Consider the following 144,179-nt stretch of genomic DNA (forward strand, 5'->3'; position numbering starts at 1 on the left):
CTTCACTACATTAGAAAATATCATACAAATACGCCTATACTATCAGTTCCATTTCGTTTCACCTAAGTGGGTGAATCACTGGATATTTTACCATATCGTTCTTACTAATTTGTGTCCCAAAGGATATACAGCTTTAGCAACCTGTCCTTCGTGTCCAAGCCTATATCAGTGTTTCATGGAAATGCTGAATATCGATCCATTAAAAATCTTATTAACCTGCCAATATTAAAGGAAGATTTTATGTCACATTATTAATTACAAGAAATATTTTGCAAGTCCATTTTGAGATAGCATGCACGTTTTCAAGCGTTCATGAGTTCTGTCCCTTGAAAAGATCAGTGGCTTTTTCCTTTGAACACCAATTTCATACAGCATCATCAAAAGTATTTTGATGCATCATTAGCTTGGATGATATGTTCAGAGTGATGACAGAAGGTGCACTATTCAGCTCTCCTAGCTACAAAAAAAGCATAGGTGCCATACCAGATAAAGGTTTGACTTCTTTAATAGGTGACTGGTATTGTAAGTTAGTACAGAGAAAAGCATTGACATCTCTGCAATTTTTTAAATAGTCTCACAAATGCTGAGAGAAAATACTTGTAACAATAATAATCATGATACTTGCATGTTTCTATGCTATATTAAATCTGTTTTGAAAATGGAAACCTATATTTATGATAAGTATGTCCAAGATAACTTATGAAATAGTAGGAAAATAACTTTGGTTAATTTTTTTCAACCTAGCCAGTAGATTTTTTCATTAATTTTTACTCTATGTTGTGTATCTCATAAAAACTCAAAAATAGGAGAGGAGATTCTAGTTATCACTATATTTCTAGAGCATGAACTCTTAAAGATGCCCAAATATGATAGCTTTATATATTTAATATTAAGATAGTTTTTGTGCTTGCTACATAATACATTGTTGTTATTCCTGTCCCCAGGGGGAAAAAACCACCTGTGTTACGAGGGAAAAATGCTCAGCTTAAAAATTAGGCATATAGAGTGACTGCTTTAAATTAATGTTTAATGTCCCTTTTTGTTATTTACTTTCCTTTTATTCTTTCTTATTCTTTTATTCTATGTTTTGATATTTTCCTTTTTTGGACTTCAGGACATTAAGTCAAAGGCATTATTGCTTGGTTTTCATTTTCACAAGTAAATGACCTTGTTTTATGGGTTTAATTTCTTCCCTCCATTGATTCCTTAGCCAAGTCTGTAAGGCTAGATTAAAAAAAGGGCCCTTCAGAGTTTTCATTGTGATTGGAATTTAAGTCACATTCAAAAATTGGCAACAATGCTGCGGAACTGCCTGAGCACCTGAGAGTCTATAAGCATAGAGTTTTTGACTGTAAAGTGACTTTAGCATTGGAAGTGCTGTCAGTTTTTGAAGTAATTTTGTCAGAGTAAAGCACCTTTAGATCTATATTTCATCTAAAGCCAAATAAGATTCATTGGTTTAAATAAAAATGAGGTCATGTCATGCCAAATGCCTGCTACAAAATATATACCTCTTTGCTTCTAGAACGTGAATAGAAAGGATAGAAACGATCTCACTATGCTGAATCAATAACTATTTACTCAACATCTTGAACTTTTAAGATTCTTTTTGATGTGAAATTAAATCAGTACACATCTCCTAAAAATGCAGTTAATCACAAATAGCCAAGACTGAAGAAAAAAGCATTCTTTATCATTCTTGTTGAAGTTGTTCCACTGTACATGTAAAAAATGGTAAGATTTCTGTGACGGCTGGAAACCTTAGTGTCCGTAGCTGGCTTTGAGAATTTGCCATGCCAGGCAGAGAATTAATCATTATGAGACTGATCATCTCTATGCCTGAGAGTCTTTGTGAACCTCATCTCATAGGCTTTCACAAAATCACCTATCTTTATGTATTCAAGCCTGTCTTTTTGAAGGAAAAAAAAAAAAAAGAAAGATTGTGCACGGCATAAATATAAGTTTGGAATAAAAAGCGCAGAACTTCTTGGGAAAGTGTTTTGTACTGAGTCAGCTCCAAATACTGTAGTAAAAACATCAGACAATTACTTGATTGAACACATGCTAGAATGGAATGTTCTTTATTTTGGGAAGATTGGATTTTTAAAGTTTTAATTTACAGTCTGTGTGGGCATTGATTAAAATTACATTTTGTTGGGCTTTGTATTTCAGTCTTGTTGACTCCTCTCTTAAATAATGCCATGCTTGAACTTTTGTCTGTTTATAGAGACTACAGATACTGTAAGGAAACTGATTCCAAAAGTCCTTGGTAAGCGCACACTGCATATAGCTTATTCAGCTTTGTGCTGTGATAGTCACAATATTTTATAGGAGGAAGCTCACCAGTCATTTCAGATACATCCATAGAGACCTTTGTAGAACAGTCCTCTGAAACTATCCTTGGGGAGAAAGAAAATATATTTCCACAGTGTCATTATCTTTACAGTTTGATTATAATGACTACAGCTATAGTTCTATTGCTACTGACACTACTATTACAAGTGTAATATACCACAGCAGAGTGTGACATTTCCTAGGCTATTGTAAAGCCTCTAGAAGCCATCAAGGATTTGCTTAGTGTACTACAGAACATGTCTGAGCAATTAATTTTATGAGACAAGGCACCACTGTGAATAAAACCATCTCCAGCTCTCAAAGAAAGAGCTTTGTACCCAGTGTGATAAAGCAAAATTTTGGCTTAAGCCAAACGAATATCTGGAACACTTTTACTTCCCACATTTTATCACAATAGACAAGTACAAACCAAATAAACTGATAATAAAAATTACCGGTGTGTATTATGGCTATGCCAAGATTTTATGTCTGGAGAGAAGATTTGAGATAGGAAATGAAACTCTGTTATGACATCCAGTTTTGTGTATGCATCTGCTGAAATCACATTAGGATTTTATTAGTACTTGGTTCAAATTTCTTATAGAAGAATGAAAAAATATATATTGTTTTAGAAGAATTTCTGGAAAAAATATGTATTAAATGAGCTGAGAAAATATTAATTGAAAAATTACCAAAAAATAGAGAAGCAGAAAAAAATGTTCATAACAGAAAAAATTAAAGCAAGGACAGAGAAACAGTGATGTAATCCACCTTATTCAAATCTAGTCACAATTGCACTTCTCTATGGTTTCTGGGTGTTGTCTTTATGCTTGCATGTTTAAATTAAGATTGGAATAACATTACAAAATTTTAGCCTTATGTCTCTTTATTCTCTTGCTTTTTGTGGGTTTTGTTTGTTTGTTTGTTTGTTTTGTAGTTTTGTTTTTTTCTTTTCTCTGAGTTTATGGATTTTATAACATAAAAAATACGTTATGACATTTTGGTCTGATTTCCTGTGTTATGTGGGGTAAGAAATTTCACCTAAAAACATACTTCGCATTGCTTTAAGAAATATCACTTTATTTCAGAAAGGATTAAGATTTAGAAAAAAAACAAGCAATAAAGTTCTTTAAAAATAATTGATATCCATCCCTTTTTTCCCCATTAAACTTTGCAATGAATGGGATATTTGAAAGCCTGTTTCCATTCCATGCAAGGTAAACTGGAATATAGTTACTTACATAATTAGAATTTTGTTCTGATTTTCTTGTGAAAAAGTAACCTTTATCCCTTAATGAAAAGTATATGAATTCCTTTAGCTATAGAAATTGTGAAGAGTGAGAATAAGGTCTCTTTTCATCCTTGGAAAGGAGATTCACAATCAAAGAGTACAGTAATTTCATGATTACAAGCCGCAACTGATTATAAGACGCACGTCCAGGTGTCGGCAACGTTTAGGTCTTCGTCCATATATAAACCGCACCCGATTATAAGCTGCATTTTCGTTCTCAGCGAGGATGCTCGCACAACTTTCACAAAGTTGCCATTTAGTAACAGAATTGCGGGGTCGCGGAGTTTACTGGCTTGGTTCAGGTCTGTACAGACTTGGATCGGCCCCACTTTTCCCCCACCGGGGCCATGCGGGCTCAGATTGGTTCCGCTTTTCTCCCGTGGGGGCCATGAGGGCTCGGATCAGCCCCCCTTTTCCCCCGCCAGGGCCCTGCAGGCTTGGATCGGGGCCAGGTGAGCTTGGATTGGCCCTGCTTTTCCCCTGCTGGGACCGTGTGGGCTCAGATTGGCCCTGCCGCCCCCCCGCCAGGGCCGTGTGGGCTTGCGTCGGCTCGGGGCTGTGTGGGCTCGCACTTCCGGGTTGGCAAATTTCAGAACCTCATCAATATATTGGTCGCACGTGATTATAAACCGCACTTCCGGGTTTGGACCAAAATTTTAGTCAAAATGGTGTGGCTTATAATCGTGAAATTACTGTACTTTTTTTTTTCCCCTGTGCAAAATTCACAAATCCTCTGAATGATTAGTTGTCCATAGCATGCTCCCACCAAAATGCAATGCAATTCTATAATTTTGCAAAAATATTACTGTAGTTAGACATTGCTGAGTTTCAGGGGGGCTTTTTTGGGGGGGGGCGGGGTTGTTTGTTTCTGTTGGTTTGGTTTGTTTATTCATTTGGTTTCTCTCTTGCTTATTTCCACATCTGTGTAAAGGAAGAACCAGTCTGGACTACTCACAGGCTATGCTTTCTCTCTGGGCTCTTCAAATGAAAGTACTGGGCTGTAGCTCAGTAAGCAGAGAGAAAACTTTCATGCAACAATGGAAGGTCTAAATATGGTAAACCACTTAAACTGCTGTTATTGTAAAGGGTTAAGAGTCAAACATAAAATGTGTCTGAGTATATATCCAAATTTGGGGTATATAGAGAGAAAATTTCCCTTTAATAGGAGGTATCCTTGAATAGTATGTCTTGTAAAGACACGTCGTTGAAGACCAGTTTTCAACATCTTAATGTGGAACTGCACTCTTTTGTACAAATTCCTTTAAAATTTCTTGACATGATTTTTGTGTCGAAAATCCCTGCATGTTATATGTTTTCTGAAGTAGTTCTTTTTCTTTTTAATGCTGTCAATAAATAAATATGTAGTAAACAAAATATCTTTGAAGTGGTTCAGGTGAAACGAGTGTTTACTGTTCTTAGCTGCTTTTGAAAATAAAGCGTGTTTTCCACATCTTTATTTCTGAGACATCTCATATTCTGAATCAATTTATCCCAGAGACTGTTTATCCAGGGAATGTGTCTAAAATCCAGCAAAGGGCACAGATAGATGATTGGAAGTTCAGATCAAGAATAGCCTCTAACTAGGGCACCAAGACCTCTTTATTATGAAATACTGACTAAGGAGCACATTACCTTCTTGTCTGCACCAGGTGGCAGTTGAATTTCCCTTCTTTTTCAAAGTTAGAAAAGAGGTCTTTGCTTCCATTTATGTTTCTCATTCACCAGAAAAGCACACGATCTCTCATAATTTGTAGGCATTTCAAAATGTACAGATGATAATCAGGCACAGAACCAACTGTCTTCCTTCTTCAATTAAGCCTATTTATTTCCTAACTTTCTTGGTATTACTGTGGATGACACTCTAATCCTGAAAGCAGTGTCTGCATTAAGCAAGGCAAGTGTTTCTTCTTGATCTTTGGTACCTGCTCTTAAGAAAGTGGTTTCATAACTCTTGTGAGGTGAAGCCAAAAGCTCTAGAGAGCAGAATTTGGAAGTCTAGCTTATTACTGCTTTTGTGCACTGGTTTTCAGCTTAAACAAAAATGTAACTGCAGAAGTGGTTCTAATAAAAAAAAATACATATTAATTCTTAGTAGCATATCCAGAAAAAAAATAATGTAATTATAGCGCATTCCAAAGAATATGAGAGAAGAGGCTAAATAAATATGTATCTTTTATTGATAAATAATACTTATTAAAAGCAAGTGTTTAAAATGCATTAACATTTGATTTTTGTTGCAGTCGTGCCCATGTAAGATAAATGAACAATATTCTGTAAAAATACACAACAATCATTAACAGCAGCAAATGCATTAATCTAGTCCTCATTAATATTAATTTTTATTTCTGTGATTTATATCTAAGCTATAAAAATCTGTGACTGTTTTTGCTCATACTCTCCTAACAGACCAATTGTTTAAAACCTTTTCTGCAATAACTGCAAGAACTTTGTGCAAAATATTGGAACCATACTATCTCTATTTCATAAGTACTTGGTTGCTGTCCTACTTTATTATAACTATCACTATTTACTGAAAAGTTATTTGGCTAGCATTAATGCGTAGATAAAATATTTTAATAAGCTAAACCATAAAATAGTATTTTGCAATCCTTGTAGAGATTGATAGTTAAAACCTATAGTCTGTAATATGCAACCGTTTGAAATATATCAGCATATGAATCTGTTCTTCTCTGTTAAACTTCAGATTAATTACTCTGAAACAATATTTGACATAAGGATTGAAAATGCCAAAGGGAGCAGATTGTTGGGCACAGTGCTGATCTTAGAAATAAAAAGATAGTTTGGTTTAACTGTCAAAGTTAAGATCTGTGTTGCTGTGGTATCTTGAAGGCAGGAAAATTGATCAGATTTCAGTATGATGCCAAAAAATAAATGCAAAGTCAAAAGAGTCAGGAACCAACATAAAATTTTATGGCTGGAAATGCATCTAGAAAAGATAGTATACACTAAATGGTAAGAAAAATAGAAGACACCAGTAGAACCCCAAGGTTTACTAACCAGTTTGATTTTCAGTGTGGGTACTTATGGAAAAACAAGTTAGTGATATAAATATACATTTGACTATAAAGTAATGAACATGAAAGTAAGTGGAGAAATAATGACATGGGACTGCAAAAAGCAAAAAAAAGCAAAATAAATATTTGTGAATAAGAGACTACAAATTAAACTATATGGAAATTTTTTTTTGGAAAGTTTTTCATAACTGTAAATTCATAGTACTTTCATGGTCTACATGTTAAAATTACATAACAAGCAACATGACTAAGCGACTCATCCCACAAATTAACAAGGTTATTATCAGTTCTTACTTGGTGGCTACACAAAGATAAAAATAATCCCTTTGTGATCAACACTCAAGCTTAATCAAGTTTATAACTTCTCAAGTAGTTAATTCTCCACCTGCAAGGTCAGAAGCTACCTTAATTTTCTTTTCTTGCACATTATTGGTTAGTTTACAAAATTAGTTTATAAAGAATCAATACTGGCACCTGTAAGTCATCAACAATTTCAGTAAAACTAAGACTTCTTACTAAATTCTTTGATGTTCATGAAGACAAACTCTGAAACACCTTATACTAATGTTTTGCCTTCTAATCTGTTGCTAAATACTATTATGTACTCTTAAAACAGCTTCTGGGAAAACAAACAAACAACAACAACAACAACAAAAAAAGCCACAACAAAAAAACCTCCACCTGTTAGGATTTTGGACTAAAAAAAAAAAATCAAAGAACTGTGCTTATCAGGTCTATTCCTACAAGTTGAATTTTAAGAAAGAAAAACTGCTGAAATTTTTGGAGTGCATGTTTGTTTAAGAAAATAAAAAAGCAAATTATTAAGTCTCATCCTGACAAAATTATATTCCTCAACATCCTATGAATATGATTTTATTTGTAGAATGGTACTAGCTTAAGGTGAGTATTGCTGAGAAAAGAATTTGTTACCATAATTTTGTCATGTGCTTTTAACTAATTTGACTTTGAGAATTCTTTCATGCTTTGTTTTTATGGTGTGTTTAAACATACTGCTTTCACTGACCTTTAATACTTTAACTTTTTTTACCATCTATTAGACATACTTTTTAACTGAAACAGTCAAATCATCAAACAATAGTGATAAATTATGTAAGATATCTAAGAACCATTTTATCCTTTTCAGACTTTTACCCCTTCTCACTGCAAGGGAATTATGGTTTGCTCAGACTACTAAGAAATAGTAAAAGCTAAGAAATGAAATACTAAAAAATATTTAATCTCCTTTTTCAAAAAAATGCTAACAGAATGTTATTTTGTAATATAGAATTATAAAGAAAAAGGACTTTCTTCAATGCAAAAAAAACCAAAACAAAACAAAACAAACAAACCAAACCAAACAAAAAAAAAAAACCACAACAATTAAAAAAAAAAAACCAAAACCAATGTAGAATATGAAAATGAAATAAAATAAGAAGCTTTTCCTGAATTTCCAGAAAATAACTTCTTATATAATTATTTTTTTGGGTGAATCCCTATATTTAATTTTTAGAATAGACCAAAGTGTTTCTAAAATGAAATATATAGTATATAAAAGTGCTCTTTTCATACACTTCCAATTCTGAATTTCTATTTTTATGTTTAGATAGCTTAACATATACTGAACTATCACACAATATCAGGTCTCAGATCAGAAAACTTATACTACTCTTTTAGATATATTTATTCAATATACCATATAGCATAATTGAATTATGGTCTTCCAGAGAAACCCACTAATAATGTTTCTGCTAGTTACAGTTTAAAATATTTCTGTCTCATGTATAGCTCTGCTATGCTTTATTCTCCACAAATGGACAGAAGAGTTGTGAAAGAAAATGAAGGAAGTCAATAATCTGTAATCTGGAGAGATGTTTACTTTGTGTCCCCTGTGAGGTCCTCTGTCAGGTTCAAAGATTTTGATTACAGTAAAGATTAATAACTCTATGAAGAACACTGATTTTTATAATAAGGTATCATGTTAAATTGAAACAATGAGGAAATTGCACCTAACTGGAAAAGCAATCCCTTTATGTAATTTCCAGAAACAAAGCATGTATTATACTGGCAATTAGTTTGGAAAAAGCAAGACAGACAGACATTATTTAGGGGTTTTTCTTGTTTAATTGTTTTTTCTCTTTGAAATTATTCCACGTTTGCACCATAAATGGATAACATAAATACCTTGTAAAAACTCTGAACTTCTTCCTATCCAGCTTTGCTACAAGTAGGAAAAACAAAAACAAGCTAAAAAACCCCAGCCTTTCCAGTGCTCTGGCATATAGTAAATGAGATATTGTGGTTGCATTGAAATGTTAAATGCATTATAGTAATAAATGAAATGGTTTCATCATAGAGCAATCTTTTTAGCATTCAATTATACTGATTCAGATGGAAGTGTAACTCAGTGCATCTGAATGGTTTCAATTAAGTAAGAGATTCGGGTAATTCACTGAGGGACACGGGAAGAAAGCAAATTCACTTTAAAAGGCATGAATTCATCCATTTGTGTAAGTTGAAAAAAAATTCTCTTTGTGGTTTTTTGTTGGGTGGTAGGAGGGCTTCTTTTTGTATTTGAGAATGTTACTGAAATTTTTGGATTACAAAAATTTTAAAAAAAACAGTGAAAACTGGGTTAGAAACTGGAAGTTAATATAACTGCAGTATATAAAATATTACAGATTGTATTAAAGAGTATTAATAATTTTAGTACATTTCCCTTATGTTACAATATGAGGGAAATTGCAATAACATCTTAACTTCAAAAGAACCAGAGAAACTGACTGTCAATGGGTTTATTAAAGTTGGAGATTTTGTGAGGGCTTTTTAAATTCCTTTTCCCAAAAAAATATATGATATGGATGCCAGGAAAAAAACAATTATTCCTTACTAATGCAGGAGAAAAATATTAATCCCTTACTTAAACAATATAAAACATATGCAGAGCTATCAAAAATAATGTTCTGCAATGTAGGAAAATACTCTATGGCAAAACTCTTGGAGAGAAAATTCAGCGCAGTCTCTGAAGTAAGCTGGAGAGGAGGACATGAGAGGATATTATGGAAGTGTAGTATGGCATTTCAATTAGAGATTTAGCTAGAAAAGAAGCAGAATATAATCTCTGAACTCAGTGCTATCCCATTAATATTTATTTAAAATACTAATGCTCATACTATATATATATATATATATATATATATATATATATATAATGTTTCGATAAATTATATATATTAAGAAGAAAATAGCACTTCTCCAAAACTGCATATTTATCTGCAGAAAATAAATTTTTCAGTATATATTTTAGTCTTGTTTCAGAGAACATGATCATCCTACAAGTGTCTGCATTCATTGTCACATGAGCAATACTCAGAGCAGAGAACTGATCAGACTACTCCATACCAGGAGCAAATGACAAAAGGGGTGTTAGATGTGTTTGAAATGAAGTTAAGCCTGGGCAAGCAGGTCAAGAAAATGTATTGTTTTAAATTTGGAGTTGTCTTAGTGTCAAAATCTATCTGAATTTTCCTTAAATTCCTCAAGTTTTGTGTTGTGTCTGTAACAGTAAATAGTAAACCATCTCCTTGTCTTTGAGAGGAACTGATGTACATTAATCAATGGCAGAGGGAAGATGATGAAGGTATTAAAAATCGGAAGTGTCAAGAAAATACGTATTTGTGGTGTGAGAGTGCATATAGAGAATTGTAGATAAAGGCTGAAAGCATTTACCTTCTTCCATTTGGAGAAGAAAAGTCTCCTGGAGTCTTATAGAGGCCTTTCCATAAGTGATGGGGGATTGAAGGAAGATGTAGAGAGATGTTTTAGTAGGGCCTGTGGTGACAGGTCAACGGTTTTAAACTGAAAGAGGGTAGATTTAGATTGGATATGATGAAAATTTTTACAATGAGGGTAGCATGACACTGCAACAGGCTGTCCAGAGAAGTTTTGTGTGCCCTATCCCTGGAAGTGTTTGAGGACAGGTTAGATGGGTCTTTGAGAAGCCCAGTCTAGTGAAAAGTGTCTATTCCCACAGCAGGGAGGTTGGAACTAGATGATGTTTAGGTCCTTTCCAACCCAAATAATTCTAGGATTCTATGAGTTACTTATAAAAAGATGAGTCATGTTTGCCAAGCAATAGAGAGGGAAAATACAAGAGTGTGTATGTATGTATATATAAATACAAATGTACTTTCATATTCATATATATATATATATATATACATGTGCTTTATTAGTCTGTGCTTTCACAGGCAAATATTTCAGGTTTAAAATATTTCAAACAAATGCACCCTTACTGCAACTTCTAACAGTTAACTTGAAGTAAACTTATTTTCTCAGAATGTTTGAAATAGACTGACTCAAGTGACTATGCAAAATTAATAAAACCCCATGGAAAGCAATTTACTGGTACAGATGGTATTTCTTTGTAAGCCTGAAAGATGCAAAATGTTTTCTTTATTAATAATTTCAGCAATTTATTCTGAAAACTTCTTTCTGTAAAATCAACAAAACTCCATTGACCTGTTTTAGAGCAGAGAAGAGTTCAATATTTTTAGTTCTGTGCTCAAATTTTTCAGATGTGAAATGTCCTCAAGCATCCGCATATATCCATTAGACAGACTAGCTCTGGAGGTTTTTACACAGTAAAATTAAACCTCAGAAAACTACTAGAAGAGTGAGAGTCAGCTGTCTCAAAGGTTCATTGGAAATGTTGGGTTTGAAGGCAAATGCAGACATCAAGCATGAGAAAGGGGATTTGCTTTTTCACTCACCTTAAAAGTTTTGTCTTTGTACGTTTTCCATTAAAAAGACTGTAAATGTGGAAGTGTTTCCTGACATTTTACCATCTGTGATATGTACTTTCTGAACTATCAGAAATAAGAAAAAAATCAGATTTGGGAGCAGCCAATATCGGAAAGAAGAAGCAAAAAACTGATGGGACATAAAAACAATAACACTGTTGTTATTGTAAATCGTAACAAGTAGTCTCTCAAAGACATATTGCAACAGCAAAACACACTAAAAAAACCCAAAGGCATTGAGAACTGTCTGCTTTGAACATGGATATACTGCATTTTCAGCCAAGAGAAAAAGAGCAACTACTTTTTATATAGTCTCTTTTAAATTGTATTTCTTTCCAACCCTAAATTGACAATATAATATAACTGTTACTAGAAAATTAACAGAATATTGATTAAAGTTTGGTTATGTTGCCTCATGCAATGGTGCATATATTGTCATTGAACTGAATACTGTATGATTTTTTGGAAATTCCCATATCATTTATGACTTACAGTAAAAGGAATCAGAATTAATAATAGCTTTGACACACATTGATCTACCTACTTTATCACTGTTTTTTTTGTCATCTAATACTTTGCCAAAGTAGGAAATGTATCAAAAATAACAACAGGAATCAAAACATATATGGTTCATTGAAGGATTGTTATGGCTTAGAGATAAATGAATGCTTTTTGGAATTATCTTTTACTTTCACTGTGCAGTGAATATGGTGTCAAAAAAAATTTGTTCATGCATTCATTGAACAGTACTAAAGTACAAAACAGTGGAAAAGATATACAAGTTACCCTTATATAAGAGAATAAAATACTATTAATTAGAAATTGTGAATATTGAAGAAACATGAGAAATAAGTGCACAAAGACTGGAAAGGTGTCACATAACTTATTGACAGTGAACATATACTCACACTTGGGAGAAAACTTATCAATTGTATACCCTTTCTATTGACCATGTGGCTAAGCATTCACTGTTAGAGTAATTTCATCAGAGGCTACAAAAGGATGCCTAGAGACTCTCCAGCAAAGATACAATTAGATTGAAGTTTCATTATTCTTAAACATGTTATGTTTCCCATTAGACAGTGATCAAAGAAAAAAATACTAAAGGAGATCTGTAGGATGCAAGATTGATTACAGACTGATTCAGCAGTGCAATCACTGTTTGGTGCAATCTCAGCATGAATGGGGTCCCCAGAGAGCATGTTGCTATCTGATAGCACTACAGTAAGGGAAAAATCAAACTACTTTTAGAAAGTAAATTGGTTGGGGTTGCATTACACAGGAAAGCATTACAGCTCAGATAGTCATTCTTCTTGGAATCCAAAAGCAGGTGCTCTAAAACCATTTCAGTTTTCTGCTGCACGTAAAACCCAAACCCAGAACTGTTCAGTTGCTCTTGTGGAGCTAGCAGAAGCAAAATACTTCTTATGAGTTATTGCAATGGATGCAGTTAATAGTTCTTTTATTATGAAGTTTACTGTCTCTATATGATTTTTTTTTTAATCTGTCATAAATTTCCTTTATGTAGTTGTTTCTTTTTTTCGTCTTAATTCTCCATTACCCAATCGAGTTTCACGTCTGGAAAACTCTGCACAGAATTGACTGATGTTATAAGACACTAATATCAATTATCTGGTGTTATGAATTAGCAAATATCCACTGAACAAAATTTTACTGCATTTGTTGTCTGTCTCAAACACTCTTAATGTTACAGAAGGGTTTTGCCATGAGATAAGAACAGAAGGGAGAGACAGAATGGAGGCAACACCAGGCCTGTCAGAAGCAAGATCTGGTTTGCACATCCAGACAAAATTTCCCATTGTGTCAAACTGTGTGAAGAAGCAACTACTCCTATACCTTTCACTGGTCTAAGAAAGATCACCCCAAGTTATGAGACAGATGACATCTGTGGCCACAAATGACCACCAAAGCCCCATTGAATCCACCTCAGTGGATTCCTGGAACATGGACTGTAAGTTAAGCCCCTGCAGCAGGAGTTTGAGATAAGATAGAGGGTGGTACTATTTTCTGGGTGTCAGCTGTGCTGAATCAGCTCCTACTAGGCAAGAGGTCCATCTCCCATCAATCTCCCATCAAGGGGAGATCATAACCACCGACTCATGGCCCACCAACACAGCAAACATACTGTCTCAAAAGAAGAGAAAGATGAGTGTGCAGGCTAATCAGTATTCAAATGTAGGGAATCATTTAACCGAAAGAATGAGAGATCTTGGTAGCCAATGAGCAGTAATTCCTTTGCAAGGAGGTATAAATAGTGAAAATCTTTGAACTACTTCAGAACCACTACCACTGAGAAGCCAGGGTGAAGAAGGACCAACAGGATCCTTTGAGATTCACAGGTGGTGACTATCTGCTGCTCTGTCTCTGTGTCTCTGTGTCTCCCTGTTTCTCTCTCAAATTCATTGTTAAATAAAATCCATAGTAACTCACTTCAAAATATGGCCTTGTTTAACCTTAAATTGGCAGAGGCATCTCTCACTAATCTCTTAACATCTGTTGACATCAGCCAGGTACTTTTTCTTTAAAGCCATGCAAATTTCCTCCAGGAATGTGACTCCTCAGTAATAGCTCCTATATGTATACTCTGAGGAATAGAAATCCAAATCTTCAAATTTCAGAGGAGCCTTAAAGCCTTTGCCAGTAGTGTACTGGAAATTATTCTGGTAACAATGATTTTGAGAAAATGTGTTTCCTTCTGAAAGCTCTAGACATCTGGAAAAGAGAGAAGGAAAAGTTTACTTAGATGTTTACACTTTTTATGTACCAAAGGTTTGTGTTTCAACGCTGTTCTATTCTTTTCAGTAGATTACGGCACAATTCAGTATTTAGGTCTTTATATAAAATTTTTAGGTCTTTATATAAAATTTTTTAAGTGTTTTACAGAATTAATTTTATTCAGTTCTGTACATTTTGCTTGTTTTGAATACAGCTATATTAAAACCTGTGTTATACCTCTATGCATTATTTTTCTGTATTATTCTTCACACTCACTCTGTTATACTAGTTTTGAGAGGAATGAAGGGGAATGAATGAGAAATGACAGCTGCCACCAGAACTTCTGCCAGTGGAGAGTTCTCAACATCTACACTGTTCATAGAAGGTCACAGGAAACCTATGTTCTAAGAGAGTAAGAGAGAAAATTAATGGCAAATGGTAAATATAACACATAAGAAATATGCAGCTACCACTCCGTAGCAGAAATGCATAAATGCATGAATTTGAAGAGTAATGTCATTAGCAGGATTGAAGAATGAATCTAAAATTTCATTGAATGAGAGTAGAATTTTATTTCCAAAGTAAACACCCCTTAATTTTTAAAATTAGCTTTTATTTAATAAGCAGATTGGCTTTTAGTTGAGTACACTTACTTTAAAATATTTTGTGGCATCAGGAATACTATGTTAACTTGAGGTTTATGACCATTTTGAATAAATAATCCTTCCCATATCTTGTGTGTATAGCTTATAATCACTGTTCCATCCTATTTTAAATTAATAATTATATAATCAATGTATAGACTATTTTCTCTATTATTGATATTATTTTAATGTATTGCTTGACTTATTTTTTATATCTTATATCTATATTGATGGAAAAAATAGAATTTTTTAAAAATTGTTTTTGTACTTTATGTATTCATACAAATATATTTTAGGCATGTTCAACCTCCAGAAAAGACAACTAAGAGGAGACCTCAACAAGGTATCCAAAGGGAGTGTGTTAAAGATGATGGAGCCAGCCTCTGCTCAAAGGTGCCAAGCAACAGGACAAGAGGCAATGAATGGGCAGAAACTGATGCAAAGGAAATTTCACCTGAACATGAGGAAGAACTTCTTTTCTGTGCAGTGATCAAACCTTCCCAAAGAGGAAGTGGGGTCTCCCTCACTGGAGATAATCAAGAATCTTTTGGATACATTCAAGAATCATCTGAACACAATCCAGTGCAATGGGATCTAGGATGCCCCTGCTTGAGCAGGAAGGTTGTATGACATATCCTATTGTCATTCCACTTCTAACCTTACCCACTCTATATATAGTTTTGTGATTCTTTAGTAATATATACTATAGATATTAGACAGAAAAAAAATATAACTCGCATCTACTTTATAGAAAATTTTACATGCCTTTTTTTGGTTTTTTTCATCACTCAGGAAGGAAACATGGCAGTGTTACAGAATTTCTGGTGAACGGAACAATGTTTTTAATGCCAACCTGCTCCACATTTCCCCACCTAGATAGCTGGAGGAGTTAGACAAAAGACTCAACCAGAGGTACAACTTTCCGCCTTGAGAGAGAACAGACACTTAAGGGGACAGATGAAGAACAAAGACCTTTCGTATTGAATAAGATAACTGGGTGGAGTAGCAAGGAGGTCAGACTACTCAGGATCCTGAATAGCAGCGCAACTTAAGGAACTCTTTGGACTGCTCAGGAAAGCTATCTGGGCAGGTGGTAACTTGAGAAGTTAGCCAGGTTCACACCAGCCAAGGAGGGACAGCTGGACATGAGGCAAGATGAGAAGCCAAGCATTCTGCCTGTTTCTAGCCAACCCACCATCCTGGGGTCCAATTGGCAAGATAGTGGCTGAGCATAGTGGCAGAAAATCAGATTAACTAGCAGCTGGCTGCTTGGTCAGGCTATCAGCATTTCTGATTTTCATTGGTGTTTCTGATAAAATCTACATGTTCCCAAACAACCATTCAATTCCATTCAGAAAGGTATTTTCCTTGATTAAAACCTATTGAAAAATAATCTCACCAGCTATAGTTGAATATAGCTATATAGTATATAAAACAAATATATGGTGAACAATATTGTTATATCTCAGTGCAATCACATATGAGTATTTTATTGAAAACCTCAGGAATTCTTTCTTTATGAGATTTCCAGATACCAAAAATAGGTAAATTGCTTATCTGCCAGAAAATGTCTGGTTTAGACTTATTCTTCTGCAGTATTTATATTTTCAAAGGTAGTTGTTATAGTCGCTCTGCTTTTGGTCATCCTGACTCCCTTAATGCCCACAGTTTTTCTCTATTATAGATTAAAAATCCTCCTTTACCCTCTTTTTCCTCAGTGAAAATATTCTTGAGAGATGGATCTACCGTATATTCATTCTTCCAGTATCTCAATATAAGCTCCTATCACCTTTCTTTTTTTCATATATTACTACTTCTTAAGTCAAATTACCAAGATACTTCACTTAGTCATTTAACAATTCATATTTATACCAATGAGAATTTCATTTTTAAAATCATTTTAGGATAAAATTGACATAATGCTTGTTGCTCTATTCTTATTAAGCTGCCGATTTTAGACACTGACTACATTCAATCTTAGGTCTTCTAGCCAAATATAAAGAAAAATTTTGCTGTTATGCAAAAAAGTGGATATTAGCCAGACTTAAAGTTGGTTGGGAAGTCTTTAAACCTTTAAAAGGTATTTTCTTTTTTCTGGATTTTCGTAGTTTCTCATATGTTGGCAGGTAATTATTTGGTTAGTGGTGGATCATATTATAGGTAACTTAATAGTCACTTAGAATACACAACGCAGAAACTAAACTGTATATACCTATATATCCCATATATTTGGATTCAGGATTGTGGCCAAATATTATCACCACTGTAATTCATTGAGAAGGGTACCACTGATATAATATTAATCCTGTGCATTCAAGGAGTAAAAAAGGTTACTATGCCAATCAGACACTTTCTCTGATAAAAGTAATTGAAAAATTTTGGATCATACCTGGAGCTATTGCTTCCAATTAAAAAATGTAAGATAATCAGAGGTCTGGAGGACCTCTCCTGTGAAGACAGACTGGGACAGCTGGGGTTGTTTAGCCAGGAGAAGAGAAGGCTCCAGGGAATCCTTATAGGGACCATCCAGTGCTTACAAGAAAGGGTGCTTATGAAAATGAGGGAGAGATTTTTTTACGTGGACAGATATTGATAGACAAGGGGTAATGGTTTTAAACTAGTAGAGGAGAGATTTAGATTAGATCCAGAAAGATGTTCTTTACTGTGAGCGTAGTGGGGCACTAGATCAAGTTGCTCAGAGAAGTTGTGCATGCCCCATCCCTGGGACTATTTGAAGACAGGCTGCGTGGGGCCCTGACCAACATGATCTAGTGGGTGGCATCCCTGCCCCAGGGAAGAGAAACTAGATGATCTTTAAGGTCCCTGCCAACCCAGGCCTTCCTATGACTCTGTGAAACCTCCATGTGGTTAAAACTAATCTTGACTAAGACTAAACTTGCCTACCAAGATAAAGTCAAAACATTTAAGTATGTATATGTGAATATGTCTTCATTATCTGAATCACTTTGTTTAAAGCTTTATAAACTTTAAAACTTGATTTCATGAATGAGATTATCAGTTTTCTTGGAATGTTGTTTTTTGCTGTTTGTTTTTTTTTCCCCACCAGCAACATATATACTTACCGTAATAGAACCAAAATATATATATTTTTTAAAAGCTTAAGAAATGCATGTAAAGCAGAATGTGCTAAGCTGTTAAGCCTGTAGACAATAAGACAAGGTGAAACAGGCAACTATCATATAGCCTCCTAAAATTCAGTACTTTTCTCTTTGTATTTTGCTATACTATATATCCAGAAGAATTTCTGCTACCTGTGCATCTGATAGTATACTTTTATTACTTTTAATCTGAAAATAAATAACACAGCTAAATTCTGTGTGTAGGAAATGGCACAATTTTATTTTCTTAAACCAGAACAAATTCTGGAACCCTATTAAAACAGCTAGTGGGGACCCATGTCTGCATAAAAGGAAAAACCTTTATTTAATTTTAAAGAAACAACATTTTATAAGGCCATTAAAAACATAAAGGAGAAGTGAGAGAAGATAAACAGGTGTCCATCATGTATGTAATGTAAGATGAAAAAGTACTATGTTAATCAGTCTTGAAATTTCAGAAACCCTGCATTTTAGAACTAGAACAATTTTTTTCAGTTCCACTCACATTTAAAAATAACTATAACAAAATAAAAATTCCACATTCAATGTTTTAGTCTTGGACTTAAAAAAAATTATAAAATTTTTGATTTATGTGAATACATTATTTCTTTTTTGTTGTCCTCCTCAGGCGGTCTTTGATATATGGGCACATGAATAGAATAGAATAGAATAGAATAGAATAGAATAGAATAGAATAGAATAGAATAGAATAGAATAGAATAGAATAGAATGGAATAGGAGAACTGAATATTTCAGTTGGGAGGGACATGCACTAATCCAGTCCAAGTGCCAGACCACTACAGATCCACATCAGAAGTGTTTGCTTTAACTGTGCTCTAATTATATAACTGATTTTAAAAGGTCTCATTATTTTGCCTGACCAGGCATGTTGCTACTGTCCAGCTCTTCATAAGAGACAAACCTTCACTTTTTAAATGTTGTTTTCATTTCAGATATTCTTATGCCAAGGTGAAACCTTACACATAAATAGACTAACTTTGCCTATAATGAACAACAACCAAACCGTCAAAGCAGCTCTGGGGGAAAACTTAGTGAAGCTTTTTTAACTCTTGGAGCTCCTTCTGATTCTGATTTGTGACAACATGGAAAAATAACCAGAGGCTGTATCACCCCCTATGACTCTATGAAAGGAAATCCTGCTAGAAATGTTGAAATGGAACGAAAAAGAGGGTAACAGTAAATCACATGTTTCTACATTCCTTGGGAATCACTGTGAGCTTGTCTAACAGAGTTTCACCAGGTCATTCCTCTATTGGATTAAGAGGCAGATGGAGGAAGAAAGGTAAAAGTAAGAAACAGATGCTCTGTACAGCTTGATCCCCTGCTGATCTCACAGATAGAACAGCAGGTGCTTGTGCTACTGCAAGCAGTTATAAAGAACACACAGATCATCTCAGGCTACCTCCTGTACCATTCTATTGAAATGTTAAAACTGATTTTTTTTTTAACCTACAAAACTTATTAAAATATTGCACAACACATTTAAAATTTAATAAGATCTCTCTGGTTTTAATGGACAATTATTTAAATGTAGAAAATCTCCAGATCTCTGCTTTGGCATGACTCAGATGAATGTTTGATCCATTGTACTATTCACCTTTCTTATATAAGATTGTATCACAGGATATTAATTTCTGTACCTTAGATGATTTTCCTGGTGAAAATTTTATCAGCATTGCCTTGAAAAACTAATTTTTTTTGCTAAATCTTTTTTTGACCAAAAAAGCATAAATTTGAAAATTTTTAGTCATCTCTGGTAGTGACACAAAAGAATTTGTACAGCCTCTTGAATATATAGTTATTGAATATAATTAACATTTGACTATGCTAGAGACTTGTTTTTTGATAAATCACTTATTTTTGTATTATTTAATTCCATATTGCCAAACAGAAGCAACAACTGATTCTTCTTTTGTTCAACTCCATGATAAAAAACATAATTTTCTTCATGAAGCTTCAGAGGTTGTCATTCCTCCAACTGTTAATAATTTACTTTTTTTTCATTGAATAGAAATTACTCTTCCTTCAGAATTGCTAGCTTATTTTTCTTTTGAGTGAAAACTTCTGAGATTTAGTAAAAAAAGAGTTACATGAGATGAAATAGTTTAGTGGTTGCTGTCTTGTGGAAGCATTTGACTTTAATAAGTTGAATAATCCATGTAGCTGACCTTGCAAATTAGAAAGGCAGTGTAGGTATGCAGTTTAACTCAGCCTGAGAATGTATTATGGATTCCTTCTCTGATACATTCACTGCACAATAGTTTTACAGCAGTGCTTAAAACTGTTCATATGTCAATGTGGGTCCACAAGAGAACCTTGATATTTTATGAGTAAAAGCTAGGGCATTTGATAAGGGAAAATATTTTCTTGAAATTATGATATTTGAGATGATCTTTGAATGATTTCTATTATCTATGTGAATAGATAAATATACGTTGTTATTTCTAGAGTTACAGAGTAGGCAAGAAAACTGCTGAATGTTCTCTTGCTCAAAGTCTTCTGTAAGATCTTGGCCCCGCTGAAAACTGTGGAGCCAGAATTTCTGTTTCTGATACTGTTGTCTTGTACTTCCTGAGCTTTTCTCATGAGAATTAAGACTAATAAAAATAATGACAAAAAAATACTATCTGGACGCAGATTTTAGCCTGAAAAGATGCAATGGGAAGATGTTTCCAGGAATATTTAATTCAGATGGATTTAAAGATGGCATTTTAACATGTTCCTGTAAAGAAATGGTGTGTATCATCTCATTGTTAACAGATTATGAATTTGCCACAGAGAAATCTGGCAGTTCAGAAGTTTTAAGAGCAGGATGACAATAATTAGCTGTATGAAGTCTAAAATTTAGTTATTAAAGTGGGATGTGTACAGCATGGGGATATCAAGTTTTTATTTATGGTGTCTATTCAACATCACAGAGGTATTGCACAGAACACATATAAATCAGGACATCTGCTGTAGTTGTGACCAGCACCAGCACTTCAGGCAAAAAAGGTGCTAATGCTGAGATTACCCACATCCATACATCTCAGTTCCGTTTTAGAAGGCAACAAACAACACCAACCTTTCACAGACAAGTTGATTTCTCCTTATTTAAGCTGTTCAGTGGTCCTTACCTGGAGCAATACCACCTGCTGGATCCTTCTTCAAATAAATAAAAATAAAATTGTTAATAGGTCATTTGTGCTTCTTTTTCAAATGCATCTAAACTATTAGAGGGAGCAGATGTAGTTTAGAGCTTTCAGACGAGCCTCTCATACAATCATTATCTTTTCTCAGTTTGCTCTGGCAACCCATAACTGAATCATCTAATGAACCGCAGCTGTGCAGATGTTCTAAAAGTCTCAATTTGTTTCAGAAATATTCTTGATTAGGCTTTACCTCCAAAGTGTTTGAGTTCTTATTTGGTCAAAATAAGAGTTCAGACTAGTTTCTTCCTCCTTGGCCCCTCACTTCAGCAATATTTTGAACAGATATAGAGGATGAGATGAAGCCTGTGAGTGTCACAACACAGAGTGTCTCAGACTATAAAAAAAGAGGATTAAAAGTGTTATAGGACTTTTTAAAAATGTTACCAGCATGTTGTCAACTTATAATGAAAGGATCAATGAAAACAAATAAAAACCCCCCAAAATAATGCACACCACAATTTATTATTATATATTTATCTATGAACAAAAGAGCACAGAAAGAGCAGAACTCCTTTCCTTGAAACAATAGGGAATTCTGTGTTAGTTTGAATTCTCTGTTACTTTCAGATTGAGAAATGATACTTTATTCACCTGTCAGAGCCAGCAAAGTCAACATATACTTCTATTCTATTCTAGAATATACAAAATACATATTTCTAGGACTACAGCAACAAAGAATGAATTGTTTTGCTTTGTGATCTACAACTTTGCACGCATACTTTTAATACTTCTATCTAGAAGCTTTTGTTTTGTAGCAATATGGGTAATGGAAAATTCCTTTGGACCAGGAAGCTTTATTAACATCTATGTATCAAACCATTCTTTAGAGAATGCACTGCAACTGACTGCTATCAAAAATTAATAATCATTGCATGAGGTCTGAAGCAAAGGATAATAATATATTAAGTGATACAAAAAGGTTGCCTATCAAGGAGTAATCAAAGGACTTTGACATAAACAGGACTGAGAGAATTTTTGTGTTCAAATGTAATCCTATAAACTAGAAAAAAAATCATTTATTTTGATGAAATATATTAATGTTTTAGTAGTTCTGTATAGGAACTTAACATATTGATTGAAACATTGCAAGGATTGTCGTTGCTGAACTCTTCTGGTATTTTTGTATCAGTAAGAGTGTTGAAACTAGATGATCTGTAAGTTCCTTTCAAAACAAACCATTCTATGATTGTGTGATACCAGTTTTAGCAGCAACTTAAACAACTTTCCTATTGAAAATGTAATACTGTGGGAAATAAAATATAATTTACACTATTTGTCATTAGTAACATAAAGCCGTAACACTCATATTCTTTCATACATGGCATCTCTATGCATCAATCTTGAAACAAGTATCTTCTTTTCTTTACCATCAATTCTGACACTATCATAGTACTTCCAAAGTTCGGTACAGCAGTAAAAAGCAGAAGCAGAAAAAACATGAATAAAAATATATTACTGTACTTCACAAGATAATTGTGTGTGTTTTTTTAGCATTGGATTCTTTATCCCTCTAGCTACTTATTGCTGTGACAGTTACTGACACATGTCCTGACAGAAATGGAATTTTCTAGACAGCATGACAGAGCAGTTGAGCACTCAGCAGTTACTGAACTGAATGTTTCCTCTCTGAAATAAAGCCATGGGGAAAATAGTCATCATTCCTGTCAAGATCCAGCCCAAAAAGTTTACACAAACAGCATATTATTGGCACATAAATCTGCAGTCTCAGATATTAGTTTCAGTAAAAACATTATGTTAACCTTTGATAATTAATTGTCCCTTATCACAACTTCGTGTCACATTTTGTATGGTAATATTCATTTAAGTCTCGTTATAGCACTTTATAAACGCTTAAAAAATTTCCACAGTAATTAGCTCTTCAGTTCTGCTGAAATAAGGTGGTGAATTTTGGGAAATGGTACAGAGAACCAAAAATTCATTTATTCCTGCAGTTTTGGTATCCTGTTAATCAATCAGCATTGGAAAATTAATCAGTATTGAACTTGGTATATTCCATATCAGGAATACCTGTCAGGACTATTCAGTGTACTCTCTATAAACTGTGAAACCAACTAAAACTTTGCAACTTAATTGTGTTTAGTTGTGTGACCAGCCAAATCCTAAACAATGAAAAAAGACTCAGAATCACAGAATCATTTAGGTCAGAAAAGATCTCAAAGATCTTTGGCCAACTTTTGACCTATCCCCATCTTGTCAAATAGACCCATGGCATTAAGTGCAACTTCGAGTTGCACTTCCTTGAGCACCTCTAGGTATGGCAGGTATGGCAGCTACGCCACCTCCCTGGAGAGCCCATTCCAATGCTTTACAACCCTTTCTGTGAAGAATTTTTTCCTAATATTTCATCTAAACTTCCTGACATAACTTAAGGTTATTTTCTCTAGTCCTTTTACTAGCTGCCTGGTACAAAAGGTTGACCCCTACCTTGCAACAACCACCTTTCAGGTAATTGTAGCGTAATAAGGTCCCCTCTGAGCCTCCTTTTCTCCAGGCTGAACAATGTGAGTTCTCTCAGCTGCTCCCCATATGATTTCTACCTTGGAGCACCTCAGCACAAATGATGTACTTATGAAGCTCAAGGGAGAATGCAGGGACTGACCACAACTGTTGTAAAGGAAGTCAAAGATCGCAACATAAAGGGGACCAGGAGACTGGGGATAGGATTTGATTTAGATATTTAGCTGTATGAGTTGAGTGAATCAACTGGCTTAATCGCATGAGTGGAGTACTTGAAAAAAAAAGGGTCGCATGAGTGGAGTACTTGGAAAAAAAAGGGTTGAATGTCACTCTGGACCAAGCCCAACCAGCATGGGGCAAATGTATACACCAGAGCCCAACAAAGAGCATAAAAACTGAGCAAATAACAAAATTAACTTTGAAGAGAGCAATGGGCTTAATCTCTATTCAATCTATGTATTCCTTCCCACTGGGGGCAACCAGTATCATAATGGTGAGCATATTTTAGACTGTTGATGAGAATCAGGTTTGTATTGTATTGTGATCCAACTACATGGGATTGTTTTATGATTTGTTATGCTTCTATTTGACTCCGATAATATATTTTGTAAGTCAAATAAATTTAAATAAGTAAATTTAGTATTAAGACACAAAACCTTCCAAGTGTGGAATATCTAAAGAACTTGCTTGGACACTAACAGGGTGTTGAGAGATTGTTGCTCTGAAAATTGCTAAACTAGATACTGCTGCATGTGTTATGGTGGGGTGTCATGATTTTGACAGACCAATAAAAATAATTGATAAAAATAATTAGGGTAGTAGAATGGAGACTTAGGTTAATGGCATTGCAAAGTCTAGCTAACAAGTTTTCTTCTAAAGTTTACAGAAAAAAAAATTTAAAACTAGTCAATGATAGCTATTACACAAACCTCACAACAGAAAAAAAAAAAAATAATCCAACCCCAAAACCTTTGGTAGCATCAAAGATCTAGTTCAATTAGAAGACTTATGAAAGTTCTAAAAAGACAATCTGAATGTCCTGATACCCTAAAGGAGTCAAATACCCCAAAACTTTGAAGAAAATGGAAACTATGAAGACACATATATCACATGTAATCTGTGCATTATATCCAAAATGAAAGGTTAGAAATATTTTGATGTTTTCAAAAAGAGATTTAAAATTTAGACCTCTGCATCCAAGAAGACACTTGACAACAGTGCTCTGTTGTTTCACTGATAGAGTAGTATTGGCTCAGTTATCCTCTGAGCCCACATCTAGTTTGTAAGGGGTGGAAAATCATAGAATCATTTAGGTTGTAAAAGGCCTTTAAGGCCATTGAGACCAACTGCAAACCTAACACTACTAAGCCCATCACTAAACCATGTCTGCAACTGCCACATCTTTTAAATATTTCTGGGAATGGTGACTCAACCACTTCCTTGGGCAGCCTGTTCCAATGTTTGACACTCCTTTCAACAAAGAATTGTTTCCTAATGTCTGATCTAAAACTCTCTTGGTACAACTTGACACCACCTCCTCTCATCCTATTACCTGTAACTTGGAAGAAGAGACTAACTCCCACTTTATTATAACCTTCTTTCAGGTAGAGAATAAGGTCTCCCCTGAGCCTTCTTTTCTTCAGGCTAAGGCAGCCCCAGATCGCTCAGCTGCTCCTCATGGGACTCACTCTCTAGACCCTTCAGTAGCTCTGTTGCCCTTCTCTGGACTCATTCCAGCATCTCAATGTCTTTCTTGAAGTGAGGGACCCAGAACTGGACACAACACTCCAGATACAGTGGGATCATCACTTCCCTAGTCCTGCTGGCCACATTATTTCTGATACAGGCCAGGATTCTGCTGGCCTTCTTGGCTACCTGGACACACACTGGCTCGCTTTCAGCTGCTGTTGACCAGCACCCCCAGGTCCTTTTCCATCAGGCTTTCCAGTCACTCTTCCCAAAGTCTGTAGTGCTTCATGGGAATGTTGTGACAAGCAATTGGCCTTGTTGAACCTCATAAAACTGACCTTTGTCTATCAATCCAGCCTGCCCAGATCCCTCTGCAGATGTATCAATGTTTTTTTCCTACCCACATTCTGCATTTAGTAGCTAGATACCAAAGAGTATTGTGCTAAAGACATTCCTTCTGCTGGATTGAATCAACAATCTGATAGGAATGTAAGAGATGCAGAACCATAATGAAGCAAGGATGAGGGAATATATGTCAGTAAACTAATTCAGCTCTTATCAACTATGCTGAAAGCCCTCCGTAGTGAGGCACTGTGAATGTCAAAGGAAGCATGAAATATCTTCAGTGCCAACTCGTATGAGTCACATAAGGGTGATTAATTGATTGAAATCCATATGCATTCTTAACCTTTCTTGTCTCTCTGTTCAACTAATTGCTCTTTAACATTTCCTTCTTCACATACCCCTGGTGAATCTATTACATAGAAAACTTCATCCAATTTTCCTTTCTTCTTCTCCAACTGATTCTACTTTGTTTTCTGCCTATGATGTAGTGACTACTGAGTACACCTACTTTACTTGTATGCAATATTCTGTAGTTTAATTCTAATGGGCTGAGCTTCATCTCAGCTATCATTAGCAGTGTAAAAGCTTGTCACATAGGTCCAATCAGTCATCCTGGCTTCCTGCTTTCACTGGCAAATGACACTGAGAAGGTGATACATTCCATCTATTAAAGACATCAGTCTTGCAGTGGGTTGACATGACTCCTGAAATACTTTGTCTCCCCCTCTCTTTCTTTCTCTCTCTCTGCTATCTAGAGATGGGTTGTTTTTTTAAGCTGTACTCATAATTTGGCATCCAAGCATCTAATTGTAGGGGAACTGCATTGTCTGCCTTGGTTCTTAGACACCATGAATGTAGTTGAAGATACTTCGTGTTTATAAGAATCAAAACTGTTTTTTGAAGCAAGTACAGTAATTTCACGATTACAAGCCACACGGATTATAAGCCGCATTTCCGGGGTGTCAGCAACGTTTAGGTCTTTGTCCATACATAAACCGCAATGGATTATTAGCCGCACTTTCGTTCGTAGCGAGGATCCATGTGCAACTTTCACAAATTTGCCAATTAGTAACAGAATCGCAGCATAGTGAGGTTTACTGGCTCGGGGTGGGGCCAGGCAGGCTCGACCCGCTCATGGTTGCCGACGGGCTCCCCCACGCTGCTGGCCCCGGTTCTTCCGGGCTCCCCCGCACTGCTGGTTCGGGCTCTGCCGCCCGCTCCCTGCCCTGCTGGCCCCACCTCTGCCAGGCTTTCCCACCTCTCCCGGGCCCGGCCGGGCTTCAGCTTGGCTTGGGACTGCTGCGGGCTCTCACTTCAGTGTTGGCAACTTTTAGAATAGTGTTCATATGTTAGCCGCTCCGGACTACAGGCCACACTTCCGGGTACAGACCAAAACTGTAGTCAAAATGGTGTGGCTTGTAATCGTGAAATTACTGTATATAAATGTCAAAACCCTAATTTCTCTAATCAACATGTATGAATTAATTGACTGTTTGATTTTTACCCCATGATGCGTTATTAATATTTATATATTCCTGCAAATGAGCACTATACAGAAAACAATGTACTTGATATTTTTTCCTGTAGTTGCAACACATACTGATCATACAATAGCTTTCTGCTTTTGTTTTGGCTTTTTGTTTATGGGCTGGTTTTTGTGTTTTTTTTGGTTTTGGGTTTTTTTTCATTAAATCTAATGAATATTTTTTCATTTAATCTTCATTCAGTTTAACACTGAATTGTTAGGTGGAATGATCTGAATATCTTCAGTGCAGCACCCCATAGTACAAAAAGCACAGACTAGTGGTTCTTAGAGCTCTACTCATGTATAATTCGTTCCATTTAATATGGAAAGTTCCACTTCACCTCCCCACCTCTCCTCTCAGTGCAGAAGCATTGATAGAAGTAACATGCCAGCTTTCTTCCTGTGCAGAGGTTACAGATAATTCTGAACTTCACAGTCTCTGTTTTCTGTTTCCACCCCACTTCTCTTCATGCTAACCAGGGTCTACCACCTATAAGGATGGCATCCTACAAGAATGGTGAGGTCAGCAAGTTGTTTTTTTTAATGGGGATATGAAGAAAATTTTTCTATAAAACAGGAGCAATGAATGCTATCACAGACCTCTTTTCTGTGTTACTATATTTTTCATTGCCCTTTTATAAATGAACAACAGTAGCAAGAACAATAACTATGATGCGCTATTACATTTTTCCCAAAAAGTCATTAATAAAAATTAAGCATCTTAACACTCTGAGACCATACTAATTTTTATAGTATATATTTATGATGAGCTAGACGCAGATGATGTAATGCTCAGACATTATTACTTGCAAAGGAAAACAGTAGCACAGGCAGTCTGGTTCCCTTTATGCTTCATCTGCTCTTTTTCTGTCTAATGAGAGAAAAAGTAGATTAAATATTTTTATATATTAGAAAAGTATTATCAATGTTTATCTTGATATGATGCGTGTGCTGGGGTTTTTTTAATAGTAATCATAGCAATACTAAAAATCACAGAAATGCAGAACGATAAAATAAGACCAAATAAAGCATGGTAACATTTAATCTGAAGTAAATGCTATTTTGTTTGTGATCATTGTATGACATATTCTGTGATATAGCAGTGTCTACTGTTATGACATTAATATGCAGTACCTTTTTTATTGAAGACTTACAAATCATTTTTATTTTCTCTCATTGAAATATATTTCTAGGAAAAAAAAAACCCATTAAATTATTTCAGAAAATTTTGAAATTCAAAACCTTTCAAAATTTCATAAATATTTTGATCATACTTAGATTTTAAAATAATATCATAATCTTATTATATCACTATATTCATTTAAATATTATTACTATTATTGCATTAATAATATTATTAGTAATAATAATGAAAATAAACAAAACAAGCCACAAGTGATGTTATAGGATGACACAAGAGGACCTCTCTACTTTTACGTCTTAAATCTGTTTTTCTAGACATAGTCTCATTTGTAGTTGTCAACAATAATTAGGAATTTTCTATGGAAATGCGCAAACAGATTCCTTACAATACTATATTCAGTTGTTTTAAATTCTAAGTGACTCTAAGCATATGCATGAAGCAAAAGAGTGGATATTTAAATTAGATTTTTAGGATCATTTTTGCCAAAGATAATTCAGGATATCAAACTTGTAGTGAAATGTGCAAAAGAATGTCTTTTTATGCACTATAATCTTCTATATTGTCTCCATGCTCATTAGATAGAGAATTTTTTAAAAAAATGTAGTGAGTGTATCATTACCATCTTCTGTGATGCATCTTTTCACCACTATGGAGATGTATCCACTAATTGCTTAATAGCTATTCTAATACAACGATAAAAACAGCTAATTAAAATTTTCAGTTGCAGTCCTTAACATTAAATATTCTTGTCAGAATAAACTGTGAAATGCAGATTTTTCTTTAAGTATGGAAGCTTTGTGACCCACTTCTGTAAATATAACTGCTTTCCATTCACTGGTTGCTCAGAAGAGTGAGTGCCTTGGATGGGACACTCTCCTGAAGTCTAATGCAAGCTGCTGTGTGTTTGACTGTATAGCAAAAATAGAAAGATTTTTAAAAATCAATCAAAAATTAAAAACTGGTGCAGAAATCTGTTTCAGATTTTTAAGTAGTTTTTATTACAGTACCTATCTACAGTAGGTATTTAAGCATAACACTAAATTGCTAACTAAATGTTGAAATTGTTTTTATACAGCATTAATGATTATTTTTAATTATTTCCTGGCAAAAATGTAAAACAGAACATACGATATAGACAGTACACAGATCACTTGCACATTTTAAAAAGTCATTGCTAACACAATTTTTCCTAGAACTTGACTGAGTGTATCACAGTGTTTCAAACAGCCTACTGTACCTGATTTTTCAGCTCTTTCCAGACAAGTGATTTTGAATTATTTAGAAAGATGGTATTTTTTAAAAGCTTTAGTAAGCATATCCTGCTCATTTTGTCTGTGTATTCCACCTTTATGAAAATTATTCAATCACCTCTTGTACTAATTTTATCTGTCAATATCAGGCAAAAGCTTACACTTGCATTGCAGTTCCTACTAAATTCATATTGGCGTAATGAATGAGGGCCATCAAAATGTTTCCAGCACCTAGGATTTTGGTGGAGACAAAATGCCCCTCTAGATTGTGAGAAAATAAAATTAAATATTAATTTGATTTCTAAGTAGGGTTTTAGCATTTATAATGTTGAAGGTACAGTGGAAAAATAGGGACAGAGTGCCACTAATCTGCTCATCAAAACCAAATTTTATAACATCAATGGTAATATTGTTATCATTAACTTCCAGGTCTACTAGACTCTAGTGCTGTACTACACTCTTTCCCAGCTGACTTCCCCAAACCAACCTATTCATTATTTCATGTCACCTACAAAAGGTTTCATTGGTTTCTTCCCATGAGGAAACATTGACTTGCTGAATGATTTTCAAGCATTTCTAATTACTTATTTTGTAAGTATACATGTTATCTTGAAACTTTTGCACTTAAAATCTTGATATGGGCAAAGGAAATAGACCATATATGGAGTGAAGAACTTGTTCATCAATATCTATCCTTTTAAAAATCATTCTAATAGATAAAATTATTGAATTCAGATGGAAAGCTTCATTTACAGGAAAATGAAATAGTAATGCAACCTCCTCTCCTCCCTGGTATGCCTTCTAGTGCAATGCTTACTCTTGAAGAGCTCGTCTGAGTCTCAGGGCTTACACTTCTGTATGTCTTAAGCGGACTGTTAAGGGGAAATGACAACAGCAACCTGTTATTGAATACCTAATATCCTTACTTAATGCTAAGTATGGTTCTGGAAATTATATTCTAAACTTCTCTAAGTAGGTATTTAAAATGAGGATATATCTACAAATTGGAGGTAAAAACACATTTAAAAAGTGTGGTAGAAATTAAATCCTTCATATTAAAATATAAAATTTGTGTAATTTAAATAAAATTTATTTAAAACTAGTAATACTAGTTTTTAAATACACAGTTATGTCTGTCCACATATATGTAGTCAGACAGCAACAGGACTGCATAGAGGAGTGCAGTCTTTAGGTTGCTTTTTTTTTTTTTAATGTTTTTCATGGTTGTTTCATATTCTATTCCTTAATTGTTTCCTTTAAATATTGGCTTCTCATTGTTAAGGCAAAAATGTTGCCTTTTTAGAAACTAATGCTGCATTTAATGACTCATTTTTAGAATGTGGTTTATATCTACAGTTTTTTTCCAGCTTTCCATGTGCACTGATTATATATTGTGTACTCCAGGGTTCCTGATTCACTCATGAAATTTTCACTATCCACATGTATACTAATGGCAATATGCTCTATTTTTCTTTAGATGCTTCCATCCCTGAAGTTCCCTTGGCATTGCCTGGCTGCTTTTAAATCACCTATGTCTGGATGTCATTCGATATTCTGCAAACAATCAGTAAACAGGGAAAAAAGGGTTTGTTTGTTTGTGTGTTTGTTTGTTTCGAATAGATGTTGTGGATATGCTATCTCTGCTTAAAATCTATTCTTTATTTAGAACAGTATATGTGGTATTTCTGCATGGCTTTGTAAAATGTTGAAAGTTCACTTTTCAAGGTCAATTTCATTGCACTGGAGATCTTGAACTCTGCAACATTTTCTGTTATTCTTTTCTGTCCCATTAAATGAGAACTCTTCCTTATAATTTTGAGTTCAGGGTATTTAATATCCAATCCTAACTCTTATTTTCATTATTGCAAGTCAGCTGTGATCTGACCATTCTTTGAAGAGCTAAATATTAAATACATTATTACTAAACTGTTTTCAAATTCATGTTTTTCTTCATAATATATTTTAAAAAATTGTTGGAAGGGTACTGCAACAAGTTTGATCATCACAATGTTTTACTGTGAATTAATCCCTTACAAGGACAATCAAAGCATAGAATTTTCATATGCTAAATATATTTTCTTTTTCTGTCTTTATGCATCTTACTGTTCCATCCATAAGAGTGGCATCAGACTTTTTTAAGAGTAAGGAAATTGTTAGCAATTAACCTGAGAAATCTTTCAGTGTTAAGATGAAAGCTTAGTCTTTCATTCTAATAACATGAAGACTTTCCTGATTGTGAAAGGGCAATCAGAAGGTCATGAGAGCACTAGATGGATCATTTTCTTTCTGTCAAGGCTGCACACAGCAAAAAGAGAACTGGGTATCCAATAAATTCTTTTTCACAGAATTTGTTCAATGCTTTCCTGTTTCTTCTGATAGTGACAGTGAGATAACTTTGGAACTGAAGTTCTGGAACCTGAGTGGACTGGTGTGTGGAAACTTCAAAGAATCAGTTTTGGATAGGGAGTTAGACTATCAAATACTGATCTCTTTAGGGAATGGAATGATTCAGTCTTCCCACAAGAATCTGAATGATGTGTAAATTGTTCTGGGGAAGATTTCGGTTGAAAGTTATTCCAACCAAGGAATAAAAAAGTGAAGATACTGTGAATTTGGGGATGGCAGTCAGAAGTGCTCTTTCACAGTTTTCTCTCAGGTAACTGAAACCTACCCTTTGGCAATTTGCTTTTGCTATGGTTTGTGGGGTTTGTTTGGTTTGATTTGTGGTTTTTTGTTTTGGTTGTTGTTGTTCTTGCTGGATTTTTAAATAAAGGTAGTTTCTCTTTTGCTTATATTAATACTAACAAACCTGGGTCACACATTTCTAATTTCACGAATGCAAGCCGCACCATTTTGACTAAAATTTTGCTCCCACACTGGAAATGCAGCTAACACTCAGGAGCGGCTAATATGTGAATAATTTTCTGACATTTCCAAGCCCAGAAGTGGAAACAGAGGTGCCGAGTCGAGCAACTTGCCAGTAAAAGCCGGCATTTCGGGATTGTTACAAATTGTTACTCTGTTGCGCCGCGGGTGGAGCCTGGCTCCCTGCAGGCAGCACAGGGGCGGGGAGAGAGGCAGGAGAGCTCCCTCCTTCCCTCCTCTCCCGCAGCCCTGGGGAGAGACGGGGGGGCCCGGTGCTGCCATCCCCACGGCCCGTGGGATAAGCGGGGGGCTCCTGCCCCCGCTTGCCGCGGCAAGAGCAGACAGGCTCCGTCCCCGCCCGCCGCCGCCACCGCGGGAGCGGGGGTACTCCGTCCCTGCCTGCCACCACGAGGCAGAGCCGGGCCGGGATGACCAAACCCAATGGCAGTGGCGGCTGGTCCCAAGCGGCCCCGCCGAGCAACAGCGCTGAACTGGACCACCTGGCCCCATCGGCAGCCCCAAGCGGGCTGAGCCTGCACAGCCTTAACCGAGCCAGTAACCCCTGCCATGCCACGATTCTGTTGCTATTTGGCAACTTTGTTGCACACAGGTCCTCGCTGCGAACGACAGAGCAGTTTATAATTGGGTGCGGTTTGTGTATGAACAAAGAACGAAATGTTTGCCAGCACCCAGAGATGCGGTTTATAGTCAGTGCGGCTTGTATTTGTGAAATTACTGTACTATGTAAATAATAGTGGATGTTGAAGGAAGACAGGTAACTGTAAATTAAATTCAAAAAGCATAAAACTATCATAATCAACTTTTTAATATAAACTTTCTTATGAAATAATAAAATAAAAATAATCTGTAAAAATTCACTATGTGAATGACCAGACTTCAATCTAAGTAGACTAATAGTGAAGATTCATAAGAACATTTTTTTATACCATGAGACATCTCTGACAGAGCTATCATTATTAATGCCATTCAGAAGCTCATAAGGGTGTTGTGTGTTATTTGGTTTTCCATTTTTAATGAAAAAATTGCAAAAAAGGGCATTGATTAAGGGTGCCATTTGCTGTGAGAGGCCAAAACAGACTATAAACATATTATATCACGCAGGGAAAATAAAACTATTTGAGAGACATGTACGTCATTACAAAAAAATTACTAAGGGAATAATCTGAAAATTGTGGTAAAGCACATTTTGATCATTCTATACTTCATTTTTACACCTTGATAGACAAACAGGAGGATCATACTTTGTCATGCAAACCAGAGAGCAATTATTGCTTTCAGAATTATCAGTATTTATTTTTCCATCCCACCCTTCCATAAAATTTTTATCTGCTAGTTTCTCTGCCCCATTTCTGATTATTAGCATGTATTGTAGACTGCAATCTGAAGGCTAACAAAGATGTATTAATAACATATTGCATTTCACAAAAGGCAAATTACAGGTGGAAATACTAGTGAAAGGTTGTAGGCACTGCATTGATCAATATTTTAAATATAAGCTCAGAAAAAGTGACTTAGGATGAAACCTGAAAATTTAGGATGATGCTGGTTATATTGGTATAATTACATGACATAATATTATTTCAATGCCATTTTTTAGAAGAGGATTACACTAACTGAGCCAAAAGACATATCAGAGCCCTATATTAATTTCCAAAAAATATATTTTTCTTTAAATAATGCATCATTCAAAAAGATTCCCTTCCTTCTTCTGTTGGAGACAATGATCTAGAGTTCAGTCCTCCTGACTGGCTGTCAGTGCCATTAAAAGTTGTGACGTAGGTACTAATACATCTGAGAGGTTCTGAGGGAGCCATGGCTATGTCTGAATCCAACTTTTTAATACAGTGTTTTATTTGCAAATAAGGGACATTAAGACTTATATATAACACTTTTGTATAATAAATTAGAGAAGTTACTGTACCACTGCTGTGAGGTTTTAATGGAACTCTCGAAATCAAGGTGTATGATAGGCAGAAACTGACAATATTGCATTATCTTAGGGGAAAGGAAAATGAAATTCCTGGTACCCAGCCAAAACTCACATAACAAGGAAAAGCAGTTAAAGATTAAATTCCCCACAGGACCGAAAACTTCAGGTTCATGGTTGTTTGCACAGCCAACACATCCTGTTATACAAATGGTAAATATTTGCCTTTTTTTCTGATCATACCTGCAGAGCTACTGGTGTTGCTTATTAGTAAGTGTGTTGGAAATAATGGATAAAGAAGTGTGTAATGTACCAAAAAAAAAAAAAAACAAACCAAAAAAACCCCCAAGAAACAACACTACATAAGTACATCTGCAAACTTTATACATCATCAGTAAATTTTGCTCTGTGATAAAACACTGAAAATTTTTCAACAAAAAAAAAAAATTCAGATTAAAATTAACAGTAAGATATAGGGATCATTTATAACACCCAATGCAGGCATCTGATGCAGGGAATTTTTTCCTGAATATTTAAATATTCTACTTGAATATGGAGAAGAAATTTTACTTCTGAAATTCAAAGCTAGACAAGGATTAAGGAGAAAGACAGTATACAAGCAAACACACCAAGAGCAGCAACTCATCCTGTGGTGGGGGACAGGCACTGAGTTGATAGTTCCTTTTCCTTTCAGTTTTGTGTTTATTTATTCATAGTATGCCAAAATAAAATATCAGTAACCTTTTTCTGCTGCAATGTTATTGCTGCTTCTTGCTTTACTAAAATCCAGGCCGTGGTACACAACAATACCTGATTCTGCCATCATCTGCCGTCTGCTGCCTTGAGCAACTGACAACATTGCTTTGCTTAAAACTCTTCAGTTCCTGCCTATTGTGGCAGAAATCTCTCTGCTGCATAGATCTTTAAGAAAGCTTGTTCTGACTTCCTGACTTTTAATAAAAAAGGAGAGTAGATTTCTGTCTTTGTATCACAGAAAATCTGATAAACCATCTTTAACTTTCAAATAAAATAGTTGTTTCCCATATTGCTCATGCTGCTAGAGTATAATAAATTCCAGCATAGGCATGCCAAAAACCTGTTCCAACTTAAACTGCTCCAGCAGTTCACAATCAAACAATGCTAAGAGGAAATATTCCTTTCCCCTATGCTTAGTGACAGTTTGGAAGAAATTATGAAAATAGGATTAAAACCTGAAAAATTGTTAGCTTTGTTCTATAAATGATTTCACTTTCATTCCTTAAGTATTTTCTCCATAGTAAATTCTCTTGTAAACAACATACAAAAGTGGTGTTGTGGGTCTGGCCAGCACGGTGTTAAGTTTTGCAGTAGCTAGGAGGGACCACAGACAGGACTCAAAGGTTATTTTATACCACCTCACATCATTGTTGGGTCAGGTGGAAGGGAGTCTCTTGTGGAGAGAAGGGGAAGAAGAATCCAGTCGAGTAAGCATGGCACCAGTTCTGAACCAGTGGAGTGGGTGGGTGGTTCTGTTCCAAGCCAGAGGGAGAAGCTGGACCTGCCAGTCTGGAGGAACTGGACTGGATGGTGTGGCTGCACTTGTGTCAAGTTCTGTGGTGAACACTTTTGCATGTGAATCGCTCTCTTTTTTGTACACTTTTCTTACTACTATTGTTGCTTTTACTGTTCATTTTCTTATCTCACTGATGTCTCCAGTAAATTGTATCTGTCTCAACCCATGATCTTTGCCTTTTGTGCCTCCACTTCTCCCCTCCAGCCCACCACAGTGGGAGGGGACAAGGGGGAGCAAGCAGGGGCACATGGTTTGGAGAGTCTCAGAAGGAGCACTTAACTGGGGAGTACCATTCCTAAACCATGATAAGTGGGTTTTAGTTAAGATTTTCTTTAATGTTTTATTAGTTTTTTGGGGGGGAATTGTGATGGGGGGAGGCGTGTGGGGGTTTTTTTCATATATTCTACATTCTTAAAGGATATATAAGGATATATATTATCCTTGATGCTTTAAGTAGGAAAAAAGATCCATTAAATACACTATCTTCCCTGCTACTTAGCCACAGGGGTCACTCTATGCCCCTCCTCATGTTCATAACTTCCTGGTGTTGTCAGATATATCTTGCTTCACCAGTTATTCAAATTACTTACAGATAGTTTGTTACATCTCTAGCATCATAAGAACATCTGTCACATTATGCTGCACAGAAGTCAACACTGACTTTGCTTCTAAACCTTGAAATTCTCTGGCAAATTTTATAGCAGTTACAGGATGCTTATACCTCAGTAAAATCTAAGTTTTTATTTAAATCTGTTAAAGAATTATCATAAGAGGATGTATTTAGAGGCAAAACAATGTGATGCACTGATGATTCTAATGAAATATATATTTTTAAAATTCTGGTTTTTATATCTGGAAAATTTGTGAAGGAACATTGCATCTGAAAATCTATCACTCCAATACAGTTTGGTATAGATTATTTCAGTTATCATTTTCTGTCATCTGAAGGTGCCAGATAACCTCTTAATAGAAGAGATAAACATTTAATGCACTAGGCATGTATATTGCACCAGTGTTATGTTTGGGAAACAGTGGAGGGTAGAGGGTTGCAGAAATCACAAGCATATTTCCATTCATTTATAATATACTGTCTAACATACAGAAGCTGCAGTGTGCTTTCAGAGTCTGTAGAGTTTGTTAGCACGACAGTAAGCATATGCCAGTCCTCTCAACCTTTAAGGAGAATTGAGAAGCATATGCCAGTCCTCTCAGCCTTTAAGGAGAAATTAGTTTTGTTTACAGTAAAAAAAGAAACCCTCCACTCAGTGGTTATCACTATCTTCTCTCTAATTTTTATACTTTAAGTTTCATACTCTATTCTATGACAGAGGGAAGAAAGTTCAGATAATTTTAGACTCATGTTAATTGATGGAGAAATAATTAAAAATCTTTCACAATGCATATAAGAGTCAGAAAACTGTCATGCTGATGTGTAAGATCTACTCATATTTGTAGTCAGTCCACTGTCTGTGTATATTTCTTAAATATTAAACCAATTCATCAGTCACTAGAGGGCATCAAATCTGTGCCCTAAGAAATGATGAAAGAAAAGCTGCAGATGTTTTAATAGAATAGAGATAATTTACATCTCTGTATTCCAAGTGCTGTTCTGCAGATTGTAAATCAATTCATATGTATTTTTATATTTTTAAATTCACTTTATGGTAGTTGTTACCTACCTCATAAAACTGTGCAATAGGAAATCTTTAAAAAAAAAAATCTTCTTCCATGCCCCCAAATAATATCAAAGATCTGACTTTCAGCCTCTAGAGGAAGACTTATGAAGAGCTAGAAGGTAGAAACATAGAGTATCTTTCATTGCTGTTTACCATCGAGTCAAGGTAATTATGAAAAAGAAAAAAAGAACAAACAAGAAATGGGAAGAGAAGAGAAACACGTACTTTGCACATCTCCTTTGTTTGGTGTCTTCTAAATATAGATGTCTTTTCAAAGCCGCTAAATCTACTTTTACAGTACCTTCTAATTGTGTATGCTTGCCTGTCTCACACATACTTTTGTGTCCATTCTTTATTCACTGTCAGATGTCTTCAGCATTCTAGGATGTACTTCTCTTCTGGAACTGGACATCCTTTCATGTTAATACTTTTATGTATTTTCAGAGGTCTTAGCACCTAGGAAAGAAAATTTACAGATGAGGTCATGACATTTTATTGCATATAAGAATACAGAAAACTGAAACATGTAATAGCTGTTGGGTTCTATGTAATGAGGTTTTGCAAGGTAGCATAATATTTAACCCCAGCTGGTAAGTAGCCCCACACAACTTCTTTGTCCCTTTGCCCCCGTGGGATAGGAAAGAGTAAAAATGAGAAAACACATCAAGTAAGATCAAGACAGTTTAATATATAAAGCAAAAATGCGCACACAAACAAAGCAAAACAAGCAATTCATCCATGGGCGGGCAGGTTTTCAGCCACCCCCGAGAAAGCAGGGCTCCGTGACATGTAAGGCTAACTTGGGAAGATAAACATCGTAATTCCATATGTCCTCCCTTTCCTTTTTCTTCTTCCCCTGCTTTGTATGCTGAACATGCCATGTGGTATGGAATGTCTCTTTGGGCAGTTGGAGTCAAATATTCCAGCTGTGTCCCTTCCCAGCTTCTTGTGCAACCCAGGCTCCTCACTGGTGGGGAGGTTTAAGAAGCAGAAAAAATGTTGACTCTGTGCAAGCACTGCTCAGCAGTAATGAAAAACTCCATGTTTTATTAACAGTTGGCAGCACAAACCCAAAACAGAACTCCATATTTCCTACTATGAAGAAAATTACCTATCATAGAAAACCAGCACAGATAAATATAAATCAAAGATATTAATACCACCGGAAAATTTGGTTTGCTATGGTTTCCATAGATTTAATATTTGACAGATTTTAATAAACAAGTCTTAGCTACTTAACAAATAAAATTAAGTATTTCCTGTACCCTTAAAATGTTTTTAGTAAAATTAAGGTAAAATCAATCATATTGATTTGATATTGCTTGTTGGTGCAGTAGATTCAAGAGTTAGCTAGACAGCTTCTCTTTTATAAATTGAAAATATTTGTGTGTTCTGTTAGTTGTTTACCAGCCATATTGAATTTTAATCTTGTAGGGGTTCTCCACAAATGAGTATTTTGATTTGAAGTTCCAATACATAAAAGTATCCATAGATTTTGTGCATCCAGAACAGTTCAGGATTCTTAAAACCTACCAGGAAATCATTAACATCAAACAGAACAAAAGAAAAAAAATCTCGCAGGCAATATAAAATTCTTGAATAGAAGGAAATGTAGCAAAGCAGGTTATATAACTGTTTACTTTTCTGAAATCTTTGGGAGAAGGCAATACATACATGAGATATGGGATATAATTATAGACAGCTCCTAGTTAGTAAAAGGTGACTTTGATACTCATGAAGCACCCACCTCTCAACATTTCATTCTTGTACCACATTTCTACCTGTAAGTGGAACACAGGTACGTATTTCAAAAAACCTTAAGGGAGGTTGTTATTCCTAGAAGTTTTAAAAAATTATTACCCAGAAGAGATTAGATAAGTGAAAGTTGTTTCTGCTACATTATTGCAATTGCTATGTTTCTTTCTCACTTACTAAGGCACCTACAAGAGCACTAACCTTTGAAATAAACTTTCCTTCACAGTATTTTGCCTTGTTCTTTAAAGTGTGGAAGTCAATATGTTAAACCAAGCAATTCCATTTTTTTTTTCTTACTGCTGTTCTAAGTGTAGATATGAGATTATATAGAAATTCCATCTTTTGTATTATTTTTATAGCTGTTACTGCATTCTTTACCTGTCAGTGTCATCCACACCAAATGGATCCCAGGTGCTGATGGCAAAATAGCCCATAGTCATTCCTCTTATCTTTTCATATACATTTCTGTTATTCACTAGTTTTCAAACAGATTTTGGCTAAAAGTTTCTCTGTAAATCTATAACATACTACAAGGTTTTACTATTTAATAAGAGTAAATAGTACAAGTAAAGTATTTAAAACTTACAAAAGGAGATGGAAATTCGTCTTAGAAGATGGCATAAGTTTCCACTTATAGTAATAAGGAGATATAACAGAGAAAATTGTTAGGAATATCTTTCTCTAATCTAAAGCAATTCCTCTTGATTCCTCACTTCTGTTTCTGGCTTTTCCTTTTCAAAATATGTCTCCTCTCTACAGCAGAATAACATACAGAATACTTTTCAAAGAAAAAAAAAATAAAGTTAAACCCTTAATTCCAACATCAGTATTTAGTTAAGTTTTGTGGATGAAATTTGTCTATTTTTTCTAAAGAAGATAACTTTTTTAGACTATTGCACAGAAAAATGCCTTAGTTCTATAAGTGCAGTGAGTTCAATGAATGGTGAATTGATTATCAGATTGGAATTCCAAGTATTTTGAGCTCTTAAATGCTTATTTAGCTTAACATTACTTTCTTTTATCTTCCTTTGCAAACAGTAGCATAGAAATTATCTGTCTAATACTATGATACTCAGAATTTTAATATGAATAGGATTAAAAACTCTCAAAGACAGACAGTCTGAATGAATTATTAAAACATATTATCTGGACATCTTGTTATACCAAGAGTGAAATATTCTTTCATATTCTTCTCTAAATACCAAAATTTAGATAAAGAATTTCAAGGTTACAGCACTGTACTGTAAATGAGACCTGTCCTTGAGACTAACAGAAGACACAGCTGAAAGTGTGGTCACCCTCTCTAAAAGTTGCTCACATTTTTCCTGAGTCTTTCTAGCTCTGCTAATTCTTTTGTAGACACTTACACACTTATCCTGGAATTAGCCCACAGATTCATTTTGCTGACATCACCACCAATTGCCATAAAGTTATAATGAGTTTTCGACCTCAGATGTGAGTAGACAAGTTCATACAACATCAAAACCTTTGAGCCTCAGTCTGAGAGAAGTCTTAGATACTTTTTAATAGGAGCTGATTGATTCTAAGTTCTGATTATTAAGATATGGCAGTGTGGCTGCATGATTTAGTAACTGCAAATATAGAAAACAATGGGAAAATGTTGCTGCTCTTGCAGGTGATGACAATCTGCATTTAGGTATTCATGTATTTAGTATTATCTCCAATGTCATCCTGCCATTAGTACATCCAAAAATAAGCAAGCAAATCAGTGTAGAGCAGTTACTGAAGTACAGCATTTATTCAGGGAAACACAATTTCTAATTCTCTGGGTATAAATTAAAGCTTGGAATTGAGATGGATTTTAGAAGCTTTTTTTCAAAAAACTTTTTTCCATATTTTATCTTCTTTTCACTCAAAATCAACATCTTCTTTTAACGTTTACATTTGGGGATTTTTGCAACATGTTTTACTTCATTTCTTTGAGTATTTTTTTGTTTCTATAAAAATTGTCATATAGTGATCTTTTTTTTTTTTTTTTGGTGTAACACATGGAACTACACTCATGAACTCAGAGCTTTTCATTTAAGTTCTTTATAATGGCTATTAAGGACATCAGTTCCTGCGAGATTCAAAGTTCTTCCTGACATTTGAAATTGTGAGGCAGATAGACAGAAAATAAAATGCAAATGTTTTACAAAAGTCAGAGGTTATAAAAAAGGCAACTCTGGAGCTGTAATGCTACCTAATTTTTAGTACAAATTAATTGCAACACCACCCAGCAGGCTATGGACAGGAAAGTGTAAAAAATATCAGATAAAAGTAGGGTTTTGCTCCACCGCCAAAAATAAGATTATTTCAAAGAATGCAAAAAAAATTATTTCAAATAAAATAATTTATCATGTTAGTTGGCCAGTATGTTGGTAAATAAAGTCCAAAACAGAGAGACATAATTTCCAGTTTAGTGTATTGCAATGCGTAGCAGGAAATCTACCTATATACCTTATACCACCATAACAGAGAACAAAACCACAACAGTGACACCTAACTACCATGACTTGATGGTTTAATTAGCATGCAAGTGCTACAGTTAATTTCTATAGTCAGTCTTGTAATAAAATTTGACGAAGGAATTTATATATTTGCAAATAGAATAAGAAATTTTACTAATATTTCTCTGTTAAATTCTATTTTCAGTTTTAAAAAGATCTCCCCATATATGTTTATGATTTGCATTATTTATGGTTAGTATTAATTACTTTAATTTGTTAGAGAAAATTTTTTGGCAAAAAAACCAACCAAACAAACCAACCAAAACCAACAGCATTCATTAACATTATTTTAATTATCTGCGTGTTAGATCAAGGATTGATTATTCTTCAATCTCTAACCAATAACATAAAATCTTGGTTGTTCTCTATCATAAAATAGAGCTTTCAATATTCAATAATTCTCACAGTAATTCATTTTCTGTTTCATACTACCTCAACCCTCAGATAGATTTTCCTTGCAGTATTGGTCATAGGATCATGATATTCTGACTCACTTATGAGCATACTACCTTGCAGAACATAAACACAATAAAACCAGTTAGAATGACTGGAACATAACAAGCAGAATTATTAATTCTATTGATGCATATTAAAGAGAGAGAAGATTTAAAAAGCAAAATATTTAAATGTTGTTTTTGTTTGTCAATAAGTGGAACCATAAGGAAACTAAATATGTTCTATTGAATCATGCTGTTTTAATAAGAGTAATAAAAGACACTGTAGTAGTATACAGACATGTTAATAAAAAATATAGGGATTATACCTGTATTATCTGTATTCAGTCTCATGCCTAAATTTTAAGCAACACATTTAAACTGACTGGGAATTTTGAGCAGACATTATATTTGATCAACATCACAGTCATGGAGATCTCTCTGAATCTTTAAAATTTCAAGAAAAACTAAAGCAGAAATACATTGGCTGTGCTTGGCTTCACTTAGATTGAAATATAAAAAACACCCAACGAAACAAAGAACAACACCTTTCTGTGTAGAACAAATACAAAACATCTCAAGTCAGTTTCAGTTTGCATTTCATCTCACAAGCATGCTGCGTTACATCAAATCCTGGAGTCTTTTTGTCCTTATTTTCCCCTTTGAAGTAAAAAAATGGTGCAGTTGATTAGGCAATATATTTCATCATAGAAGCTAACTCCTAGATATGGTTGCTTTTTTCCCCCAGTTTTCAAAGCATGCATTTGTCAGCAGGTATTTAAACTTTAATACTTTAGTCTAAATCCAAAGTCCCCTATGCATTGTTAAAACATTGGCAGTTCTGGATAGAATAGTTTGCGCAAAATGCTTGTCATCTTTAGCATTTTTGCTATTGATATATATGGTTCCTGTGAAGAGCAAAAAAGCATACTGTGTGTTTGATAACATACAATTTTTAGAGTGTTATAAAACTCTTTAATATTTAGTTACCAAGTAAATCCATTTCAATGACAATAAATGCACTGGTGCATCAGCATTATAAACTCCACAGGAGTCATGCCAAAAGGAAACCAAGCCCCACAGAGAAAATTGGAAGGGATTGTAGTCCTTTCAGACTTCTTTGGAGAAAGTGATCTGTCATTAAAAATTCACTAGTAGCAGTAAAAAATTAAATACATCACTACACATATTGAAGATTCAGAAGATGAGAATATGGGAATTCTTAATGAAGTGAAAGGCATCTGAGAGAAAACTGACCAGACAAAATTAAGACATGCTAATTTCTTTCCTGAGGTTGCTTGCAGCAGATTCAGTAAGACTGTATTTGTCAGCTTTTAAAAAGATAAAATTTTTAAATTATGGTGATAGTATTTTTCCATTTAGTATTTCCTTAAAAAACAGGGTCTGTGTATAGCAACAATACAAATGCATGTATCCCAAATTGGTTCCACTGCTTTAATCTCATGTTTTTTCTGCAGTGCAGGTATAATATATATCACATGTTCATAGATACATATATATAGTCATATATTAATGTATATATCTATATATCTCAACTTCAATACTACAATAATGTTTTTTCTATCCTGCAGTGTATTAATGTATAAAAGTGTTTTACCAGGTATGGAGAACCAATAAACACATACATCTCAAATAGAAAAGAAAATTAAAGAAAATAAAATTAACAAGATCAGAACCATAATTAAACTCAGTGTGGCCTCAAAAATGGATATTACTGCAAAGTTTAAGCAGTGATGTAAGAAAGGGGAGAAATGAGTGGTGAGGAAGGAAAGGATAGAAAGAGTTTGAATTGACGTTGTTATTCAAAAGATGCATGAAGACCCATAGCACCAATTTGTATACTTCCTGCATTTTGCTTATGTAGTTTTAGTTTTGTTTTGTAATAATTTTAGCTTCAGTTTTGTAATAATCCCCCTACTGTTGGAGACTTTGTTTTTTTGTTTGTTTTAATAAAACCTGTATTGTTCTCATTGCTACATTTGTCTACAACTTAAACAGCTTGACAAATATGATAAATTTACCTAGTTCTTACTTCCTGTGAACTAATAAATCAAATAAAGTTGTTAGCAGTATAACAAAAAACACTGCCTAAGACTCTTGAATATTTGGAATGTATTAGGTTCTGGTTCAAAGCAAATTTGTCTATCAATTTAAATTCATACTATCAATGACCATGTCTTAAGGAAAAATCTTCTCTGAATGTCCAAAAAAAAGAAAAAAAATACCTTATTCCTAGGGCAGACTAATTTAATTCATGAGAGAGGAAGCCTGGATACAGGCAAGAAATAAGTCTAGTCCGTAAATGAATAGGTGTGTAATAATTAATTCAAATTGCTCCAGAGATTCCTAAAACTTATGCAAACATTGACAAATACATTTTTTGTTAAGAAAATGCAGGTCTATTGCAAATATTGTATCATTTGCTTGCTTTTTGTTTTTTATTGTCCTACTCTTTTACTCCTATAATAATGTAATAATCTGTATTTGGCTTTGAAAAGTAGAAGCTTTGGTATTTTTCAGAGTAGATTCCTGAATATATTTCCTGATGAGATGATCCAAAATATTCAGGTCATCCTTAATGTACATATCTATAGCCTCCTGTCAAATTCCTATTGATCTATAACTGGCCTCCAGGCCTTTTCGTTGTCTATTCATATTCTCCTACATGATGGATAAAGCCAAAGGAAAAAATGTCTCCTCCATTACTACACACAAGAACACATTCACCTATTTTGGTATTATCTTACCCGCAATAATTTTTAGATTCTAATTTCTCAAGGTGATAGACTAGTTTTGTCTTTAGAGAGCTATTGCAATATGTTTTCACTGGTTTAATGGTTTCAGGTTTTTTATGGTCTGTAAAGTTATATATAAATGTATATATATATATGTATTTCTACAATAGGACATATTTTCTTGACAGGGAGTGGAAATGTGTGTACAGACAGACAAAAAATGCCTGATTATGTCCCACAATGAAAATATGTTACTTAGTGCATAAATGCTAATCACTTCACATATGTTATTAACTAATTTTTTTATCTGGATATCTATAAATACACATTGGACCTGCATCTATTCTTAAAAGTTTATTGTTTTGAAATGACAGGTTTAAATTTTACTAAATATAAATCCTAAATTTTTTTCAAAAGTAAAAGTGGCTTGGTGATTAAAATATAACTTTTAAGATTTTTGGATCCTTGTTTCACACTATTTTTCGTTAAATGCCTCAAGAAGATTGATTTCTAAATTTTCAACTCAGATTTGCTTTGCCAAACCCTGACTGAACAACCTGTCAATTCCTCAAAATAGCTGAAACCAATTTACAGCAAGGCAAGCCTGGGCTATTACTGAGACCTTGCTTTTTCTTGTCCATGCAAAGCCTTTGGCCTTTTACTAACAATGGAAAATTTATATTCACTTGCCTACAGCAGAGACCTTCTTGATAGTCCTAACCATATTCTCTGTCTTGGTCACTTGCTAAAACCAAGCAGGGAGTTCTCCGAGTCTCCAGAGAAGCAAGAGTTATGTAGAAAAAAGATCTGCTTCATTTGGCAACAGACTTTCTAACCTATTTATTAACGTGTTTTTATATATTGTGTTGAATTCTATTAATCATGAAAAGAAAAATAAACAATTGGTAATCTGTTGCTTGAAACTTTGATTTTAAACTGGAATAAACTCCTTAATGTATTAACCTAGCTTTAGGTTACTTGCTTCATGTTACCACAAATCCTGGAAATATAACATGAGCTCATCTTACTCTAATCAGAACCAAACCTTTCTTTGCACATGAGCTCAAAGGCTGATCTTTTTTGAGCTGTTCATAATTCATGCTTACCATCTGTTTCTACTGAAACAAACTAACCAATTTTTTTATTTAAAGATACATTTCTGGATAGAATAGTTATTAAAAAAAAAAGATTGAAAACATGATCTTAAAAGGCTCAAGATTTCAAATATTAAAAATTACAAGTGATTGAAAAATCAATAAAAACCTTAATTTCATGTTGATTTTATAATATATCCTTATTCCTGAGTTTTAGCAATTGTTCTGTATACACAGAAAATTGCATTTTAGTTTTCTCATTATATCCCTACTCTATTTGTCTAGGCACATATCATCACAGACATCAGTGGATTTTGTTTGGGATTATGGAGAATCCCATAGTATTTAATAGCAATAAACTGATCAGTTAACTGGGCTAGTGGGTGGGTGAATGGATTTTAGCTTCTATTTCTCACAGAAATGACAACTTTAGGAAGAGTTGAAATTTTATGTTAGGAGACAGGAAGAGACTATGTAAAAATAATCTCTAAATGTTAGGGAAAGTAAATGAGCTATTAAATGAAAAAAGGTAAGGGTTTGATTTTTTTCTTTTCACTAGAATATTATGTGTTAAAAAATAACTGTAAGAAAGTTATTACTTTAATGAAAATAATTATTTTGTTTCAAATTCCTAATTTGTTTCCATTCCATATAGCAAATTATTGTAAGGGAAAACCTATCTGCAAACATAATTGTCATGGTGGTCAAAAAATGATTTGTCTGTTTTTTCTTTCAGAACAAAATTCAAAATAATAAGAATGCAAACAATCCCCTTGATCACCAAATATCCTTACTTTTGCTATTATATATTGATGGGGAAATCTGAGATTGTAGATTCACAAGCCAGTTACGATGGTACTGTGTAAGACATTCATAACATCATCTTACAGTATTCTTCAGAAACAGAATGTATTTATTTTCATGACTTGGTTTTTAAACTAAATATGACTGAAAAGCCATAACTCAAAAACTGCATATAAGGGGTGAAAGAAGTTAATATTAAGCTTCAGTCTTCATTGTTACAATTTTTTGTTCCAATCCTCTTTGTTAAAAATGTGTGTTTATTTATCCTTTTCAAATATCTTTCTGGTGGTTGGCAGAGGAAATGGTTTGTTGAAGGAGTTTTCCCTATAAAAGCACAGAAATAGAATATTATAATTAGAATAAAAGTAACAGGAAATTCAGATTTGAACAGGTGACTGTTATCTAGACAAGTTATAAGGTCCTCATTCAACTGTCACTGTGTGTCTGACTGTCCTGTGATTGTATCTGACAAAAACATATGGAAAGAACTTTTTAGTAGATGACTTTTAAAGAATTAACAGAAAAATTGAGTTTGTCAATTTACTTTAAGTATTGCACTAGGTATGGTTTTCACCAAGAGTAAGATCATGACATTTCAATCTTTTCAGAATATTACTTTATGAATCTTTGTTTACATTCCCTACAAGCTTAGTTGTGAAATTTTGGTGCATTTTCCTTTATCATGTTCATCCCCACGAGCGTGGTAGTATGTCAGTTTTTTGATGCAAGAAAGTGAACAGAAAACTATTATAGAGCTTGGGTATTGTCTCAGTATTTTGCTGAAAAAGAGCATTTTGCTATATACCTCTATTAGACAGTCATTTACAGTACAGTTCTGTAGTAGCTTGATTTGTGACATAGTATTCCAGCAAAGGAAACATCGACCTGGTGCTTGTGTATTGCTCCTTTATTCATTCTAATTAATTACAGATACCTCAGTGTTCCTACTGTTAGCAAGCCTTTAATAACTGCTTCCATGCTAAACCTTGTTTTCAGTGATTTGTAACTACTGCCCCTTCTGATATTCTTGAATAACTTTTCTCAACTTGATGCTACTTGAAGTTAGATAACTTTTGATAAAGTTTCCATTTAGAAAAACACTTTGCTTTCTAATTTTTTTCTAGGAACATCACTTTCCACATCCTGAAACAGAAGTGACTGATAGCTTATATAATAAGCTTAAATTCTAGCTGACCATCACTGAGGAGAGGTCTGTTTTCTGCAAATTTTTTTTTTTCAGTTATGCATCTTTGAAATTAGATTTCTTTTTGCTCATTGAAAGTATAAAATAGACATGAGAATGGCTATATTGGAAATCTTCTTGAACACTGTAGTACAATTGCTTGAACTACAGTTGCAAGTGTTTGAAGATTTGGAATCTTGTGCTTCTTTTGGCAAATAGGTCATCAGGTAACCCTGGTAAAATTTGCTTATATAATTGTGGGATATGGGGATATATTTGTTAAAGTTGTTAAAGCTTATGTTTACCAGAAAGCCCTTTAGGAAGGCAGAGCTGCAGACTAGATGGTTGGAAGTTGCTTGGGGGGTGAGGGACAGTTATGAGGAGGAACATGTGGACAGCCTAGGAATGAGAAGCTAATTGGGTGATAAGATGTGAACAGCAGACTACAGCTGAGCTAGCCAATAAGTGCCCTTCTTCTGCTAAGTTTTAGTTATGTCTGGTAGATGTTAAAATTATAAAATGGGAGTGTTTTCTACAATGAAGTGATTTCCTTCAAATGCATAAGGAAGTCCATGTCTCTTTGTTCCCCATTGCTACATATAATGTCCAAGGTAGTGTGAGTATTGATGTGTGTATAATGGAAACAGATTCAGAATTTCTATATTATTTTATATAGATTAAGCATAATAGACAGATTATTAATATATGTTGACAATGTGTGAGGATGTAGTGTCCCACCCTTAACAGGAAGGGAGCACCCAAGATTCATAGATGCTTGTGTTCAAAAGGAATGACATCAGCTAGAGGGTCTGCAAAAACTTACAAAGATTTGTTAGTGTGTTAAATACCTGGCATGGAAACTGATGTAAGTTAGTTCTTTATCTCCTATTCGAAGCCCATGGCAGTGGCTTTTGAACAAAGGGGTAGGGGAGGTGGGGAGATAGCAAGAGAGGGAGAGAGAGAAAGGAGGAAAGAGACACATCAAGAGTTCTGGATTGAATGTTGATCCATTGAATAGGGTGTCCATGGTGCTGAGGTGCCCTGATGTTGTGTTCCTATGTGTTGTGAGGGTACCATTTTATAGATGATTTTCCCTGCTCTGGATATATGTTCCTTGCTGCCTACGCAAATTAGTTATCATGCAGAGTCTGTTCTTCTAGACAGAAGTGATTCTGGATGGCTCAGAGAACTCTGGGGGTCTTTGGTGGCCTTGGTCCTCCGCTGCAGCCCATGCCTACTTCTTGACCTCATTCCTCCACTGTACTGTGACACTTCAGGAGTCAGAACAAGGGCATTTGTCCCAGAAAAGTGTTGTCCTACCTCCTCATGTTCCATTCTCCAGCCGCATTCTGTTCTTTCTTACACCGTGTTCTTACCAACAACCCTTGGCTAGTTCCAGAGCTATCTAGCTCTCAGTGTTTGGGACATACCCATCAGTCTCTGTACCTTCTATGCTTCCACAGTCTGTAAAGAGGAAAACTGTGCAAGTTTAAAAACAAGCTCTGCCATTGTATTGTACTTCAGTTTGAATGGGATGCTCTGCTTTTATTCAGACATTTCTTGCTTGTTTGTTTTGCTTCCATGTACTGTATTTTTAGGTTGTCTGTGAAGACTCTAATCCTCAAAGACATTAGATATTCAGAAGAAGCTGGCTCACTGGTTTTGTTTAAAACATCATGTCAGAGAGAAACCCAATCGTATTCCATCCACCTTATTTATGGAATTTTGTTAATACTGAGAGCATTTAAAAAAAAAAAATTCTGTCTGGAATTTAATTATTCACTAAGTTCTGCAGTAGACTATATTTGAAGGATTCTTCATACATTCTTTTAGAACTGTTTCCAGAAAGGAAAAATAAATTCATAGGAAGAAATATAGACAAATAAAAGATATGAGGAAGTGTGACTTGAAGATGACAGGAGATTCCCCAAAGAAAAAAAATATTAAAATATATTCTTCTTTTGGTTTGCTAGATATTTGAAATCCAAAAGCAAAATAAATTATTTCTCTTTAGAAATTATTTAGCTGAAAAGTTAAGATTTTTTTCTGAGTAGTATGTGCTGAAAACCAAATGTCTTTCACAAACTTTCAGGTTTTGAAATCTCCACTAGTTCAGAAAACAAAAATAAATATTTTAATTATGTTATGTTTCATGCATGTAAATTACAGTAATTTCACGAATACTGAGTATAAGCTGCACTTCCGGTGCGTCGACAATGTTGATGTCCTTGTCAATAAATAAGCCGCACCCCGAATATCAGCCGCACTTTCGTTCATAGCGAGGATCCGTGTGCAACTTTCACAAATTTGCCAATTAGTAACAGGATCGCGGCATAGCAGGGTTTACTGGCTCTGGGCGGGGCCAGGCAGGCTCGGCCTGCTCATGGTTGCCGACGGGGCTGGGTGGCCCAGCTCAGCGCTACGGCTCAGCAGGGCCGCTCGGGGCCAGCCGGGTGGTGCTGCCGCTGCTACCGCCGCCACCGCCGGGCTCGCTGGCCCCTCCCCGCCATGTTTCCTCACCCTGGTCGGCGCTGCAGGCCCCCGCACCGCCGGGCTCCCCCACACTGCTGGCCCCGGTTCTCCTGGGCTCCAGTGGACTGCTAGCCCCGGTTCTGCTAGGCTCCCCCGCCCTGCTGGCCCGGGCTCTGCCACCCGCCCCCCACACCTCTGGTTCCGCCTCTACCAGGCTTTCCCACCTCTGCCGGGGCCGACCAGGCTCCAGCTTGGCTTTGGGCTGCCGCGGGCTCTCACTTCCATGTTGGCAGCTTTTAGAATATTGTTAATATATTAGCCGCCCCCGAGTATTAGCCGCACGTCAGGTTTCCACCAAAATTTTGGTCAAATTGCTGCAACTTGTATTCGTGAAATTACTGTAATAAAAACAGGTGAGAGGTAAAGACAGAAAAAGCCTTCAGTAATTACAGTAATTTCAAGATTATAAGCCGCATCATTTTGACTAAAATTTTGGTTTGAACCCGAAGTGCGGCTTATAATCAGATGCAGCTTATATACGGACAAAGAACGAAAAATTGCTGGTTTAGTTTGGAGGACAGGTGTCTGCTGAGAAAGGCAGGAACTTCTCTTTGAAATAGAGAATGTAAATCCTCTCCCTCCAAATTATTAGAATTTTGAAATCAAGGGGCTTTCAGGCAAAAATATGGGAATTAGGAATAGCAGTTCTTTTCTAGAGAAATTAAAATAGAAACACAGCACTACAAAGAAACAAACTCCAAACCTTGACAAAGTCAGAGTACAACCTGACACCCCATCAGGCAGGGTGCTGGTAGCAGTTCCATTAAATGGTGGCTGCATCCTCCTGCAGTGACAGATGTGGTTCAGTTGAAGCACTGCTCCTGTAGAAGGTGCAGTTTCCCTCCGGAGGTCCAGTGGTGATGTGGAGAAATCCAGTTTTCCTCTGGAGTCCAGTGGAGAAAGGGGCTCCCTTAGTGTCCCAAAACCTCTGTTTTTATCTTGGTAAGAAATGTTCGACTCTTCCACCTGGCTGGAGCAACTTCCAATGGGATGAAGTAATTTTATCAGTCACACAGTGGGACTCAATGGGCCATTAGCAGAAAATGACTCCCTGGTGGAAGGATGGGTTGTGAAAAGATAAAGAACAATGCCCCGCCTGGTTACAATGGATGGCCCATTAGCAGAATATCTCCCGTGGAGATAAGGATCACTGCCCCCAACCTCAACAGATGGTGATAGATTAGATACCTTTTATCACCCTCTGTATTGTAACGTGCAGTTTATAATCAGGTGCGGCTTATATATGGACAAAGCATGAAAAGTTGCTGGCACCCGGAAGTGCGGCTTATACTCAGTGCGGCTTATAATCATGAACATACTGTACTATTTGTATTAATGACTTCCACCAGAAGTCAATGAACTGTTCTGAACTGGACATAGCAGAGTCTTAGATCCCCTGTGAATCTCTAAACACACGTTTATTGTCCATCTTTATGCTCTCTTTTTTGTGATTTTTCTATTCTATATGAACCATTATGCAAGGAGTTGAGGGTATTCTTCTTTTGCTTTTTTCCTTTCATTTTTCACAAAACTGATTTTTATTCAGGAAGTCTTTTTTCAGTATTTTCTATCTAACCTCACATTCTTTCCAGTATTGTTATGACTTCTGTTTTCCAGTGTTCTACATTTCAAAGTAAGTTGCCATCCTTCCCACTAAGTGCAAAAAATATTGGAATCTACTTTAACGAGACAGCACTTTCAAGTACTCTCTTGGGATTTCTGGAAGGGTGATAGTTATATCTGCTGACTTCACCTTCTACTCACTATATCATATGTGGTATCACTACACCGTCCAACTCACTATTTTTATGAAGTACACTGGCTTTAAGCCTGTCTGAGTCTACTATTTGCTGTGGATGTCTTCAGAACATACCTGGGGGGTTTTCATTTTGTGTTTCCTTTACTGTAAATACTGTCCTAGATACTAATGGCCAAATGCTGACCATAACTAGTTCTGGACACTGCTCAGATTCACTGAAGGATGCATGGAGCACAGTTGTGACAGCTTAGTCCTTGCCCAGGTAATAACCTTATTTTACTCAAAAAATGAGAAGGTCATTAGTGCCCGCCTATTCCTCACTCTTCTGAAAGGGTTTTGGTAGAGGGAGTATTTGGATTTTTTAATTTTCTTTTTTACTGTGTGGATAATACATTATGATGTTACTGTTCCCACAATGAAGAAAACCAGTCCATCCTACCCATGTTTATGAACAAATATATATACAGAAAATTAATATTTCACAGGGTTTATAAACTAAAATATTAGCTAAAATAATTGTTCTACCAAGATACAAACATTTAATCTAGGTTCACCTGCTAGATCTAGTTCATGTTTTTATTACTTTTCTATAATTACTTAGTAAACTATGTCCTCTAAAGGCTCGGTTTCAAAAATAATTCATTTACTTTAAACCCATACTGTTCAATATTGCTGAACGCTGAGTTATAGGTATGAATACAGCATTTAACTTCCAGTGGCGTAATTTGAAAAAGTAATAATGATGCATATGATCATGAGAGAAACTTCAGTCTTTTGGACACATAAATTAAAATAAAAACTGCTGGATCTAAGTTTCCTACCTTTTCTCTTTAGTTCTTAGTTTTGTCCACATGCCAATTTCTTTTTAATGATTAATTTGCTTTGAAGAAGTCTTTCAAATACTTAATTAGCTTCTATAGAATAACATACTTATCAAATATTACAAGCTGCCCATGGAATTCCCCAGTTAAAATGATAACTTTAAAAGTTTAAAGTAGACTACTAATTTCTTGGAAACCTAAACACATATCAAAGCTGCAAAGAGGCTTATGCTGCAAGTAAAATTAAAGAAAATAGAAAATTATTTGATTACCAGTACTGTTCATCCTTTTGAGGATGAGTTGAGCAGTATTGCTCAACTTTTTAATAATGTTTGTTCAGAAGAGGTAAGTGTCTGGTGTGGTGTTTCCAAATCACTTAATTCATTGATTTTGCCTCATAAAAACTTATGAGACACCTATATGTAGCTAATACACAACATTCCCTTTGGGTTTGTGATCTACGTAATTTTTGCATCTCTGATATCCTCTAACTAAGAAATTTACAGGGTCATCATTTTAAATTAGTTTACTGACGGAACAAGAAGCTTTAAAAAGTGTGATCACATTCTCAGTTAATATTGTTCTACAATCAGACATATTATCCATTAACATTAACTGAGTATCTCATTCCTTAATATACTTGAATGTCCATTAGTTTGTAAAAGTAGAAGGATCAATTTTCTAGAAATAATAACTCTGTAGTATGTTCAAAACACTTGAGATCATGTTTTCATTTTTTTAAAAAATCAGAAAAAGTCAAGGACTTTTTAGTTCTAAGATGCCTTAGGCTGGAAAACAAAATAGTTATAAGACATAATTTAAAGTCTGGTTTCCCAGTGCTTATTGACTCTTTTTGAAAAGGCATCAGAGAAAGCAGAAAAACACCCTAAGGTAATTTTTTCTCCTAAACAATTTTTTTTTTTTTTACATTCTTGCAAAAATGTGTTCATAGTTTTTAAAAAAAATAAAGTTTTGCTTTCTATTCATCATCATAATCAGATAGAATAAAGAAATAAGCATAATCACAGAATTGCTTATTACTAAATAAAGTAAGTGGCTGCTTAAAAATCTATAGTGGTGTTTTATATGTGAGGAGAATGAAAGGCATTACATGATATTTCCCTGGAGGAACCAAAGTAGTTCCTCTATTATGTCTGTCCATGAGGAGCACTGTATTGGTCTATTCTGAATGTTTTAACTACGTATGACAGAGTATGGTACAAGATCCCTCAAAGTCCCTACTAAACTGACAACCATCCTGAACCATCTTCCCAACCTAGATCCAGATACAGCCTTGTCTATATGTATGACATCAAACTTCTGCCAAAAATAATCTATTTCAAAGTGGCTGTATTTGTTGTGTTTGGGTTTTTCCTCCTGTCCCTCCTCCTGCCCACTCCCTAGGATTCCAACTGCAAGCCCACATGCTGTGGGAAGCAAGGCTTAGTGAAGAGGGAATGACACCCTTGCTGACTTTCTTCACTTGGCCTTTTATCACAAAACTGAGGACTTCTTTACAACTGAGCAATTAATGATTATGTCTCAGGAAATACTGATATTGGCCAGTCGGTATTTCTGTTATCTGAATACCTTTCTCAATCCTACTTCTTGACAGATTTAGCTTTCTATTCAACAAAGCAACAATTGATGTTTTCTATCAATATGGGAGGGAAGAAGGGGAAAACGGTCACCTTTGAATATAACCTTGCTCAGTTATACATGAACAGATGGCATCTTCACCTTTTTGCTGTGAACTTTCTAAAACTTTTCAGTAAAGTTTCTAAAAATTTCTGTGCACAAGGCACTGCCAAAATTAGTCTGGTCACTTGCAACAAAGCAATTCACAGCTTTGAATAAATAGTTTCATAGTAAATCCTCAAGGGAAACACAAAATACCTCCTGTCCCATCTACCCTTCCTGAAAAGAAATAAATGGAAAACATTCAAACACAAACCTAAACAAAGAAAACCCCCTACTCTCCCCCCAAAAAAACCTCAAAAAAACCCCCAACCCAACCAACTAACCAACTAACCAACTAACCAACCAACCAACTAACCAACCAACCAACCAACCAACCAACCAACCAACCAACCAACCAATCAACCAACCAACCAAAACTCCAAACCAAACCAAACCACTCAAAACTTTAAAACTATCTTTATTTTACTTTTTTTGTTGTGGTTGTTGTTTTTTATTTTATTGGGGAAGGTAATCTCTTTTAAGGTAAGTTTGGAAGAGTGAACTGTCTCAGTAAAGACATACAAGAACATGCAGACTATCCATTCCAGAACACATTATCCATTATTCTGCAACTAAGTTTCAGCTTAATTTATGCCTGTCATGGAAAAAACTTCCTGATGTCAGGTCTGACTGTGTATAGGGCTGTGCAGGGGGATCAAGCTGTGCTACTGTTTAGGATTCCTGCCAAACAAGTGACATTTCCCAAGAACATAAACAGAATTTTAAAAAGTTGTCTTTGTCCTTCTTAAACAGTAGGTCTAAAGGGGACCTAAGCAAAAGAAGAAGAAGAAGAAAGAAAGAAGACTTATCCTGATAGGAGTACATGGTTGCTAAGAAGGAAAATAACAAAGCTATTCTGAGCAGGGAATAATGTTCCCTTTAATAATAAACTATGGAAATTAATAGTTTGTCCTTTGTAAATGGCTTAATTTTCTATTGTAAAGAGTAAAGTAATTAGAATATTTTTGAAGACAAGTATTTAAATATTTAGCAGCGTATTAAAACTGACGAAAAGGGCATGGCTGGATTTAGAGTTTGCCCTATCTACAGCATGGAGGCTTGGTTCAGTGAATAACCAGGGAGAACAGCAACAAGAAAGACAGAATAATAAAGGACTTTAAACTGACCTGTAATTTACCTTTTGAATATTAATTGCATAATTTAAGTTACTGAATTTTTGATTATTTTTCTATTAAAAACAAACAAACAAAAAAGTGTATTTGAATTGAGAGAGAATAACTGATTCCTTTATATTTTGGGGGTTGAAGTATATCTCAAATAAATTATTTCCTAAGCAATGACAGGAACTGAATGCTCCAGGATATGATCTAACCTTTGACAAAAAAAAAAAAAAAAAAAGGCAATGCTCTGAAGGGCATATTCCAACTTTGCTGACTTTAACAATTTACAGAGAATTCCTCGTCTTAGGAAATAGATATACTATACTGAAAGCCAAAATTTATCACCACTTTATTTATTCTCAGTGCAGAATAGCATTAATGTGCTTTAATCTTCCATGAAAATTAAGGAATAAACCATTTCAATTTGTAGAAATTTGTGTGCCAGTGTAAAAAAAAAGTGAAAAGGTTAAAAATGAAAATTTCCTTTTGATTGGAATTAAAAATGGTCAAAGGGAATATTAATTCCATTCCAGAATTAAGAGATTACTCATCTACCAAATTTTGAAAGGAAATTACAGAAGACAGTAAAGTTTGAAAATCTGACATTTCATCTAGAAATATTCAAAATATGTTTAAAACTGAATTTCTGGGTTCTGACCAGCTTTGGATCCCAGAATATTTGGAGCATATTTAGAATTGATACTGGAACAATGTGGTTTTTTTTTTAATGAGACACTTTTGAAAGCTGAGACCTTGTTAGAGAAAGTTGGCATCCTCTAGGAGAGGAGTCGGGAGAGCATTCCAGAGACTAAGAGCACTACTTAAGAGTCTAGGAGCTTTTGGAGACCTTAGAAGGTGCCAGATGAATCTGGTTCATCAGAAGACCTCGATTTCTGTCTCCAAAGACAGAATGTCTCCATTCCAGACTGTTTAGTTTTCATTTGAAAAACTCTAGGTTCATTTTCTATTTCTTATACTGCAGTTTTCATGATTTGCAGACTTCAACTAGCCTTTTATGTGGTACATTCAGAATCCCTGTAACAAAGTAGGCACCTGAACCTGAACTGAAGTCAGAATTTCTGATTTCATAGCTCAGAAGTCTGGTCTTGTAGTAGAAAAAAAACTTTCATATTCCTCAGTGTCTCATTGTAACATGTATTTATTTACCACCTTCAGATCTGATATGACACTTTCTGAGACGAAGATGAGATACAGTATTATCCTCAGAACTTTCTGGTCTGTACAAAGTCCTCTATTCCTTGCCTTGTCAGATAGTCTCAGTCTCCTACATCTTGCTAGACAAAGTCCAAATCCTACTTGAAAGGAAACATTCAGCCCATGGCTCACTCTCACTCCCTGCTGAGCTGAGATTGCTGCAGTCTTTCATGCTGAGCCTCAACCACAGGGGCAATCTGTGCCCACATATAAGAGCACAGTTTTTCGGACATGGATCTGTTCTTTCTGCAGAAAGACAATCTCTGCATGATAAAGAAAGTGGGTTCTTCTAGCAGTGAGGACACTCTTAGGAAAAAATAAACCAAAAAACATGAAATAGAGTAACAAAATAATAATTAAAAACCTCTTTGTCCTTTGGTAAGAAAAGGAATGTTACACCTATTAATGATATAAAGATGATAAAATGTTGTAATTTTATAATATTTTCAGATATATGTTTATTATGTTATTGTATTATCCACTTTACAGAATATGCAATATGGCAGGTGCACATATTTCTAATGCGTAAGATGAAAATCTACTAAAAGAAAATGTCTTAAAAATTAAAGATTATGATGACTAGAGATTAGTAGTAGAAAATAAATATCTCTAAAATGATAATCCCCAGCTCTTAATTGTTTTAGGGTTTACTGGCAGTTTATAGTAATGAGTTCTTTGAGGCTAGGCACCTGGACACTTCTGTAAATTCTCAAAGGATGCAACTACAAGCAAAATAATCCAGACAAGTAAAACAATTACCTTTATGGTCTGTGTAAAAAAGCTAACTCTAAAATATAAAATATTAGAATTATTTCTGTCATTATCTATTTAATCAGTGTAAATTTTTAAGGAAATCTTTAACAGACCTCAGGTCATAAAACACCACTGATTATGAAACACCTTTTATATGACTCTTTCAGATAAGTCAAGAATAGTGCTAAAATATTAAATGAATCATCTTTTAATGTATAATTTATAATCAAGTAGATTGCAAATGGAAAAAGTAATTGAGTAGCTTATTCATTATTAATTGAAAACAAATTGAAGGTTTTGTAAGTAGACAATATGAGAAATTTTCATTGAGGCCTATAAAACAAAGAATATATATATTTTAAAGAGCTGTATTAAAAAAGAGAATTTAATCTGCAGTTATACATTAATGTCAGATTATTAAAGGCCTCTGTACATCTTTCTCTTTAATTTGTTTTTTTCCTGAGAACTCTTTCTAGTATCTGACAGAAGAACTGCCACTTTAAAGCACAGTATTTATCTTTCAAATAATAAGAACAACCAAAATTTATAATTCTTATAAAGTGGTAAATTTTGATAAACTTCTTGCCATCATGCTGTAAGGATGATTTGAGGCTATGGAAGCTAGCTGTGCATGTAATTCTTTGTTCCTTGTCTTCTTTACTTGCCTAAAAGAAAATAGATGAAACAAGAAAGTATTTGAAAGGACATCCATTGAAATTAAACTGAGAACAGAATGTTGCTCCTTGCTTCTCTAAGAACAAGATGAAATATTCTCTTTCCATAGCACTACTAGACATGTAGGACCACCTTTTGGGGAGCTCTGGATACATTTTTCTTGCATGGGTTTAATTAGTTGTTATCATCCCTTCATTGGTTCAGCACTTTCATTGATGATATCAGGACATCTTAAGTTCATAAATTTTAATAGTTCTAATAAATATGCAATGAAGTGACAGCAGTCTATTCTACTCTGGATCAAAGACAAATACTAACCTTCAAGTTCAGGTTTAATTCTTGAGTTCTTGTCTTTCTGAGATATTCCACTCTTCATAAAAAATAAAAAACTAAAAGCACAATAGAGGGTTGTTTTTGATTTTTTGTTTGTTTGTTTTTACTTAGATAATATTCCTTGTTTTGAACATCCATGAATGTTTAGTCTCCATTTGCAGAACTTTAAGTTTTGACAATTCTTGCTTACTTTTTAATTTTTTTTTTTAATTTATGCAGAAACTTTCACTGCACAGTCCCCCCAAAAAAGAATGAGTCATAATTTTTGTTATTGTTGTCTAACCTCATTGCAAGCACTTCTCTCTGGACTCCAACTCCTCAGGAAAAATTAAAATCTTAGAACCAAGTTTGACAGATCATCATTTTGTCAGGCAAGAAAAAGCATTTCACCATGAGAAAATTTTCAACACTTTAATAAATGTGGTTTGTGCTCAGACAGGAACTAGAAATGGTTTCTAATTCTTTCCATTCCTACTGCTTGCCTTCTATTTGACTCTGTGTGTTTGTAACATGGAAGCCTGAATTGCTGTGAAAAATTGTTCTTAAAAAGATCACACTGATACTTAGAAAGTAAATTGTAGATAATCTTTGTAAGAAAACAGTATTTAAAGTAGTGTTTTCTCTTGTTCTGTAGAAAAACAACAAGTTTTTCAAAGGGAAAACCTATGGATTTGCTTCTTCATAAAATGTATTAGATGAATTGTTTTAAAAGGAGGTGAATGTCAAAATGTACATTTAACAGAAAAAAAAACTTGCACAGTAGAAGTCTGATACTGGATTTTATCTAGCAGCAGAGGTCCAGAACAAACCACAAATTTAACACCTGTATCATCTTCACTTTATTGCACTTCATACTTCACAAAGGGTTAACTTAAATCCTTTCAGGTTTGTAAATTATTTTACCTTTTTATTGTTGTTTTCCTTTGCAAAAAGTAAAAGGATTAACGCAGAGCTAGAGCAAGAATATGAGTAAATACAAAATTAAAATAAGATACAACTAAAATTGTAAATAGAAAGGGTACTGTCGAGATATTACTGAAAAACTGTACAAAACTCCTTAAGACCAATGCATTAATAAGCATTCTTTATTAGCGAACCAGATGTACAAGGGTAAATCTCCATCAAAATTGTACTGAAAAAGTACAGAAAAAGCTGTAGGTCCCTCTGGTGGTCTCTAGTGGTCCCAGATCCCACAGTTATATCTGATCATTTGATTCCCAAATGTAGAGCTGAGTTGCCATAACTAGGGTGGTCCATTGTTTTCCAAGACCCTTCTTGGTCAATGTTGAATACGATTCTAAGAAATAAGTGTTGTGTGTTTCCATAGGCTAATGATTTTTTAGAATAAGTATTATGTTTTTCCCACGAGGTGAGAAAATAATTCCTTATCTGGCTACAGAGAGACATGTTAGAAAAGGCAGGAGTGACAGGTTTCACAGGCAACAGGTTCTCATTCAAATGTTAATAATCAAAAAAATCTTTCACTGTTTATACAGACCCACAAGAAATAATATTTAACTAATAAAGGATGTTTTCTAGTTTAATTTTATGATTAAACATACCTGACTGTCTCTTAGATACTTTAATAAGGGATACTTCAAGAAACCCAGAGAACTGAAGATGACATATACTTGACTTTTTATTCCTACAGGCAATGCTGGAAAAGCTAAGCTATTTTTTATGCCTGGCTAGAAGTTCCACTGTAAATGCTTGGCCTTACAAGTGAAAAAGAATGGTATTTACTCAGCTGAAAATACTTCCCTAAATTCTTTCTTAAGAGAATGAAGATAGAAACAAGTAGTATAATTTATGTTTGGTTTTTTTTCTCTAGATATTTTTCAACAGTTTTCTTAACAGAAGTATCCTTTAGAAACTTTCTTACTTCTTTTAGAAAATAGATCTATATGTATATGGTATATTCCTGATGCTTCCTTTACTTGACATCAGAATATTTACACTTTCCCAAGAATGGAAGACTGATGTGACAGAACTAAGGACCCCAATCCTAACCTTTTCCTATAGTCCCAGCAGATACATCTGGGTCATAATCATCAGGAAGTACAAATAGCCATCATTCTTCTGTTGAAACTGAGCCATGAAGCTGAGTATTTTCCTTTTGGAATACCAAATAAAATATTTTTTAATGAATTTAGCTTAACCTATACAATGGGAAGTAACCATAACCCTTCAGGAGAAAGCATATTTCTGCTTTGTTTGGGAAACCAATCCTGTTTTTATTAACTGAAATATATTTTTTCCCTATTTGGCTCCTATCTTAATATTTGTCATCAAACCATTCATACATAAATTTCTAGACTCAATTTTACTGCCTCTTTGAGGCATCTTCAAACATTCTTTTTTTCTTTAAATTTTCTTCTATAACCTTCACAGTTTTCTTTCCCTTTGTACATTAATTTGCTACAATGGCCTGAAAATTGTATTTCCCAAGAATTAATTTGGACGATAATACACCATTCCTCAATGACAATTACTTTGGATACAATCTTCTTTACCATACTTTACTATAATTAACCTTCACAAAGTTGTACTTCTGCTCAAATACGGAAACAGGACAAAAAAATAGCTATAAATTTACTTTCCAGTGCTCTAGGAAAACACATATATCTGTTAACTGAAGGTTATTTTAAGAGAGAGGCAAAGTGGAAGATATTTTATTAGTAAAACCATCAGATACTATTTTTCTAGGAATTTTCAGTCCTCTTTCATTCAGTGAGAAGAGATTAGAATGAAACTTCTGTATTTATAAACAGTAACAGGAATGAAATAGGTTCCCCTAATTTATATCCAATAAAATATATATGGAACATAGCCATTATCTCTTTCAATTTCTTTCCACTTATATTTTTCCTTTCCTTCTGTCCTGCCTTGCCTTAATTATTATTACCAGAACATTGTCCTGCAGTGAAAGAGAAAATTTAATATAGTTCAGAAAGAATTAATTGGATACTGAAATACTAATAATATTCTAGCTCCTTATCTCACTTTCTAGAAAGTAAAAATTAAAGATACACTTCATCACACTAGGTTTTCTTATTTGTTTGTATTATTGTATGGATTGTATGGATTCTTTCTTGAAGTTCCTATGTCGTCTTTTGAATGCAAAATGAGGAATTCAAATCTTAGATGCAGAGAACTGACTTTTAGATGTTAAGGAGGCAAAAATAATGAGGTTCTTTGTATTGAGGCCTATTTTTTTCTGTTTTCTTACATCTGTTTCATTCAAGAAATACTTCTTTCATTTCCATATATGTGAATATCAATACCTCCACACAGCATGGTGTTTGAGTGTCTCCCAAACATGAGTTTAGAAGATTCCTGTGAGTTTCTTTCATTTTCCATCAGTAGAAACTCATAACATGATTAAGGCCTGAAACACTCTAGGTGAAAATGTTGATATTCTGAATCTTAGAACTCTGACAAACAGTATATCAGAAACTGTCATTTGGTTCTGCGTGGGTTTTTAATAGATGAATATGTAATATAGCGTGGAATATTCCGTGTTTTCAGAAAGACAGGGCTGCTGTTGCTCAAAGGGAGAATTTACAGGAACATCAAGGACAAACTTCAAGTGCTATTAAGAACAGTTTTTCAAAGTTATCTTAGCTCTGTGCGTGTATTCCCAGTTGTTCCAGCCTTGTGAAAGAAGGAAAAATGCAAAAGAGTGCTTCTTTTACTTTACACTTTTTAAAAATTTATTTCACATCAAAATATCATTCTGTGCATTACAGAATGACTCCATTACTGAATCTACTTAGACTTGGTATTTTGCACTGATGTTAGATTCATGTAACCCTTTTGAACAAGACATTCTATTTAATCTTACATTTAAGTTGGAATGTTTTCGCCTTTCCTTTTTTTTTTTAAATTCCAAATTTCATACAATTAAATTTTTTGTTGAGGTATGTAGAATGACATGGAAACAGACTAACAGCATAAACCCAAAAACACCCTAAGAATCAAGTTTGAATACATAACCAGGGAAACAGGTTATCCTGCAGTCATAGAAAATACAAATATTTTCATAAATAAAAGTGGCATTATTAATAGACAACACACATTTAATGTTTAAATAAATTTTAACTTCCTTTAAAAACAATATACTTCCAGAATTAATTAATATATTTTGTGAAATTTTAAAAGTGTTAATAAACTACAATTAATGAAAACTCATTATTTTAAATAATAAAATAATGTATTATTATGTTCAACAGATTACAGTAATTTCACGAATACAAGCCGCACTGAGTATAAACTGCATCTCTGGGTGTTGGTAAACATTTCGGTTTTTGTCCATAAATAAGCCGCACCCGAGTATAAGCCGCTCTATTGTTCACAGCGAGGACCTGCGTGCAACAAAGTTGCCAAATAGTAACAGAACCACGGCAGGGCGGGGTTTACTGGCTCGGCTTGGGCTGTGCAGGCTTGGCCCTCTCGGGGCTGCTGATGGGGTCGGGTGGCCCAGCTCGGCGCTGCCGCTCGGCGGGGCCACTGGGGGCCAGCCACCGCTGCCACTGGGCTCGGTCACCACGGCCCGGCGCTGCCCCGTGGTGGCAGGCAGGGACGGAGTCCCCCCCCGCTCCTGCGGCGGCGGGCAGGGACAGAGCACCCCGCCTCCTCCCCAAGTCGCGGCAATGGTGGCGCGGGGCCCCCCTGTCTCTTCCCTGGGCTGCGGCAGAGGAGGGAAGGAGAGAGCTCTCCCTCCTCTCTCCCCGCTCCCCGTGCTGCCTGCAGGGAGCCAGGTTCCACCCGCAGAGCAACAGAGTAACAATTTGTAACAATCGCGAAATGTCGGCTTTGTAGTTGCTCGGCTCGGCACTCTGGTTGGCACTTCTGAGGTTGTAAATGTCAGAAAATTATTTACATATTAGCCGCTCCTGAGTATTAGCCGCATTTCCGCTTTGGGGGTCAAATCTTAGTCAAAATGGTGCGGCTTGTATTCATGAAATTACTGCATGTCTATTATATATATATAATATTGTAGTTAATATTATGTATTAGCTAGTGAAAATTATCACATATCTTCATTTGATGTTAGCATCTACCTGTTGACAGTGTGACTCCATATTTTTACAGTTTCTAAGAACACTGCTATTTGCTTTCTGATTACACATTTTCTCTCTAGAAATATCGTCCATGATTAGAAATATTTGCTGAGTTTATATATTTTCACTCGTCTCCAGACTAAACAACTCCAGCTCCCTCAGCTGTCCTTGTTAGACATATTTTCCTGACCCTTCCCCAGCTCCATTCCCCTCCTCTAGACTGGCTCCAGCCCCTCAATGCCTTTTCTGAAGTGAAGGGCCCAGAACTGGACACAGGATTTGAGGTGTCCTCCCAGTGCTGAGGAGAGGGGGACAATCCCTGCCCTGGTCCTGCTGGCCAAACTGCTCCTGATACAGTCCAGGATGATGCGGTCTTTTGGCCACCTAGACACACCCCTGGCCCATATCCAGATTTCTGTTGATTAGCACTCTCAGGTCCCTTTTCTTTCTCTGCATTTATATAGCAGAAACAGTTCTCTTTTACAAAACTGTTGTGGAGATAAGCCAAATGAAACATTGGAGCATCATGAAGATTGTTTATGCATAGATAGGAAAAACAAAATGAAAATAAAAATTTACTGAACTACATCTTATTTTTAAACAAAGTATAAATTTTTACTACTTTCTTAGAAAAGTAGGGGAAAAGATATTGCCTAACAAAATGAAAAGGTCATAGTATTTTTTTTTTTCTCACTATAAGGAACTTCTAGTTTAACATAGCAAGTCAAATCATATCAAGGATAATAAAGACACAGGAGAATAAATTCATTTTCACACCATGCAGCAAATATTTCAAAAGGTGTACTATTTTGGCAACACTGACAGTTTCTTTTTCTGTAGGAAGAAAGGAAATACGACCTTGTAACAATTATTTCCTTCATTGTCAGGGCATAAAACTGTGCATAGGGGTTTTTTTTAGTAATTGTGTTTGATCACACCTAAAATACCAGGCAAGCATTATTTTGTTGGTGCAAAATGTAGCAAGAAAATTGAAGGACAGAAAAAAAGAACTAGATATTCTATAAGTATTCAAGTTATAATAAATCATTTTTCAGAATGTAGATGTAATTTTAAAGATTATAGATCGTTCTGAAATAATTGAAAGTTATTAGAAATACTGTGATTATTTAGTGGACAGAGTAAAAAGATCCCAGACCATGAGCAAACTGGTAGCTCTGACCACTGCTTTAGAGGCCACAGAATTTCATCTGTGAAAGGATTAAAACCAGCTCTTTTAGGGGTGAGTAAAATTTATAAGGTATAATGATCATAGTCTTAGGAGTTTCATAAAGTTTTAAAGAATATATAGTACATGTTAAATGCCCAAAAGTGGCTTGATTTTTTTGCTAATGCTAATCTGGACATGTACCACTTTAGAAATAATGTACATATCACAAGAATACTGCCTAGCAGTGAAGAAATGCATAAGTTATCTCAGGCATGGATACCTAACTAACACTGGCATAGATGTCAGCAAGAATAAAAATAAATAAGCCTGTGCTAAGAGCTGTGTATCTGAGGTTAGATTCTACTTGCAGCTGAGATGCTATTTAGATCTAGTTTGGATTGGTCTTCATAAAACTACATTGCTCCAATTGTTGTGCAGATAAATAGTAAATGAGAAACTAATCGACTGCACTGTGTTACTCATGTTTCTCAGTGGGGTGTTGTTTCAGTCTGTGAGCAAGATCTTGCCATAAAGCAGAAAGAGTTGAGAGAAGGCACAGGTAACATTTCAAGGGCTATTGCAGCTGCACATAGGAAGAGAAGCAGGGAAGCAATATATTAGGCAGAATCACAATTAGCATTATTCCTACCTAGACTGAAGAAATTCCTGGAGAAGTCCTCTTTTTTCATACCTTTAATCTGTCTGGCGGGCAATGAACCCCTAGTAAATTTCAAAATGTGTTCTGCTTGACTCGTGAATATTCAGCTGCTTTCTTGACAATGAATTATGTAAGTTCATGAAGAAAACTTTCCTCCTTTGTATTTTGAAAGTGAGGTGGGAAAACATATGAAACTACCAGTCAATTGCATTTCAAAACTATTCTCTTATTTTAAAATAATCATAAGAAATAGAAACCAAGACCTTTAATACATAGAAGTTCAGATATTTAGAGGGAATAAAAAAGCCCTGTAATTACAACAGTTATACACAAAAGCCAATATTTGATGATAATAATGAATAGATCCAATGCACAAACACAAAAGGACAGAAAAAATAGTGAAATATAAAGTAACATGATAAAAGACAACTCTCCACCAACAAGAGTGTGTGCATAATTAATTGTAAATGGATGAACTCCAACTACAGAGATTTCTGGTTTGTATTCAGTTACAATATTCATTTCTATTGTCACAACAAGAGAAAAAAAAATATCTTTCACATTCATAACATTCCTCAGATATTTTTCTCACTTTTCTAACTTTTTATGTCAACCAGATAGTATATTTTAATATTCAAATAACTTTATCTGTAGGACAGAAATTTCTTATCCTCAAATTTGGTTCAACCAAACCTGAGATTCTTCAAGATGCAGAGAAAGAAAAGTTCTATTATTTCATAGAGCCTGTTTTCAAAATAATAACTTGGAGATTCAAGTGAGTAGAGAAAAGCAGGCACATACAGCAGAGTTCCACCGCCCATGATGATGACATAGTCCCCCAAGAAATCTTTCTCTGTGCATGAGTATAATAGCTACAAATTTTCCTTTCCGTATTATTCTAATTCTATTGCCATATATTTTGAAGAGATCCCGGCTTTTAAATTTTATTTTTATTTTAATCCTAATTGATTTGCTACAGTATTTTCATCTTCACTAGTGGAATCATGATTATTTAGTGAATTAAAAAAAAAAAAAAAAGAAGTGTGACTTGGACCCAAAAAGTTTCTAAAAGCCAAGTCAGTTTTTTGTGGCTTCCTTCACTGAGTCAATTATAATTGATAATTTTTTTTATTTGAAGCAGAATCATACAATGGCTAAAGTTGTAAAAGGACCACAGTGGGTCATCTGGTCCAAACCCCCTCTTAGACCACATGGCACAGGATTGTCTCCAGATGGTTCTTGATTATCTCTAGTGGGGGACAATCCTCAGCATTTCTGGGCAACCTGTTCCTGTGCTTGGTCACTCACACAGTAAAGAAGTTCTTCCTCAAATTTAGGTGGAATATCTTGTGCAACAGTTTCTGCCCTTTGCCTTGCGTCCTGTTGCTTGGCACGACCAAGAAGAGCCTTGCCCCATCCTCTTGATGTCCCCATTTTAGGTATTTTATGCACATTGTTGAGATCCCCTTTCAGTCATCTCTTCTGGAGGCTGAACTGGTCCAACTCTCTCAGCCTTTCCTTCTAAGAGAGATGCTCCAGTCACCCAATCATCCTTGCTGCCCTCTGCTGGACCTGCTCCAGGAGCTCCATGTCTCTCTTGTCCTGAGGAGCCCAGAGCTGGACACAGCACTCCAGATGAGCTTCACCAGGGCTGAGTAGAGGGGTAGGATCACCAGCCTTGATGTGCTGGCAGTGCTCTCCCTAATGCACCCCAGGGTACCATTGGCCCTCTTGGCCACAAGGGCACTGCTGGCTCAGGGACACTTGGTGTCCACCAGGACCCCCAGCTCCTTCCCTTCTCAGCAGGTCAGCCCCCAGCCTGTGCTGGTGTAGGGGATTATTTTTCCTCAGGTGTCTGACCCTGTATTTGCCACTGTAGAATTTCAGAAAGTTCTTCTGTACCCATCTCTCCAATCTGTCCAGGTCCTTCAGAAGGGCTGTACAGCACTCTGGGGTATTGGCCACTTCTCCCAGTTTTGCATCATCTGTGAACTCACTGAGTAAGCAAAGGACAAACTGGTGTTAGCATCAAAAGATGGAAGACAATTTTGCCTTTGCGAGAAACAAGTATTCCAAACTGAAAATGATATAAAATTCTGGGCATATCAATGTGCACATATAAAATATATTTTCACCAATACACAATATAAAAAGGTGCAATAATCTGAATAATAAGTCCTGTTTTATAACTATCCTTTTTTTAAACAAAAGCCATAAAAGTATGTAATATAGTTGATAACTCCAGATGGTTCTTGTTTGTTTATTTTAAACACAAATGTGAAAATCAGGTATCTGATACAGGAACAAGAAAAATAGAGCAGAGTAGCCAGGATAATGAAGTATATTAGTTACAGGAATGGTAAGCATTGTAAAGGCAAGAAGATAGGCAGCAACAGTCAATATGGATGTACAAAAAGCACATTCTATTTTACCATCTTAAGACTTTCTGTGTTGCTGCTGGCAGTGTAATCTGCATTCATTTGGGGTCCTTTTGATGTTTTCCTGTTTAAACCCATGCCTTAACGGGCTTAGTCCTTAACATAGTTGTGTTTTAAATACAAAGTTGATCTTGTAATGAAGTTCTGCTTTCTATGATTATGTGACTATTGAGTTATTTTAAAGTATAAAAAACTGATACTGCTTATATCATTTATATTATTTTCAGATAGATAATACCTTCTGGTTCAGCTTTCTGCAAAACATTCAGTTAATACTTTAACTGTGGTACCAAACAGGTTTATTAGTGTTTTAGTCTTCTATACTTTAATAGTTTCTAGAAGAAGAATTTGACTTGATTTAGTTAAAATTATTCAACTTAGCTTAATTTTAGTTAATTCCACAGAAAAAATATGAAAAGTTCTTGTCATCCAAAAAATAGTTCTTCCCTGTTGTTTGCTTGTTTCTTTAGTGCACTGAAGTATATAAATTCTGACTGTTCTTAAATGTTGTAAAGCTTGCTTTCTAACCAATAGAACTCTGGCTCTTTTACTTACTAATTTGCTATGTGGAACTATCACATTGTGATTCTCCACTGGTATCATTGTGAATTTGTACTGCTCAGAGTGGCTGCTATTATAACCTGCTTGGCCTCTTGAGAGATTCATTGATTCATTTTCTTTTCCCAGACTGTTCTCAGATTGTCAGTATTGTTTCTTAATCTAGTTCATATGGACAGTGAAATTCTCTGTGGTTTAGCTTTCTCACACAAAGATATGTGCAGCCAGCCACATAGATATCCAGGGGGAATTATCTGCTCAGAGCTATAAATCCTCTAATGTTCCAATGTAACCTGGTATAGCAGAGATGCTGAAACAACCTGTATCTACCTTATTGTATTATAGTCATTGGTCCTTTTTCCTTTCAATATCTAGATCAGTGCCCTCCCTAGGTAAGAAAGAGGAATTAAAAATGTGTTTTCACCACAAGCCGGCAATTCAAATCACCCATTACAATTGATGACAAAAATTAAAACCCTATATGTGCAATATAAGTAGGTATTCTGGCTGTGGCTATCTGCAATTTAGCAAGAAGTATGAAAAAAAATAGGTATAAATATATGGAGCAAAAGATTATAAGGATGTCACACCTAATATGCATATGTTTTGGAGAGGCTTTATTTAAGATTATGTATTACAGCCCCATTGAAACTTCTTGGAACAATTCTTTCAAATTATTCTAATCTAAAAGAAATGCAATTGACTTTTCCCCACTTTAAATGGTTGCTTGAAATTTAAATTTGCCTAATTTTTGATTTGTTGCATTCCTTCTAAAGACAAAAATATGCTGTTGATACTGTTATGTGGTACAGATGATCTCAAAGAGTAAAAGACAAGTTTGGAACTGAAAACATAAGGTATCAACTTTAGAAAAGCAAATCAAATAGATTCCTCTCAAGAAATTTCATTGAAGCTTTCATTATCAGTTTGTGTCAGATGTAAATTAAATTAATAAAATAAATAAAAATACTGAAGCTAAACATCAGAGGTATGCAAGAAAATGCGTAAAATTATTTTGTATTCTTTTTAAGTCTCAGAAAATCATGCCTGGATGATACTTGTCTTTGGTTGGATATTTGACTGCCACACGAATGAGAATAAATGTGTGAAACATTATAGTCAAGCTTAACCTGGTGTTTAACAAAGCATTCTGTGTTGGCATTTTTCAGCTTTTTTTTTTCCCCTTCAGTTTTACTTCTAGTATGAATCCTGACAAAGAAAAAAAATAGGGTACCTTTCATTCCTATGAAATTAAATATAGCTGACATAGTTTATACGATTTCATCAAGTTTTGTTTGTCTTTGCTACAAGAACAATCTTAAATGACCAAACTGGATTGTTTAATAATTTTATAATTTGTAAATGTATCCAAGTATCTCTTCTGTACAAGATTTATCAATTATATAACAATCAATAATTATGGTCAAATATTTCTGGTAATTAAGAAAATTGCTATGAACTACAGGGCACATGAGAACATAATAACTGACTATTTGTATTTTGATTTGAAGAAACAGAAAATATTACACACATGTAATTATTTTTTAGTGGACAACCTTCTCACTTAATTTGTTCAGCTGCAGCTCTAGATTTAGGTAAGAAACAAAAAATGTTTCTGTAGGTAACGATCCTAAATTGCATCAACACTGGAAGCTGAATTTGCTGTGTGATTGTCAAATTACAATCCCCTGCTTCAGAGCAAGGAGATTCATTTGAGAATGCGGGAACATTTTCCCTTTTTTCTTGAGTTTCTTGGCAGAGACGCAAATAAAGTAGGGTGACTGTGTCTCACGTCAAACACAATTAAGAGTATTGTGACAATGTTAACCCAGAGACATTTCTGTGAACACAGAAGTGAACATATAACCATGATAAATTTACAGTAGACATAAACAAAAATCTCAACCAGTTTCTCAGACACTAATATGTACAAGTTCAGTGTTCCTCTTGAGAATTAGCAAGATCCAGAAAATATTTGAATAATGGAAACCGTTGCCCAGAGAATTCATAGGAACCTGATTACCCCTGGTAGTATACAACTACTGATTTACTTCAGCTACCCAATGATGTACCTAAAGGAAATGAATTTAAGAACAAGAAAGACAAGATTTAAGTAAAAGACCTGACACAGAAATATGACTGATATTTTAAACTGGCAAATAGTGTGGTTGCAGGTTGATAAGACTAAAAGAAGTAGTTTGATGTTGCAAAAACAACAACAAAAAAAAGAATCTCATCATCAAAATCACATTACAATGCATAACAGAATTGACCTCAGTTCCATGTTTCTTTATCCTTTAGCCTGGAAATTTTAACATATTTCTATTATACTAGGGACTCCAGAGAAGTACAAGAAACAGTTTTCTTCTCTGTTTTTTATTTAGCAGTTTTTTAAGGGTCAGCAATTTATTTGTTCTCTCTTCTATACATAACTGACCTCATTCTGGTAGAAATTGATGAAAAAGGGTTATAAAAGCTATCACAAAAAAAAAAAAGATGCACTAAATGTCTGATTATGGAAAAAGATACTCTTTGTGGAAGATCATCACTGTTAACAGCAGGGGCACAGAGAAAATTTAAAGATATTAAGCCTATGCTGAGTTCTCTAGTATCCCTGAAATTTGATAAATTGCCTTATCTAGGGAAACTATAGTATTGCTATAACTATTCTTTAACTTCACAGATAATATATAATATTGTTCCTTTACATATGAAAGTATCAATAGGAAGTAATGCAGTTTATCGGATTTTTTTAGATTTCTGTTCTCAGATGTTAAAATAACCCAATACAACATCCCTCAATCAGGTCAATATTTGGAAACTCTAGCAATTATCCTCCTTTATTCCCTAGAACCAGGCCAGCTAAAACCCATCTGTCCATTTTTGGATTGACATTGTGCTCATCCAGTATAATTATAATTGTAACTTAAGAGCAGATTACTCAAATCACAAGCCACATGTCAGACTATAAGTATGCACCTTTTTCATAGCTTGATGAAAAAGGTCTGTGCCTCTCTTCCCTTTGGCTGGCTGGAACACCATAATATGTATAATTGCCAAAACTGAAAGTAAAGAAGCTTTTGTGATGCTATTATCAGCTTTTCTCACAGCATTGCAGAATCACATATGCCATTGGTTTTTGTACAATATGTTGCACTATAGTTACAGCTTTTCATGTAATAATATAATTCTGTAGGAATAAAGTTATTAATGTCATCATGAAAGTCGAGAAAGAAGTTCATATTAGGAATTGCCAATGAAAAATTGAGAGTTTACTGCATATATTTCTTTTTCCTTAGCAATACCTTACATAATGCTTTAATTGTGTAATAGAATAATATGAAATAACTTATCTGATCTTGCAGGATATATATCCTGCTGTAATAAATTTTCAGGTTTTATTCAATTTTTAAGTAGATTTACAGAAAATTTTGAAGAATAGCTGCTTAATCTGTTTAGATTTTTTTCTTAGTGATTTCATCAGATTTCAGTACTTCTTTTTCATAAGCAGGGGCTCAGTTGTGAAAAATGAATTTTGAGCTGAGTGAATACATGGTATATGCTTTGTCCCAAATATAGGGGGGCTTTGTTCAATTATTGTCAAACATATATCAAGTAAGGAAGGTTGAGATGACTGATGGGATAGATAGATTTTCAAGTGGGAAAACACATTAAATTTTGCTTGCTTAGTCATCCCTTTTATTTGCTTTATTACTTATGTAAAATTAAAGCTTGACTGTCATGAAAGTCATAGAAGTTCAATTTCTCTCACTTTTGGAAGGAGAGCAATGTCAGCATAATTTCCTGGAGAGGAATAAAAGTGCTCAAATTTCAGGAAGTAAAAATCAGATGTTGTTGGAATGTGCTTTGTTTGATGCCTTGGACTGCACGGTGTGCAGGTGCCCAGCAGAGGCTGCAGGGATGGTCTCTGTGAGGAGAGGCTGGGGCTGTCCTGTGCTGAGTACAGCTGATTCCAGCTGGCTCCACCATGGACCCACCACAGGGCACAGCTGAGCCCCTCAGACAAGCTGGTATCACCTCTGGTAAAACATATTTAGAACACAGAGAACTGTGAGGAATGAGGGAAAAAACCCAAAACCAAAACCAACAACAAAAAAAAACATAATGAGAAAAAGCCCTGGTAACATAAAGGCCAAAGAATAAGGAACGGGAGGAGATACTCCTGGTGTTGCAGCAGATGTTTCCCGACAGTCTGTGGAGAAAATCATCCTTGAGCAATATGCTTACACTGGAGGCCATGGGGGACTCCACACCACAGCTTGTGAATATTTCCTGAAGAGATTGCAGTTGTGTGGAGACCCTAAGGTGGAAGAGGGTAGAAATGTGATAACAAAAAAGCCGCAGACAGGTGCTGTTAAGGGCTGACCATAAGTCCCATTCCCTTTCTCTCTACACTGCTCAGAGGAAGGAGATGAGCTTTGAAAGAAGGGTGTGTGGTGAAGTTTCTCAGAGACAAAATTAAAAATTCTACTCTATTTAGTTGTCAATAAATTAAATTAAAATAAAATAAATTAAATTTTTCCAAGTCAAGTTTATTTTACCTGTGACAGTAATTGTCTTTGTCTTAATCCATGAGGTATTTAATTTTTTCTTCCCATCCCACTGGGGTGGAGAAATGAGACAGCTCAAAACTGCACACAATATTCAAGGTGAGGCCACACCACTGCAGCGCAGGGAGGGACAATACCCTCCCTTGCCTGGTTGGTGATGCTCTGCCTGGTGCACTCCAACCCTCCTGACTGCCAGGGCACTGCTGACTCATATTTAACTTTCTGTTGACCAGGATTCCCAGGTCCGTTTCCATGGCACTGCTTTCCAGTATCTCATCCCCCAGTCTGTACATGTACATTCATGGTTTTCCCATCCCAGGTGCAGAATCCATCACTTTCCCTTACTGAAGTTCATATGTTCAGAATTTTAGTAGTAGCAGTAGCAGTAGCAGCAGTAGTTCTAGTAGTAGTAGTAGTAGTAGTAGTAGTAGTAGTAGTAGTAGTAGTAGTAGTAGTAGTAATTATATTACTATTACATTATTATTCCCATTAAATCAGAAATTTATCTAAGTTAAATATTTAGAGGAATGAAGAATTAGAGGTATTTAGATTTTGTTTTGAGGTTCACCATTTCTAGGCATTAATCAGTAGTTACTAGGCACAGTTTGATGACAAGCATTTGGCACCTGAAATTCAAGACTGCACTAACACTAGAGCCTTGATTCTGAAAAATATATATGAATTTTCTCTTCCTGCCCCAGCTGGTTTTATGCTTTGGAGTAGAAACCTGATCCTATTGTTCATGTCCTGACATCACCAGATCTTGTTTTACATCTAGAAGTAAAAAGCATAATGGTTTGAATTTGACTGATCAAATGTCTTTACCGTATAACTGATTTATATAAACCATGGACATAGATATAGATATAGATATAACTTTACTAGAGATATAATGCCTACTTGAAACTTGTCTGTGAGAAGAAGCCTGTACTGTTCTTTGGGGTTATTTTGGGGGGGTTTGTGATGGAAGCAAGAGAATTGCAATCCAAAAGATGGAGAAGGAAGTAAACTCAGAAGCCCAGTGTAACTGTATTTGTTGGTCTCTTGTTTTGCAAGTTGGACTTCTCCTCTTTCAAAAGTGACATCTCTCTTTTATGCACTTAATCACCGTGTTATGAGTAAGAAATTGGAAACAATTGAGTCAGGGAAAAGGATCCTCTTTAACAAAACAAAGAAATTTTGAACTAGTCTCTTTTGCTGTAGTTTTTGTTTTGCTTTATAGATTTTCTCCTTGGCACCTTTATTTTACAGGCATTAGACAGTGCAGTTTTGAAAAGGTTGTAGCCCTCCTATTAGACTCTCCAGTAGTAAGATTTCTGGTTAAAATAAATAGGAGAGACAAGAAAATATTTTTAAAAACTTAAAGATAATTAGGTCTTTTTCCTTAGAATTCTAAACCAGTTTAGAACTATAGAAATAAATCTTTTAGAAATACATAATCCTTGTAAACATTCTTTCTATCTGGCATTGTGAGAAACTGAGAACTTATGATTGCTTGTTCTACCTAAAGAAAAGTAATAAAAATGTATTATTGTACAGGTATTATTGGATATGATAAATGTGCATTAATTTTACACATTTAAAACTTGAATCTTAAAATTCCATTAATACATGTTTAATAGTTTATTAAACATATAATTTTAACACTATAGTCTGCTAATTTTTTTTAACTAAAATTTCTCATAACTTCAAATTTTGGACATACAATGAAAAGCAGTGGTCACCCAATTCAGGAAATTCTCTTGTGTTTACTCTGTGTTCCTTATATGTTCCTCTGGGTGCTTTCTCTAAGTATGAAACTTTATTTTCTTCAGTTGGGGTAGCTAGGCACGCATAATAGAAAACATTTTAGAAAAGAGCCTGGTTGCAAGACAAAAGGAATCTCTAGTGAACTCTGAGAGCTCTGTGGTCTGGATGAAAATCTCCACAGAATACAGAGGATCATCTCTGAAGCACAGTTCTTTACCTGATTTTATTTGATCCTGAAAAAAGATGCATTAACTAGTTTATCTACCCTGATAATCAACATTTTTCAGTCTGTCTATCCCGTAAAATTGTGTCCATCTCTCATACATTTCTTTTATGCTATATAACTATACATATATTTATCTTTGCTTCTTTCCTTTGTACTCTCATGGTTGAAGGTTTTGTGCTCTGATGAGCATTTCTAATAAAAACATGCACCCTGAAGCAAGCAATGTGTATTTGTCCTTATTCTATCTCTCAGACTAAAACAACAACAAAGAATTGCCTCTGCATTTAGTAGAAGAGCAATGAGCATTCATTCTTTCATTGCTGCTTTCTTTAACCAGTATGACCAGAAGAAAATAATGAAGGAAAACAAAAGACGACAACTGAAACAAAAAATGTAACCTAAGTGTTCCTTTCCAAAGAGAACGCCTATTGACAGCACTGTGGTATGAGATATAAGAAAAAATAACTTCTCATGTGATCTCTGAGCCAAGCAGTAAAAGTAAAGGCATTATTAAAATTCCAGTTCACCTGTATACAGTTCCGAGAGCCACATACTATGAAGATTTGACCCTGAAATCTAGCTCTCTTTTGTGCCTAATAATTATTTTGAAAGTGTTTCCTGTCTTATACAAAATAGCCAAGAGTTTGGAGCACTTTACTTGAAGGATTTTAGTTTTGGGTCATTTCCAGCTTTAGATTTCTTTAACCTCTAGCATAAAATACTGTCTGTAAAAGGTTTGCTTAAAGCATTCAGATCTTATCCTCCATTATTTTGAGACAGTCTTAAAAGCTTCCTGATTATTGCTAGCCCTAGAAATGCACTACCATGACTCTTAAAATATTAATTCTCAAACCTGTCTACGCACATTCTGTGGACTTTGCTTTACCTGGCTTGCACGTAAAGCAACAAATTTCACTATTCATCCATTAATGAAAAACACAATTCAGCAAGACCTTGCCTGTATCTGCACAATTCCAACTCTTATGTGTTAGATTACCAGTTACATTCTTGTGTGAGCTGGGAAAACAAAGCACAGAAAATTTTTATGGGCATGTTTAATCCAAAGCTCTACCTTGTTCTTATGGTTTTGGTATTCCTAGGAAACAAACAAAGCTCAAATGAATGGTTAATTCTTAAATTTTAATTCCTGCAGCATGCTTGAAGTGAAGAGAAATTATTAATGATCCATGGCTATGACTATGGAGAAGATAAAAGAAATTGGTCTAGGAAGACAAACAAGACTGTTGATAGCTCAACCTAACCATCTAAGTTAGAAAGCAATAGAGAATGAAACAATGTGTTTTCGTGGAGCACGTTCCATGTATGGATTTCTGACTCAGTATAGAAGTGGAATAGTGGGTGGAGACTGGGCCACCAGTCAAGATCCAGACATGTCAGCCCGTCCTATCACGGGACTGGTATCACAGAAGCAGGAGCTTAGACTAGCGTGAGTCTGATGTGTGTGAGTGCTGTAGAATGGAATAGAAGAGAAAGTGTCCAATAAAAACCTTAGAATGAAAAAAAAAAGTAGAAGTTTAAGCCTTACCTCCCAGTAATTAACTTTCAAAATGGCAAGGGTCAAAACATATCTATGGAACACTAATAAGGTATAAATGGATGAAGCATGCAGTGTAGCTCTTAAAAATTCTTTTCCTTGGATGCTACATGGTACTTCTTAAGTTATGTATGGAGCCCTCTGAAATTAGACCAAAAAGAAACAAAAACAAAAAACCCAAAACTGCATTCCAGCAGAGTAAAATTTTAAAAGTAAATAACACCTAAACATGATAGAACTAGCAATTAAATCACAGAACCATTTATATTTGAAAAGAGTTTGAAGGTCACTGATTCCAACCCCCAACCCAGCATTGCCAAGTCTACCTCTAAAGCATGACCCTAAGTGCTACCTCTAAATACCTTTTAAGTACCTCCAGAAATGGTGACTCAACCCCTTTCCTGGACAGCCTGTTCCAATGCTGGATAACCCTTTTGATGAAGACATTTTTCCATTTACTCAACCTAAATCTCTTCTGTCACAACTTGTCACCACTCCCTCTCATCCAACCATTTGTTACTTGGGCAAACAGGCTGACCCCCGCCTTAATACCACCTCCCTTCAGGTAGTTTAGAGAAACATGGCATTAAGGTGGATCTATCCCATGACCTTCCCTGGAAACAGGGTGAGGCTGACAGGCCTGTAGCCTCCTTCATCCTCCTTCTTTTTGAAGATGGGCATCACAATAACTAACCTCCAGTCAACTGAGACCGCTTTGGTTAGACAGGACTGCTGGTAAATGATTGAAAGTGTCTTCATGAGTGAAGACTTGAAGTGAAAGCTCCTTCAGTACACTTGTGTGGATCCCAACATGTAACACAGATCTCTGTATGTCTAAATAGTGTAGAAGGTTTAGGTCTAGGATGACCATTTCCTCCTACATTATAGCAGTTTCATTATTTTCGCATCCCTGTGTTCCAGCTCAGGGGGCTGGGTATACCCTGAGAAACTGGTCTTACTCTTTAAGACTGAGACAAAAAAGGCACTGAGTACTTCAGTCATTTTCTCATCGTTTGTCACTATGTTTCCCTCTGAATCCAAAAAACAATTGAGAAATCCCTCTTTTTTTTTCTGAGGTATTTATAGAAATGTTGTATTGTCTTTTACAGCAGTAGACAGATTAAACTATACCTGGACTTTGGCCCTTCTAGTTTTCTCCCTGCATAACCTCATGACATCCTTGCAGACCTTCTGAGTTGCTTGCACCTTCTTCCAAAGCTCGTAAATTCTTCTTTTCATCCTGAGTTCTAGCCAAAGCTCAATTTTTAGCCATACAAGTCTTCTTACCCATTGGCACATTTTCAGCATATTGGTTCAGCCTTCTCCTTTGCCTTTAAAATTTTATCTTGAACTCTTTTACCATTCAGGACTAATGCCCAAGGGATCCTCTCAGTCAATCTCCTATATGGGCCAAAATCTACCCCCTAGTAGTCCATGGTTGTAGTTTTGCTAACTCCCATCCTTCTCAGAGAATTTAAAACTTTATCATTTCATGATCACTGTGCCCAAGGCAGCCTGCAACTATCAGATCCCCCATAAGTTCTTCTCTGTTCACAAACAGGACCAGCAGAGCACTTCCCCTAGCTGGCTCATTCACTAGCTGTATCAGGAAGTTATCTTTGACACAGTTCCAAGAATCTCTTGGACTGTTTCTTCTCTAGTGTGTTGCATTTCCAGTTGACATCTGGTAAGTTTAAGTCCCCTACAAGAAAAAGGGCTAACGATTGGTTGACTTTTCCCTGCTGCTTATAGAATATTTCCTCTGCCTCTTCATTGTGATTTTATGGTCCACAACAGACTGCTACCAGGGTATCTTTCTAGTTCTTCTTCCCCCTGGTTCTTACCCATAAGCAATCAACCCTATTAGCACCATCATTAAGCTGTAAACAATTAAAAGACTCCCTAATATACCGGGCTGCCCATCTCCTGTCCCTCCTTGCTTATGCCCCCTGAAGAGTTAAAAGCCATTCACTTCAGCATTCTGGTTGTGAGAATTGTCTCATCCTCTCTCTGTGATGATGTCTACAATAGTTTTCCTTCTGTGCAGTGGCTTCTAAATCTCTTGTTCGCTGCTGTGTGCACTGGAGTAGATGTACTTCTTTTGGATTACTGATCCCATCACCATTTTGGAGGAAGAAACCCTATATCCCGTGGGATTATAAGTAATTTCCATGGTTTCTTACATGTCAGTAACCCTTTTGTCTTCATGGCAGCCTTGAAGCCCATCCCCTAGTCACTGGGATGACACACTGAAGTTCCTCCCTAGCACAATGTCCTCAATCTTTGGCTTGTATCTACTGACCCTGGCTTTGCTGCTTTCCCGCTTCAACGTTAGTTAAAAGCTCTTTTGATGAGGTCTTCTCACTCCTGTGCAATGATCCTGTTCCCCCTCTGAAACAGGTGTACTCCATCTGCTGCCAGCACACTCGGTGTTATGCAAACCAAGTCATGATCAAAACTCCAAATTCTGCTGGTTTGTTCAACTAATGTTCATCTAAACAGAGACAGAAATATTACAGATGAAGAGTGTATAACACAAGAAACATTCTCATTGTAGTAAACAGAAGAAAATTGGTGAGCTTAACAATTGATCTTCTCAAAGAGAATACTAGGTATGTTTAATATACTAAAAAACTTTTCCAACCTCCTCACTCTGGAATTCTTCACACTTAAAAATAAAAAGACTTAGACAAGTCCTCCTTGTCCCACATTTGCATGGTTCTTTCTTAGAAAAATTAGATTACACACTAGCTTGAAGTAAATTCATGCAGTTAATACATTTATCTTTAAAGAAACAGATGTTCAATTTAGTATTTAAAATACAGTTTAAAAATTTAAATCTTAAATGGGCTTCAGTCACTATTATTTGTGGACTTGTGCCTTATCCATAATATTTTAAATATAAGATAAATGAAATATAAGTTTGCTCTACATAATTGAAAACAAACAAACACCCCCCTGCCCTCCCCAAAACATGTATTTTGTTCCATCTTTCATGCTTCTCTCTTCTTTCACCCCGTTGTAAATTTATGGAGTGTTTATACACTGTACCTTGCAACAAATTGGTTAGTAGCCATTTTTATTGCATTCATATTGTATCATTATTTTTTTTGCCACAAGTCAGTATTTCAGTCTTTAATTTTTGATTCTTTTTAAAAGAAGGAAGAATGGAGAAGTGTTTGTCAGCACCACTTTTTTCCCACCTATTTTCTTATTAACCTGATTGAAATTGGTTTATCCCAAGTATGCTTCTCCAACCAAAGTGTGTATTTATTGAGAAGTTTTCAGTACCTACAAGCAAATGGGTAAGCTTAGCCATAGGAAAGGATGTTATGTGAGCACTGGGTACAAGACAGGATTTAAGGCAACATTTTAGACTTCACAGAAAAAAACTCTTTAATGAATATTATTATATGTATACTAACATACACACTAATGCATACTATACATACTAATGTATACTGCTACATTTTTTTTTTGCTTTTTGTTTATTTACCTTCCAAAATTTGACTTTGTGTGTCCTCTTTGAGATGCATTCCAAATGACTGAATCAAATTTTCCTTGTTCTGGCAGCCAAGTGAGTGGGATATGGAGAGGAAGAAGAATTATGTTCCAAATGGATCTGCTTTTTTTTTTTTTTCCACGAGAAAAATGAGCTCAAAAGTGTAAGAAAGGCAGAATACAAAACTAATTTGCTTTGTTTCCTCAAAAGGAAAAGGAAATAGATTAGAAATGCATTTTAAATAAATCTCTCTATTTCTGTCTCTTCCCTCGTAACACCCTGACACAGAATCATTCATGTCTCTCCAAAAACTTGCGGGGACTTCTTTGTCACTTTTAGTCAGTTTATCACAGCTACAGTCCCTCAGGAAAGGCAAGGGATGATGGAATTCCTTCTGGAGTTGATGGGTGCATCTGAGAGGCTCCACATTAACATGGAGGGGCTTGCCCCTTAACATTAGTGCTTGGCACTGCTTCTGCAGTATTCCTAGGTTAGAGGCATTTTTAGCAGAACTGCCCACAAATTCTAAGAATTCCTGAAGTCCATTTTTACAAGTATATTCCCCCATATAAAAGAAGAGGTACCAATTAGTAGATGAGAAAATATATTTTTGCATAGATTGCAAATGGAAATAATGAAGCCAAATGGCATAAATGCCTGATTTCTTGCTAATGCTGTGTCATGGGACTAGTAAAGAGAGTGTATCAATGATCACACTGAAGAATAAATTTTAAGAAATAAAATAGAAAAGAGAAATATTTCATTAAACTAATATGAGAAAATGATTGCTTTGAAAGAAACTATACATTAGTTATTTCATTGTAAGGCAAACAAAATGCAACAGAGTTGTCAGAAATATTGCTGTTTTCAGATTCATTCTGTTGTTTTTAAATTATTTTTAAGGGAAAAGTGCATTATTTAGCCTTCCTTTTTGTGCAATTTTCTTTCCATGTTTATGTGTTAAAATGCTAATTGTTTTTGTCTGTTATTCTTGTAGACAGTCTTTCTTGTCTACTGAAGCTACTATTTATACCTGACATGTATTCCTTGCTCCCTGAGTATCTTTCTGCATCAGATTCAAAATGAAGCTTGTTCCTGGGAACACTCCAAATTATTATGACTCTCAAATGTAGCTGACACCACAGGGTTCCAATTTTAAAAACTCATCAGGAAATTCTTACTTTAGTCTCTTATGTTTCTAAAAACCTGTTATTCAGAATTTGGTTGTACAGGTCTTCTTATATTCTTATTAAATCAACTGGGTGAGCAGTTCAATATTGTAGGAAGGGTACTATGTCAGCAAGTGTCAGTACTGGGAACGATTAATGATGTTATACTCTTCATCATTCGCTCAGTAGCAATGTTTTCTTCTATATTCATTCTGTGTGCAGACAGTGTAGGCACAGTAAATGATCTGCAAAATATAGATTTTCTTTTCTCTTGATTTGTTTCTAGAGTGGAGGATTCCTTAAAAAGAAACTTCTAATACTGTACTTGTCAAAGTTGTGTAAAAAATAAAAGACAAAGTTGGAGAGAAAAATAAAACCCCAAGGGACCAGAACGAAAATGGATGAATGAGAAAAGAAAATTATATTTTAAAGCACTACACATGTTAGAAGAGAAAAAAAATAAAAAAACCCCCTCAAAGACAGAAAGCTAGAAAATTGAGCGAAAGAGAAAAATCATTCTTTTTATTAAGACAGAAACATAAGGTGATCTATGGGTCTTTGCAATGTTTGTGGATATAGAATCAATCTTTAGGCTGGATCATTGCTTTGATCAAACATTTCTTTGAAAATGTATGCAACTAAGTTTGTTGTGATTCTGGGCAAATAAAAAAAAGAAAGTGCTTTTGCCTGAAGAACTAGTGAATGTAAGTCCAATAGTACATCTGGAACAAATGAGTTTAAATGTATACTTCTTCTGGTCCAAGATAAAACTTTTCTTTATGTCTGCATATACCCTCAGAGCCTGCAGAAAAGATTCAGCTGAAGAAATGCACATCCAAAAGTATCTCACAAACAAAGAGTAAACAAGTGTGGCTAGAGATTCCAGATTTATCTAATAGCCAGGTAGCTGCTGTTATGTTTGAGATATTCTCTACAAGTATTGTGAACCTGAAAATTCCACCCTGCTCTTCCAAGAAGAGCAATAACCATCATTAGTAAGCCCCATAACATGGGAAACTAAAGTGTGGAGACTTCTATTTGGTAAATTGATGTTGGGTTAGAATTACTTCAATTGTGAATTGAACATATGCAGTCTAGCTATTTAACTGGAAGACTATGCAATCTGCTTTAATCAAAGCAGATTTAATCTGTTTGAGAAATTGGATATTGGACATTAATTAAACTAGGGTGGTCATCTGTTCCTGCTTACTTGATGAAGGAATTTGACTTAGGAAACATTTACTCTCCTAGTAAAGACAGAGCTGACCAGCAGCTCTCCATTTGCCTCCAGCACAAAAAAACCTCCTAACATCTACTTCCAGCTGGATTACAGATTGAGCCCAAATGGAATTCTGGCTCTCTTTGAGGTAAGACCATTTGTTTTACTTCTAAACTCGACAGGGTTTTGATGCTGCCACCTTTCACAGGGCAGAAATTCCCCTGATTTTGTGTCACTTGCTGATTTGCATTCTGAGTTTGGTAGGAGCTGGAAAATATGGAAGATATTGCCTTACAGGGAGGTGAAATCTGCTTTGTATTTTTTGGATGAGCTGCCTCATGTGGAAACAAGGGCCACGAAGGTAAGATGTCACTAGAATTTAATGCTAAGTGATATCTTACCTCTCTATTAAATGCAAACCCTTAAATACAAGTAAACCCTTAAATACAAGTAACATATCTGTTTCCTGCATAGGAGGAAACATAACCAGGATTTTATTCTGAGACATATGGACAGACAGTCCTCCAAACAAATAAATTCCACCTAGATTTCTTCCATTCTGCTTGAATTTTTTAACCTTTGTAATAGATTCTAGCAAACACCATCAGATTTTTAAATAAGATTCATCTGGTGACGTAGTTTTGTAAGTACATGAGTTGATTTTGTTTGTGTGTTTGTTTTTCCTACTAGACCTAGGAAATGAAATATTCAGATTAGTTTATTTCTGTAAGAAACAGTTATTAAAAAAAAAACAAACAGATAAGCAGGAAGGAAAGAAGGCATATCTTTTAATAAGTATTTTACCTTCTGTATGGTATTCAGAATGAAGCATCAATCATTATCGCATATATAAAAGAAACACTTGCACTAGGCACTGTATGGGGAAATCCTACCATACCATATCAAGGACAAAAAACACAGATAGAAAAATGAACCACAGACAGGCATCCAAGACAGAAAATGAAAGTACAGTGACTAAAAGCTGGATAAAATAAGCAATTTCTTATTATAGTAACACTATGTCAATCTCGATATTGACATTGTTTTAAGGAGTGTCCCAAAATTAGAATTTCAGTTAGAGAATGAATATAAAATGTACACTAATTTTATTACTCAAAAATAGCAAAAATACACATAATCCTAGAATGGATAATGTTGGAAGGCATCACTGAAAGTCAGCTAGTCCAACCTTCCCCACTCAAACAGGGTCCCTTGAAGCACATTACTCAGGATTGTGTCCAGACAGCTTTTAAATATCTCCAGGGTGACAAAGTGTCAAAAGTCTTGCAAAGTAGACTGGATCCTCCTTCTTGCCCTCTTTGATGACTGGGTGACATTTGTTTCCTTCCAGTCCTCATACACTTTTCCTGATCACCATGGCCTTTCAAAGTTGATTGAGTGTGGTCTAGCAAATATGTCCACAAGTTCCCTCAGCACTCTATTCATCCAGTTGGGGCCCATTGATTTGTGCATGTCAAGTCTGACTAAATGGTTTCTACTCCAGTCCTCCTAAACAGAGAGTAAATCTTCCTTTTTCAGGTCTTCTCCCTGATCTCTTGGGTTAGGTACTCATGAGACCTGGCTTTGGCAGTGAACATTGTCAGAAAGTGTTCAGTATCTCAGCCTTCTCTGCAGCCTCTGTTGAAAAGGTCACTGCTCTATTCAGTGTCAGGCCTGCATTTTCCCTGGTATTCCTTTTGTTATTGGTGTACTTGAAGAAGCCCTTTTGTTATCCTTTACATGCTTAGCCAGATTAATTTCAAATGGGCCTTGGACTTCCTCATTCTAGCCTGCCTGTTGATGGGACAGTGTGAGAAGTAGGAAAGGCCTATGTGAACACCCTTCAGTAATACATAAAACATTGGTGTGTTATCAACATCATTTTTAGATTTTTGTAAATCTAAAACAATACCACACAAACTACTATGAAGGGATGTAACTCTGTCCCAGCCAAAACCTATACAGACACAAACTCAGGCTTGTGACACATTTACTGGGCTGCTTGTTTTCAGGAATATCTCTAATATACATTAGAACTTCATTTTGAGCCTGAGAAAATGTTAATTAAACTGATATATCTCTACTGAACCATATTAGAGTACATAATCAGTGTTTCTTGACGGAAGGATGTGGGCATGAAATTAAAAAATGGTAGTCACAGGGGAAAGACATTTTGTCTACAGTGTAATATATATACTAGGTTTTTTACTGCATACTTTAATCTGGTTGTTGAATAACTATATTTCTTGGTTTTAAAATAAGACTCTAAAGAAAGTTTTAAATCAGCTGGGAGCTTGTGAAACTTAATTCCTGGCTGGTTTTTATCGCTTCCTGTCAAATATTCACTCACCAAGGCAAACAGCTCTGGAGCAGGTGTGTTTCTCAGCAGAAAAGGGCACACAGATGGGGGTTTCCTGAGCCAGGGAAATCCCAGGGGAATGCTAAGACTTGCCAGGAGGCAGCAGCTTGCAAGGACACACAAGAGGAAGAGAATTCCCCTGAAGCCTGAGATGCCCTTGGAGAACTGCTTTGCTGCTCTGCAAACTGAAGAACCATTCCATCAGAGAAAAATTGGAGCTGAGTTAGGCAGCCCAATCTGCTCACCCTTTCACCAGTGAAACTAAGAAAAGGCAATGGGTAAGAGGCAACACTCTTCTCAGAGGCACGAAAGCACCCATTTGCTTCATTTGCTGATCTCCAGGGAGGTGTGCTTCTTACCACAGTCTTGTATAAGGAATGTCACTGAGACACTACCGACTCTCATTCAGTTCACTGGCTATTATCCCCTACTGTTGTTTCATCTGGGCAACAGTGATACAGACAGGAACAGTCTGAGGAGGGTCAGGAAGGATTACAGGGCTCTGGGAGAGCCAATAAGGGACTTTGAAGCACAGGTAGTTTTTTTATCCTCCTGGTCAAATGAAAGGGATTTAAAAGGGCCACTTGGATCTGGAAAATCAACAAATGGTATGGGGCTGGTGCCACTGTCAAGGGTTCAGCTACTTAGACAATGGAGCTCACTTTTGACCCCTGGTCTACTGGAGGCTGATGGTATTCATCTCTCAGAGAAGGGAAGAGACATCTTTGTTCATAGGCTTGCCAAGCTGGTGAAGAGGCATTTAAACTAAACTTACCGAGGGAAGGGAACTTCAATCCTACTCCTATCTGTTTGATAGAAGTGCCAACAAGAGATACCCCACGCCTGGAGAGGGATGCAGGTCAGCAGGGGAGAACCTGAAGAGCATCATAAAGTAATTCCTGCCACTTCAGACTGTAAATTTGCTTCATCAGGGGCCCAAATTAAATATGTCTATGCAAACACATGTAGCATGGAGAATAAATGAGGAATTAGAGATGGACACATGCCTGCAAGGCTATGGTCTTATTGGTGTCATGGATATGTGGTGGGATGGCTCCTATGACTGCAATGGTTAAATGGAAGGATATAGGCATTTTAGGAAAGACAGACAGTGAAGCCAGGAAGAGAGGTGTTGCTCTTTATGTCAATGACCAGCAGGAATACATAGAGTTCTGGTGAGGGATGGATGAAGAGATGACCAAGAGCTTATGTACCAGGATTAAAGAGTTCAGATAGTGCGGATCTGCTACAGGCCATGCAACCAGGAAGACTCCTCAGATGAGGTCCTCTATAGACATATAAGAGTAGCCTCATGCTCACAGACTTTGGCCCTAATAGGGAAATTCAAATATCCTGATTTTTTTTGAGGGACATAGCAATCCAGGAGGGTTTGGATCGATGATAACTTCCTTTTCCAAGTAATAGAAGAGCACATGAGGAGATGTGCTGTGATGGACCTTATTCTTACAAATAAGGAGGAGCTGGTGGGGAATGTGAGGCTCAAGGGCATCCTTGGCTTCAGTGACCATGAAGTGATGGGGTTCAAGGTCCTTAGGGCAAGGATTAGAGCATAGAGCATTACCCCTCACTTCAGAATAACAGATTTTGGACCCTTCAAGGACCTGCTCAATATAGTACCATGTGAGTTCCTGGACAAACTCAGACACAGAAAAGAGGCCTAGGGAGGGTGGAAGCAAGGACAGGTACCCTGGGAAGAATATAGGGAGGGACAAATTGTCAAAGCAGTCAGGGATCAGGCTAGGAATGCTGAAGCCCTGGTAGAATTTAATCACACCAGAGGCATGAGAGCAAAAAGAAAAGCTTTCATAGGTGAATCAGTGATAAAAGGAAAACTATGGAAAATCTGGACCCTCCAGAAGGAAATGGGAGATCTGGTTACCCAGGATGTGGAGAAGCTTGAGGTACTCAGTGACCACTTTGCCTCAATCTTCCAGGCAAATGTTCCATCAAGCCAGTTACTGAGCTGCAGAAGATGAAGTCAGGGATTGGGAGAATGAAGAACCTCCCACTGAAGGAGAAGGTCAAGTCTGAGACCATCTAAGCAAACTGAAGATGCACAAGACCATGAGACCCAATGAGATGCAAATGCAGGTCTTAAGGGAAATGCCAGAGGAAGAGGCATTGGCATATTTGAGAAATTGTGGCAGTTCAGCAAAGTTCCCACTGACTAATAAAGAAAGAAAATAACCCCTATTTTAAATAGAAATAAAAATTGAAGAATGGAGTGATCACATGCCAGTTAATCTCATCTTGGACCACTCTTGAGGACTTGCAATATATTTAATAATTTTGTCCAAGAAACTACAGTCATGATAGGAAACATTTAATTTCTTCTTCTTGTTGGTAGTAAATCAAGAAAAATCACATACAAAGAAATTCCAAGAATAGAAGAGGAATCTCAAAACTCAGTCAAATTTTAAAAATTGAAAAGTACTGCTTGACTTTCTCTTATGCTGATACTTTCTTTAAGCAGGGATGACAAACACCATGGACAGATGTAACAAGCACATCTATCTTCTTTCTGTTTAATGGAAACTGAAAATGTCCCCAGCATTTGGAAGGAAAATATCTCAGAAATACACAAAGAAAAAGAAAAAAACCAAAACCAAAACCAAACCAAGCCAAAACAAAGCAAACACAACTGAGGAAAGACCAAATAGAGAACATATTTAAAATCACGGTAAAAACCTAACCCAGCTTACAAGACGCAATTCACTAGTACAACATCTTAGGCTTATAAATGTGTTTATAATTACACCAAACATTTTTTTTTAAATGCTAACAGCAACCATTATAAAAAATTATACCTAAATTCAAGTGCTGCATATCTAAAAGAATAAGCTGGCTACTGCTTGGAAAATGTTAAATAGATTTCAGATTTGATGGTATATAGTATAAAAAAATCTTGTTCCTGTGTATAAGTATTCACAGGAGAGTCCCATAATTGCTTCCAGGCTTTTCCAAACCCAAGAAAGAGATGATTTGGCTCAGCATAGCCTGAAGGTTGAAAACCACTCCTCTAGGCAAAAGACATGATGGTTGCTTATCTCTTAGCTTAGGCTATGTGCATGTGTGCATGCAGCAGTCTGCACTGTTTTTAGCTGCAAGAAAAGAAAAACATAAAATTTCCAGTATTTATTTTTAGTCCAATACTTGAGGGTTAGTTTTTGGGTTTAAAATTATTCAAAATCATTCTTGTTTCTGAAAGAGTGAAAAATTGGGCAAGATGTGTATAAATTTACCCTCATCTGAATTCCAGTTTCCAGTAGATTTATATTTATTAATAGAAAGAAATAAATTATTTTTTTAAAACTTCATAGTAAAATTTTCAATATTCTTTATTTTTAGTGACCTGGTTTTAACTTTGTAAATTGGATAGTCAATATAATTATAAAATTAAGATATTCAGTAAAGGCTACTATTTATAGATAATAGTCATAGTAGTCAGCAATATGATGGAGGAAAACTATATCTGTTTAATTTTTTCATGGACAAAAGTGTCCTTTCTGCAAATGCTTAGGAAAGTTTACACTAAGTTGTGAATTTATGCAAATATTCAGAAGCCAGTGAGACAACTTGTGTACCTACTTATGTTTCCAAATTTCTTTCAAAAGGTGAAGAAAATGTGTAAAAGAAGACAGAATTACATTGGAAGTGAAAGAATGCAGTTTGTAAGACTGGACCTTTTTCCTCTGAACAAACTAAGGAGTTAAAGAAATCTGTAAAAGAAAGTTGTGCAGTGGAGGGAAAGGTTGTGGTTCCTTTGTTTTATTTTTTTTTTCACTTCGATTAATTTCTTTTTTTATATATATTTTTTTTCTTATATATCAGTTCAATTCAAATGAAGTTTTAGCTTAGTTTCAACTAATAGATTAATTTGAGTGGAAAAGATGAATCTGTCCCATTTTTGATGGAAATGGAGGATACTGGCTAACCTTAGTAAGAAATAAATGTCTTTTCACAGTAAAGGAAGAAAAAAACTTGAGCATAATTTTATAAATAGCAACTGTTAAGAATTACTGATAAAACCCCTTGATTACATACACATCTATCAAAGATTCTTGTAAGAAATCCCTGTGTAAAATACTGGTTTTATTTTGGATATATTATTGAGATTTGTGTGCTTGTCCTTTGTTCCAGATGGAAAAATATGTTATTTCATTTGCAAGGTCTGGATTCTTAAAGTGAAAGGAGATGATTCTGTTCTAATTCTTCATAAATCTTACCAGTTTATGGATATTTTTTTCTTAATTAGGACTCTTAATTGATAATATGCACAATAATTATAGGTGTTAAACTGCCCTTGGTAGTCCTTGCTTCTTGTAAATTAGGATTGTGTTGCTTTTTTCTTGTATTCTGTTCACCCTGTGAAAAAAGATAAATTGGTTTTAAAAGTGGTTAACCTGATTGTTTAATTAAATAAAAGGAATAAAGTTACACATATTCTTCTCTGTCATGATACACAACATTTCTTCAAGTGAAACTATTCTGCTTTCAGAAAAAGAAATTGGAAAATACATTTTTCTCTCCTTTTTACACAAATAATAGGCTTAATGTTTGCCTATTTACTTACTAACATTTTCTTTCCTATTTCAGTCTGTTTGCATTTTGTGTATCTGAGCCACACAACAAAGTAAGCAATTCAGCAATTTCTTCCTTTAGACACATCTACTCAATCTGTACTTTTGCTAATGACCATACAGTAGATTTGCATGTATCTTATAAAATAAAAAATGTGCCATTTCTTGATTTAGTGCTTTTTTTCAAACAATAATTCTGTCATACATTCTTCTTTTTGTAAACTGATATAAACTGTAATAAAATTTTTCTTTTTATGCTTTTTATTATTCTCAATAGTTTTTTATTATTCTGAATAGTGTGTGTGGAAATGCAGTTTCAGTCCAGCTTATGTATATATTCTGCACCACAAATATTCAACATTGGCAGTTAAGGAGAATAATTAGGTTCTTGTACTACAAATTAGTTACACAGCTGTATAATTTAAAGAAGCTCCTAGAAGTTTTGCATCTTCCCAGGGCTACACAACACCTCAGGGAAGATTTTCATTATCTAAGTTTTGAATGTCTTCAAGATGTTTTTTATTCTAAGAGTTCAAGTAAAGTTTTTAATGAAAAGAATCTATAATCTTTTCCTTACAATTATTTCATAGTGTTTCATTCTATTTCACCATGCAATAAATAAAATAAATAAACTCTTAAGATCATAGGATAGTTCAGTTTATGGGGGTCATCAGGATGTTGAAAATTCAACTTCTTCTGCATGACAGGGTCAAAACTGAGGTTAAACCAGGTTACTCAAATTTTAATCCATCTAGTTTTTAAAAATGGCAAAGGTGGAGACTTTTCATATCTGCACAGTCTGTTTGACTGCTTGACTGTCCACTTGCAGATAAAGTTTCTCCCATTTCAGTTTATGTCTACTGTACCTTGTCCTGCCAGTACAGAGCACTGTGACCAGCTCCATTGTCTTGATGACCTCATCACCATCATCTAGGAGATTTGAATCTACAGTCTGACGCATTCCATCTCCTTCAGTCTCTTTCCACAGTAAAAGCTCTCCAGCTCCTGACCACCTGCTGACTCTCTGCCTGAACTTGTTCCAATAACTTTGACTAACTGAGAGGTCCAAAATTTTACACTGGACTCCAGATACAGTCTCACAAGTGCTGAAGAGAAAGGGATAATCACCTCCCTTTGACTTCTTATTCATCTGCTTCCTAGTATAATTCAGGAGATTATTGGTCGTCCTATGCTACTAGTTGATGCCCAGCTTACTGCCTAACAATGCCACCAGATCTTCCTCAGCAGGGTTTCCTCCCTGCAAGTGATGTCCCAGCCTGTAGTACTCAATGGAAACTCTTTCTTCACAAGTGTGGGACTTGTCTTTTGTACTTGTGAAATTTCATGAGCAAAGACAACCTTATTCTTGGATTATTTTATTGGTCTTTTAGTTTGTCGTTTTTTGTGCATGTCTCTAAGAGACCATTGACTAAGTTTCACAGTATTCAGACAGGAAAATGATGCCAGTGCTGCTGAGCTGTGAATGCAGAACTAAATTTAAATAAGGAAACCTGATGAGAGGAAATACTTATATGTATGGTAATGTGGCTTTTCTAAAGCAATCATAGAACAACTGGACCCAAAATAGTAACTGTGTTCTATACAACTTATACTTCTTTCTCCAATTCAGCTTCATGCTGAATCATTACAGAGATTTTTCTAACATGGGAAGGACATAGTAAAGGCAAGAAGATGATTCCTAGTTAATTATTAAAGAAATGAAAGCAGACAAATGAAATTAATTTTAAATATTTTATGGGATCAGGCAATATCATGACATTGCGGTCACACTTTCCAAAATTATTTGTTAAAAAAATGGAAACTTACTATTCAGATCATAGAGGTTGCCACTATTTTTAAAGCAATTTTAGTTGAGTAGGAGTATTTTAATCCTTAAATCAGACTTTCATGTTTCCTATAGGTTGTGCTTTGTGGTAACACTTGCTACTATATCTGGCTTTAGGCCAAAAAGTACAGCATATTCTGTTCTGTGGCAGTATCTTCTAATGGTGTTCTTGTTTCTGGTGAAGTACCACCTCAGATAGCTTAGTAGAGTCCTTTATTTTCCTTCCCATTTTTCTGGTTTTGTTTTTATTAGGTCAACTTTTTAAAAATAAATTTTACTTAGTTCAGTGTTAAGTTTTTTGAAACAGTATTCAATATACTCTTCATGTCTTGGTAACAGGCATGTTCAGTACATATATGTAATCTATATCTATATCTATATCTAGCTAGCTAGCTATAGATACCATCTATATCTAGAGCTATCTAAATATATATCATCTATATCTGTATATAATTAAACATGCATTAAAGCTGAAAGAAAGTGAAACAAATGTAGCACACATACACTCCTCCCCTGTAAAACTACATGGCGTTATCTAAACATGTTATTTTTACAACTTATAATTAAAGTTTTATGATTCACCCTAGTATCTCTGGATACCAGTAATAGCATCCCATAGAACTAGCTTTGATAATTTTATTCATATTTTTGTTATAGTGCTGGTAACTTGTAACTACAATAATAACAGGGGACTCTATGATACAATGAATTCAGTTTTAACTGAAATTTTATAATACAGTGTCTCTATCTTAGTTAAGTAACCTAATGATTTTTTTTTTTTAACTAAGAAACCACCGATTAAAACGTGATTATATTAATATACTTTGTATTTTACTGAAGTTTTACTGAAATTTTATTTCTAGGACATAGTTTAACTTTATAAAAAAAAAAAAATCTGAACTTTATCACAATATATATAAAAATTTACAAAAATAACTACATTTTCTGTAATATAGCTGTTCTTATCACTTATCCTTGCTCTAATTACATGTGAACTGACCACAAGGAAAGTAGTCTATTTGAGCACAGGTATGTATATAGCTGGTACTCTTTGGATTTAGTGTGTCAATGTGTAATGACACATTGTTCCTGAATTACAAATGAAGCATCCCCTTGTACTTCCATAATAGTATATTGTTATTTATATTATGAGGGAATTGGATGGTTGCTTTGCACTACTGTTTGAAAAGATGGCAGTATTTCTTAGCTAATATGATCTTTTGTAATTACACTTACTGTTTTGAAACTAATTTTAAGCATCTTAACCAATGCTGTCACATATGGAACAGGTTCAAATTCACTGAAGTAAATAGGAAGGTTGCATAAATTTCAAAATCCTTTTGACCGGATTGCATCTGAAAATCAACCAAAATATGACTTCCAAAAGATAAAGACTTGTATTGAAATCTGAGAACATTACTAAAACCTCTTGAAACAATCCAAAATTCAATTAATTTTCTGTGTTTGATGTTGGCTTCCTATACTTTAGGCAGATAACAGAGGACAAATGCAATTAGCTTTTATTTCTATTTGTGATATTTTTGACAAGTACCATAGGCTATTGAAAATGTCATCTCAAACAGAGTGTAATGCTTTATGTTGGCTTTTTCATTTATAGAAATTATTTTCAAAATATTATTTACAATGAACAATTAACTCTGATATTAATGTAGATCTATTATTACCTCATGCTGCTCCAGTTTTTCATGTGCCTTTCTTCAGATATGGTAATAAGAATTTTAACTAATATAGGTAACAATTAAGAAAAAAAAAAAAAACACATTGAAAATTACAGAATCACACAGAACCACAGATTATTCTGCATGAACATTTTGGGGGAAGAGACCCACAATGATCAACAAGTCCAGCTCGAGTGAATGGCCTGTACTGGGATCAAACCTGCAACCTTGGCATTATTTGTACTGCGTGCTAAACAAAATGCATGCTTATATACATATACTCATATAAACACACATGTGAATACATGCATTCACACATCTGAAAATAATCAAAGATTTTTTTTTTTTATCAGAACCATTTTTTCCTTGTACACAAAATGAACAATATTTTATCATTCATTGAATAATACATTTCAAATTAAAAGAAATACAATGGTCTTCCCATAACATGAACATCAGCTCTGTTGATGACTAATTAAAATAAGCCTGCAAACACATGCAGAAATTGTGTTATAATTATTTTTTATTTTATACTAATGCTGCTTGTTCCTGATCACTGACATTCTTTTTCATTTTTTGCCTAAGCAAATATTGGCACACAGACACTTTAATTTGCTAAAAAAAAGGATTACATAAAATAAAATGAAATAAAATAAAATAAAATAAAATAATAAAAATAAAGAAGCCTAATAATAATATAATGTAACATAACATAATGCAACCTAGCATAACTATAACTTATTGCAGCGCAATATATAATAAATATATTCTCAAGACTGTGCAGGTTGCAAATCTATGCATGGAAAGGTTTTCTTTGAAATACAACTGCTTTACATCAAACAAACAAGTTAAATCTTGATTTCTAGTATCAAGAAGACTTTTAGATAAGTGTTTTAAGGGTAAAAAGTGGGAAATGGGCAATGACACACACAGCTTTTAACTGTAAAAAAAAGAAAAAAGATTAAAGAAGAAAGATTATCACTAACAACTGTCATCATCTTTTCTTGACTATAGATTTTGGTGAAGCTCCTCAAATATGGTTTTAGGATCATAGTATTGAATTTATAGCTGTTCATAGAGTGATATGAATTTGATCTCAGTCTGTTGCAGTCACATAGCTATTGCATTAAAGCATCTGAAAGTTAAAGCAGTTCTAGACAGCTTCAGGAAAACAGAAAATGCAAGGTAGTCTTAGTAGGAGTGCAGCACACTGATAATAGATGATTCAACACCAAACATTCCTATTAACAGATCACATTTTGTTAAACAACTTTGAATTGGCATAGGTTAGTTGACATTGAATTAGTTTTCTGTGTAACCTAGCATTGGGATCTCAGTGTCAAATTTTCAGTATTTTCAAGTCACTGCCCAGTAGATTACGTGGAGCAATTTTATTTTTGGACAAGAAAGTTGATCTGATATTCTGTTCCACACTTAACCTCTGCATTAGCACTGTTCCATCTGTTACAGAATGATTTCTTTATTTGCAAAACTATCATATATAATCTAATACCATGTTTAGTCACTGCCACTTAACATTATTTCAACCATACACTTCACATACCTGTATTTCAAAAGTGTACTTCACATATTTTAACTTACAGTTCAAGTAATATATCTAAGGCTTCTAAATGTTTTGACATTTTAAATATCACAGATTTGTACCTCCTAACTCCTTTACCAAATGTGGAAGTTAATAAATTAGTACAACATTTGTTCCCTATAATAATGTGTAGGAAATTTTTATTATAACATTGACAATGGGTAGTTTTTGATGACCTACATTGTAAACTGTTTTTTTTTTCATTCAGCAAAAATTTTCAAAATTCAGTTGATTACTCATGGCTATTTCTCTAGACAGAAGATTTTTTTTTTAATATTTATATCTCTGATAAAAATCTGTGCCTGCTAATATAATATAATATAATATAATATAATATAATATAATATAATATAATATAATATAATATAATATAATATAATATAATATAATATAATATAATATAATATAATATAATATAATATAATATAATATAATATAATATAATATAATATAATAATATAATATAATATAATATAATATAATATAATATAATATAATATAATATAATATAATATAATATAATATAATATAATATAATATAATATAATATAATATTTTGTTTCTTTGACTAATCTCTTTTTGACTTCTGTAGGCACTCTTTCCATCAACGATTAAAAAAGGACAGAAGCCTTCATAAAAAGATTGTAAATCTAGATAACACGCTATTTTTTATGTGTTTGTGACAAGCTCTATTTGACTACAGAAAATTCAATTCTGCTGAAATAAATGAGAATTTTTTTTGATCCTAATAAGGATAAAATAATACATCCAGAAATATGGACCTGTATGTATTCTTTTTTGTGTGTTGCTCTTACTGTTCTATGTTATTGACTTCTGTTTTCATACAAATAACTTGCCACAAGAAAAGCAAAAGGCATAACCAAACAACCCTCCTCTCCTCTTCCTAGTCTAAATTCCCCTTGCTTTTGTCACATATACTCAGTCCCACCTTGGTGATGTGGCAACAGAAGGTGCAGGAGGCTGGGGCTGTAGCACAAAGATTTCCTTCTGTTACTCCTTGCTTTTTACTTGTTTTCCTCACCTGCTCTTCACTTCCTTCTGCTTCTCTGCTCCAATGAGGCTCACCCAGGGACTGCAATCCCTCAGGGAAGGCCCTGCTCCTGCATGCAGGGATGCCACAAGGTGGTTCTATCCTTCCTCCTTACAGAATGCCCTGCAGCCCTTGCCATTGAAACCCTTTTTATTCTATATTGAATGCAACATTGTCGGCTATTTTCAACCACTTAATAGCTGATGCAACTGAACCAAATCATTATTTTGGGAGAAAAGGAAAAGGAAACCACAAGCTAGTTCTTTGTTTTATTATGGAACACTGATGCTTTGTAAACATAATTAATCAAACTTCTCATGCAAAACCTATTTGTTAGGTTGAGTTGAAAACTCTTTACATCATCTGTTTTTTGACATAAAATATTCTTAACATGTATTTTCCCTTCACACTATATAGCCTACAAAATTCTAGAAAAATATTTTTATATCACTCTCAACATGAGAAAAAAATGCGTAGAATGTTTATATATGTGAACATACACCTCTTCTTAAAATCACCTGCTTAATATGAGCAAAGGCAAAATAATTTCTGTGTTCTTTGAGGTCTACAAATACTTGTAAGGGAGGGATCTAGAAGCAGATATGCATTTTGCTTAGGGTGCAGGACTCTTAAAACCACGCAAGGAATGTGGTTAGACTAATCGAGACCACTGACAGGCATGGAGAAGTGGATTAAAATGGAGTGGCTAAAGATGTTGCTGCCCTTAGCACTTCTCCATGCCCTCCTGACCAGTGCTGCCTCCCAGAGGGATGGATCCCCGATTTGCTTGTTAATAAGTATAACCACCACACCTTCATGCTTTGTCTTATGCTAAAATGACTCCAGTTTTGTTTAACTTGTCTATAACAGACTCAAAACTAAGGTGATGCTGGACCTCATTTTTAAGCGTATCAAATATATTCACCTCAGGACAGCTCTGTTAGTCATTGGGATGTGAAGATGAAGTGAGGTGGAAGGAACTGCAGCTCATCTGTTAAGAGCCCTCAGAGGAGGAATATTTTCTTTGATAACTCTAGTTACATCCATCTTTCTTGCATGCTCTTAATTTTCCTGTTTACCACTCAGTACTTCTCTTATTCTATCTAGATGTCTGCAATTGGAATATTTTTTGCTGTTGTTTGTGAAGTGTTTAGAGCACTTCTGGTTGGTCAAAACAGAAAATAATTGAAATGTAATGCAATTAGAAATTAATAAGGTTTCTGTGGTGACATACCTGAATTCAATTCAGGATGTTAATAATGATAAGTTACCAAGATAATACTGAAACATAATTCAGCATATTGTTATGAACAAACAGGGGATTTCATTTATAAGAAAAATTAACAAATACACATCTTAATTTCATATAATGGCTCATACAAGTTATAATCACAGTCTCCCTCAGATGCACTTTGTACTTACAAGGACATTATGCCATTTTATCAGTTCACCATACACAGGACACTGAGCTTAGATCCCTGGGTTGTGTATAATATTAGTAACATTTCCAACACAGAATTTTGCTTTGTTAAAAAATGAACAGATAGAATAGAATCACCCTGGTTCTCAAAAGAAAGTAGTGACTGCATTTATAAAATGCTGTGTAATTCCTACTCAGAGCCACTCATGAACAGTAAGGGCAATTTAATTATCTAAATAGTAATTAGGAAATTAAATGGAGTTGAAAGCTTACAATCCTTTGAGACCTGAGGCTGGCAAATATGGAGAAAAAGTCAAAGGCTTCTGCCTCATCATATCTTAAGGGGTATGTGGTAACATAAAACTTCAGAAGAAAGGGGTTTTTTTTCTCCCTTAAGATAATTAAGGGTGAATATTTTCCATCTACTGGGATGAAAAAAGCTTGTATGTTCCATATAAGTACAGGAAAATTTGGAGACTGAAGCTAATAAAAGGGACTTCAGATTTTATAATCATAAGCAAATGTCACAATAAGGTTCAAAAATACCATTTACTCTGACTCCATAAAAAACATTTACTTATCCCATGTATTGTACATTGAATTATCTAAATTTGAATAATACTTATTTGCATAAAAGGAAGTAAGGATAAAACCTATTTAGGAAGAATCTTAAATAGGACAGAAGACTGCAAGGCAGTCAGACTCACAGAAAATGTAACTGTGAAAATGTTCTGAAGATAATGGCATGCAGGAAGACTTTAATTAATATGGAATCCATTGTCTACAATATATAGAAACAGAAATGTGATTTTGAAATATCATTATCCATCAATAATTTTAATAAAGAAGGCTATTGTTTGTGACAAAGTTCAATAACTATTAATGAAGATTATTGAACTACTTATTGAATAGTGCTTACTCACCAACCAGTTATATATGTACAACAGTTATTTTATAATACAAACCTGTATCAATAATTAACAACTTTTCTAATATGACTGCTACTGAAGTTTTGCAATTAAATCTAATATTCGAATATGAGCTTCAACACAACTGCACCATTGAAAAAAAAATCACCTATGTTCTGTGTGATGCCTTTTGAGAAAGGTCATCTATTTCCATTGCCAAAATTTTCAGTGCTGAGACAAAGGTGATCACAGTATATAACTCACAGCTAATGTATCTTAATTAATGAAATGAAAATGAGCCACTTGGTGCATCCTATACATCAAGGGCTATTTAAGGGTCTCAGTCACCTTCAGGACAAGCCATTGTTCTTGAATGCTAGTCACTGATGCTAGTACCAGGAAATGTTAAATTTTTTTGCACTGTGCATTTTGGAGACTTCGCTGGATTTCTCTCAGCTGATTTTGGATGGAGAAACATAAAAATTTAGGATTCATGATTCCTAATGTGTGTAGAATGAAGAAGCAGCAGCTGAAGTGATATCAGCTTTTTGGTATTGCAGTCAAGTCACAAAACACACACCTGGTCATAGACGAGAAAATTTTAATTTCTTCTACTTCCAGGTGTCATATATCTCAAACAGGGTAATTATAAATGTTAAACCCTAGCAGATGGATTTTCTAGTATCAGTCTAAAAGCTAGATTCGACAGGGAAGAACACAACCCTATGAAAAACTCCCTGTACTGAGTGCACAAGGAAAACTTGTGGTAGTGGGACTGGAAGTATGTGCATAGAGATGTCTCTGTAAGAAGAGGTCAGGGGCTGCACCATTCTTGCTCCTGTCTATTCCAACCAGTTTTGCAATGAACTCTCTACAGGACATAACTAAGTCTGTCAGTGAACCTGCTGGTTCTTCTGGAAATCATATTTAAGGAAGAGCAAAATTCCATACAGACAGCTGTGACAACAACAACAACAAGAATAACAACAAGAACAACATAACAAAACAAAACAACTTCCCCCCCAAAAAAATTAAAAACCAAAAAATCAAAAACACGACCAAAAAAATCGAATAACAAAGGCAAAGTGTGAGAAACAGTCCCTCTAGGCAGCCATATCACAGTATAAGGAAGGGGAGGAGGTGCTTCAGGTTTTGGAGCAGAGATTGCCTTACAACTTGTGGACACAAGTGTTCCAGAGCAGACATTGCAGTCCATGGAGGGAAGACCATGGGCCACCTTTACTAGAACAGGCCAGGAGTGTAAGAAGGAAGAAGCGGCAAAAAGAAACTTTCATGGACAGGTCATGAACCCCCAATCACCCTTCCCTGCTTTGCAGCTCAGTTTGGGGGAGAAAGGAGAGCCATTGGGAGACAAGGAATGATGTTAATTAGTAAGTTATCTCCTTGTTTTGGTCTAGATCTTTCTAGACTGCCTTTAGCAAGAAATAATAGAGCATATAATATATGGACATATTATATATAGTATTTCCACTTCATTTGAGGTACTTAAATGGTCACTGAGGTAAAGAGAAAGGCCTTGATCAATTTAATAAGATCAGTTGTACAGCTCAGCAGTTATCTTCTAAAAGATCAGCTTTGATTGAAACTTAAGATTTGCCTAGTCTAGAAAAAACTCTCTTACTCTAGCAAAAAAAAAAGTAATTGTGAGTTTAAGATCCATGTTCTAAAACTACCATTCCACTAAAAAGTATAGATTTCAGATCATCAGAAATGCAACTGTGAAAACAAGAGTAATAAAACACTTTGCATTAGAATAAACAACAGTTTTATATATGAAAAGGAAATATATTATTCCTTTCTTTTAATATCTGTCTATACAGGAAGGTTTTGCAGTTAAAGTTTTAAACTGTCCCTCATGTCCCAGTTTTACAAAGCTACCATTCTGCTTCTTAATTCCAACAGAGGAATTAGGTGTGAACAAAGTAGATGTAACTGGTGAGAGTTTTTACATTATTCATAGAGAGACTCAAGCACCCTAATATCTTAAATTTGCCATATTGATTAAACAATACATTGAACTTTTGCACAGTATACTTTTGAGTAATTAAGCCTTCAGATCACAACTTCCAATAAATTTTACATAAGTTATCATAAAATACATACAGACCTATGTAAAAATCCATATATGCAGAGTGCTATAAGTAGGTCTTAACCAAAGAATTATTTAGTTGGGGTTAAGCAAGGGTTTGCATTTGGAGAAGTGCACAAGGAAGACAGTTTCATTCAGTACCTAAATGGTGAAATAAGGAGTAGGATTATTAAGACTGCAGATGACAACAGTCTAGGGAGAAAAACAAACAATACCAGATGTCAAAGCCTCTCTCAATGTTATTTAAGTAGTCTTGGCCTGGAAAGATCCCAGTTGACTGGAAGGTGGTGAATGCTGTCCCAATTTTCAGGAAGGGAAAAAGGAGGACCCCAGAGACTATAGGCCTGCCTGTCTCATTTGATAGCTATGGAGAAGACTTTTAGTGGAGGGTTTTGAAAAACACCTGAAAGACAACGCAGTCATTGGCCAGAGCCAGCATGGCCTTGTGAGCCTTACTAAAATCCAGAAAAACTACATCCACTGCCTTCCCTTCATCCACTAGGCAGGTGGTCTTGCCACAGAAGGATATCAAGTTAGTTAAACAGGATTTATCCTTTGTGAACCTATGTTGACTGGCCTGGTTGGTTCCATTGTTCCTTAAATATCTTTCAATAGTACTCAGTGCAACCTTTATAATTTTTCCAGGAACTGAGATTAGACTCCCAGGTCTGTAGTTCTCTGTGCCCTTTTTGTAGATTGAAATAACATTGAATAGCTTCCAGTCAGCAGGAACCTGCACAGACTCTCGAGACCTTTGGTAAGTGAGCAATACGGGTCCTGCTCTAACATTCTCTAGCTCCCTCAGTACTCTGGGGTGAATCCCATCAGGCTTTGTGGACTTGTGATCATTCACTCGATACAGCTGGTTCCTTTCAATTTCAGCGTCACTGTTCTCAGACTTGTGATCTGCACTCAGGTGACTGAGAAGCCCAAGGTATATCAGCCCTACTAAAGATGGAGGCAAAAAATTCATTGAATGTATCCACTTCTTCTTCATCCCTATTAATCAGAGGACCATCCTCAACAACTTTAGATCTCCTCTTGCTATCAGGAACTACTTTAAGAAGCTCTTGTTATCTGAAACAATACTTGCCAGTGTTATGAACTGATTTACTCACAGAGAATTAACTCTCTGTGAATAAAACAGAAATAACTTTGAAGGTTTGAAATACTCCCTAAAAAAGAGATAAAAACCAAACGAGATTAAATGTTGATGCCAAAAGACTGATATATTTTTATTTAATAATAAAAGAGAAAGAGAGAAGAAAAGTTTTAAAAAGCTAAGGTTACTTTAAAAAGCATAGGATAGGTCACCACCACACTGTGCTACCTTTGTGGCTGCTCAGACGTGACGGGAAAGGAGCGAAGTAGTTTTTGTCTTTTTTCCCCAATCTTTTATGGTTTCTCCAATCTTGGAAGCAGGTGGCTGGGATGCAGCAGCCCATGCCCTGGGAAGCAGGTGCAGCTCCCAGTCACTGCGGCTGAATCCCGGTGCCTGGCAGAGCTCTGACCACGGGATGCAGGAGAGGGGTGCGGGTTCCACGGCTCACTGTCACCCCAGTCTGAGGATGCCCGGCTGGGATGATTCTCCCCAAGCAGGCAGCGTCGGCTCCTGGGTGAAACACTAATCTGAAAGAAATGAGGATTTTAGTTAAAAGTTAAAAGAAACTGGGCTTGAGATAGTTACCTGAAACTTAAATAATTGATTGCCTGTCAATTTATGTTTGCTTAGCTGTGCTTGCAATGGGAAAGGATGAAACTAGTAGGTAGGTCCAAAGAACACGAACAATTGCAATCAGAAACTCATTCTTTGCAAAACTGGAGTTGTCCCAAAAGCCATTTGTATTGTCATTAATAGAAAAGGTCAGGGCTAGGAAGACTCGCCTTACTTTCTCCTTTTAAGACCCCTCCCCACATAAATGACCCCAGACTTAACTCAAGAAGCCAACCACGCATGTTTAATAGCTATTCAAGCTAATTACCACAGGAAGCAGGGGATGGGAGGGGCTGGTATTATGAACATATATTTGTTTGAACCTTTTGTCAATAAATAGACTCTGTGACTACCTGTAATTTTGCAGTGCGTATTAGGGGGCTACCCCACGCTGCTGTCCAGCGCTGAATAAACATACCCTTTCTAACTTTAAATTGTTAGAGAGTCTTTTGTTCGTCATAGTTTAGTATCGGTACTAGACCAATACTCATATTTTGGTAAATCACCGGGGACCTCATGGTGTCTCGCAGCAGGTGAGAGCAGGTAGTGGTGGGAGAAGGCCAAGGTCAGGGATTCTTCCCCTCCAAACTTTGCACAGTTTCTCCTTCCTTTTTACGGGCCTTGAGCTGGGCTACTCACAGTCCATCCCACACAAAGTTCTGAGGTGTTCAAGAGTGATTATGATAAGCAGAGGTAATGATGAAACACTTTTTGAAGCTGTTTTCTTGTTATCAGGTTCTTAGGGCCAGTTTCAACTGAATTTTGGCCTTTCATGTCTTCTCCCTGCATATGAGAACCATGATACTGCAATCTTCCTGCAAAGCCTGATCTCTCTTGTAAAAATCATACAATTTCTTTTTCCTCTTGAGCTCCTCAGGCAGTTCCTTGTTTAGCTCTGCTAGTCTTCTATTCTGCTTGCTGGATTTTTGACACAGTAACATTGCCTTCACTCTAATTTCTGAAAATAGAGCTAAATGCTATCAAACAATCAAACCTATCCTGTACATACAGTGCAGCACCACTGCTGAGGAGGTGCTGGAAATGAGTCAACAAAAGGCTCCTGTTAGTTTATTGTTCACCTAAGGACCACTAAAATTATTTTTCTGTTCTATTAGTCACTGGTAAGAAATCAATAGGTACCCTATTCTAAGTTCAAGACAGATGCAATATTTAAAGATCAGTAAAAAAACCCCATGAGTGTCATTTAAAAGAGTTGGAGGAAAGGAAACAGAGAGGTGATATGGTGAGGTATTTCCTAGGTTACTGCTTCCCTCAGTGTAAGTTATAGCCATTATAATCAAAGAGTCTGGAGGCAGAAGTAGCAATTAAAACTTTTTTAACCTCTGTTTTTTCCCCCCTTAGTTTTCAGTGAACAAATCTGTGAAAAATATTAAACCTTCTTTGGTTTGGTCACAGAACATAATGTATGTACTATTCTGCAAGCAGAATAGAACATCACAAAATATTAGGCCACACAATTGAACCATTAAATTGTAAATTCCTGAGAGACAAGGAGGGAATGTTGTGCCAGATTTTGTCTCAATGTATTATAGTAATCTAAAAGTCCAAGTTAAAAAATGATTAACTGATTCACCCTCCAGGCACAGCAGATGGAAGCATTCTAATCCTGATTTGTTGCCTAGAAGACAGCTGATGACTTTGTTACGTTTTCTCGACTAATTTTGTGTTTCTATTACACACTGCCATGGTCAACTTTTGAAGTTTCATTTGTTCTAGTAAAAAACCTTTTTTTGATTGTTGAAAATAATGTCTTTTTCTTTAACAGTGTGCTAATTGAGGTTGACAGACATAGCTGTGGCTTCTCTTACACTTACAAACACCATAGCTTAGCTACATTTATACTTACTCAGAAATATAGAAATATTCATCATTATGTCTGATACACCAGACTTTGCTTTAAAAAGTAATACAACATTTAAGACCAGATTCCAAATGAACACATCACTTACCTAATTGCCTTCTGTCTAGAGCTTTTTATTGACCAAGTGTGTGTGAAGGCTCAAACTTGAAATGTAACTTTACTATGCTTTTTTGGTTGGTTTTTTTTTCTTTTTTTTTAAAAATCAGGGGGAAAAAAAGGCTACAACTCCAACCAGCTAATCAAACCCAAAAGCCTAAACCCAGTTTCTTTGCCTCAATTAATACTAACAAGCTATGTGGACTAATGCATTTTTCCCAAATGAAAGTTATTACAATCTGGCTTTTATCTAACTTCCTATAAAAATCTCTTCACTATCCTACAGGCAGGTGCCCAGGTTAGCTTAGTCCTGTCATAAGCTCAGCATCTTCAGAAAAGCCAACATAACTATGCTTTCCTTCCTGTTATCCACTTTAGAATATTGCTAGCATGTGCCTCTTTGGAAAAGTATATGGATTTTGACAGCATTTAGCTCTATTTCCAGGTTCTAAACGTATTGGCATGTCTGTCTTCACTCAGTGAGCAGTGACTGTTGGCAGCAATAAATGGAGGAGAGACAGTACAATATAATTTGAGATACAAAAGACTGAAGAGAAATTAATGGCACCTAAAGCTTCAAATTAAATGGCTCAAAATGAGGTATTAACATAAAATGCTGCCTCTGCTAATTTCTCAGAACAAGCTGCAATTGCAGCTGCTTCTAACTGACAGGTGGAAATGATACCATGTTTTTGTGGGAAGACTGCCTGTTGTACAGGCATGATGATGTTTATCAGGAAAAGTGGCCCTGGGTCTCCCAGGACCAAAACTAAGTTCTAAGTGTTCAAATTGCTAGTCTGAATGTCAAAAATCTGGTGAAGATAGGGACAAATGGGTGTGGAGTGAGGGTGGGGGAAAGTAGAATCTACTCAGTACTATTTAGAATATTTGGGTTTTTTTCAGTATGAAAAAGATATAACTCCAGGCTTGTCTGAGAGTAAGCCACAGAAATATTTTTCTGGAAGGGTCAAGGAAAGCGAAAATTAAGATTTTCAGTGACAGTCAAAATAATTTCCTCACACAGAATCAGGCATCTGATGTTACATTCAAAATCTTATGTGCAAAACAGCACATGTTGTGTATATGGAGTGAAAAATTTACTGTGTAACTAAACTCTTAAAAACTCCAATAAAAATATAGAACTTTATCAGTTACAGGAATACTAATACTTATAGTCTAAATTAATATTAAAAAGTAACATAAGTAAAATTGTTATACATTACATTACCACTAACAGCCCTTTTTCTGTGGTGTTTATTCTCACCTCTGATACAACACCCTGGCCTTGTCCTGCTCCTCAAATACTCTGCAGAGCTGGCCTGCGGTGCTATCATGTAGAACAGATGAGATATTAGAGGCTCTTAATCTCAGCAGTTTAATTCTTAGGCTTGCATGAGGGCAGAGCAGGAGAAAAAAAGAAAGAACTTCAAGGTCTGAGGGTTTGTCTATGGGTCAGGAAAAGGGGAGGGGAAACTTGGCTTCCTGCCAATCCTGTTCAGAGGGTCAGTCCATAGGTCTTGCCGGGGTTACAAGGTTACAGGGACATACCATCCTTAAAGCATCAGGGTACAGGGTTACAACACACCTCCTCAGTGTTTCTTTCTTCATCAAGTAGGTTGGAAATGGAGGGCTTTATGACAAGTCAAAATGTATTCCTTCTTGTCACTGGTTTCCCAGTTATTCAGGCTTTTTATTTTTGATCTCAACAGTGGGTTGTGTGGTGCTCAAGGTTAAACTTTCTGGTAATGACCAGTGACAGATGGCAGTGATTTGTGTTTATAGTTGAGATCTTTGTCTGGTATCTGCACTCTTCCACAGCACATTTTGTTGTAACATCACACCTACACTCTTCTACAGCACATTTTATTCTGAGATCACAGACAAATCAATCCAGCCAGAACAGTTACTTGCTTTTTCTACAATATTTTGCAGCTAGCTGAGAGTTAAAACTAATTAAAATCAACTGAGGACAAGACAAGATAAAAGAAATCCTGAACCTGTCAGTATAAAGCCTATGAGCTTGATGGGGCTGCACAAGCAATTGTAATGACTTATGCTGGAAGAAACTTGGTACACTCAAAAATATGGGGCAAAATTATGTTTTCCAGTGTTCAAGCATGAGATCTGTAGAACTTGCCTGTGTTTCATAACTAGGACAAATATGTGTCCAATGCAAAATATTTTGATCATAGATTTAGGCTAGTAGGCTCAAAATAATTCATGAAATTAATTTCAGAATGTCACCTGAATCCAACTTGCTCCCCAAAATGGGGTCAGATATGAGGTCAGACAAGGCCAGGACGGATTTTATCCAGTTCAGGATATAATACATAGAATGAGATCTATAAAAACTTGCAGCCATTAGGGTAGAAGGTATCTAAAATATTTACAAAGAATTATCCTTTGAAAGTGTCTGTCTTTAATGATTATAGGAGAACCTTAGGAGTTAACTGAGTCTAGTGCCTGACCTTTTCACAGCTTAAGATGAGCACCAACTTCTGCATATATTTTTTTTTTGTCTTCTCATTTAGCACTTTTATTTATGTCTTCTGAAAACAATTTGTTAAATCAATATTTCCCAAAAACGATTTTTCTCATTCTCACCTATGCTACAAAAGTACAGATCCTCTTGGTGCGCTCCCACATAGTCCATAGGCATCAACCTCATCATTCAATTGCTGCACAATTGGCTTATTCAATCACTTCTAATTTTTGATCAGAATACAATCATCCCCTCCATCCCTGGGCATCACCACACCATTTAATCTCAAAATTTGCCTTTATTTTCCCTTATCTGGGCTGGTTTTTTGCATTATAACTAAAACCCAATTTAAAAGATACCGTTCATGTGTAGCATGGAAAAAATACAAAATTATGTAGAATTTCTCTCAAGTGAACCTTTGCAGAAAATATTGAAGAAATGACACCAAGCCTTTCTGGTGTGTATCAGATTTTCTTCCATTGGGAGGATTATATATCTGAGGTTCTTAAATGACAAAGAGCTTGCAGGACAGAAGCACTCTTTTTGGTTTGTTTTTTGTTCTTTTGTTTGTTTGGTTGGTTGGTTGGTTGGGGTTTTTTTGTAGTTATTATCTTGCATAATAAGTTTGTCCATTTACCACTTAAATACAAAAAGAGAAAAGAATTTTTTTATTTTTAAAATGGAAGTTGAAATGATAACAGCAATAGCAAGAGTATTAGCACACAGCAGTTTATTTGTGCACACTAAATATCAACTGTGAGAAGCACAAACCCCAGATTTTTTTAAACAATTTTCTAGAGTAGTAGGCAACTAATCTTGACAGACTAAAAAGTACTCAGCACCATCCACAGTAAACTTACTGAAAAACATAGAAAACTGAAGACTTAGTTTCACTACTGTTCCATAAGAGAAAAAAAAAAAAAACAACCATTTAATGATTTCTCATTCTCCTGTGAAATATAATTTGACTATTGATTATTCTGGGACAAGGAGAGTTCTTCATAGAGTAGATCATGGTTCAGTGGTGTATCAGATAAGCAGAATAGATTTAAACAATAATACTTTGCTTTTTTCTACAGTATTTTCTGCTTAATCAAAGTAATTTTGTAATTTTTAGTTTTCCTGAATAAGATTTTGAGACAGTGAAGAACACAGACAGTAACTACACACAGATTATTCCCCAGATGATTCTCATGGCCTACATAACTTAGATATGCATGGTGATTTCACTCTGAGCAGTAGCTAAACACCCAGCCTGCCACTCACTCACTCATTCGCCCCAACCTGGGAATGGAAAGCAGAATAGAAAGAACAGACTCATGCATCAAGGTAATGCCAGTTTAATTGCACACATAAAAACCAAAAAAAGCTGCAAGCACTGGTAAAATAGGGAATAAGTTTACTACTTTCCATAAGACATATGCTTACCTGTTTCAAGGAAAGTAGGCCTTTAGCAGATGTTACTTGGGAAGACAAGCATCATCACAAACACATTAATTCCTCCCACTCTTCTTCCTTCATTCCACCAGCTTTTACTGCTTAACACGATGCGACATGGCTGCTGGCTGTGTCCCAACTCAGCCTCTTGCTGACATCCAGTCAATTCACTTTGTGGGGATGGAGTGGGTGGGGAGAGAGACAGAGGAAGTCTTGATGATGTGTAAGTACTGTTAAGCAGTAACCAAAACAAAACTATGGTGTGTTACCTGACTTGAACTGGGGATATTACTTGAATTTATTACTAAAAAAATTCAGAGTAGGATAATGAGAAGTAAAATAAACCTTAAAAAACCTTCTCCCCACCTCTGTCCCTCCTTCCTGAGCAATACTTCCTCCCTCAGTGGCTCAGGAAAACAGGATATGTGGGTTGCAGTCAGTTCATCATAAGTTGTTTCTCCCTCTGCTCAGGGAGTCTTTTGGCTGCCTCATGGTATCTCTCCGACAGGAGACATCTCTCCACCATCTTATCTACTATGTGTCCATCCCACAGGCAAGAGCTCTCCATGAACTGCTGGAGCGTGAGTCACTCTTCCACAGGGTACAGTCCTTCAGGCACAGCCTGCTCCAGTGTGGGCCCTCCATGAGTCACAAGTCCTACCAGGAAACTGCTCCATCATGGGCTCCTTTCTCCACAGGTCTGCAGACCCCTGTCAGGACCCTGCTCCAGGACAAGTCTCCCGTAGAGTTACAATCTCCTCTCAAGCATCCATTTTCTCCAAACTGGGCTGCAGATGGATCTCAGCATCCCCCTGTTCCTCCCTGGGCTGCAGTGGCACAGCTGCCTCACCGTGGTCTGCATCAAGGGCTGCAGGGGAATCTCAGCTCTGTCTGGAGCAGCTCCTGCCCCTTCTGCTCCACTGATGTGGGTGTTTGCAGAGTTGTTCCTGTCACAAATTCTCATCCCGCTCTTCTCTGGCTGCAATTATATTTGTGCAATAGCTTTTATTCTCCTCTTAAATATGTTATCACAGAGTTTTTACCACCATTTCTAATTGGCCCAGTCTTGGCCAACAGAATACTTGTCTTGCCTCTGACTGGCATTGGCTCTGCTGGACATGGATGAAACTTCTGGCAGCTTCTCACAGAAGACACCCCTGTAGCCCTCCTGCTATCAAAACCTGGCCACACAAACCCAAAACACATGGCAACACGCAGATTGCTATAAAGAGAGTTAGCATCTTAACTTCATCCCAGACAGAACTAGAAGAATGTGTTTACAGAGAACAGTCAATAACAGACTGGAATGCTAAACCTTTAGGCAATTTCTTTCACATCTGCAAACAGGATACTTGTTTTCTACTCAAATTAATTGATCTAAGTCTACATTAAAAACACCAGAAATTCCTTCTCATCTTCTAGACACATGGAAACCAGCATTAAGAAATGAGAACATCTATAACTTTATTCAGCAAGTATTTCTTAAGGCTGTATTCTTTGCACCCTTAAGAACATATTAATGTTGAGGTCTGAAGAAAAAGTCTTATAATACAGTCACAAGACGGTTCATAAAAGCAACCCTGATTTTTGTTTTGTTTCCAGTATGTTATTGACTTGAGAATACAAAGACACAAGATTACTTACACTGGTCTTTCTGCTACTTGAAATCCTGCATACCTTGCTTAAATAGCAACAGGGGATAGAAATAGCATATGAACTATTTAAAAAATAATGTAATATGTTATTTGACATTAATAGAGATTTCTGTGTATATAGTGACAGCTCTCTAAACATTTGTACATCTGAAATACCTATTGCACTAGTAGAAAACCTTTCCAAGATGTAAACTGAACTTGGTCCATAGTGATCACTGCACTGCATCCATTATCAAAGCACATAACAAGTGTAATATTTATGTATTGCATTTTTTTTCACATGTCACATGTGAAACTACATAACTTTTATAATTATATATATCCATTCAGATAATCCTAATGCTAAAGGTTGCAAAATATAGTAGTTTTATGCTGGACTATGTAGTTTCTCAAGAGCAGTGACCTACTTTCTCTTAATTTCAAAATACAACTGCATAGAAATATTCTAGCCTTCAACTATAAAGAATTGTTTGGGGACATAACGTGTATGTCAATTGCAATGACAAGCTTGATCCTTTATTGGATCTGGATCTAATCCTTCTATGGCATATCTGAAATGGTAAGCATCTTACAGAACTTAAATCTTGTCATCAATGGGTGTCTTCACCCAGTAATAATGTCAGGATAATATAATTAAGATTTTGTGGATAAAATTACTTGATACCAAAGTAAACAAACCAAATAAATATTTTGTTTAATTTCTGGTAAATCTTCAAAAAAAAAGTTCAGATTAAGTTTTTATTCAAAAGACTAATACCACTTTGGGTGTGGATTAGGGCATTAGATCTCAGAATAAAAATTAAATTTTAATTCAAGATGCATTTAAAAAAGCTTATGGTTTAAACTATTTGATAGCTCAATTTTAGTTTTGACTTCTTGCCAGAGATAATTGTTAATGATCTTTAAACATTTAAAAGTTTTTCACCAAGGTGTATATGAAGTATAAGTACGTGCAGGGTCCCTGGAGCTCCTTCTCTTAAATCCTGGACATAATACCCAGTTACATGCTCTAGGGAGCCCTGCTTGATCAAGAAGATTGGACTAAGTGATCTTACAGCTGTCCCTTCCAGTCTTACCCCTTTTGTGATTATGTGTTTCTGTGATTGTCTCTTTCTTGTATTCTAAGGTCCAGAACTAGATGAGGAAACTCCATTACTGTGATCTCAGAAATGTTTAGCCGAGGGGAACAGTTACTCCACCCAGCTTCCTGGCTGTGATCCTATTAATGCTTTTAGCAGCATACACTGCTAGTTCATGCCCAATTTTTCACAAATCATATAAAATAAGGAGAAAATTTATATTAATAGAACTTAGATGTTTTCCATTTTTTATTTAAAATTTAACAAGCAAACAACACACAAAACACAAACAAAAGTCAAACAAGCCAAAGCTATTTATGTAAACAGAGTTGAAGTTTTATTATATTTTAGGTAAAGCCAAAGTTTCAAAATCCTCAATTATTACCTAGGGTTATCTGTCTTAGTTGTTGAAGACACTGTAAGTTGGCAGTTCTAAACACAAATTCTCATTGAGATGATTGTTATGCTTGATTGACTGTTTTGATTCACCAGTTTAAGAGAGACATTGAACAACTGGAGAGGGTCCAAAAAAGGGCCGCCAATACGATTAGATGGTTGAATGATTTGGCACATGAAGAAAGATTGAAGAAGTCAGGTTTATTCAGCCTAGAGTAGAGAAGGCTCAGAGAAGAACTAATCACAGTCTCTGAGTAGCTAAAGGGGGTTACTGAGAACTTACAGAGGTTGTCTTCTCACCAGGCTGCAAGGTGACAGGACAAGAGGTGACAGGCACAAGTAGCTTCAGGGGAAATTCTGCCTAAATAAGGACAGAAATTTCCTCATTATGAGATGATTCAAACATTAGATAAGGTTGCACATAGACAAAACAGAATTTCTGTCACTGGAGAAGTTCAAGATTCATCATGACAGGAACCTAGATTTATGCATTAAGTTTTCATATTTTCCAGATTCTGTACTGCATTAGTATATAACTCTGAACTTCATATAAAGTGTTAGCAAGTTCTTCTCACAGTTTAGTGAGACAAAACAATCCTTTTTCAGCCCTAGAACCAAGGACATTGTTGCAGCTTCAGACCCAAAAAGTGTAAACAACAGGGAATTGAGGAGAGCAAACTGAGAGGATGGGACTTCATAACCTGCAGCTGTAATTGGACAATTAACCCCAGTATGTAAATGGACCAAAACTTACAAAAGTGTGAGAATGTGTCATCCGTTGTCCATCTTGGGTGTAGCCACGGCCAGGCTCTTGTACTGCCCAAGGTGTGTCCTTTGCAGGCCTTTTAGTAAATACCTACTTCATTCCTTTAACACTCTCTAGCCTCTGTTCTAAGTAGCCTCTCAAGGCATCCAGATCAGCTTGGTTCTGCTTTTACAAGAGGTTTGGAACCAGAGGATTTGCAGAGCTCTCTTACAATCTATACTTTCTTATGAGTCTGTGATGTATATATGATGAGAGTTTTATGCAGAAAACAGCTTGGCGAAAGAATTTATGGATTAATGAAGTGTTTCAAAAATATTTTCCCTCAGCTTGAAAAACTACAAATTTGTCTCCACATAGCTTTTGATGCCAAAATACTGTTAATATAAATCACAGCAAAAGTAATTCAAACAAAGTAGTGATAATGTTTTTATTTATTAAGGTGGTCTAGAAGGAAAAAAAAAAAAAGGTTTTGAAGTTCCAATTCAGTTTCCCACACTCTGGCTGGTGAGACCAGTTGCCTGGAATTAGACAGTAGGGAAGCCAAGTCACTGGGATGACTTTTTAGGGAAAGGGGAATTCAAAAAGTGGTTGGAAAAGGAACATAATTTCTTAGCCTCTGGAGAGGCAAATCCCATCTAGTATGAAGGAAAGGTATTCTTCAAGGAAGATTCTATATGCCAACCAGGTAAATGGATTCCAACAGAGAAAAGCATCCAGTACCTGAGGGAATTAGTTGAAATAGAAGTACAGGAAGGGCTGGCAGATTGACTGTATCGCACTCCAAAAAGCTTCACCAAGGAAAGCACATGGTGGAAGGAGCCACTGGGTAGTTGGAAACATATTCTCTGCCCTGTGTTACTACCTGAAATATTATCCCGGGCCTTGAAAAGAAAGTTGCATGAAAACATGGCACCCCAGAAAGAAATGAGCCAGACAGCAGAACTAATTTCTGCATTTCCTAAAAATATGGGCCAGAGATCATGGCATTGAGGGAGTGTATCACATCCCCTGCAAATGAATCAACCTCTGGAAAAATCAACCGTTGCAATGGACTGTTAAAGGCTACACCAAAGATAATGGGTGCATTTGAGCTTTGGGTTAGACATTTATCATGATGTCTACCAAGTTTGTTAACACCAGATTTGGCCAATAAACACTTATGTCCTGTCACTACCCACAGTATAGAAACTGTACTACTTCTACAGCTTTTAGAGACACTGAAACTGTTGTATTCAAGAGTTTTAACTGAAGTACCAAACAATTTTATGGCCTATTTTCAAAGGTGACACTTGAAATATGTTGTAGCAAAACCCAAAAATTTTGCAGCCTGGCCATCCAGTGCTCTCCCTAATGCATCCCAGGATACCACTGGCCATCTTGGCTGCAAGTGCACTGATGACTTACGGCAGCTTGCTGTCCACCAGGAATCCTAGATTCTTTTCCATAGAGTTGCTCCCAGCAGGTTGGCCCCCAATCTGTACAGGTACATGGAAGTTACTCTTCTCCAGGTGCAGGACCCTGCATTTGCCTTTGCTGAATGGCAGACAGTCCTCTGCCCATGTCTAAATCTGTCAAGGGCATTCTGAAGAGCTGCACAGACATTGTGATCTTTTCCATCATTGGGGTTAGGTAGCCAGGTTGGATACATCTTACTAAGAAAACAGTAGCAGCAAACAGAATTATGAACCATCTGATGATTATGACATATGGAGAAGTGTAGTATAAGGGTGAAGGTTCCTCAAAGAACAGTCATGTCCTAATTTTCTAGATAAAAATTTTGAGATTATAAATTCTATTATCTGCTATTTTGTGAAAAATCCTGGGAAGATTAAAAACTATAGTTTCATAAGAAACTATAGCTGAACAAGACAAAGTATCAGTATTCGATCTCCTTTCTGTAAAGTGTACTTCTAACAGCCCAGCAGTTCCATGGGTCTTCCTTCTGGCCTTTCTTTTAGATGGGCAACACATTTGACAAGCTCCAGGCAACTGGAACCTACCCAGTTGCCCAGAACTGCTGATAAATGATTGAAAGTGGCTTAGTGAGCTCTTCTGTCAGCTCTCTCAGTACCCTTGGGTAGATTCCACCCAGTCCTCCTTGTACAGGTCTAAGTAGTGTAGCCAATTGCTGAAAATGTTTTCCTGAATAATTGGCACTTCACACTCCTCCCCATCCCAAATGAAAATAGACCTGTTAATTCCTTATCTCCTCTTTTAAGACTGTGTCATTAATGTTTATAGCTTCTCTCTCTAAACACAGAATCAGTTTTCATCTTCTTATTGGAATTCTTCCCCATAAGCATCTTATGTGGAAGGATCAACAGAAATTTAGAAAGCAGCTAGCTGTCCTCACTTTTTCCTATGATCTCATGATTCTTTGATGTTGTATGAAAAAACTAGCAAAACAGGAAACGTCTACATTTTAGAGTCTTACAAGAGATCTTTCATTTGAATTAATTCAAACACTTAGACTTGCTCGCCTGGGCATATGAGATGTTAGAAAGTTTAGATTATATCTTTATGGTAGCACAAAGGACAAATTTTGGTGCTTCCTATGCTTTACCACTTAGAGCGAGTAGAAATGGCATTGACTACACCTCTATTCAAAAAAGTGTTTTATTATGCTTTAATCAGGCTGAGGGAGTTCAGCACCCTGCAGTTAAGAGTTGAAGATAACTAAATAGCCATGGATTTTAATTGACTTGTGGACAGAGTCAATCAGCAAAAAATGCAGGCAGAAAAAGTAACACGGTTAAGGACCTTTACTTGTTTTTCTGCATGCAGAATACAAGGTTGTTACAACTTAAAGCACCTGGTAACTAATTTTTCAGTTGTGAAGGTCATGCTGTCTTTTATTTAATATTTATTCTTTTTTATTTAGCATTTATCTTTAGAGAACATTCTCATTATTCTCTCCTTTAGAGATCCCTATAGAGGGGAGACCCACTCTAAAGTGAAAGCTTCTGAAGAGATCAACCTTTCCTTTCCAAAAACAATATCAGATAATGCCTGAGTTACAGGGCATAAGTACATTTCACATGGTAAATTCTATTACAGGAACTCAGCATAATGTTTAATAAAATTAAAGAATTGTTTGGAAAAGTTTATTACAAGGTTTTGGCAGTGGGGGGAGGCTGCTATGTCAGACACAGAAGGTTGTATCTGACTCCACAATAGGACACAGCAGAGCCTGTCATCCAGGTTGGTGATGACTCTGTGAAAACATAATTAGCAAAAAAAAAAAAAAAAAAAAAAAGGCAAGAGGAGCAGGGAAAAACAGAGTGATAAACAGCAGAGGGAATGCCAAGGTCAGAGAAGCAGAAACAGGAGGTGCTCCAGAGGATGGAGCAGGTATTCACTGTAACTTGTCAAAAGTCCATTCTGGAACAGAATTTTTGTGAAAGACTTCAGCCCATGGAGTACCCATGCTGGAGCAGGGGACAAGCATAAGGAAGAGGAAGCAACAGACAGAAACTGAAACGGTAATTTCAGCCTTCCATCCCCCAGAGGAAATTAAAGAATCAATCTGGCCTTGGAGGAGTTGAAAGTAAAGGAGTTAAATAAGGCATGGGAAAAGGTGGAGAAGAAAATATACTTTTTGTGTCTACCAGAATCTATTTCAAATGGAAAAGAAATAATTGTACACAAGTTGAATTTGTTCAACCTGTGACAATAATTATTAAGTGATCTACCTGTCTCCTCACCTAGGAGCTTCCTCATCCTATCTTCTTCCCTTGCCCTGCTGAGGAGAGAGAACCAGAGAGCAAGTAGCTGGGTGGGCACCTGTCCCTTGTCCAAGGCTATCCCACTGCAGATGTGGGAGCTGTTTCACGCCTAGGAGCTGAGTGTAATACAAAATTATGTTTATGCCTGTTGATGAGAGGAGCAGTTTTGAAAGCAACCAAATAATGATTTGCATTTTAGTGCGACTTTCGGAATTCTTGGCTCAAGGTTTTTACTTTTTTATTCTCCTTCATTAAAATATATTTATATATATATTACCGTATGTATTATTCTAAGTGAAAAAAAGCAATTTCTGGATGAAGTGTACTGCAGAATTTGAAAGAAGTTAGAACCAATTCAGATAAGGTAATGTCAGGTATAATAAGCATAACACTGCTTAGCCTTCACAACAACTAAATAATGTAATTAAACTGAAGATTATTTCAAACCTTTAGATGAGATCTTTACAGTCAGTATGGAATAAAGTTTTTAATAAATTATAAAAATACCTCTGAAATAAATACCTCTTAACTGGGGAAAAGTTGGGAAAAGGATGAGTGGAAAGGAAAAGGTACAGTAATTTCACGATTATAAGCTGCATCATTTTGACGAAAATTTTGGTCTGAACCCGAAGTGCGGCTTATAATCAGGTGCGGCTTATATATGGACAGAGAACGTAAAGTTGCTGTTTTAGTTTGGAGGACAGGTGTCTGCTGAGAAAGGCAGGAGCTTCTCTTTGAAATGGAGATGTAAACCTACTCCCTCCAAATTATTATAGTTTTGAAATCAAGGGGCTTTCAGGCAAAAATATGGGAATTAGGAATAACAGTTCTTTTCTAGGGAAATTAAAATAGAAATACAATACTACAAAGAAACAAACTCCAAACCCTGACAAAGTCAGAGTACAACCTGACACCCCGTCAGGCAGGGTGTTGGTAGCAGTCCCATTAAGTGGTGGTTGCAGTCCTCTTGCAGTGACAGATGTGACTCAGTTGAAGCAGTGCTCCTGCAGAAGGTGCAGTTTCCCTCTGGAGGTCCAGTGGTGATGTGGAGAAATCCAGTTTTCCTCTGGAGAAAGGGGCTCCCTTAGTGTCCCAAAACCTCTGTTTTTATTTTGGTAAGAAATGTTGGGTTCTTTCCCCTGGCTGGTGCAACTTCCAATGGGATGAAGTAATTTTATCAGTCACACAGTGGGACTCAATGGGCCATTAGCAGAAAATGACTCGCTGGAGGAAGGATGGGTTGTGAAAAGATAAAGAACAATGCCCTGCCTGGTTTCAATGGATGGCCCATTAGCAGATAATATCTCCCATGGAGATAAGGATCACTGCCCCTACCCTGAACAGATGGTGATAGAATAGATACCTTTTATCACACTCTGTATTGTAACATGTGGCTTATAATTAGGTGTGGCTTATATACGAACAAAGAACGAAAAGTTGCCGACACCCAGACGTGCGGCTTATACTCAGTGTGGCTTATAATCGTGAAATTACTGTAAGTCAATTTACACATTTTGCCAATAAAAATCCATGATAATCTGCCAACCATAGAGATGTTATCTTCAAGGAACCCCTTAATGGTAAATAAATTGTTCTGGAAAATATATAGAGAGCCTCAGTAAGTTTGCCCTGTTCTGATTTTCGTCATAGCCTACACTTTTATGTCTGGTATGTTGTTACATTGTTAGCTTTCACATTTTTTAGGTCTAAAATTTACTAGATTAAATTAGAAGCTTTAATAAAGTTTTTTTGTTGTTGTTTTTCTTAATTATTGTGTACCAGATGCATTTTCTAGTCACCAGATCTTATGTATTTGTCTATTAGATGAGTATTTTTTATTAGAACTAATTTCCCTTCTCTAGGAATTTCTACACAATTATTAAGTTATATTATAAACTTCTGCATAAATGAAATAGGCTGAGCTCATTTAGTTGTCCTAATTAGGAAGAATTATTAATTTATTTTAAATCAGTAAGTCTAATTTACTAAAGAGAGTGTGTGTGTGTGTGTGTGTGTGTGTGTTTGTTTGTTTGTGGAAAGACTATACATCTGAAACACACATACACACACAAAATGGACATTATCTCATGCTGAAAAGACACTGCCTTTTAGTTACACTAAGAAAATGAAAAAAATTTTTGTCAGGAATCATTCATTTGAACAGCAAAACTGCAAATACTTTGAAAAGAGTATTTTTCTAAATGTTAGTCATGTGTCAAGTGATGACATGTAAGGTGCACAATCTGAGAAATACATGTTACTTGTCATTTACAAAAGCAGCCAGCAGAACCTTTGAATAATTAAGCTAATGGAAAAAATTTGAAAGAAAAAAAAAAAAAAAACAGAAATCATGCCTTGTTTTCCCAATAAAATCCATCTCTTTACTGAACTTCTTGCTGCTCTTAAAAAAAAAAAATGAAGACAATCAGCAAATGCTTACATTTTCCAGTTATTGTGTTCTTTCAGATTTCTTTCTTGAATGGAAAGTAGAGATTTATTCTGGATTCTTACTGTCATTATACTACTTCAGCAGTAAAAATCCAATTAAAACCATGTTTTTTCTTAAGCTTAATGACTTTCCAAACCACTGTATAGAGCTGACAACAAGAATGCAGGTTTAACATTTTTACTTTTACTTCCTTGTTGCTGTCCCGTATATAATTTAATTTCATTCTTCTCAGTCTTCATAGAAATACAACTGCGAAACAACAAAGGTGAATCTTTGCATGCAGATTTGTGAAAAATAAAATACTTCAGTGAGGTTACCGCATTTTTTCTATAAATAATAGTAATAGGGCTGCAGTCACTTCCAAACATAGAGGTACAGTGCCAGTCCCCATCCTGCAGACATTTATGGCTGGCATTATTTATCATGTATTTTTCTTTTCAGAATGCAAGATATAATCAATAGCTTCTGCCTATCAAACTCCTCATAATTGATCTTATTTACAGTAATGTCTTTAAGAGTTAAGGTTATAGTAAAAGTATTAATTTAAATCTAACATTATAGAAAAAAACTCCTAACCCAACAAAGAAACCCATCCCACCACAAAAGCCAATTTAATTTATCTGCACATCCTGCATAAAATGCCATTTAACTCTGTCATAGAGAAAGTCATACAACAAGCCAGAGTGTAGCAGCTCCATGAAACTGTAGCCCAGCACATTCTACTTTGCCAATACTTGCCAGCGCTGTAGGGTTTACAAGGTCCCAGAACTGGCCGGGGCTTCCCTTACTCTGAGCTGATTTTGACCATTTACCTTGTGCAGTAGGGTACAGCCAGAAAACATTGAAATGAAGAGATATATATTTCAAGCAGAATTTAGACCGGGTATAATTACAGGTCTTGATTACAGAGAATCATGTGCTACCATGTGTGCATTTGACTGCCTTTGTCTCATTCACATGGAGATGTGTACAAGCATACTTCTTTCTGTGAACTTCACTGCCACCCAGATGAATTTAGAGAGCTGTAATAGAGAGTTGTTCTTAGTTCCTGCTCAGTATGTGTGAATGACACCATCTACAGCCCTTGTTTTATCTTGAGATTAAGCAGTTTATCGACAAGTTACATTCCATTCACTGACAGTAGAAATGAAGAATGGAGTTGCTTATTTGTAACAAAATCCTTCAGGAGCCCTAAAGACCTCAGTGCCAAATAACCTCAAAACAACCATGTGTTTTAGACACAATTTCCCCTTTTGTCCCAAAAAATTAACCTAAGGGACAACATGAAGTTTTAACTAACCTCCACCTATAGGCCTATATGGCCACTACATTCTATACAGCTAACCTTCTGGTTTTATTCATGTGCTTTAACGCGGTGCCATTGAACACAATTTGAAATATTTAGGTTATTTTCTAAAACCTTAGTAATTATTAAATATAACCAAAATTATATTTAATGTAATCTAAGGAGAGGACACAGTCTTAAGGTGCATGAAGGGAAATATAGGTTGGATATTAGGACAAAGTTTTTTATGGAAAGAGTACTGGAATTGTTGGCCTGGGGAGGTGGTGGAGTCACCGTCCCTGGTTGTGTTTAAAAAAAGACTGGATGTAACCCTCAGTGCCATGGTCTAGTTGAGGCGTTAGGGCATGGGTTGGACTTGATGATATTAAAGGTCTCTTCCAACCTAGTGTTTCTGTGATTGTTTTTGCGTTTTTGAGTTAGAGTCACCAAACCAAACCACACCAATCAACCAACCAACCAAAAACCAAAAATACCCACAAAAATAAAAAATAGAAAATTTGCTTTCTTGATAGGAATTTTCCTTGCTATGTTACTGCTATTTTGGGCTTTGAAATTGAATTTCTTTTTTAACAATACATGCTGAAGGAATATAATTATGAAGAGCAACTTTCTCTGTTTCTTGACTTATTTTACTTTAGTTTGTTGTTTATTCTATCACTTTAAATCTTTTCATCCTGGGGATTTGGATCACAGATAAAATTTGGCTTTTCTTCTGGCTCTGGAAACTTTAATTTTGGATTTTTCATGACAGAAATTAGAAGCAACTTATGAAGATTATGTGAATAAATAGCAATAAGTAGTTTGACATTAAATACTTCAAATTGAAACCTTTCTTTCAGAAAAACATTTTATTGTCTATCTTCTGTTTTGCAGCAGATTTCCCTTTCAGATGAAACATGTATAAAGGAATCCAACACAAAAGGTCTTTTTGCAGACTTCACAAATATAATTTGTTACAGTAGTAACAGTTTGATGGCAAATTGAGAATGCCTTAGAGAGCTCCAAAATAAGTTCATTTACTGCCTTTGATTGCATTCCCCTAGAGTTTCAATGTGGAATAGATTAGGGGAACAATTTGGAAGAAATCCATGTGGACTCAAAATAGGTAATTATTACCCAGTGTTTCTATTCATATTCCTAGATAAATTCAAGGGCATCACAAAATGACCAAAGACACTTAAAAACCTCAGACTATTACATTATATAATTTTGTGACTTAGTCAAAGTAAGATCTCTCAGCTATGCCCAAGAGTTTTATTTGTTTTGCCTTTTAAAACTACTTTTTTATTTTCATTTGCTCTCTTCAGCTCCCTTCAACGATTTTTAAATGTTAAGTGAATTAAATGACAATTATTTTGTAGATATTTCACACTTCTGTAATGCTGATCAGCTGGCATTACAGGAAGCTATAAGCAGAATATCCATGGCACATGGGATTTCAGGTCATATCCCCTTTACTTAGAGACAGAAAAATGAACTTATTGGAACTGCTGCAAAGGCTTTAATATCCTTAGGGATTGTGACCATGCAGTGAAATTCTCTCAAAGGGGCTGTTCATTTCCTCCTTGCATTGTACTATGGAAGAACTGCTGCAAAGCAGCTGAGCTGAGTCCCAGATTTGTATCTCCTTAACTTCAAAGGAGAAGCCATTAAAACACAACCATTTCCTTTTGCAATGATGTTTCAAATGCATATTAAGAGAAAATTATACTTGCCCCAAGCCCCACTTCAATCTCATTTTAATTGATAGTCATTGTTTGTATTAGAGAAATGTACGCAGATAATGAAATTACAGACATGAATGTCCCTTATGGAGATACTTTAAGACATAAAATGGGACTTCATTTAACCGTCAGGGTCTTTTAATTTGTCTGGAGAACTAATAAATATTGTCTTCAGAGGTGAATTGAATCCATCTCAGATAAAATTGCACAGGGATTTGATATGTGCTGAAATGTGTATCAGAGAAGTATTCTGAGCACTGAGGCAGACTTAAGAAAATAAAAAGATTTTTGGGTTGACTATTGTGATTTTAAGGCAGGAATGGGATGCAGATTTCTAACTGCAAATCTCTGCTACAAGGAAACACTGTCATGTAGCTAAGAGGAGGGGACAGTGCAAACAATGGACAGGATTTGGACTGAACAATAACAAAAATGCAACCAAGCACAAGCGCAGGCCAAAAAGTCTCAGTACAGTTTAGTCACTCATTTCCTACCTCTGTCTTCATGTTGTTCTTCTCTCAGGCTTTTCTGATGCATGTATCAAAGTGTCATTTTAAAAGAACCCTTTTATTCTTCAAATGGTTTTGAGTTTCGAGTGGCTGACGTGAACAAAATTAAAAATTGAAGTAGTGACTAAAATATTTGCCATTTGTCTTTGTTTTTGTATACTTGCTTAGTATGACACAGCTTTAAAGAAATTAGTTATGAGTTGTTTTCACAGGCAACCTTAATTGACACTTTGGATATTTTTGTTTGAAACCCTAACACTTGAAATTATAGGTTATTATAGTCATTAAAAAACAATTTTTATGAAAATATAAATACACGTTATTTTCTTTGTTCAAAATACCACTGAACAATACCTTAGTTTAAAGAAACCATAAAACTACAATAATTTTCATCCATGTACTTTTATACTGAAGATATTCAGATGTTCAGAATCTTCAAGAAAAAGGCAGAGACTACTATTATCCATAAGGATTTTCTGTAATGCAGATGCTTTTGGTTTCTGGGGATATCCTATCTGTTTATTGACAATAAAGGATTTTGGAACTCAGCAGTAAGTGAAATGAAAGTTGCACAAAGACATGTTTTAGAATGATTAGGAAATATAAACAATTAGACATTTCAGAGTGTTTAAAGATATCTTTTTGTCAAAAAACATTTTTGCATTCCTTTGTGTTAGACTTGAGAGAAAATTTCTAAGTTACTTATCTTTACTTTCAAGACTGCTCTACTTTCCATTTCTTACCCATTCTAGTAATTGCATATGACTATTTTAAATCCTAACAGACAGAGAAAAAAAATTATTATTATTATTAATAGTAATAATAATAATAATAATAATAACAGTAATAGTAATTGTTCTGTAAAATTCTAGAGAGATATCTAGGAGTTCTGGATCACATTTTGCTTTGTTTTGCTTTGCACTAACACTACTGGATGCAACACGGCATTGGGTCTCCCATGGCAAGGCATTGTCCTTGGATGGCTGCAGATCTGACTTCAGTGACGAGAGTCCAAGGCTGCCCCATGCCAGAGAGAAGTAGCTCTGCAATGGACATCAAGCTCAGAGAAGAAATAGGGGAAGTTAGAGATCCACATGGCAGAACAGGTATTCCGTGCAGTCCATGGGAGCAGTTGGATATTACCTGACAGGGATCATTGCCCACAGAGATTCCATGCTGGAGATCTTTTTCCTGAAGACCTCGAGCATATGGGAAGCATCCATCCTGCAGTAGTTATTCTTACCCCTCAACCCTCCACCTACCATCCTCTCTATGGAGATTCTCGCAGAGTCTGTGACCAGGGAGGAATAAAGTTAGGAATGAAGGAGTAGAATGTTGGCAAAAATGTAGGGGAGGTGGGGTCCTCTTTCATTGTTTTTTAACACTCTTGCTCTGGTTTTATTTGGTAATAAATTATTCTACATAAAATTACACAATGATTGAGGTTGGAAAGGACATCTGGAGATTATTTGGTCTACTTCCACCTACTCAAGCAGGACCAGTTACAGAAGATAGAATGGTTTGGTTGGAAGGGACTTTTAAAAATATTTAGTCCAAGCCCAGTACAATAGGCAAAGATGAATACAGCACATGATGTTATTCCACTGCATTCTCCCTCTTATGCGTTGACATTCGTTGTGCCTTTTCTTCAGCTATAAATTTTTTGTGAAACAAAAAGCTCTGGTTTTGATTGATATCATCATATAATAATTTAGATTGGAAAAGACTTCTAAGACAATCAAGTTTAATTCTTAACCTAGCACCACCAATGATGAAACCAAGATCTTAATCCACTTAATTCCATTAAATCTAGGAATCCTATAAATCGGTTTTAAGTCTTTGGACTTGAGGGCCAGCTTGGTGGCAGTCTTTTTATATTGCACTCAATTGCCATTTATCTTTAACTTGATTTCCTAAATCAGAGTGACAGACATCAGCAGCCTGTGGAACTCTGGAAGCACTAACCAGAGAAAAGGCCAAGAAGAAAACCTACTGATGAAACACTGTTTGTGAGTATATTTTTGTTAACAAACTCTCAAAGTTTCAAATTTGAGTTCAGCAGACTGTTACTGAGCCTAGAGAAAGGAAAATGTATATTAATTTTTCAAGTCAATTTGCACTAGCAAAATTGATCCAATGGTAATCAAGCTGCAGAACCACATTGTTCTGTATTAATTGAAAACTATACTATAATACATTTTTTTGACAGTTGGTACATATGTTTAATGAAATGATATCTCTGCTTCAAATGACAATATAAATGAGATAATGTCTTACTTTTCTCACATTTTTTTTTTTTTTTTTTTTTTTTTTTTTTTTGTGGAAAAAGTCCATGCTTTTAGAACAGCTGATCAGTTATTAACAAGATCATCCTAATTTAATGAGACCAACTGCATTTTCTTTATGTTTAATACTAAAAGCAAGCTTTGAAAAATGATTTACATTTAAATTGAAAAGAATTTGATACAAAGAGGGGAAGATTTTTGAGAAGCAGCTTGGTTTATTCAGCCTAAAGAAGAGGAGACTGAGGAAAGACATCATTTCAGTCTACAGTTTTCTCATGAGAGGAAGTGGGGATACAAACACTGATCTCTGGTGACCAATTTTAGGACTTGGGGAAAGAACACGAAGCTGTTTTAGGGGACATTTAGGTTTAATATTAGGAAAAGGTTCTTCATCCAGAGGGTGATTGGGCACTCAAACAGGTTCCCAAGGAAGTGGTCACCAAGCCTGCTAGAGTTCAAGCAGTATTGACACAACAGTATGAGGCACATGTAACTCTGCTTGGACAGGCTGGTTGAGCCCTGCATCTATTATTACCCTGACAACCACGGCCTGCTGTCTTAAACAAAATGTTTTCATTCCAGATAAGGGAAACAGCTGATAAGAAGCAGATCCTGCAGAGATGGGGTAATGCTTTTTATCATACTAATCTCCTCCCTTCAGATAAGACACAACTGCATCTGACTGTGTAAACTCTCCCCCAAGTGAAGATACCAAGCTGTTCCCATGTAAGACCAAATGTAGGTAACTTGACAAACTTTGTTGCATGAGCCACATCTCCAATGGATTAAGATTGCAACCACCACTCTGCACACAGACATCAAAATAGAAAAGATCAGTGGATCCACAGGAGGTGTTATGTTTCCATTCTACTATCTTCTCTTGTACTTTTCTTCTATTTTTATCTTTTCTTTATATATTTTCACCATGATATTTTTATAGAAAAGAACAAAACCAGATACATACCTCCTTTCTGCCACAACAAATGTTTGTTTTAAAATGAACCTAACTCATATATACATTGGTCGTTCAGTGTTGTTTCACTTTAATTCAACCCAAGGGATCTATTAGTGCCAATCTCAGTTACTCTGCCTAAGAGGCAGGTCATAACAACATTGTGTGGCTCTTGGGGTTGTCCTGAGCAGGGCCAGGAGTTGCTCTCAATAATTCTGTGATCTAATAATTATCTTAAGAAAAAGTCCAGTTATATCATACTTAAAATTCGCTTTACAGAACTGGTATATTTAGTTCTTATCTTTATTCATGTGGAGGTTAATGAGAATCTGGCATCAATTTAAGAATTAATACCTAATCAAGCAAGACACCTGAGGCTGAGTAACTAGCAGGTGTTTCTTGAATTGGAACCTTAATGGCTCACCAATCAATAGAGTGCCATAAGTGTATTTCTTCTGCAATTCCAGTCAGAGCAGATGTGTTTAAACAGAAACATAAGTGTGCAATAATTAGCTTATTCAGTGTGACTAGCAACAGTTATCAGTTCAAAGGACAGAGGATACAAAAATAAGGAAGCTTTAATAGAATACATGGATCCTAATCATTACTCTCAAATTAAATGTTTTCTTTCCTGATGAAAATCTCTAAATATGTGCAAAGGATTTAACTATTTGCTATGTATAGTGTATTTGCTTAATCTTTCTGCCTGATAAAAACTAGTAACTACCCTGCAGTTTATACACAGAAGGATCTGTGTTGGTGGGACTTCAGAGATCATCTCCTTCAAATCCACCTTCCAGTAGACCACGTGGATCATAGTAACTCTAAGGCACATTGTAAGATCTGCCTCTTGAATGCAGTCAAAAAGGGTTTAAAGGCTAGGGGGGCAGGAGGATGAACACTGGGGTTAAAAAAAACATTCTCATTTTCAGGAATTCTCAAGTAATGCTTATTAGGACAGGACAGCGTGGTAAAACATTTTAAGGGGTGTTGTAACCCAATACCCTACTGTTTTAAGAATGGTATGTCCCTTTAACCTTGTAACCCCTGCAAGACCAATGGACTGACCCCTGCGATGGGATTGGCCTGAAGCCAAGGCTGACCCCTCCCCTTTCCTGACCCATAGAAAAACCTGTGCCTGGGTTTGGAACTTCCTCTTTATCCTCCTCTCCTGCTCTGCCCACATGGAAGACTAAGACTAAAACAGAATATCAACCCTGGGATTAAGAGCCTCTAATATCTCGTCTGTTCTACATGAAACAGCACCCCAGGCTAGCTCTGCAGGGTATTTAAGGTACAGGGCCAGGCCCCCAGAGTGCTGTTTCAAAGGGGTTTCCTAAACAGACTGTCAACGCCTCAGGCTTGCCAGTGTTTAAGAGGTATTTGGGTAACTTTTGGTCTGGTCTGAAATGGCCAAGCAGTTCAACTAGCTGATCAGTTGTTTAGTGTAAGTGGAAGCCTCAAGAAATATTAATATTCCCTCTTATCCAGACTGCTGTTACACAAGAGAGTTCATAGAGTATTTTAGGACTAGATGAATTAGAGCAAGAATAGCCTTTCTAAACCAAACAACTACGTGAAACAATAACATTTTTAGTTTAAAAAGAAAAAAAACTTTTATTTTTAAGGGAATTATATGGGAAAGGATTGCTTACATTTTAAAATATTTCAGAAACAAGAACTGAAATTCTGAGAACTCCATGTATAATAAGTGACTAAAATACATAAAATACTGACTAGATGAATTCTGTTGCTTAAAGACAAGCTTCCAGTTTAAGCTGAGATGCTTTGAGACTTTAGCCATACTCTCTGATCTCTTAGAAATGATATGGGACCTTGTGTGAAACCCATATTCTGTTAGAGTGGCATCTGATAGCAAGGTGGAACATTTTTTCATTTTCAGGGGGACCAAAGCCCACCTATTCTGGCAGGAGTGATGGCTTGATTGACTGATATAATACAGGGATTTAAGTTAAAAAAATTACTTTAAAATAAAATTAGAAAATTACTTTTCTTATGTAATTGCAAAAACTGAAATTTGCTTCAGTCTCTTTAAACAAATTAATCTTTAAAACATAAACTATTCTTTTGTCTAAAATGGCTTCTAAATATTAATTGTATTTAAAATTAGGAAATCAGAAACCTTTCTCTATGGATCTTTCAAAACTCAAATTTTATGAGGTGTTTTTATTTAGTGAGTAACAGACTGACTCAAACATTGTATCCTATTTAGTCTGGCTAAGACTGCTTTAAGAATTATCTAAGCTGAAACTGTATTAAATTTAAGAGCTATAAGCAAGAAAAGAAGTGTAGTAACATCAGCCATTGTGAGCCTGCTTAATTTGTATGAGTTCTCTTTAATAAAGAGTACACTTGTTTTCTTCTTTTACACAGCTACAGCCTTAGACAAAAAGAAAACAAAAGGTATTGATTTCAGAGAAGACATTAGGGTATTTTAAGGGATAATCTTAAAAGGAATTAAATTAGAAATTAATCTTCAAAATTTCAGAGAAGTTAATGCTTATGGACTATATAATTCCTAATAGGGAGAAATGTATACTACCATAGAGGAGAAATTTAAACATAATATACTTTCCTGACAGCTGGTAAACTTCTTTTTCTGCAGTCTGGACACATTTGTCAGCCATACCAGGTAAGGTTCACAAAGACAGAGGTATTCAGGTACCTAAACTGAAAACTTTTCAGTGAATTTAAGGCACCAGTTTCCAGTGGGATGTAAAATAGTAATTACACACTTAAATGTGGATGGAGCACCTCTGTTATGAAGAAAGGCTGACAGAGTTGGAGTTGACCATCCTGGAGAAGAGAAGGATCCCAAAAGGCTTCTGAGAGTTCTAGCAAAAGCTGATGAGGTTCTATGAGAAAGCTGGAGAGGAAATTTTTGCAAGGGTATGTAGGGAAAAGACAAGGGGTAATGCCTTTGACTGAACAAGGGTGAGCTTAGATTAGCTATCATGAAGAAATTCTTTACTGTGGGGGTGGTGAAACACTGGAAGAGTTGTGAATGTCCCATCCCTGAAGTTGTTTCAACATATTCTTTTTCTGAATAAACCATATTATACTTAGGAAAGCAGATCAAATTATATAATGGGAGTGAAGTAGAAATAAAATGTAATAAAAACTGAACTGATCTTCATGGAGTAAAAATGTCAACCTAAAATTTTATTTGAACTGATTAGATAATTTCATGTTTCACTTGAAATTTGTCTTGATATATGCATACTTGAGGTCAGCAGAGCCTACCCATTAGTTTAATTACAAAAGAAAGTGCATTTCTTGGCAAAGTAAATGATTATGTATAATAGAAAGAATAAATTGGACCACTAGAGTTAGTTAGTAAAGGATTTGTGATAAAGATACTGATATTTCTCAAATTAGAAGCTGCAAAGTCTGAACAAAAATATTCTGCAGTGTGGATGGTATTTCATCACTGTGTTTTAAATGGTTTTAAGAAAGCCATATTTAGTATATTTGGCAAGTGAATAAAGGTCAATTCAGAAGAATAAAAAAAAATTCACAATATTTTCATTTGGGGTAATTTGTTTTATTTGTTTAGGGGGAAAAAAAGGCATCGACCTTCCCCTCATATGAAATATTTTGAGTTATTTCTAGTTTTCAAAATCCAAGTACACAGAATTTCAAAGAGAGGAGAGGTAAGAAACACATCTATGTCTCAAATCCCATTAACATGAGTCAAAATGTTCCTCCTCAATTTTGATACAAAATGTAATCCACTAAAAAAAATAAATTCTTATTTTATTGAAATAATGATCAAGTGTTTCCATTTGCACAGGTAATTTGCTTCCATTAATCACTTAGTTATTAAAAATAAACAAACCGTTATTTCTTAAGCATTTAAACAAATCAGTGTTTCAAGTTCATTTTCCATAATTCTATTAGATGCTAAGCTAATGATTTTGCATTTCTTAATAAAGGTACCTTGTATTTTGATCTTGATACTTTTTAGCAATATGGTGGTCCTTTTATTAAATCTTTAGACTCCAATGAGCGCCTTTGAATACCAAAAAGTCCTCCGCTTCAAGAATGTTAATAATTTTTTAAAAAATTTATTTAGTCACATATAAAGAGTAATTTAGGAGACATACCAAAACTATATGAAAGCAGTATTTAAAGATTCATTAAAAAGTTAGTACTTGCTCCTTCATACTGTCTGATACTTTTTGAGAATTTTTAGAAGAGTTATGTCATGGAAGAATGTAACATAGGGAATATCCACCAGAGCCTTTCAATTTTTGATGGTTCTGTCACATAGAAAAAGAAAGAGACCAGAGGGACTGAAATATGCTGAGAAAATATTTTTGAGACCTTGTTTCTGAGAAATCCTTTTGTAACGCAGGACTTTGAATAGTGAAAGGAAAAAAATGAACTGTTTAAATACACTGAATGAATTGTAAGCACTCTTGAAGGGTAAAAAAAAAAAAAGAAGGCCAAGTCACACTGTACTTCTGTCAATTCAAAGCCCATTTATATTTCTCATCTTTATTACATATATGATTCATAGCTGTACCTTGAGTATTTTTCCATGTTGTGACTACTGTACTGAAATAGACAGATAATTGTCCTTTTTTACAGTTGTTTTGAAAAGAAAACAAATTCTATTGCAATGTCCTATGAACAACACAAAACTGAAAAGAAGTAATTGAGATTATTGCAGGATTAATTTGATAAATAGCTCTTGTTTTCTTAAGAAAGTAACACTTCACAATTATATATTAATTTTTTAAATAGAGAAAAGACTGAAATTAGCTGTTTCATATCCTTGCTTCATTTAAATTATTTCGAAATATGCGGTTTCAACTTTTCATTTTGTTTTAATAGACTATTACATCAAAGTAATGCATTTCTACATTAATCTCATATGTGTGAAACATCTAATTAAGACAAAATTGGCAAGCATTTTCCTGTGAGTTCAAAAGGAACTATGAGAATATATCTAATATTATTTCTTTATAGAAACTTCGGGTATGAAAAGAAAAAAGAAAAAAATATAGCATTTTCTTCCAATTTAAAATTTCAAGTTTATTACTCCCCCACTGCAGAAAAATATTGAAAAATATGGAGTTTTTGGAATGAATTTCTAAGCTATCTCACTAATGACATAGATCTGGAGATTCAGCAAATATGAAGCACTGCTATTAGGTTGTTCCAACGCTTCTCATATTCGCTATAGCAACAGCATTGTCATATTTAGTCTAATATACCCATAAAGCATTGTAGCTATGAGATAATCTTTAGTGGTATAACTATATTTGTTATTCAACAGAAAAATATAGCTGTGGTTTGTGGGTATGCAGGGAAATTTTTCTGTAAAAACAAACAAAACCCCAAACAAATAACAAACAAAACCAAAAAATTCCCTACCAAAAAATCATAATATAAGATTAATTTTTCCTTTTGTACTCTTTGCCTTTGTGCTCAGCAAGAAAATTAAGCACATTCAAGCCACCCTCTTTCAATAGGGCAGGAAAAATACTAGGCGAGATTATAAATTTGCAATAATAAATTTACGATTTATGACTGAAGAAATCACAAAGCCCACAACACTATTAATGGAGATTGTACAAGAGAATGAATGATTTACCCACAAAAAGGGCATTCACCACCAAAAGGTGTTGCCTATGGACGGACAAAGACAGCATGGTGGCCATTCCTGCCCTGTGTACCACATGGGGCCCCTGGGAACAAAGGCAAGATGGCAGGAGGTGCTCACATGGGATCCCATGGCTCCAGAGCAAAAAGATATGACAAAAGAGTTTCTGTGGTAAAGCCCTGACCCAGCCAGAAAACAATGGAAAATGAGCACAGCAAAATCTGGAAGGCTATTTTGTTCAGAAGGAGCTATGTTACCAAGCTGCTCAGTCCCTACCACCTGGCAGGGGCTTTCACTGGCAATGACCAAGTCAGGCAAGGCTGGAGACTTGTGGGAGACTCACTCTCCACAGTGAGCCCAGCACTTCCACCTGCAGTTTTTAAAGGGCACGAAACCAATCCCCTCTATGAGTGGGTAAGATCAAAACTGCTTCTTCTGGAGCTCAATGTTCCCCTCTGAAAAATGTCCTTACCATGGTGATGTGTGTGGTGTGGAACAATCACTCTAAACCTCTGCCCCTTATCCCTATACCTGGGAGAGCTTTGTAAGAAGTTGTTCATATTTCATGTAGAGGACCTAAAGCTCTTGTAAGATCAGTTCTTACAAAAGGAAAACCCCCAAACCCCCTTAAACACAAGTGTATTAAATATCAATAGTTAGAATGTGTTCATTCACTAAGCTACTGAACAGGCAAATGCTGAGTGAACACAGAAACCACAAATCAAATGGAACTGCAGTAACTGTGACACCAACTTTCAAACAAACCCCAACGTTGCCTCTTTAAGACAGCTGCAAAAATTCTCAATGAAGAAAAAAAGGAATACATTATGATTTCAAAAAGTTGTTTTATTTCTCTAGTGAATACGATATTCTCTTGTAGTTCAATTTTATAATGGCTATGTTTGTACTTAATAATAATCATTATGTGAAGTCTATGTATGGATTCCTTACAGAATACCTTTAAAAGTTGCTTAAAATGAGTCAAAATATGGATCTCAACCCAGTACATTTCCTATATCTCTGTGAACAGCAATAAATTTTACCTCATTAAAAATATTCATAAGGATTCAGTGTACGATAAATGTATGAGAAAATAAATTGATGAGAAAATTCTCATTTTTAATAATTGTTCCATTTGTACCATTGTCCCATTTCGACCATGGAATAATGCAGGTCAAAATGCAAATCACTCTTCATTATTCCTTTAGATTTATGCCAAATATTACCATTAGAAGTCAGATAGTTTTGCTAAGAGAATTATGAAGAAAAACAGGTGTAACCAATTATCAGTATTTTGCATGTTCCTTGCTGATTTTCTTATTATGAAAGAACAGTCCAGTTGCATTGTCTTTGTGCCATATGTGCTATATATTTTGTTCCTATTTGATTTGCTATTTGTCAAATCAATGATTAAATTAATAATATATCAAAAACATGATACTTAAAAGAGCTATCTTATGCTCTCAGATAGTTATTATTTTTATTTTACAATTATCTTTATTTTATTCAGTTGTAACTATACCTAGCTAATATGTGATATGTCTTATTCTTCATGTCTTTAAATTTAGTGTCTTTTTATAGTATTATTTATGTATGGAGGACACAGAACTTTGATCTGTATGGAAATGAAAATAAATTCATATTAGCTGTGTTAGAGTCTTGGACCAGGTTGATCACAAAAAGAAAACATTTATGTTTTAAAGCTTTATTTACATTACTTGAAAATAACATGATACTAGAGTACTTGGTAGGTACTGTAAGTATGTCTTTCTTGAGTATTTTTGGAATTATGTTCATCCACAATCTTGGCTTGAAATATGCAAAAATAGAAAAAGGGAAAAAAGTGTCTTAGAGGAGGAGATAATACTCATCTATTTTGATTATGGAAATTTGTGTGCCCTGAGGTGCTTTTTTCAAAACCCTTCAGAGCCGTCATTTTCTACTTTCTGTTCTCTCTGGAATGACATTCGTGCCTCATCCCAGAATCACCACAGAATATTCTTTCTTACTGCTTCATAGAGAAAGCAGCAAGTAAGTGCAATATGGTAATTATAATAAGAATTGTCAAGAATATTACAATGATTTATGTCTATGAAGAACAATTTAGCCTTCTTTCCACAAAGACCTTATGATTTTCTCTTGTTCAGAAAATATTCTACTATCTTGCTCACTTTGCAAATCCTGTTGACCCCCCCGTAATACTTCATAACTTAAAAAGCTTTCAAAGCTTTGCTACCTTGACCTTCATTGTCCTTCCTTGACCTGGATTAACATGATACCCAGAAACACTTCCTTCATGCACACTGAATGCCTAATGACATACATCTTTCAATAATTTATTCCAGTGCAACACTCACTTTTACAATATGCCTTCACAAAACACGTCAGACAGTATAATTTAATCATCAGTAATACTTAGCAGAACATACTGAAATTATTAGAAAAGATTATGCTTATTCAGCTTCTGTCTTCTATCAAGTCTGACTACTGTGTCATAAGGGAATGCAAATCACTTAATTAAAAAAGTTTTACATTAATGATTTTTATGAATAGCTTTTCATTTCAACAAATAATAGAACAGGTGGATATTTCCTTAGAATACTTATTGTAAAATAAAACCATAGTGTCTTTGCCATATAGGAGTATTTCAGGTATTCATAATAGATGTGAGGCTGAAACAATATTTTTGCTAAGGGATATCACCAGGCCTCTGACTCTGGCAGGTTCTGGGGCCCAGGTGTTTGTCTGTCCTGGCTGCTGGAGCTCAGCCTTGTGCCCTGGAGGCTTGGGAGTTGTTTTCCCAAGCTGATGCATGCAGCTGCTGCTTTCTCATTTGGAGGCAGTGAGTGTGAGCATGTATTCCAGAGACCCACTCCTGCACAAACTGGGAACACTGACATGGATGGCTGCAATGACGATTCTGGACAGGGCACTGTCTTGAACAATCCCCAAATATGGCACCACCAGGACTCATAGAAAACACAACTATGGATAAAGAAGTCCCTAGAACATAAGGACAAATAGCCAAGTACCTTTTCTCCACTCCAGATGATAAGTACTAGGGTTCACTAATGAAAATACACCCACCCCCGCCCCCATTCATTCTCTAGGTTCACAAGCATGTTTACTCGTTCTTGTGTCCCTAAAGTAGCACAGCAATTCCTCTGCCTGGATCTGGAGCCCTTTTACACACTCCATAGGCTCCATAGGTGTCCTACTCACTGGTCTATGTTCACTAGTAAACATGTACACACTTATTTCAAAGTACCCCACATCTGTGCATCTTCCCTGAGCCCCTTCCTTACTTGGTATCTGTGTCTGGACCTGGGTCCTCCTATGCTGTCTGGGACAGCTTGAAGTTTGCTAGTAAATTAGATGCACTCCCACCTCACACCTCCCAGCTTTGAGAAACATGCACCTTCCTCTCCTCACACCTGCTGAACCCAGGCAGACAGGCTCTGTGAGCCACTGTCCCAATCCAGTTGCTCACACCATGGACACACAGACCTGTCAGACCTGTCACTCCAGTTGCAAGCTCTGAGTTCACCTACAGTCTCTCCAGTTGCAGCCTGAGCACTCACACATGGGACAAATGGTGAGATTACAAAGATAGTTTAGAAAATACCTCCTGAGAAGGCAGGATAGACAGTGATGATTAGGCACAGGGCTTTGTCAGACAAATTACTGATGACTTGCATGCATACAACTGGTTTGTCTTATCCCTCCTTTTATTATGCCCTCTCTTTTTCTAAGTCTTTGGTCCTTTTTGTTCTCTCCTTTTGAGCTTTCCTAAACATTCCTTAGTAAATCTTACCGAGTGCCACAGTCTACCTCGAATGTCCTTTACAGTTCTTTTGCCTCCTTATTTTTGACAGCTACAGACTCCAGACTGACAGTCTCCAAAGTTAGGTCTGGAGTTTCTTAATGGGCCATCAGTTACCCTTTCAAGAGCTTTAGTCTTCAGTCCCCTTGTCACTTGTCTGTCAGACTGGTGTCTCTGTCTGTTTCATTCATTACTTTGACTCCTGTTGAACTGGAAAGGGATCTTGATCTGATAACCTAAATGAAGCAGATGCTCTCTCATTCCACATTCCACATTCCTTCGCAGTCTATTAATGGGAAATTTAGTACATAGTTTTAATAACACCTGTTCACATATATGTCTATAAAAGTGATATACTCGCCTTTACAGTCAATTACTGAAATTTCTAAACAGATGTATATTTAAAAAATTATGAACTTTCCAGCAAAACTCAAGGAATAACAAAAAAACAATTTTATCAAACAATGAAACTCCAGATGCACAATGATAAATATTGTTACATCTTAAAAATCTTATGTACTATATTCTTTTCAAAGGCAGAATATTCTCACAATATTAAGGGAAGTAAAATTTTTATATGATCTTTGAACTGAATAAAATTAAAATCCTTAATATTTTCTAATATCTAATATAATTCTACATTAGAATCACACAATGTGCCCCATGGTTATTTGCTTGCAGTCCTTTTTTTAACATGTGTTTCTTAAAAGAGTATGAGTTATGACAAACACAAAAAAAGGCTAAATGGAACTATGTGAGTCCTCATTGAAAGTTCTTTCACTCAAATGTGGCAATATATGGATGATGGTGCTTTTAATTTTATTTTTTTGTGGTGTTATTTGGGACTTTATTTTCAGGTTTTGAACCTTCTAAGTAAGATTAATGCTTTGTATTTTGCAGAATCCTGACTTTTAAACTTAAAGCTATATGAAGAGCTTCTGTTAAAAAAAGACCTTATTATATTGAGAAATGCAAAATTTAAAAAATAACAAATAAAATAACCCACAGAAAGAAAACAAGCAAACAAGCAAACAAATCAACCAAAAGATCTAGAGTCAATCTAAAATTCTCTTCAAGAAAATAATGTTATGCAATGCCATTAGTCATACTGTAAAGATACATTTGGCAAAGCTAAAGAGAGGTATCTGAAAATTATCAAGTAATTTTCTGAATGTATGTTTGTCCAAATGTATTAAAATACTACAACAAGTTTTGAATACTTTCTAGATGGGAGATACAGTCCAGTTAAGCAAGCTGAAGAGAAGAATTCACCACTGTCTTTCAGTGAGTATTTTATAAATGTATTGTTAATTTTCTTTTTTAAGACAGTCAATTAAAATATCCAACTTTCTACTTCACCTTGGATATAAACTATAATGTCAGTCTGGTTGTTCCTATAACTTAACTTTTGTAACCATGAGAAATATTTCATTAGGTGATTCAAGCATAAAACTGATCATTATGATCTTCATATATTTTTCTTAGACAAATTTGAATCCCTTATTTACACTAGTATCAGAGAAATTTTTCATGACTAAAGTAAACAAAAAAAAGTAAAGAAAAAAAAGTAAAATAAGTGTTCATATATGACATCACAGCAGTGAATATAACTAGTACAAATTTTTGATTATGTCCTGAAGAAAGATACAGGAATAAGATGCACTTTTATGATTTAAAGAAAATATGTAAACCATACTTGATGTTAACATCTTACCATAAATATGAAATAAGAGGTAATAGGACACTTATTAAAAGATGTTTAAAAATAAACTCAGAATAATTTTAAGCATGTATGTCATGGTGATTTTTACATATTTTCTTACTGAAATTCTCATTGCCTAGTAATTTTCATTAATTATTTTATTATTTTATTTGGGAAAAATAACATCATTTTACAGATGATGAGCTAAAACATGTCTCTTCAGAAAATCCCTCTAATCTTGTGAATCCATGCAGGATAAACACTGTTTCTCTTGATAAACGCTGGTGTTGCTTAAAAACAAAGCAAGACAAAACAAAACAAAACAAACAAAAACCCAAAACAAAAACCCCGAAAGAAGCTAAACTGAAAAATGAGACACACCTAGCACAATTTAAGTCATGTGAAAGTTCAGTCTGGAGCTTCATACAAGGATCATCTTTCCTATTCTAGGTCATTCATTATAGCAGGAGTTAATGCCTCCTGGATCTTTTGTCCACTGTATCCATTGATTGAATTCAGTAGTCTAAAAATAACTGAGATAAGCCTTTACCTCAAGAAAATCACTGAAAATCACAAATGTATCTGTAGATAATGAGAACATGTGTCTAGCTCAGGGTCTTACTCCTTATCCTTCATACATGATAGAATATTAAAAATATTTAAGTTAAAAGTTGGTAAAAAAATATAAGTACAAAAGAATTATAGGATTTTAAACCTCTGAATACAGAACCTGTGAATCTAAATGTCTGGCATTTGTAGTACATCATTTTAAAGGCTATCACTTGTGGGCATTACTTACACATTATGGAATGCGTGGTACTCTAAAAAGATCATTAAATTCTGCCAGTTACAAAATCTCAATCTCTCTTTGCATACGCAGGGGTTTTTTTTTATTCTTGTTACTATTATAGAAAGCCTTAAGACTGAGAGATTATCTTAGACTATTCAGATCTAGTAACATCCATGAGAGACAGTATTACATTGCTCATAGAGCAGCTAGGAGGGGCACCTTGAATCTTGGGTGCATATTTTTGTTGTCCTGCTGTGTCAATGGAGTGTGTTCTTTGAAAATCAAGCATCACTGTTTCCTTAGTACAAATAAGAAGTTTAGTATAATCTAAAGTGTTTAATTCTTGGGTTGCAAGGAAATAAGCACAGTTCTTTGAATCTTATTATCTCTGACATTCTTTTGTAATAATGTTCTTACAACCATATGCCTGAAAATGCCATCATTGACTTTTAGTTTCTCACTGTTAATTTATAACATCTGGTGTTGCTACTTTTATTGTCTATTCTTTTAGAGAGAGAGCTACAGGTAAATTACACTTTGTAATAGATCATATGCTTTTAAACCTTTTTTCTGATGGTAAACCATTAAGACTTCATGTACAGTAATTTCACGACTATAAGGCGCACCCTTTTGACTAAAATTTTCCCTCGAACCCGGAAGTGTGCCCTATAGTCCGGTGCGCCTTATCTGATGTACAAAGTTGCTAAATTTGCCAAACCGGAAGTGTGAGCTGTGAGCCGTGGGGGGAGCCGGAAGTGCCACGGCAGCCGGTTGCGGGCGGGCCCGGAGACCCGCGGCACTGCCCCTGCCGGGTGGAGGCAGGCCAGGAGGCCCGCGGCACCCCCCTTCCTGGGTCTAGGCAGTCCCGGGAGCCCATGGCTGCCGGGTCCAGGGGGGCCTGGTGGCTTGTGGCAATGCCCCTGCCAGGTGGAGGAGGGCCCAGGGGCCAATGGCTGCCGGGTTGAGACGGGGCCTTGTCCAGAAACCGCACGGGGTGAGCTGGGGGTGGAGCCTCGCTGCAAATAAAAGTGCGCCTTATAGTCCGGTGCGCCTTATCTGATCTACAAAGTTGCGAATTTTGCCGACTCCCGGGGGGTGCGCTTTATAGTCTGGTTTGCCTTATGGTCGTGAAATTACTGTATATACTTCACACAAATATCCCTCATTGGAGAAGAGGGTAGCAAAGATTTTATTTTTCTAGAAGAATATAAAATCAAAATTAAGTAAATAATTCTTTTCTGCAGAAAATAGTCTACTTCAGTAGAGATTAGGCTGCAGTAAAAAAAAATCTAAGATATCTAATTTGTATTCTCAGAAGACACCCTAAAAGGTCATGTTGATTCTTCCTTCCATTAAAAAGGAACAGCTTTAGAAAAGGTTAGCATAATTTGAGTTCCCTAGGTTTTATTGTTGTTGTTTTCAGTAGTGCTCAAAAAAACCCCTTCCAGTCTAACATTTGGACAAAAGAAAAATCGCTTACATTATTGAACTAATAGGTAATTTCAATTCATAATTGTCCACCTTGTTAAACTGGCAACATATAAATATATGACTTATAACAGTGTAGACTTGAATTAAACATGTTTGCTTGTATTTTTTTTAAATTGTATTGCATAGAATATTGATTTATAATCACCAAACATGACCAGGAAGTCCCATGGAGAGCATGTTAAGAAGAAAAGAATGAATAATCATATTGAACATAATAATAGATCCTTGGATTTAATAATGAATATGATATGTTTTTATATGTGTGTATAAATTAGTGCATACATATATCCGTGTGTCTACAGATATATATGTAGATTGGTATCTTTATTCTTGCATTCATTCATTCATACAAGATACATCTCTGCTCTTGAGATTTGCCATGGCTTAAAAATATGCATGGTTAAAACAAAATTAATCTCACAACAAGGACAGGAAAATTACTCAAAGTTATTGAATGATTCCATAGAAGTCAAAAAAAGAGAACAGTGGTCATTTAGTTGCTAACTTTTTGGCCAGCATAGTTAGATACTGGTGTCTCTAACAACAGAACAAGAGGATGGAACTGCCATGTGTATGTTAAACATTAAGAGAAAGGTTTAAAAAAAAGTCAGTCATGATAAAAACTTTTTAATCTTCTCTTTCCAAAAATTACCAAAGCCAGAAATGGAATTAAAAATGCTGGTGAACAGCTGTTGTGGTGAGGGATGTGTTGAAGGAGCTGTCAGACAGCTAAAGGAAAGGGAGCAAAGTAAACTGCTTTCTCCTTATAGTACTCCGAGAGGTATGATAGTCAGAATATGCAAACAGAAAAAAATTAAAAATTAAAAGGAGCTACTGTAAGATCATAACTGTTTTAGTTATGTGTGATTTTCATCCAAACGAGTATTGACCTTTGATATACCCCTGTTTTATAACAGCAAATATTTCTTAACTGACTGAAACACTACCTCTTATGGCTCAGTTCATTGATTTTGACTTACTCTGCGTGGGATTTTTTTCAGTATTCTTGTTTGGTCAGATAAAAAAAAGACTAATAATACAGAGGTCAGAAAGAATATGATGAAGGGTTAGAGGGAGAGCAATGAAGGACTAGTGACAGTGAAGTAAATCTGCATTGTCATGGCCTGACATGAGAAAGAAATCTGGTTGCTTAATCCATCATTTTTCTTTTTTTTCTCCCTTTAAGAAGAATTTTCTTTGTAACAGAGGAAAAATCTTCACTGATTCCCTCTTCCTGCTAAAATATATCAAATTTGAATAACATGAACATTACAAACTGTGAATGCTTTAATTGCATAGCTAGTGCATCTTGCAGGTGTAAAGAAGAATTCTATCCCTTTTCTTCAACTTTGCATTTTAAAGAATGCTTTGTAAACAAGAACATTTAACTGTATTCAAAAATATTGTCTTGAAGGACATTACAGTAAAAGAAAACTTACTTTATCTACTTAAGCTTTTCAAAATAGGATTTGCTTAGCAAGGAGTAATTCTCCATGTGCACTGAAAAGATTTAATGAAGCTCCTATGGGGAAAAAAAGCCTCAGGCTCTCAGCCAACAACTATTCCACCATTTGAATAGTTCTACTAATATGAAAGAAATATGTGCAGCTAGTTAAAACACTGACCAAACCATGACTTCAATTCATCAAAGTTTAAGACCTGTGAGAACCACTAAGTCTGCCTGGACTATATTTTACATTGCCTTTCTCCTAGTTATTTCTGGAGTCAGACCGATATCTTAATTTTGATATCATCAGAGCTATTAAATTTGGGTTTTTTCCTGAAGTAAATCTCCATGTTTTTGCCATGTTTTGCTTCAGTAGATAAAACTAATCCCTCTAGTAATGGACATACTCTCCTTTGAAATATACTTTTCACTGTAGTCATTTCACCATATTCTCTTTTGTACATCTTGCCACTTTCCATTTATCATCCCAATCCAAAAGAAAGGAAACTGTCTCAAAAATATAAGGATATTTTCACCATATATTAAATAACCATGATTTCTCTCTATTTGACATATCTGTGACATCTCTGGACTCATATTTACATCTCTGAATCAGTGCACATCATCTGTCACAAGGTGCAGCCTATCCAGTAGCACTTCCCAGATAAAGTCCAGCTCTGGCTGGATTAAGCAGGTATGAGCCAGAAAGCAGAGTAACAATTAATTACTGTAAAACTTGCTATCTTCACACTTCTCTGTAATAAATGTTGGACTGGAGATAGAGTCATGACAGACATCCTGTGACCATAGTCTTAACTTTGAATTTTTCATAAATATGAAGACAGCCAAAGATAATTTTATAATACTATTTGATTTTTGAGCACTTAATGTAGCAATCAAATATGGGAAGGGCCATGGACATACTTCAAAAGGTGAAGTGCTGGGTTATGCACATGTGTCACAAGAGCTCAATGCATCACTACAGGCTTGTGGAAGACTGGTGTAATGCTGATTGTTGGAAAAGAGTCTGGAGTTGCTGGTTGGCGGCCACCATGAGCCAGCATGTGCCCAGGTAGCCAAGAATGTCAATGTCAGCCTGTATCAGAAGTGGTGTGGCCAGCAGGACCAGGGGAGCTATCATCTCCCTGTAATAAACATGGATGGGGCTACACCTCAAGCCCTGTCTTCAGTTTTGGGCTTTTCAGTACAAGAAAGACTGAGGTGCTGGAGCAAATCTAAAGAGGGGCAAAGGAGCTAGCGGAGGGTCTGGAACATAAGTACTATGAGGAACTGCTGGGGGAACTGGGTTTACTTACACTTAAGAGAAAAAAGCTCAGAGGACACTATACAACTAGCTGAAAGAAGGATGTAACAAGATGGGAGTCAACCTCTTCTCTCAGACAACTAGCAATAGGACAAGGGTAAACAACCTGAAGTTACATCAGGGGAGGTTCAGGTCAAATACTAGGAAAAAACATTTCACTGAAAGAGTGATAAGAATGGGAAGAGGCTCCTCAGAGAAGTGATGGAGTCACCATGCCCGGAAGTTTAAATAAACAAGTTAACGTGGCACTTCAAAAAATTATTTAGTGGGCATGGTGATATTTATTTTCCAACCTTAATGATTCTATGATATACATATATTTTCCATTTACTATTTTTATTTAATTTCACTTACCAAAATTATTTAGGCATGTATCTTCTCAAATCATAGAAGCATTAATTTTACTGTTCTCAGAATGTTTAAATTTTTCTTCTTAAAAATTCCAGCACTAAACAAGAGCCTAAATATAAAGCCTTCAAAACATATAAAATTTTATTTTGACAAGATGAACATTTATGGGCAGAATTTGCACCAGAAAACATTATTGGCACAATGCTAAAGGAAACTGATACTTCTTCCTTTGACAATAGTTTACAGAGATAATTCAACCCTTATTTGGCAAATCTCCCATAAACACTACTTTGCAAATTTAATAATTTCTTTTCTGTTTCTAGATAAAGCTCCCTGTATTTTGCCTTTTCTTCACTGCTGTCTTGCTGTCTTGCTGTCTTACTGTCTAAGTGATTTTTTTGCTGAATGTGCTTAAAAGTTTCTTCTGTTGCTTTAGTCTTGATTGAAAGTTCAGTCAAGGGTTTATGGACAGCTAGCTAAAAATCATAAAAGTTTTATTAAAGATGTTTTGTTAGTGCCTAAGAATTTTGCATATGGCTTTCTGGTTCTTATAAATCTCTTTATAAACAATTTCTTTTCTCATTTTAACTTCACAGACCCTACTGATTGATGTTCGGCTTGCTGCTTCTCTATTTTTGTATTAAGGCCAACTGAACAGGCAAAATAGAAATACAATTTTGTGATACCTACTTTAAAAGAGTAATCTATGTATGTAAGAAATGTGCCACCAGTTTGGCTTAAGCAGCCATGAAAGTAGTATGAGAAAAGCATGGCAAAGATGCTGAAATTTTCAAAGGCAGTAAATCAGATTAAGAATAAATAAATAAATAAGCTCATAAAAGTAAGCATTAAGCATCACTTCATCTTTTTCATTCTTGTCTTGGTGAGGATAGTACTGATCTTTTGACCTAATTTTTTTTTTTCTTTTTCCTCCTAGGACAAAAAAAAAAAAACCTGCAAGAGAAGATTGCATATGGCTTTTCCTTGTATTGTTACTGATTAATCATAGCAGTCTCCTCACTTTCAGCATTCAATACCTCAATTGTTCTAAAGTAGTTTTTCTGATTTTATGGTGTGAATTAAGCAAGAATATTTAATATCTTTACTTTAACCTTTTCATATTAGGAATTTGGTTTGTGTCTACCAAATTTTTATTGCTAATCTAATCTAAAGGTACTCATGCAGAGTTAAATGTATTGCCATTTCAAATATATTGTATTTTCTAGAGCCTACTAGAGCATAGATTACTGAAATATTCATACAGCTGCTCCATAACAAATAAACAATTTATCATTCAGTTTCTTATTTATAATTCAGTAATGTCAGGGACAATCTATGTTATACTTACCTCGTATAGAGATCTCATAGAAACAAAAAAGTAAAGAAATACAGATATTTTATGCACGCTGTACATCAATGTGCATTTCACATTAAACTATTCCCAAGTCTGCTGCATTATAATTGTTATTGTCTTGGGAGCTATTTAATCAAAATAGTTCTACTTAATTGTGCCACAAGAGGAAACATTAAAAAAATCTTCAAATGTTCAGAGAGACTACATAGTAGGCATTTATCCTTACATAGAGAAATGAAAAAGGTATTTGCGATTTCTCTCAGTATGACATTTTTTCAAAATGAGGTGGAATACTATAGAATGAAATTGTTTTGCATTTTGTAAAAAGGGTGATTAGAGAATGATAAAACAATCTTTTGTGCCATTTCTAATAAATTTACCATTTTCAATACACACATTTTTATAAGAGTTAAGACAGCTACAGTAACATTGGTACTTGGTAGAAAGAAGTGGCCCTCTCATGGTTGAAAGTTATTGATTGTGAATACCCAGAAATAAATGTATGCTTGATTTCTCTCCAATCCAATGAAATCAGGAAAAGGTATGTGAGAGAAATCCTTACACTCTTCATTACTTACAATGCCTATTGCTGCCCACTCATAGATTTGAAAACATGGCACAGTAATCTTTATCTCTCAGCCAGTCTCAGTGTAATAAATCTTTTATTTTCAGTACTAATTTTAAAAAACATCTTATTTTGAAACAAGTTTTAAAACCTGTCTCTTCATAGTCCTATCCACATGAACTGAGTATATTTGATTAGTATCTATTGTGCTAATATTTGATTTGGTATTTAATTTTTTTTATGACATGTAAGATCAATGTGTGCCTGTTGATCAAGTCTTTTGTTCTATTTTTAAAATCCCTTTGAAAGCCTTTCACCTACTTTTTTTTGTATTACTATGGTGATAAACTAGACACTGAAAGAGATAGAAACTGAAAGAGAAAACAACTGAAAAGTATCATTATTATTAAGTAAAATACAAATCCTCAAATAGCATGAATCTTGGAAAAAGAACAAAAAACTATTGTTTCTTACTTTAGCAAAAGATTTTCCAGCCATGAACATAAAATAAACATTATTAATACAAAATCATAATTAATCATAAAATAATAATTAATAATTAAAAAATATTTGTGGACAAATCTTCAGTGACTTTTTCCAAGACAACAGAGACTAATATAGTGTACTTTAACACCAAAACAAGTATTTTAAAATTAATTTATT

Source organism: Catharus ustulatus, chromosome 5 (assembly GCF_009819885.2).
Source record: "Catharus ustulatus isolate bCatUst1 chromosome 5, bCatUst1.pri.v2, whole genome shotgun sequence".
NCBI lineage: Eukaryota > Metazoa > Chordata > Aves > Passeriformes > Turdidae > Catharus > Catharus ustulatus.